Below are 138,856 nucleotides of genomic sequence, written 5' to 3'. Positions count from 1 at the left end.
GCCATGATCACATTGAATGGCGGTGCTGGCTCGAAGGGCCGAATTGCCTACTCCTGCACATATTGGCCCTGTTTCTATGTTTCTAAAAATTCATCTTGGCTCAGAAAATAAATAAGTAGAACTTGGGTGGAGAGACATCAAGAAAAAGAAAACAGAAGTGGGAGTTGTCTACGTGTCCCAAACAGTAGTGGTAAACCAGAACGTTATATTAATCAGAGAATGGGGAATGCATGTTACATTATAATATAATAACGACCCGAGTGGGACCTTTATACACAGACCCGTCAGTCCGAATGAAGTGGAGGGTAAATTCACAGGGTGTATAAGAGATTCTGGATCATTGTGTTGATGCCAAAACAGGAAACAGATCGAGTGCGGTGCACAGCTAAACGTTTTATTTAGTCATCTGGTGGACAAGACGTCTATCTTTAGAGTAGAGTCATCTTAATATGGTAGATGTTTATATAAAGGATTGATGTAATTTAATTCAACATCAAGTGGGCAAAGCAAGCTATAAAGGCATGAGAAATGAGTTTTGCTTGGGAGTGAGAAGCAATATTAAGAAAAACTTCAGTGAAGTAATGAATAATTCAGGTTCCCTCTGCATTACGGCAGTTCGGGTAATGGCAGTTCGCCCTCACGGAATTCACAACTCATTACCAGAATATCTGGACTATGAAATTAAAGCTCCAACTTGTGAAATTTATGAAAATAAAGTAAATGAATAAACACAATTTTTATTTTATTTCAAATCGCATTTCTTGACGCCAGCGCATAATTCGCGTTATAGGAAATCGACTATTTTCGAGGAATCCAACCATCTCACAGCGTGGGGGTCACCAGCGTTTGAAGAATGTCACATTGTCAACAATAAATGTAAAAATTCCGTACTGGCACAATGCTCCAAGGAGAAAAGTGGTAGCTGTTCATTTAAAACAGTACGCGGAGACCACTGACGAGCATGGGGAAGAGTTACGAAGACTTCCTACGACCTCGTGGCGACCATGCTGCGAGTATGAGTCAAGGGCAAACTCGGCAGAGGTCACCAATTAGGTCGTGAAAGTGGGACAGGGGCTTAAAGGAATCCGTATGAGTGATTGTACGATAAGTCAAAAGGTCAAAGTGTGTGACCCACGGAGTCTCTCAAGCGTTCTGGAGGACAAGCAAGCCTCCGGCATACACTAGTCACACACGCAACATGCACGTTCTTACCTGGAAAATACCGTCAAAATTGTCAGTTTTTGTGCTGTTAAAAATTGTGGGAATAGGGCTGACCATAAGAGCCATTTATTGTACTTCAGAATTCCAAAAGTGAGGAGAAATGATGGTAGAGAGAAGCGGCAGTTGAAGGCAGATGTGATTGCAGCTCAAGTGCACGTAGCTCTGCAAGATGATGCTGAATAGGTAAATGATTATGAAAACTTTGAACTGGAGCTGCAAGTACACCGCGAACTTCAAATGGAAACAAAAACACCAGTCAAAGAGACAATGGACACATCAACAGAATTTTTAATACCGTTGTTACATTTTAAAATTAAAACATAACAGACCCTATGCCAAAGGGAGCATACTCTTGCTTAACTCTGCACAGATCAAAATCTTTAATATTGAACTTAAATATTAGTTTGAAAAAAAAAACTGGTGTGTCCAGAAATCCAACCCCCCAAATGGTGCCTATGGGGAGAGTGTATATATATATATACGCATTGGTTGCATCTTACACAATACAATAGATATGACAAAGATTGAAAGGTAAAAAATGTAACCACGTTACTTTAAAAAAGGAGAGAGAAAATGGGGAACAAAAGAGTAGTTAGTTTGCCATCAGTAGTGAGGATCAATAGACAATTAGTGCAGGAGTAGGCCATTCAGTCCTTCGAGCCAGCACAGCCATTCAATGTGATCATGACTGATCATCCCCAATCAGTACCCCGTTCCTGCCTTCTCCCCATATCGCCTGACTCCGCTTTAAAGTATCCAGAGAACCGGCCTCCACCGCCCCCCGAGGCAGAGAATTCCACAGACTCACAACTCTCCGTGTGAAAAATGCTAACATGCTGTGAGATGCAAATGTGAGTGCTCACAATCACGATGCCATAGACAAAGTCGTGGAAACAAGGAACTCCTTTATTTACGAGTCTGCAGCCCCCGGGTGTCTCTCCAACCGAGACACACCGAGACCAGGAAACCATCCTCTACTTATACAGCACCATTTGGCTGAATCAGCCTCCCCTTCTGGCTCCTTCCAATCAGAGCACTGAGGTTCACATTCTCACCAGAACGTCCCGTAACGCCCTTCAACGTCCAGGTTACCTCCCACATCATACATCGCATGTGCATTTAAATGAGACATTTTGTCATGATGGGTGTTGTCGTAATATTCATGTATCTTATTAAGCATGTGCAGTACAGAGTAGTTCCTGCCCTTTCCCCCAGTTCTCTTAATGTTTCTGCTGGACTGCTTATCTTCTAATTCTCAACCTTGAAATGTCACTACCTGTTCTTCTGCTGTTACTATCCAGCCAAGCGCGGTCGGGTGTTCGTGCTGAAGCTCACTATTATCCTACCTCAGCTATTTCTCAGGATTTCTATCTAAATCAACTATCCCTATTAACCCTTTCCTCACAATCCACCCTTTTTTTTTGCTACGCAATTTTGATTTATACTATTTCCTCCTTCTCTAGTGCTAGCAGCAGACTCTTCGCCTCCCTATCCTCCTCTCGCTGGTCATACTGTGTTCTAAAGGCCATCATGGCGGCGTTGTTCTTTGTCAGGGCTGTCTCTATCAATTGCTGAGCCAACCCCCGTACGCAGGGAATGATACAACATCCGAATAGGCACAGCAACTCCAACCACTGATGTTAGGGCTGATGTGAAGATGTGCTTCCATTTCCCAAACCAGGAGTCTAGAAACCCGGTCCAGGAGGTGTCTACTCCAGAGTTCTCGGCCAATTCGATAGACAGGGAGGTGAGACCTGCTAGGGCTCTTGACACTGACCCATTTGGAGCAGTGTTGTTGGGGATGAAGGTGCAACATTGTTCCCCAAACATTACACACACCCCTCCCTTCTCAGCCATTAGCATGTCCAAGGCCATGCGATTTTGCCAGGCCATTAGGCTGGTTGCTATCAGTTGTTCCGCTAATCCTTCAACTGCACCTCGAGTGTAATTTATAAAGCATTGTTGATTGTAGTACAGGTAGTTGATCGTCCACATTTACTTACAGTGATTACCATCATTAGCACAAGTGCCAAGCACTGCATTTTATCTCTTATTTCAATCGCTCTTTCTCAAAGCTCAGAGTCAGTGGTTTCTTTCCCTGTCTTACTGTCCACTCCTCCTCAGCCGGAGGTTCCACCGGTCCCTTTATTCGCACTGCGTGTGTCCACCCTTTTTCTTTTGTCCGCACTGCTGTTTCCGTGGTCAATAGTACCAAATATGGACCAGTCCAACTGGGTTGCAACTTTTCTTCCTTCCACGATTTTACAAGATCCCAGTCCCCCGCTTTCACAGAATGGATTGGAAAGTCGAGATGGGGACTCTGTGCCAGCAGCCCCTTGGTTTTTAATTCTGTAATAGAACGAGATATTGCCAGTAAATAGTTCCTTAAGAAAACATCACTACCCTCTATGGTGGGTATTCCTTCTATCTTTCCCAAATAATAAAGACCTAACTTGTTCAACCTTTCTCTGTATCTTAGTTGCTGAAACCCAGTCAACATTCTAATTGATCTCCTCTGTACTCTCCATATTTTGTTGACCTTTTTCCTATAATTATGCCTATCAAAATTATACACCATACTCCATGTGAGAGAAGGGTTAATAGGGATGGTTGATTTATACTAGAACTCTGAAAATTATAACTTAGAAAGAAATAAGGTGTCAGCAGAAGCCAGACTGCTGGTAGAAGAAAGTAACAATATACAGGACAGAGGGAACTTCTAGATAAAGAAGTAACAGATAAAAACTCCAGCAGAAGCCTTTGACGTCAGGAGATGTTCCGAGACGTTTCTGGACGTTCTCGTGGGAATGTGGGCTTTATGTTATGATTGGACGAAGCTCGATGGGGAGACATGAGGTAGTGACCATAGTGAAGAAAGGTATAAAAGATAGATACAACCTCCATTTTTGTGTGTCTCTAGAGGATGATAGAGGAGGGACACCCTTTTCTGCGCAGAAATGTAATAAAGGAAAACTTGTTTCTTTGATTTTGTCTCTGAAGAGTTTGTGATTGATTTTGGATCTCACAGATGGGGGCTCGGTTCCGGGATCAATTACTCCAGCCAGCTGACGGGAGTAGACGGACGAAGGGAAGGTGCACCCTGCTGAGTTCAGCAGTCTCAGACTCCTTGCTTGCCGCCAGCTGTTTGAGCAGTAGTATCCAGGACCACACAGAGAGACACGAGAAACAAGTGATAGTGTGGGAGTGGTTGGAAATCGCGAAAAGTCAATCGAGCAATTTCTGTGCACAGACCCAGGTAGGAACAATGACTAATAAAGTACTTCCTGGGCGATTGTAAAGACCTTGTGGTTAACGCCCTGAAGGATTCAGGGGGCTGCAAGGCAAACCCAGAAGGGAGGGGAAAAGGCTGTGGGCCAAATCCCCGCATTCTGCCCAATTGGGACAAATGCTGGACCCTGGAGGGCAGGAAATACCCAGGGTTTGGAGAAGCCAAAAATGATAAGGTATAGTCAGTTGGGGAAAATGCAGAGCTGCATATGGGCAGGAGATGTCCACGGAAAATACAGAGCCGCTGGGGGCAGGAATACCCAGGGAAGAGAGAATACAGGGGCCGGGGTAGATGTAGAGCAGAGCCGCTGGGGGCAGGAATACCCAGGGAAGAGAGAATACAGGGGCCGGGGTAGATGTAGAGCAGAGCCGCTGGGGGCAGGAATACCCAGGGAAGAGAGAATACAGGGGCCGGGGTAGATGTAGAGCAGAGCCGCTGGGGGCAGGAATACCCAGGGAAGAGAGAATACAGGGGCCGGGGTAGATGTAGAGCAGAGCCGCTGGGGGCAGGAATGCCCAGGGAAGAGAGAATACAGGGGCCGGGGTAGATGTAGAGCAGAGCCACTGGGGGCAGGAATACCCAGGGAGGAGAGAATTAGACCTCTAAGAGAGGTACCCATGGGAGGACCCCAAGGGGGAAGGGGGTTTGTTAATGTCCCCTTAACTAGTACTGAAGTGAGGAACTTCAGGAAGGAGATGAAAAAGCCTCTTTGAAGATCCTTTAGGTCTGACAAGAACAGTTAGATCAATTCCTAGATCTGACAAGAACAGTTAGATCAATTCCTTGGGCCAAACACTTATACATGGGAGGAGTTGATGGCCATCACGGGTTAATCTCTTCACAGAAGGGGAAGGCAATGATTATGTTGCAGGCTGTAGAAAAACAGCAAATAAGGAACAGATAGAGACAGGAAAGTTCCTGAGACAGGATGATAAGGGAGTTAACCCGAAAGTAACAGATAAGAAGACGGCAGAGGCCGCGAAAGGGGGATGTGATAGAAGACGGCAAAGGGCGGGGACAACAGTGCAGGCAGGGAGAAAATATAAATTGAATAATCTATTTGAAGTAAGAATGGAACGAATGTGATTTGTATGAAAAAACTGGTTTGGAATGAAAGAGGAAGTTAATATATGTGATAATTATTTTGTTTATTGCATTTGTGGATCACATTGTAAACTTTAGTAAAGTTAAAATAAACAAATTATAAAATTGAATACAGTTTTCCCCATGGCAGTAACGAGAATTTCCACTCTCGTTAAATACTGCAAGCCGTGGGGGATTACGAACAAGCTGTAAAATTAACTCTTTGTATCCTCGTAACCTGAAAAGGGGAAGTTGTAAAAATCAGCTTTTGATTTTCTTTTAATCGTTTCTTGATGTTCTTTTAGATTTCTTGTCAGTAAAGTTAATTTGGAAAATTGTTACTAGTGCTAGGAATTGGACATTTAAAATAATGGTGAATAGGGATTGAAATAAATGGAACATTAATTGATGAAACATGACCAGCTTTTAGAGTTTGTTGTTTTATGGTAGACATTCAAGTTGAGAAACACAGACACAGAGAGAGATAAAGACACTGAAACAGAGAGAGAGAGCTACAGACACAGAAACACAGAGAGAGACAGAGAGACAGAGAAATAGAAGTAGGAGACGACAGGATGACACAGATTATCCCTTGGAGCACCCTTGAACTGAGAGGGCTAAAAAAAATAAAGAAAAAAAAAATGGATTAGGGCTTTGGAGGAGGAGAACGTGGGACGATTGTTGGCCATGGAAGATTTGAAGGCACCATTGGTGAAGTGGTGGGAATCACTATGTAAATTGTTACAATGACCGACAATAGACTACAAACATGGCCGCCGTTCACAAACTTACCGGCAACAGCGCCACCGTTAGGTCAGCTGCTGTTACTGCAGCCTGACTACCGACCACAGCGCCATCTTCTGGTTGGATGCCGTCATGACCGAGGGTATACAATACAATACAATACAATACAATACAATTCAATTTATTGTCATTTGGACCCCTTGAGGTCCAAACGAAATGTCGTTTCTGCAGCCATACATTACAAACAAATAGACCCAAGACACAACATAATTTACATAAACATCCATCACATTGCTGTGATGGAAGGCCAAAAAAACTTATCTCTCCACTGCACTCTCCCCCCCCGATGTCAGAGTCAAAGTCAAAGCCCCCGGCGGGCGATGGCGATTGTCCCACGGCCATTAAAGCCACGCCGGGTGATGCAATGTCGCACACCGGGTCTTGGTGTTAGAGCCCCCGGCGTGCGCTCGCAGTCCCGCGGCCATTCCAAGCCGCGCGGGGCGATGGTATAAGGCCCCGCTCCAGGAGCTCTTCAACCCCGCAACTCGGTCGGGAGAAGTCGCCGTTGCGGAAGCCCCGAAAAGCGGTCTCCCTCCAGGGACCCGCGGGCTCCCGGTGTCACTGTCCGCCAAACCCGCAGTTGCAGCCACCGAAACTCCGGAGGTCGGGCCGCAGCAGCGTCCACCACAGCTCCACCCGCTCTGGACTCGGCCAGCTCCGCGACGGTGAGGTGAGTAGTCGGCACCAGAGCCCCCGGTCTTCCTGTTGGAGGTCGCTCCTCGTTGCAGCCCCAACAACAACGGAGACCCGACAAAGAAAAGGTCGGGTCTCCCGTGCAGGGAGAGATTTAAAAGTTACCCCCTCCCCCCCCACACCACCCCCACCCCCCCACACACATACCCCAACAAAAAATAACAAAAACTACATAAAAACATAGACATAAAATAATAAAAACGCAGACGGACTGCAGAGGCCGCTGCTGACGAAAGTCGCGCCGCCCACCGATGCAGGCCCCTCAGCAAATGTTACCCATTTAAGGTGAACCCCAAGGAACAAAGGGGAATGAAAAGGTGGAGAGTTGAAAATGAGCAAGAAATAGAAGGCAACCAGTTGATGAACATTATATTATGAACTATTGTGGTAGAAGCCATTCTTCTTAAAGTCAAGCAGAATCAGTAAACAGTTGGTCTCTGCGGTCAATGTCAATGAACAAAGCCCCTGGTTGAAAAGACTGAAATAAGTGATGAACTGACACAAGTGAGTCCTATGACGGAACCAAGCGAGGCCAGAGAATTACATGCCAATAATACATGTCTTGGGGAACTTTTCCTCGAAAAGTCCTATCAGGAGTGAAATTAATCTGGAGATTATAAGCCCTAACAGGACTGGGGTCCCCAAGAGAGAGGAAGGGATTTAAGGAAGGATGTCAAGAAAGGCTAGGATGAGGTAGGTTTTTTAAATTAGATGGGAAAGGCAGAGTTGAAAGTTGAGGGGGAACTTCTTTACTCAGAGAGTGGTAGCTGTGTGGAATGAGCTTCCAGTGAAGGTGGTGGAGGCAGGTTCGATTTTATCATTTAAAAATAAATTGGATAGTTATATGGACGGGAAAAGAATGGAGAGTTATGGTCTCAGCGCAGGTATATGGGACTAGGGGAGAATACGTGTTCGGTACGGACTAGAAGGATCGAGATGGCCTGTTTCCGTGCAGTAATGGTTATATGGTTATACCCTTAGAAAGTATTTGCTGATGTGGACAATTTGTTGGTTTGTTCCACAAGAAAAGAGAGAGAGAGAGAGAGAAATACTTCAGAATATAAGACAGCAGATGATGACCTTGGGAAAGGCAGGATATAGTTCAGACTAGGTCGGAAAAAATGTTGAAATTGTATGGTGAAACGGAAAAAGTACATGTCAAAGAAGTTAAATTAAAATGCAGACAAAGCAGCTGAAACAGCATCTGGAAGAGATGTCCAGGGAAAGTCTGAATCAATTTAGGTATAAACACTAAAGTGTCGTTTATGATGAATAAGGTAATTAAGAGGTTTGGTAAACCTACAGAAATCAGCTTTGACAACGGATTGTTTTCATTTGATGAAAAGAATAAATGGAACATTTGTGTAATGCTCTTCCATTGGCACTGAAGAAATGTTGCATGCAAACTAACCAGCCGTGGGTGGCACAATGGAGAAGTCCCTGCAGGGGACCGAGGGAACAATTACAGATCGAATTTTTTTTAAAAAGTATATGAAACAGTTAATAATGATATACAAGTCTATTTATGAACAGGTAAAGTAAAAGCTGTCGGAGATGGACCAGGAGGAAGGACCCTTTAAACCTGAAGACAAGGTGTATGTATGAGTTTTCTAAATCACCGACCGATGTTCGTTTAGAAGGTTGAGATACCTAGTACAATTTCAATAATTACATGAGGGCTGTCCTGCAGGTACGAATAGATAATAGCCCTGAGGTAAGTGAACAAGAGGACAAAGAAGAGTAGAGTTTTAACAAGAACGTTGTTTGACATCAGTGGTGGGAAATAATGGAAAGGATACTAAAGGCAATATTATAGGGGTTTGGATAAATAGGGTAGGATTAGGAAGAATTAGCATGGATTTGTGATTGTGATATTTGACTAATCTTGATTTTTTTCGTTAAAAAGAGTTTATTAGGGAAATTGATGAGGTTAAAGTGGTGAACTTCAGTAAGGCCTTTGACAAGGTTCAATAAGGAAATAAGGTTGGTTAAGAAGAGGTTAGTAAGGAATAGCAAGATGGATTAAAAAGTGGCTGTATGGGAAATGAGGGAGTGTAATGGTGGATGGATGTTTGTCAGGTTGGAGGTCAATGACTAGAGGGGTACCTCGGGGATGTGTGCTGGGTCCACTGTTGTTTGTCATGTGAATCAATAATATGGATGTTGGTGTGGTAAGATAGATTAAGAAGTATGTAGATGATACTAAGATAGGTGGTGTTGTGAATAATGAAGTAGATTTTAAAAGTGTACAGAGATTTAGGACATTTGGAAGAGTGGGTTGAAACATGACAGATGGATTTAATGTTGATAAGTGTGATACATCTTGGCAGGACAATTCAAATTAGACGTACATGGTAAATGATTGTGAATTGAGGAATGAAGTTGAAATCAGAGCATTGTTTATAGAAGTTGGGTTGTAATGTTAAATTGTACAAGGTACAATTCTGCCTTGGATTTGATCCATTCTTCCTCCATATGTGCCCGTCATGGCCTAATCCAATGCAAAGTCCTTCACAAAGTCCACTACACAAATGCAAGATTATCTAGAATATACCCCGCTGTTAAAGACACCTGCAACAGATGCAATCTTTTTAAATCTTCCACTGACTCCTCCTGCTTTATTACTTTCACACCTGTTTTTTCCTACTTCTGTTATCTCCCAACTGCCTCTCTCTCCTTTCTTTCTAAACTTGAATGTTTACCATAAAACAACAAACCATAAAAGCTGGTCATGTTTCATCAATTAACTTATTTCCAATTATTTCAATCCACATTCACCACTATTTTAAATGTCCAATTCCTAGCACTAGTAACAATTTTCCAAATTAACTTTACTGACAAGAAATCTGAAAGAACATCAGAAAATCCAAAAGCTGATTTTACAACTTCCCCTTTTATGTTACGAGGATACAAACAGTTAATCGTTGTCTTACAGCTATTCGTAACCTTCCCCCATTGCTTCCAATTTATTTAAAGGAACCTACAGTGGAAATTTTTGATTCTGCTGTGGGTAGTCGTCTGTGTTCAACTCTATAATTTGTTGTGTTCTATTTTTTTTAAATTTATTTACTAACCTTTACAATGTGGTCTACAAATGCAATAAACAAAATAATTATCACATATAAACTTCCTCTTTCATTCCAAACCGGTTTTTACACACAAATCACATTTGTTCCATTCTTACTTCAAATAAATTATTCAATTTATATAAATCTTATCTCCCTGTCCGACCTCTCCCGTCCGACAGAACATTCGCCCCAACAGACTATCGGGCAGAATGTGAGGACCATCTTTCCTCGGTCCCTTTTTCTTAATCATACCTGCCTTGCCCGTACAGACCCCTGAATTCTTCAGGGCGTTAACCACAAGGTCTTACCCCAATCGCCCGAGAAATACCAAATAGTCAATTTTCTTTACCCGGGTCCCGTGCACAGGAATTGCTCGATTGATCCCTTCCTTTACTCCTGATTCCCTCTTGTTTCCAGAGTCTCTTGTCCGGATATCACTCGCTCAAGCGGCTGACGGCACGCAAGGAGTCTGAGACCGCTGAACTCAGCGGGGTGCACCGTCCCTTCTTCCGTATACTCCCGCCAGCCGTCCGGAGTGGGATCCCGGAACCGAGCCCCCAAGCTTGTGAGATGCAAATGTGAGTGCTCACAATCACGATGCCAGAGACAAAGTCGTGGAAACAAGGAACTCCTTTATTTACGAGTCTGCAGCCCCCGGGTGTCTCTCCAACCGAGACACACCGAGACCAGGAAACCATCCTCTACTTATACAGCACCATTTGGCTGAATCAGCCTCCCCTTCTGGCTCCTTCCAATCAGAGCACTGAGGTTCACATTCTCACCAGAACGTCCCGTAACGCCCTTCAACGTCCAGGTTACCTCCCACATCATACATCACATGTACATTTGAATGAGACATTTTGTCATGATGGGTGTTGTCGTAACATTTTCATGTATCTTATTGTAGACTAGTGCATGTTCTTTTAATATAGTGACCTCACCACTACTAACCACTCCCCATATCACCAGTATAATTGTAACCTCCCCACCTCTAGATCGCTCTCTAGCTCCGGTGACAGACCACGGACAGCTAGGGCAGTAATGTGTATGAGTAGTGTGATTAGTAATAAAACAGTAGTGAAGACATAGTGCGCTGTGACTCGTCTTTACATGGTGTCATAGTAGTACCTTGCGCCTCCTGTTTATCGGGTTTTATTTACTTTTCGCCCAGTTCCCTACCCTTCATTGTTTCTCCACTGTGTCTCTACCATGGCCAACTCTTGTCGCAAGCCTGATATGCTGGTTTTCGACTCCGACATTGCCCATCGGTGGGCTGTCTTCCGACGCGACTTTGAGCACTACATTGCGATTGCTCATCCTGATGCCACCCCTGCGACGCAGTCACACCTGCTCCTCAACTTGGCTGGCCCGGAGGCCCTGGAACGATCGGAGTCGTTTGAATACGCTGCTGGTGAGGATGCTCGGGACCCGGTATGTCTTTTGGCTAAGTTCACCGGTCTGTGCGACATTCCCACCAACTGCATTCTAGAGCGATTTAAGTTTTCCACTAGGCGCCAGAGCACCGGTGAGCACATTGACACCTACATTGCCGCGCTACGGCATCTGGCACGGTGTTGCCACCTGGACGCGCTGACCCCCGATCAAATGACCGGGGATGTCCTGGTGTTCGGTCTCCAGGACGAGAAACTGCGGGCTGAACTTCTAAGGAAGCCCGATCTGACTTTGACCGTGGCTCTGCACGCCTCTCGCATGGCGGCGGCTGTCGCCTCCATGGTATCGCCTGCAGCTCAGGACATTAACGTTGCCATTGTTGCTGGCCGCCGGCGGATCGATGGCCCGCCGCGCCAGCGTGGTTCCCCGCCCCCTCGAGGGGCAGCCCGCGTCGTTGCCCCAACTGCAACTTTGCATCCCATCAGTTTAATGTTTGCCCCGCGCTGGGGAAGACTTGTAATTTCTGCAAAAAGTTAAATCATTTTTCTGCCGCGTGTCGCTCCCGTGGGAAGCCTGTTCCTGCTCCCAGGAGAATGCTAAACAAACTTGCGGAGGCTGATAGCGCGCTCGGTTCACAGTACCAGTCGGACGAACTCCCTGAATCTGATACCAGTTCCTCCCATGATGAATCAAGCATTTTTTCACTGTTGAGTGCACCTGCGCTGATAACGGATCCTTCAGTGCGTGTTACTGTGAATGGGTCGACCTTCCCAGCAAAGGTCGACACGGGGGCGGTGGCCAATGTTATGTCAGTGAGCCTCTTCAAACAGATAAGGTCTAGGCAGAAGGTCACTCCCGGCAACTCCCGTCTACATGCCTACGGGGGAGGCGTGCTCGTACCAGTCGGGAAGGCAACTCTTATCTGCAAGGTTTTGAAGGCCTCTCGGCCCCTCACCTTTTATCTGCTGGACACTGAGAACATCACGCTGTTGGGCGCCCGTGCGTGCCAGGACCTCGGTTTGGTCTCCTTTCACCGCGATATCCAGCAGGTGCGGATCCTCCTGGACCCCATGTGTGAGTACCCTGATCGTTTCGACGACGAGCTGGGCAAGCTGCCCTGCAATTACAAGATCGTTGTGGACCCAGGTGTCGAGCCTGTGATCCGCCCGCCACACCGCATCTCCTTTGCTATGAAGGACAAGGTAGAGTCGACTCTGCGCCACATGGTGGCCGTGGGCATCCTCAAGGAGGTGAGTGATCCCACCCGGTAGGTCTCCACCATGGTTGTTGTTGCAAAGAAGGATAAGAGTGAGCTTCGCATTTGTATAAACCCCAAGGACCTGAACCTTGCCATCAAGCGCCCGCACTACCCCATGCGGACGGTGGAGGACGTCGCTGCACAGGTTGGCCCGGCCACTGTCTTCTCAGTCCTCGATGCCAAAAGCTCTTTCTGGCAGATACCGCTGGATGAACGTTCCTCATACCTGACCACCTTCAGCACACCCTTCGGCAGGTTCCGTTTCCTTCGCATGCCATTCGGGATCAATTCTGCCAGCGAGGTCTTCCAGCGCACCATGGAGCAGCTGTTTGCCGGTCTGCCGTGTGCCATCATAGTCGACGACATCCTGGTATACGGGAAGGACGTCGCTGAGCACGACCTCCACATCCGCCAAGTCCTGGACAGGGCTCGTGAGATCAACCTTAAGCTTAACCCTAAGAAGTGCCGTTTCCGCGTCCCAGGGGTCACGTACGTGGGCCACGTCTTCACAGCTGAGGGGCTGAAGCCTGACCCGCAGAAGACGGCTGCGGTCTCTGGGATGTCTGCACCCGCCGACGTGCCCAGCCTGCAGCGCTTTCTGGGCATGGTGAATTACCTGGGGAAGTTCATTCCCGACCTCAGCGAGCTGAGTGCGCCCCTGAGGGAGCTGATCAAAAAGGACACTGCCTGGGCTTGGTTCCCGAAGCACCAGAATGCGTTTGACATCCTGAAGTCCAGGCTGGTTAGTACCCCCACTCTCAAGTTCTTCGACTTGCAGCGACCAATTGTCCTCACCTGCGACGCCTCGAAGTTCGGTCTTGGTGCCGCCTGCCTGCAGCTCTACGATGGCCTGCAGCTGCCTGTCTCCTACGCTTCTCGCACCATGACCCCCGCTGAGCAGCGTTATGCTCAGATCGAGAAAGAGCTCCTCGCCGTGGTGTTTGCCTGCTCGAAGTTTAAGGATTACATCCTGGGCAACACCTTCACTATCGAAACCGATCACCAGCCGCTGGTCACGATCCTGAATAAACCGATCCACGTCGCCTCATCCCGCTTGCAGCGAATGATGCTGCAGCTCCAGCGCTTCACGTTTCGGGTTGTGTACCGCAAGGGCAAGGACATGTTCGTGGCCGACACACTGTCCCGCGCACCGCTGACGTCCACTGCCCGACACCCGTACGAATCGTCTGACCTGATGGTGTTAAACGTTAATATTGTGCCTTCACAACAGATGCAGTCCCTGGTCCAGCACACTGCCAAAGATCCTGCCCTGCAACAGCTTGCCGACGTCATCCGGCGTGGTTGGCCTGACCATCGCTCATCCTTGCCGGCCGGTGCCGTGCCCTACTTCCTGGTCCGGGATGAGCTTGTGCTGCACGACGGAGTGGTGGTGGAGGGCCACAAAGTTGTGGTGTCTGCTGCGCTGCGGGACCACTACTTTCAAACCGCCCACAGCGGCCATCCCGGGGCCGAGGCCACTCTGTCCCAGGCCCAGAGCCAGTTCTATTGGCCCGGCATGGCCCTGGACATCCGGGAGAGGGTCTCCGCCTGCTCCACCTGCAATAGCCTCTCTCCCCATCAGCAACGGCAGCCGCTTCTGCAACAGCCTGCCCCCGATCTGCCATGGATGGCAGTCGCCACTGACATCTTCGAGTGGCATGGCAAGCACTTCCTGGTCCTTGTGGACTCCTACTCCAGCTGGTTCGAGGTGGACCAGCTGCCTTCCCTCACATCTGCTGCTGTCATTGGGAAGCTGCGCCGCCACTTCGCAACCTTTGGCTCCCCTGCAAGTTTGCAGTCGGACAACGGTAGCCAGTTTTCAAGTGCGGAGTTCCGCGATTTCGCTGCCACCTGGAACTTTCGTCACTTCACCAGCAGTCCCGAGTACCTGCAGAGCAACGGCCTTGCTGAGCGCGCCGTCCGCAGTGCCATGGAGCTGCTGGAGCACTGCAGACTTTCCCGGTCGGATTTTTACCTGGCCCTCCTCAACCTCCGCAACATTTCCCGAGACCCTGCCCTGGGCTCGCCTGCTCAGCGGCTCATGTCCCGCACCACGCGCCCTCCGATCCCTGTGTCCCAGCGGTCCCTGGTGCCTTCTGTCCTCCGCCCTGCTGCCGTCCAGGAGCGCATTGCCCAAAAGCATGAAATACAAAAACGCTCCCACGACAAGTCCTGCCGTCCCCTTCCGCGTCTGTTCCGTGGTCAGGTCGTCCGGATGCAGTCCCCCTCCGGACACTACCGACTGGCGGTTGTCGTCAGCTCTGCCGGCTCACCGCGCTCTTACCTCGTCGACCACGAGGGTACCATCTACCGCCGATCCCGCCAGCATTTGCGGCTGGTCAATGAGCCCGCTCCGCCTCCTGCTGCCCCTTTTGCCCCCCCGATTTCTTCCTCTCTGCCTACCGCTCCTCGCATGCCCAGAACTTTGCCCTCTCAGCTCTTTGTGCCCCGCTCCCCTGCTGCTAGTCCGCCCTCGCCTGTTCGTTTGCCCGCCTTTGTGCCGTTTCCCCATCCCGGTCTCCGCTCCATCCCTCTCCTGCCCGATCTCCGGCTCGTTCGCCCACTCCCGCTCCTGTTCCTGTTGTTCCTGCGGAGGAGGGGGAGGGCGAGTTGCGTAGCCGCTTCGGGCGGTTGGTCAAGCCGCCTGTACGTTACGGGGAATTTGTTTAACTGTTGCCTGACTGTGTGTGTGTTTAACTGCTTGTAGCGTATGAGTCGTGGTCGCCCTGTCACTGCTGTACTGCTTTGTTTCCAAGGGGAAGGATGTAGACTAGTGCATGTTCCTTTAATATAGTGACCTCACCACTACTAACCACTCCCCACCTCTAGATCGCTCTCTAGCTCCGGTGACAGACCACGGACAGCTAGGGCAGTAATGTGTATGAGTAGTGTGATTAGTAATAAAACAGTAGTGAAGACACAGTGCGCTTTGACTCGCCTTTACACTTATTAAGCATGTGCAGTACAGAGTAGTTCCTGCCCTTTCCCCCAGTTCTCGTAATGTTTCTGCTGGACTGCTTATCTTCTAATTCTCAACCTTGAAATGTCACTACCTGTTCTTCTGCTGTTACTAGCAAGCCTGGGTGTTCGTGCTGAAGCTCACTATTATCCTACCTCAGCTATTTCTCAGGATTTCTAGTCTAAATCAACTATCCCTATTAACCCTTTCCTCACAATAACATTTATTATTGTTTTAATTGGGGTGAGTTTGAGTTTGAGTATGTTTAGTTTATTGTCACGCATACCGAGGTACAGTGAAAAGCTTTTGTTGCGTGAGCCTGAGATGTGTTGTTATTCAGAAGAAGCTTGGCATTCTGAAAACTCTAAAGTTTATTTTAGTATAGTTTACAGATACAGCGTGGAAACAAGCCCTTCGGCTCACTGAGTCTGCGTCAACCAGCAAACCCAGTACATTTTCACTATCCTACACACCAGGGAGAACTTACAACTTTACCAAGCCAATTAACCTACAAACCTGTACGTCTTTGGAGTGTGGGGGGGGGGAACCAGAGTACCCGAAGAAAACCCATGCAGGTCATGGGGACAATATACAAACTCCGAACGGACAGCACCCGTAGTCGGGATCAAACCCGGGTCTCTGGAGTTGTAAACTGTAGGAAGAGCGAGCATTTAGAAAGACCTTGTCCTGGTGTTGCAACCACAATCTTTATCTGGCTGATCCAGTTCTGGTCAACTGTGAGACCAGATTAATAATGGTGAAAGGACTCCATGATGGTGATTCAATTAAACATCACGAATAGGTGATTAGACTCTCTCCTCTTGGAGATAGTATTTACCTGGGAGATTGTGGCAAGATATTACTCATGGTCCAGTGTGTAAATATAGTCTGGCTCATGTTACATGATGACATGGACAGCTTCATTTGCTGAGGGGTTGCGAATAGTATTTAACATTGTGGAACTATTTGTAAATTTCAACTCTTTTGACCCAATGATTGATGAAGTCATTGATGAAGCAGCTGGAAATATATGGCGTCTAGGAACTCCTGCACATTTGTGTCCTGAAGCTGGGATGACTGACCTGTGTCCTTTAGAAAATGACCATAACACATAGAAGTAGAATTTGGCCATTCAGCTCATCGAGTCTACTCTACCATTCAATTATGAATGGTTACAGCCAGGAGAGCACTTGACCCATTAAGTCTGTGCCAGCTCTATGCCAAAGCACACTACAGTTGGATCTGCCTCTAGAAAACATCCCTGGAAAAATATTCCATCCCTTAACCACTCACCGTGTTAAAAATCCCATGTTAATTTATTTTCTTCTGCCAATTCAGTCATACGCTTGTCATAGGAACGGAATGAGACCATGCAGCTCATTGAGTCTACTCCACCATTCAATCATGGCTGATCATCTTTCTCTCTCAACCCCATTCTCCTGCCTTCTCCCCATACTGATCAAGAACCTATCAATCTCTGCTTTAAAAAAGCCCAACAACTTGGCCTCCGCAGCTGTCTGTGGCAATGAATTCCACAGATTCACCACTCTCTGACTAAAGAAATTCCTCCTCATCTCCATTCTGAAGGATCGTCCATTTATTCGGAGGTTATGCCCTCAGGTTCCAGACTCTCCCATTACTGGAAACATCCTTTCCATGTCAACTCTATTATTATTATTATTATTATTGCTATTAAATCATTGAAAACATTAGTGATGCAATGATGCTGGTTTCCGACGGGCAATCTATTTAGCGGGTTTTCTCGTAAACCTTCTCCGGACCCTCTTTAAAGTCAGCACACCCTCCCTCAAATCTGGGACCCAAAACTGCTCACAATGTTCCAAATGTTGCCTCACCAGTGTTTGACAAAGCTTCAGCATTACATCCTTGCTAGTATCATCTAGTCCCCTTGAAATGAATGGGGGTTTTTTTTTTCAGGGATGACTGGAAACACCACAGTATTACCAGAAGACAGTAGGTACAAGATCAAAAGAGAAGAGGGGTTTCGGCCCGAAACGTTGCCGGTCTGAAGAAGGGTTTCGGCCCGAAACGTTGCCTATTTCCTTCGCTCCATAGATGCTGCTGCAACCGCTGAGTTTCTCCAGCATTTTTGTGTACCATCAAAAGAGAAGAGTCTGAAGAAAGGTCCTGACCCAAAACGTCACCTATTCATGTTCTCCAGAGATACTACCTGACCCGCAGCATTTTGTGCTTTTTTTTACTGTAGCATTAGCTCTTTGAAGTCCATTGGTAAGTGTTGTCTGGGTTTCTTGATGTCACACTCAGAAAAATGCTGCCTTGATGTTTAAGGCATGTTTAGATTAATGTTGTGATGGGTCTGGTGCCAAATGGTCCTGGCAAAATTTAAATCGAGCATCAGTGAGCTGGTTATTGAGGAGTAAATGCTGTTTGATAACTGTTAACAACATTGCCTACACTTTGCTGATGGCCATTCCTACTCATTCTGTCACAGATAGATAATGTACAGCAGGTCACATTCTTTTCATACCTTAAGCCTCTGGCCAAGGACTAAGGGAATCAAGAACTGAACGGCATAGGTTTAAAGTGAAAGTGAAAAAAATTTAATAGGGACCTGAAAGGAAACGTTTTCACACAGAGGGTCATGGGTATATGGAACGATCTGCTTGAGGAAGTAATTGATGTGGGTTCCATTCCAACATTTAAAGGGCATTTAGACAGGTGCATGGAGAGAACTGTTTTAGAGGGATATGGACCAAATGACAGCAATAGGGTTATTTTGGTCAGCACAGGCAAGTTAGGCCAATGGATGTGTTTCTGTGCTATCTGACTCAATGACTCAATGATCCCAAGACTGAAAGCAGACTGATTGCACTGTAATGAGCCACATTTGATTTGTCTTCCATTTTGTGGAAAGATCAGAACAGAGCCATTTTCTTTTTCGTCAGGTTGAAAATGAAGTTGTAATAATGGAATATCTTGGCTGGAGGCGCAGCTTGTTCTGAAACACTACACTTCAGCATTACAGCTGGATAATGCGTCTGGCCCTATAGCCTTTGATGCATCCAGTGAATAGTGAGCATTGAGTGCGGGGTACAATAAGCTGACTCTGTTTATTCTTCTTACGTATGGCGTGCACAGCCTAAAGATGTAGGTCAACTTGTTCTATTTGATCTTGTTTGTGCACGTCGGGTTGATTGCATTAGTCGAAACAGGGTGGACCACGTGAAGGTTGCAATCTCCCACCCCACTGACGCTGCTTGTACAGTGTAGGAAGGAACTGCAGTTGCTGGTTTACACCGAAGATAGACACAAAATGTTGAAGCAACTCAGCAGTTCAGGCAGCATCACTGGAGAAAATGAATAGGTGACCTTTTGGGTCAGGACCATTCTTCAGACTGAGTGTCAGGGGAGAGGGAAACTAGAGATATGGAAAGGTACAAAGAACAAATGAATAAAAAGTATGAAAAGAACTTCAAACCCAGCAACAATTATCAAGGAAAGGTGAAACCCACAAGCCTTTGCTTGTACAGTGTTCAATGCTGTCAAGTGAGGAAGAATTTTTGGGTAACCATTTTAACATGTCCGAGTCAGAGAAACTAGGCCTGCTGCCAGTTTCTTTATGGGCCTGTCCCACTTGGATGACCTAATCCACGAGTTTAGAAGACCCTAGACCAGTTGAAAAAATAGTCAAGGTCGTGTGGACTCGCCGAAGTAAAAGGCCTCCTACGACTATGTCTATGACCTCCTAAGACCCCCGTCGACCTCAGTCTTCCACACCTAAGACCAACTACGACTAGCTACGATTGGCAAATGATCATATGATAAAATGATGACATGTTTTCATTTTTTCTCTCGGGCCAGTTACCGACCTACGACTACCTACGACTACCTACATGACCTACCTACGACCTACCGACGAGTAAAAAGTATCAATTGTTTCCATGCCGACCTGTTTTTACTCGTGGACATTTTTTATCAGGCTGGAAAAAATGCCGCAACCTACTTGAGGCCACGAGTACGCGGAGACCACTCACGCGCATGAGGAAGAGTTTCGAAGGCCTCCTACGACCTTGTGGCGACCATGCTGCGAGTATGAGTCAAGGGCAAACTCAGCAGAGGTCGCCAATTAGATCGTGAAAGTGGGACAGGGGCTTTAGTTTGAGGGTGTGGTTGTACTTGCCTGCACCCTCCATTCATATGATTGTTTTATGGGGTAAAGAACCTTGAGGCACAGAACATTCTGTCAGTGTTTTGATGACTGTTCAGCAGGTACAGCACAGGAGAGCATTTGAACCATTAAGTCTGTACCAGCTCTATGCCAAAGTACACTACAAATGAATTTGCCTCTATGAACATGCCTGGCAAAATATTCCACCACTTAAACACTCACTGTGTTGAAAAGTTCATATTATTTGTTTCTTCTGCTAATTCGGTCCTAAGCTCATAAGTCACAGGAGCAGAATGAGGCTACACAGCCCATTGAGTCTACCCCACCATTCAATCATAGCTGATCTACAGTATCTTTCCCTCTCAACCCCATTCTCCTGCCTTCTCCCCATAACCTTTGATACCCTTACTGATCAAGAACCTGTCAATCTCCGCTTTAAAAATATCTAATGACTTGACCTCCACAGCTGTCAGTGGCAATGAATTCCACAGATTCACCACCCTCTGATTCAAGAAACTCCTCATCTAATTTCTAAAGGTACGTCCTTTTATTCTGAGAATTACTTTCTTTGTCTCATGGTTCTTGACCAACAAATGTTAATAAATTCTCATTACCTTTACTCTAGGATCTACATACGTGGACCTGATAAGCCTCATGGATCCTTATGTGTTGTTAAAAAGTAAGATATTCTAAATACCTCTACCAAGTGTTCTCACAATCTTCACTGCTCTGTTTCCTATTCATTTTTTCTCACCTTAACCCTATGCCCTCTAGTTCTTGATTCACCAACCCTGGGAAAAAGATTGTGCATTACCCAATCTATTCCCCTCATGATTTTGTACACCTCTGCAAGATAACCCCCAGCCTCCTATGCTCCAAGGAATAAAGTCCAAGCCTGACCAATCCCTCCCTATATTGTAGCTCAGGCCTTTGAGTTCTGGCAACATCCTCGTAAATCTGCTCTGCAATCTTTCCAACTTAATGGCATCTATACTATAGCAGGGTGACCAAAAATGACCACAATACTCCAAGTACCGCTTCACCCACATCTTGTACAACTGTAACATAACGTCCCAACTTCTATACACATCACCTGACTAATGAAGGCCAACATACTAAAAGCCTTTTGCACCACTCTATCTATCTATCTATCTGTGACACCTCATTCAGAGATATACACAAAGTGCTGGAGTAACTCAGCGGGTCAGGTAGCATCTACTGGAGAAAAGGAATAGGTGATGTTTTGGGTCTCGACCCGAAACATCACCGATTCTGTCTGATGAAGGGTTGCAACCCAAACGTTACCTATTCCTTTCCCCCAGAGATGCTGCCTGACTCGCTGTGTTACTCCAGCATTTTGTGTCTATCTTCAGTGTAAACCAGCATCTGCAGTTCCTTCTTATACAGAAAAGCACAAGAAAAGGCCCTTTGACCCACAAGGTTCTTGCCAAATGTGACGCCAAGATGATCTAAGCTCATCTGCCTGCACATGAGATCTATCACTCCATTCACTGCATATCCATGCGCCTTTCTAAAAACATCTTAAGTAAAGCACAAAGAAGCAAATGGACACAAAATGCTGGAGTAACTCAGCGGTTCAGGCAGCATCTCTGGAGAAAAGGACTAGGTGACGTTTCGGGTCGAGACCCTTCATCAGACTAAGAGTCAGGGAGAGGGACACTGGAGATATGGGAAGGTACAGAACAAGGCAGTGCCTGCATCGATGACGCATTCAGAGAACTATGTAATTGTACTCCTACATCCCTCCCCAGGGACCTTGTTCATAGTGAAAGTCCTGCCCTGGTTTCACTTTCCAAAATGCAATACCACACACTTCCCTGAATTAAACACATTTACTATTTCTCAGCAAACTTGCCCAGCCGATCAAGATCCTGTTGTAATTCTTGATAACCATCTACACTGTCTACAATACCACCTATTTTCGTGCAATTTACAAACTTACAAATCATGTTATGCATATTCTCATCCAAATCATTGAGATAGATGTCAAATAACAGTACCGATCCGTGAGGCACATGACATCACGTGCCTCCAGTCCAAAAGGCAACCTTCCCCGACCATCATAAAGCCAATTCCCTATCCAGTTAGCTAGCTCTCTCGGGATCCCATGTGACCTCACCCTCCAGTTCAGCCTATAACCTTTTAATGCACTTATTAACGTGGTTTAATACTGTTGGAACATCATTGGGTGTATTTGTGTTTACTTCCAGTCAAAATTTTTATCTATTGTACTATCCCAACTGGGTGATCAACCTACCTTTATTTCTCAGCTCCACTCATATTGCTTCATTATAAAAGATGAAATGTGGCACATTTGGATAGCAGTAATAGGATTGGTCCGAGTCAGCATGGATTTACGAAGGGGAAATCATGCTTGGCTAATCTTCCGGAATTTTTTTAGGATGTAACTGGGAAAATGAACAAGGGAGAGCCAGTAGATGTAGTGTATCCGCACTTTCAGAAAGTCTTTGATAAGGTCCCACATAGGTGATTAGTGGGCAAAATTAGAGCACATGGTGTTGGGGATGGGATACTGACATGGATAGAAAATTGGTTGACAGACAAGAAACAAAGAATAGGGATTAACCGGTCCCTTTCAGAATGGCAGGCAGTGACTAGTGGGGTACCGCAAGGCTCGGTGCTGGGATCGCAGCTATTTACAATATACATTAATGATTTAGATGAAGGGTTTAAAAGTAACATTAGCAAATTTGCAGATGACACACAGCTGGGTGGCAATGTGAACTGTGAGGAGGATGCTATGAGGATGCAGGGTAAATTGTATCCACTTGGGTGGCAAGAACAGGAAGGCAGATTATTATCTGAATGGTGTCAAGTTCGGCAAAGGGGAAGTACAACGAGATCTGGGTGTCCTTGTACATCAGTCAATTAAAGTAAGCATGCAGGTTCAGCAGGCAGTGAAGAAACCCATTGGTATGTTGGCCTTCATAACAAGAGGAGTTGAGTTTAGGAGCAAAGAGATCCTTCTGCAGTGGTGAGACCAGGGCCCCGTATTGTGTGCAGTTTTGGACTCCAAATTTGATGAAGGACATTCTTGCTATTGAGGGAGTGCAGCTTAGATTCACGAGGTTAATTCCCGGAATGGCTGGACTGTCATATGTTGAATGAATGGAGCGACTGAGCTTGTATACACTGGAATTTAGAAGGATAAGCGGGAATTTTATTGAAACATATAAGATTATTAAGGGTTTGGACACTCTAGAGGCAAGAAACATGTTCCCGATGTTGGGAGAGTGCAGAACCAGGGGCCACAGTTTAAGAATAAGGGGTAGGCCATTTAGTACGGAGATGAGGAAAAACTTTTTTACCCAGAGAACGGTGAATCTGTGGAATTCTCTGCCTCAGAAGGCAGTGGAGGCCGATTCTCTGGATGCTTTCAAGAAAGAGTTTGATAGAGCTCTTAAAGATGGCGGAGTCAAGGGATATGGAGAGAAGGCCAGAACGGGGTACTGATTGTGGATGATCAGCCATGATCACAGTGAATGGTGGTGCTGGCTCGAAGGGCCAAATGGTCTACGCCTGCATGTATTGTCTATTGATGGACAATCCTGCAGCCATTTCATCTTGGACTACTGCCACAATGTTCTTCTTAATCAATAAAGCAACTTCTTCTCCTCTTTTACCCGCTCTATACTGAATCTCACCTGTACCCTGGAGAGAATGGCCTCATGGTGGCGCAGCGGTAGTCACTGCCTTAGAGCACCAGAAACCCGGGTTCGATCCTGACTATAGGTGCCGTCTGTATGGAGTTTGTACGTTCTCCCTGTGACCATGTGGGTTTTCTCTGAGTGCTCCGGTTTCCTCCCACACTCCAAAGACATACAGGTTTGTGGGTTAATTGGCTTCTGTAAATTGTAAATCGTCCCTAGTATGTAAGGTAGTGTTACTGTATGGGGTGATCGCTAGTTGGTGTAGAGCAAAGGGTCCGTTTCCGTGCTGTATCTAAAGTAAAGTCTAAAGAATTATGTCTTAACATGGCTGCATCTTGCGACTTCAAAACCAATCACCGGTCAGCTTCATTGAAAGCATTGCATTAGCTAAACTAATTTATTTCTAAATATTGAAACATATTGATGCACATGCATTTTAATACTGCTATTTATGCTTACTTGCGGTTGTATTGACTATGGAGAGGACCTTAGTGCTATCCACTTTTTTCGTATATACTAGAAGTCAGAGCCGTGATCCTTCCTGGATAACAAAGAATGAGTGCACAATGAAACCTTCCCCATCTGAGTGCAGAAATGAAGTGGCTAAAGATCATGAAAATGATAATTATCACATCATATAGAAATTAGTCACATTTCCACAAAAAAAACCTTCCCATTATCATTGGATGGGAAAGTTTGAGACCTTTGCTTTATTGTCCACGTTTACGTTATGCACTACTTAATTGAAAATCCCTCAACAGCCCCATATGTGTATGGAACTAACTTCTGTGATTTATTTTCTATTATTCACTGCTCAACATAAATGTCAATTTCTATCAGACATTGGTGTAGAGTAGTAACGTAAAAAACGAGATATTCTATCTGATTCTTACTAATCACAATCTCGGATATGTTTTATTTTATTTTCGGTTTCTGGGTGTTTATCTGTAACTAAATAGTAAGATTAAACGAGAACTTACCAGTTTGAAGTTTGATCTTTATTTTATGAGGAGTAACGTTGAGGGATTACGTGAAGAACCCGCCAGGACGCATGCGTGTCAATCTTCAAAGTAGCGGTGTGAAATCACAGATAACAGTAAATGAACTGAACATAGTAAGATTAGAGAAATAGGATACCAGTAGAACTTTACGATCGAGGGTGGGCGTGGAGGGCACGTAATCCCTCAACGTTACTCCTCATAAAATAAAGATCAAACTTCAAACTGGTAAGTTCTCGTTTAATCTTACTATTTTACTTCGGAGTCACGCGAGTCTGCTTTAATTGACTAAGGGAGGAATTGTGTTAACGTATTCAAACATGAATCAGACATTGAAAAACCACGATGAATTTATTAACAAACAAAATTATAGCCCCTTTCTTATGGGGTAAATCATGATACAGAACTTAAAATAGATTCTGCAAATGTCACAGGTTTGACCACTGGTTTATTGTAATATAGTTGAAAAGTTTTCTCTTTTGACCATCCTGCTGTCCCCAGGATTTGGTCCATAGGTACCTCCAATTCCATAGCTGCCGATGTAGCTGCAGCCCTGGTGGAATGAGATTTGAATATGTTAGTATCCACCCCAGCAGCCGTCAAAACCTGTTTCAGCCATCTGGAAATAGTTTGTACTGATACCCTATTATGGGGCTGTTTGTGGCTGATCAGTAATGCCATCTCATTGCCTCTGAGCTGTTTAGTGATCTCTATGTATAGTAATAAATGCGTCATAATGCATAGACGATCATCTATTGGGTAAGCTCTGAATTCTATTTTGAGGCCTGATGATCTGTTTAACTAATTCGTGGATGTAAAAGGTTATTTTGCTCATTGAAATGGTCATACTATCCAGCCTTAATTTATGTAATGACTAAACTCTTTGTGCTGAGACCAATGCCATCAGCATGACTATTTAGTCTTTGCAGGGAGCTGTTGCTGGTGACCAATTCCTCAGTAGCGTAAGGACTACACTCACATCCCAGATTTGGGAATACCTGGTCCTAGGGGGATTAATATTAAAAATTCCCATAATAAGTTTAGTTACCAGGGGGTGAGTCCCGACAGAATGACACTCTGATCCTTGCCACAGATACGCTGAAATGGCACTTCTGGCGCAGTTTATGGCACTATAACTGAGCCCCTCACCATAGTGGAGGCTAGCCAGGAATTCCAGAACAGACGTAATGTTCGCCGTACAGTAAGTGATGTTGTTCCTAGAATATATCTACCACTTCTTGATGTAGACCAGATATTGTTTTTTGGTGGACTGCCTGTGAGCCGCTGTGATTATATTCATTGTTCGGTCCGTCAGCCCCAGGTCCAGAAGTGGTTTCTTTAGATTCTACAAATCAACAAATTTGTCCTGTTATGGCATGGATGGCTTTCCCCCGTTACGGGATGAACCAACAAATCTGGTCGTTTCGGAACGGAGATGCATGGTTCTAAAACCATATCGAGTATCACAGGGAACCTTGGTTGAGTAGGCCAATCGGGCACTACCAAAATACCAGACGCCGAGTCTTGTTGTATTTTGCGTAAGACCCGACTGATGAGGCAGAAAGGAGGGAATGCATAGAAAAACAATTTCCCCCAATGCAGCGAGAACGCATCCATCGCTGCTGCCCCAGGGTCTGGTTCCCAAGAAACATAGTTTGGCAACTGGTGATTAAGCCGAGATACAAATAGATCGATATCTGGTGTTCCATATCGTGCTACAATATCAGCGAACACTTTGCGGTCCAACATCCATTCGATATTGTCATTGAATTTTCGTGACCTGGTGTCTGCCACTGTATTGAGGTTACCTGGTAGGTAACTAGCTGATATCCAAATATTTTTATGAATACACCATTGCCAGATTGTGTTAGCCAGATTATCACATGATATCGATTTGATTCCACCCATATAGTTAATATATGCCACCACGGTGGTGTTATCAATCTGTAGTCTAACATGCAGGTGATGCATTTCTGAACAGTATGATTTAAGCCTATAGAATGCACCTAACATTTCCAAGTAGTTTATGCCATGTGTCTGAAGTAATGATGCCTCTTGTGCATCCCATCTACCTCCACAACTGGAGATGGAATTAGTAGCACCCCAACCATGAGCACTGGCATCAGTTTGTAGCACCACTGAAGGGTTGCTGACAATGATAGGGCTGGAACAATGCCAAATGTTTTCCCTCCACCATTGTAATTCCGAAATTGCTTTGGTTGGTAGCTTCATTGGCCTATCAAAATGACCAGTATTGACTTTGAGTGCTTGCACCTTTGCCCTTTGTAAATTTTGGTAATGCAAAGGTCCAAACTGTGTGGCTAGAAAAGCAGCCACAATTTTGCCAATTACCCTTGCTACCAGTCGAATAGATGGTTCACTGATGTCAATGAGGTTGTTGCAGGCCTCAGTTAAGTCTGTTGCCTTGTCCTTAGGTAAAGTCACCGACATGTGAACTGAGTCAATGGTGAACCCTAAGTAATCCATAGTTGTGGAAGGTGTCAGCTTAGATTTAACTGGATGGGTGATAAACCCGTTTCTCAAACAATTGTTTGGTGGCTGATACAGCTGTTTTGGCTAAATCCTAAGTTTTCCCCACAATTAATATATCATCTAGGTAAGCCATGACCATATGTTTTTGTTTCCGAAGAAACGCTAGGGCTGGTTTTAAAATTTTATTAAATAATCTGGGGGGCGGATGTTAACCCATTAGGTAGTGCTCTATACTGCCAGTGCTGCCCCATCCAGTTAAACTTTAAATAACTTCTGTGATCCTTCCGTATAGGCACCGAATAGTATGCTTCTTTTAAATCGATGCAAGCCATGAAGTAGCCTTTGGAAATCAATTGTTTGGCAGTAACAAAGGTTTCCATTTTGAAATGAATATACTGCACAAATGTATTCAGTTTGGTCAAATCTATAATAATGTGGCAACCACCATCTTTTTTGTTTTTTGTAAAGATATTTGACACGAATTCCAGAGAGTCGTGTTGGGTTTTCTCAATGACCCCCTTAGCATATAGCTTCTCCAGTTCAGCATGAGCTTCCAGTTTTTCTTGTCGTGAAAGCACGAACGTTCGGTTCGGTACATGCTGAGCCGGAGGATAGTTTTTGTGCACAAATTCGATTGTATATCCCTGAATACTATGCAGGATATAAGTGTCAGTAGTTATTGCACTCCATGCCTCCCAAAAAAAGTGTAACCTACCACCAATTTGTGTATTATTTACACTTCCTGTTTTTTGGAAGGAACCAGACCCACCTACCTCCATGGTTACCAGTGGAAAGTTTATTTCTTCCTGTTCTGTCGGCGTAGAGGTTGAGGCGCCGGTGTGTGGGGTTTGCGCATCTTCCACGAAGGCCGGTCTGGGCCATGGCCTAAAAAAGACCTCTGTCCTGTTTGCCCGGCCCTTGAGCTTTCACCAGCTTCTGTGTGTCTTGCTCTGCTGGTGGGTGCGTAGGGGTGCTGTCGCCGTGTGCAAGAGGTCCTGCCCGTTGCCGTCTTTATGAGCCCGACGGCTTTAGCTTCATCGTCAAGCTCTTTTACCTGTTTTGACAGGTTGCCCCCAAATAGTAATATTGGTGGTTTAGTACCTCCAGGTTTGCACAGCCCCGCAAACTTGGGGTTTAAGGCTGGGCGGATGGTGTTCTTCCTGAGACTATTAATCTCGTACTGCGTATTGCAGAATAATGCCAGAGCGTCTTGCTGTGGTTCCGACATCTCCTTTCCATCCACTGACCGGGCAAATGCTGTGATCCCTGCAGTCAATAGTTTTAGGATTTTTTGAAGCTTGACCTCCTGGCTTCTGACTCCCGCTCCAATGTATCCCAGAATGCAACTGTTCACCACGGGAACGTTGAGAGATACACAATTTACCGGTGCCAAATATTTGGCAGTAGTGTCCATCACAGCCTGTTCTTGTAGTGGTTTAAATGAGAGGTAGTCAATACTAGATGCTAATTTTAGTTCTAATGGCTGTCCAGTCTGCTCTGGTTGTGCAAATTTGGACACCATTTCCAGCAGGTTTTCTTGTTTTTGCACCCCCTGCACACTAGTTGTTTCTTAAGCAAACCCCTCTTCAGAGCCAGCCCAGAATTGGCTCCTAGTGCTCCCCTCTGTCGAGGGAGATGCATTATGCAGCCCTGGATAAGGTGCTGCCATGGGTATATTATAAGACCCATGGTGACTAGACTCCATCTCCCGGAGTCTGTCACGGTGGAGCACCTGCTCCATAAGCCGCTCCATGCGGCCCAAGCGATCACGGTCGCAAGCCGCCCGCGGCATTCCCTCGTAGTCCGACTCGTCTGAGTCAACGGCCCTGTCGGTCTTCCGTTTGGCCTTCCCGCCCGGCTGTGGTGTTGATCTGGCCGGCGCAGGTGCCAAGTCGGGCACAGCTGATCGCACTATAGGCGATTCTGGTGCAGTCGGCCGCTGCTGGCTGCCCGCAACTCCGCGGTCCTCCCCAGCCAGCTTTATCGCAGCCCTTGTGGACTTCTTCGTTTTGTCCATAGTTTTCCCCCTGTAATACAGCACGGGAAAACAAAACGACCGCAGAGTAATTCACTTACCTGTCGGTCTCGGTTTTAAATTTACCGCTGCGGGGGAACGCTCCACCCCGCCTGTCGTTTCGCAATGCGTGAAGCGCTATGACAGCATGCGTCCTGGCGGGTTCTTCACGTAGTCACTCACGTGACTCCGAAGTAAAATTCTCACATTTCTTCCCTATGATCAGTGGTATTGTTAATCAGCTGAAAGTCCTCTGGAAAAAAATTGTGTGAACAAGTGCAGTTGGGGCGGCACAGTGGTAGAGTTACTGCCTTACGGCGCCAGGGACCGGATTCGATCCTTACTGTGGGTTTGTCTGTACGGAGTTTGTACCTTCTCCCTCCGACAGCGTGGATTTTCTCCTGGTGCTCTGGTTTCCTCCCACACTCCAAAGATGTACAGGTTTGTAGGTTAATTTGGCTTTGGTAAAAATTGTAAAACCGTCCCTGGTGTGTGGGATAGTGCTAGTGTACAGGGATCGCTGGTCAGCACGAACTCTGTGGGCTGATGGGCTTGTTTCCACGTTACTTCTCTGAACTAAACTAAACTTTAGGGGCAATTTCCAGGCAGCGGGAAGGCGTCGACCCGAGCGAGGCCGTGGGCGGGCGTCGACCCGAAGACCCGACTTGCGAGCGGATTGATTTTTTTTGTGTTTTGAGCACGAGTGCCTCTCCTGCTCTGATTGTCCTGTTCTGACGTCAGTCGTTTTATTTTTGTGTTTGGAACGCATGTGTGCCCCGTTCTGAACTCAGTCTAATTTTGTTTTTGTTTTGTGCGCTTGAGTGCCCCTCCCGCGCGATCATGTGTCCCGTCATGCCGTGGGAGTTGATTGTGACGTCAGTCGGAATTTTTTCCTTCTAATTAGAATGTTGAAAGCTTTAATATTTTGAAGCTGTTTTTAAAAGGTTAATAACTTGAGAAATATAGGTTGAAATGCGATGGGAAGATATGTATCCGGTCGGGGGAGAAAATGTGAGTAGCACGTGTGAAAATGGGAAGGCTGGGGCCAAGCGTTTGGAAGAAGATACAAATTAAGGAGATGAAAAGAAAGTCAACATAACCCTGGCTCACACAGAAATTTAGAATGTTGAGAACAAAGTGAAGTGTTTTAGTATAATAGAGATATTTATGTGACTCAGCAGAAGACGCCCAAGATTGTAATTTACTTTTATTTTAAAGACAATTAATAAAATACAGCAATCCTGCAGAACAAAGTGAAAGTCAGGCCACTACAATAGAATGTAGTTAATCGTCCTATTTTGCAGCAACTGCTCGTTAATAATAATTAGTCAAATTATCATAAATTCAAAAGATAATATTTAATGTGGATGCTGCAATAATCATTGCAAAATCGTAAATATGGTTAGGTCACATTTTGTTCATGCATTCCAGGGCATCAGTTTGATTGTCTGATAATTGTTGGGGGGTGGGAAATAGACAATAGGCGCAGGAATAGGCCATTTGGCCCTTCAAGCCAGCGCCGCCATTCACTTTGATCATGGCTGATCATCCTGAAACCTGTCTTTACACTTGAGTGCTAAGCGTGTGCAAGCTCACCATCGCATAGCTGATTCAGGATATAAACCCGAGTGTGCAAGAGATGAGTGTAACTGGCAGGCAACACTCTTGCAATAATCTCTCCACCATTTTTCTTTCACAATATCATTCTGGCAGTACTGCATGTTCCTGTCTGAGCCAAGAAGGTTAACGGCAACGTGGCTTAGTTGATGTGCATGTCAGACACATTAAACCCAGTATACATTTATGTACCCACCCATGACAATGATTAAGCTGTGTTGGCATACCCTTTGTGGCTTCAATCCTCAAGATTCAGAGAGGAAATATTTAGCTCTCCCTGTGTAGCAATTAGTTTGCTCTTCAAAGGTTTTGATTTCTGCAATGCTGTGTCATTTTCATGGGTGTTTAGATGAGTTGAACTCTCATTGGATTTGGCTTCGTCATTAACATCACTGCCGTCATCACCATTGAGGTCAGAGTCATCAGTGCTATCAGCATCTCCATCCTCATCGTCTTCGCTTCCCTTTACGCAACCTCTTGTGCCAGGATTTGTTTCAGCTTCATCTTGTTTGGTTTGGGTTTCTGAAGAAGTCAACCTGGGAAGTGGGTGAGTAAAGCTTTATTATTCAGCAAGCATCAACCAGTGGGGGGGAAAGAAATTGCATTTATGCCCATGGTCATTGAAAGACAATTCTTTTTTTTTTAAGAAGAATAGTCACAGTTGCAAGAGCAACTTGCATAAATTAGGATCCACAAAGAGATTGCATAAATAATAATCAGAACATTGGATTTTAGACTATTTCTTATATATTTGTATGTTCAAGGAAAGAGGGTATGACTGACAAATCCAGCATTAATTGTCCATCTTCATTTGCTCTTGAAGTTACTGAGCTGGCCTTTTCAGAAGCAGTTACGAGTCAACCAGACTGCTCTGAGGCTGAAGTTTCATGGAGATCAGACAGGGCAAGGACTGAAGAAGGTTTGAAGAAGGGCCCCGACCCTAAATGTCACCCATCCTTTCTCTCCAGAGATATTTTCTGACCGCTGAGTTACTGCAGCACTGTGTTTATTCAGTGTAAGGAGACCAGATGTTTCATGAAGATGAAGAAAGGTTTTCTGATAGTCTGACTGCTTCAGAACTGATATGAACTTTTTAAGTCTTGCTTAATTTTAAATTATTCCGCTTTAGTTTATACACTGTTTAATGGTGTTTTGCATTTTCCCATCATATTGTTTTAATGATCATTATCATGTATACTATGTATACTGTGAAGTTCAGGCGACCAAGGAATTCCATTGCATCTATATAACAAACTAAATCTAATGTGATCTAATTGTGTAGATGGACCTCGATGGAACACACTGATTCAGTGGAAGACATGCCTTTCCCAGGATTTAGGCACCAAGCATCCACTAGGGAGACCAACTTCCCACATAATAAAGGGGGAGCTGGGTATTGTTATTTTTTCAAAACCAAGAATAGCTTCAAACTTTTTCTAAGGTTTATTGTGACCTCACCTACAGCTCAGAAACTCCTATTTATGCACAGGCTCTAATCACAAGGGATTGGACCAGTTCCAGACCATGTGTTTTTCTCAGACTCTGCTGTCATCGTTGTTTACATTGCTGGTAAGGCAGGAACAGGTACCCGTGTTGCACAGCTGGGGTCAGTGGTCTTTGTGGTTTCTCCCAGACAGGACCCAGCATCAACCCGAGAGGCTGCAGGCTCTCCGGATGCAATACTGGAACCCCCGCAGAACTGGCTCTGCACAATCATAAGAGATAGGAACAGGATAAGGCCATTTGGCTCATCAAGTCTACTCCGCCATTCAATCATGGCTGATCTATCTCTCCTTCCTAACTCCATTTTCCTGCCTGTCCCCATAACCTGACACTCCTTCCAATTAAGAATATATCCACAGAGCCATAATCACAGCTAGGATTTGGGAGGGAAATCTCAGCCAAGCTCTGTTCACTGGTATTTCTCTGCATAAGTGAGAGCAGTTTCTATGACCTAGGAAGGATTTCTTTGGGAGTTACAGAATAATGTAGAAACTTGTGTAGGAAGGAACTGCAGATGCTGGTCTACTCCGAAGATAGACACAAAATATTGGAGGCAGCATCTCTGGATTGAAGGAATGGGTGACGTATCGGGTGGAGACCCTTCTTCAGACTGATCAAGTAAAGATGAGGGAGTAGGGGCCTGGAAAACGGAAGTTATTGAAGAGACGAAGGGCATGTGAGGTGTCTTGGACCTAGGTCAGGAGGGATTGGACCGGGGGGGGGGAGGGGGGGATAGCATGGAGACGAGTTATGTGGAAATTAATTCAGTGGGACAGGAGCAAGCAGAAACAATGGGTCTGCCCATTGCCCAGTTATGAAAATTGCCCAGTTATGTCAAATTCATAGAGGAATACAGTACAGAAATAGGCCCTTCGGCCCACTGTGTCCATGCTGAGCACGAGCACAAGCGACAAACACGCACGTATCAGGAAATTTGGGAAGCTGTGCAAACCACAATTCCCAGATTACCCGGCAGCTATGACCTTTCATGGAAGCAGTCATAGAGTTTGGTTCACCAGCACTGCTGAACGAAATCTTCCCAATGAACGTGTGCCAGGGTCCTTTAAAAAAAAAAAAGAACAGTGCTTGCTCCAGGTGCAGTAAACCAATTCCATTCAGTTGTGAGAAACAACTGAATGGAATTGTATAGGATAGTGTTGATATATCTGGTGATCGCTGGTCAGCTATTCTTGTCAAAGCCTCTCGTGCAACGCCTCAGTTCTGCCCTTGGCCGCAACACGGCACTTCGCCTCAATACAGCCTCTCTAACAGCCCTTTTAAACAGTTCTGAAGCTGGGAAAGATGAAAGGAAAACACAAATGCTGGAGCAACTCAGCGGGTCAGACATCATTTGTGGAGGGAATGGACAGCCAATGTTTCCGGTCGGGACCCTTCTTCAGACTGGAATTTTTTCAGAAACTAAAGGAGGCTGGTTTACATCAAGCTCCTATCAGCGCTTGTTGGGTGGACCTTGTTGTGGCTTTACACCACAATGGGACTTACACCTGTCACAGGGCCTCTACATAGGATGGCGTCTGTGAGATCATTCTCCATACAATACAATATATTTGTTGTCATTTGAACCTCATTGAAGTTCAAAAGAAATTTGGTTTCTGCAGTCATACAACAAGAAAAGAACCAAGACACAAAACAATTTACACAAATATCCATCACAGTGAATCTCCTCCTCACTGTGATGGAAGGCAAAATCTTATCTCTCCCCTGCACTCCCCATTACCTTTGGTATCCAAGGGGTTTAACCAAGAACAATATTTGGTAATCACACTGCTGAGGGTGTTTGGTGTTCACAAATCATTAGTCACTTTCATACATTGCAATGGTAACTACACTGAGAAAAGTACCCGTGACTGTACACTTTGAGATCCTGAAATGCAATCCTTCATAACAGAATAGTGGAACAGACCTTCAGAGCCGAATAGGATTCTATTATCCCAAAATATATATATTTTAAACCAAGACTGGGCATTGAATTTGAAATTAAAACATTAATTCAAGAAAGGATAAAGAGCCCTGCACTACACGATATCACAGGAAGTCCAGATGATGTCACATCGCTTGCCAAGAACCGACTATTTTACAATCAAGATGACCTTAAACTCCAATTGGAAAACTAACAACTGGAGAAACAGCACGATTACCTAAAATCCTCACAATTCCGGCACATGTAAACTGAGTGTGCAAGCTACGAGTTGCTGGGTCTACCTACTAGATTATAGCAGGAAGCATGTGAAGGCTCTATTGATGGGGTACAGCTGGAACGGCTGGCAGGAGTATTTGCAGACATCTTTAACCTAGTCCAAGCTGAGGTTCATGCCTACTTTACAAAGACCACTGTCATCCAGTGCCAAAGAGTAACAAGGAAACGCGCTGAAATGCCAAGCACCTGGTGGCTCTGATATCCACCATGAAACATCTGACATCAAGTATGAAGTGCTGTGAAACGCTGGCCAGGGTGCACATCGACTCCAGCCTCCCAGACAGCCTTGATCCATTGCCATTCGCCTACCACTGCAACAAGTCCCGAGGACATGCCATCTCCATGGCCGTACACTCATCCGTGGAACACCTGCACAAGGACTTCTGCATCAGTCTTCAACTTATTGACTATAGCTCTGCCTTCAGCATCAAACTTCGTACAAGATTCCTCACTTCACTTCTGGACCTAGGACTCAGATGCAACCTTCCCCTGCCCCACCCCTGTCTGCAACTGGATCCTCAACATCCTGACCTATGGACTGCAATCTTTCCCAGCAAGGATGTACTTTTGCCCCTAACAATACTCCCTGGAATCTAATTGTTGTAGAAAAGTAGCTGTCCCTGAACCAAGTGTTGTGAGACTTCAGACTTCTCTGCCTCGTGTCCAATGGTAGCAAGAAGAGGGCATAGCCCAGATTGTAGGAATCTTTGATGATAGATGCCACCATCTTAAGGCAGCACCTCATCTAGATGCATTCAATGGCGTGGAGGTCTGTGCCAATGGTAGTCTGAGCTGCGTTCATCACTCTCTGCAGCCTCTTGCATTCCTGTGTTTTGAAGTTGCCTTACCAGGCCATGGTACAACCAGTCAGGACACTTTCAACAGTGCATACAGTACCCTCCAGAATGTTTGGGTCAAAGACCCATAATTTATTTATTTGCCTCTGTACTCCGCAATTAGAAATTTGTAATAGAAAAAATATCACATGTGGTTAAAGTGCACATTGCAGATTTTATTAAATGCCATTTTCATATATTTTGGTTTCAACATGTATAAATTGCAGCTGTGTTTACACATAATCCACCCCCCCACCATAATGTTTAGGACATATGGCTTCACAGGCATTTGTAATTGCTCAGGTGTGTTTAACTGCCTCCTTAATACAGGTATAAGAGAGCTCTCAGCACTTAGTCTTTCCTACAGTCTTTCCATCACCCTTGGAAACTTTTATTGCTGTTTATCAACATGAGGCCAATGAAAGTCAAAGAAGCCATTATGGGACTGAGAAACAAGAATAAAACTGTTAGAGATATCAGCCAAACATTAGGTTTACCAAAATCAACTGTTTGGAACATCATTAAGAAGAAAGAGAGCACTGGTGAGCTTACTAATCGCAAAGGGACTTGCAAGCCAAGGAAGACCTCCACAGCTGATGACAAAAGAATTCTCTCTATAATTAAAAAAAATCCCCAAACACCTGTCCGACAGCTCAGAAACACTCTCGGTGTCAGGTGTGGATTTGACAATGATCCCTGTCCCCAGAAGACGTCATGAACAGAAATATAGAGGCTACACTGCAAGATGCTAACCATTGGTTAGCCGCAAAAATAGGATGGCCGGGTTACAGCTTGCCAAGAAGTACTTAAAAGAGCAACCACAGTTCTGGAAAAAGGTCTTGTGGACAGATGAGACAAAGAATAACTTATATCAGAGTGATGGCAAGAGCAAACTATGGAGGAGAGAAGGAACTGCCCAAGATCCAAAGCATACCACCTCATCTGTGAAACACGGTGGTGGGGGTGTTATGGCCTGGGCATGTATGGCTGCTGAAGGAACTAGCTCACTTATTTCATTGATGATATAACTGCTTATTGTAATAGCATAATGAATTCTGAAGTGTATAGACACATCCTATCTGCTCAAGTTCAAACAAATGCCTCAAAACTCAGTGTCCGGCAGTTCATTCTACAGCAAGACAATTATCCCAAACATACTGCTAAAGCAACAAAGGAGTTTTTCAAAGCTAAAAATTGTCAATTCTTGAGTGGCCAAGTCAATCACCCGATCTGAACCCAACTGAGCATGCCTTTTATATGCTGAAGAGAAAACTGAAAGGTACTAGCCCCCAAAACAAGCATAAGCTAAAGATGGCTGCAATACAGGCCTGGCAGAACATCACCAGAGATGACACCCAGCAACTGGTGATGTCCATCGCAGACTTCAAGCAGTCATTGCATGCAAAGAATATGCAACAGAATACTAAACATGATTACTTTCATTTACATGACATTGCTGTGTCCTAAACATTATGGTGCCCTGAAATGGGAGGGACTATGTATAAACACTGCTGTAATTTTTACATGGTGAAACCAAAATGTATAAAAATGGCCTTTATTAAAATCTGACAATGTGCATTTTAACCACATGTGCTTTTTTCTATTACAAATCTCAAATTGTGGAGCACAGAGGCATATAAATAAATGATGGATCTTTGTCCCAAACATAAGGAGGGCATTGTATGTAGAGGTTTGAGAAGGAGTACAGGAAGGAGATAGAAAGTTTAGTGTCATGGTGTAAAGACAACAACCTCTCCCTTAATGTCAGCAAGATGGAGCTGGTCATCGACTTCAGGAACCAGGGTAGAAAATGCACCCCAGTCTGTATCAATGCTGTATTGAGAGCTTCAAGTTTTAAGGTAAATACATCACCACCAATTTGTCTTGGTCCAATCGCAATGACACTGAGGCCAAGAATGCACACCAATGCCTCTAATGCCTTAGAAGGCTAAGAAGGTTTGGCATGTCTCCAAAAACTCACTAATTTTTATATATGCACCACAGAAAGCATCAAAAGGCGCAAAAGCTTCAAACCATGTACTATGAGACTCAAGAATAGCTTCTTCCCTGTTGTTATCAGACTCTTGAACAGACTTCCCAAATGCCATGCATGAATTCCAGGTCTCTAATCTTTGCTCTCTTTTTATCTACATTTTATTTGAAGCTGCACACCATATTCTACACTCTGTTCATTTTATTTTTTGCACTGCCTGATGCACTTGTGGATGGTATGATTTGTTCAAATAGCAGCTAAAACAGTTTTTCACATATCTCAGTACGTGATAATAATAAACCAATATCAATAATTTCAGTATCAGTTAGTCTGCAGGAAAATTGATCAGGTAATTTGTCCTAGTACACCCTCCCTAACATGATTGTGGATATGTCCACACCTCAAGGACTGCAGTGATCCAGGAAGGCAGCACACCATCACCTTATATTTGAGGATTTCCAATCTGCTGGGACCGTTCCAGAAATTGGGAATCTTGTATGATCATGACCAATTAATCTATTATCAGTGTAGCCACTTTTTGTTGAGAAGGCAAGCCATTAGGTCCAGTGAATTATCAACCTTCAGTGCCATTGGTGTGTCTGGCAGTTTTCCTCAAGCAATTTGATCTTTTTCCGTCGCCTTTCCCTTTTGCGTATGGATTTTCTAGTATTATTTGAATGCTTTTAAAGTCTGTTATCATGAAAACAAAATCAACATGTTCAAAGTCTCTGCCATTTTTTTTATTTTTTATTAATTCCATAGTCTTCCCCTCTAAGAGGCAAACTTTTTGCAACTTTTCCTTTTTAATGTTTATAGAGAGCAACAATAAATTCTGGCTTGTTGGTGTTGTCTTTGTTAAGAAAGAAGGCATCCTTTTCAGGTCACAGAGAGCTTATCAATGAAACAGCCTGATTATTGTGAACTAAAAGAATTCCACTGGTTTTGAACCAACTGTAAAATCTGTCACAAACTACTTACGGATGCACAATCTCTTCTTTCTTCCCACATTTGGCACAGAGTTCCAGTTTGAAAGCACATGGTTTACACATAATGTGGTAAGAATCCTTCACCGTCTTCTGAAGGCATTTAACACTAAACAGGATTTTGAAAAATCAAAATATGATGAAAGATATTAAAAATACAGAAAATATTTAAAATCACAATTCAGGCTCAGCGTGTAAATAGTATTTTTTGAAGGTTTTCAACATTTAAAACGTTGAAAGTTTGAGAAGCTTGAAAGGCCACACCACAGAAAGAGGCAGCTCAGTCCATTTGATCAGTTGTGGTATAAGCCATCTGGCTGAATTCCAAAACTTCCAATGTCCTCATGAATGCAAATATTAAAGTAATTCAAAAGGGAATTAACAAACTTAAAGTTCATGTTACCGTTTTGCTGATCAGAAAGGGCAGCAAGGTGGCGCAGTGGTGGAGTTGCTGCCTTATGCCCCTGTCCCACTTAGGAAACCTGAACGGGAACCTCTGGTGACCTTGTGCCCCACCCAAGGTTTCCGTGCGGTTCCAGGAGGTTTTGGTCATTCTCCCTAATGGTCGAAAGTGGTTTCCGTGTAGTCGAGGCTTCTTCTACGTTCCTGCGATTATTTCAACAAAATCAAACCGGCCTCGACTAAAAATAAGTTGCCGTTTGGTCGAAGCCAGTGGAGTGGGGTTGCTATTTACATACAGGCAGTCGAAGGCAATCGCCTTCGCTGACCGGCCATTTTGATTGGCTCATTGGAGTTTTCAGCAAAGATCCTATAGGATCTTTGGTTTTCAGGACTTAGAAGATTCGCCGGAAGGTAAAATGCCCGCTAACTTTATTAAACTAATTAAAACTGTCTCCACTCCTTCTCCCCCCCCCCTTCTCTCCCCTTCTCTCCCTCCCTCCCGCGCTCTCTAAAGGACTTACCAGGACTAAACGGCTGTGGCAGCCGTTTACCTTCCTCTTCATCGCGCAGACAGTGCTCCTCCGCAGTCCCTGGTCCCCACCTTGTGTTTGAGTGTTGTGTGTGTGTGTGTGTGTGTGTGTGTGTGTGTGTGTGTGTGTGTGTGTGTGTGTGTGTGTGTGTGTGTGTGTGTGTGTGTGTGTGTGTGTGTGTGTGTGTGTGTGTGTGTGTGTGTGTGTGTGTGTGTGTGTGTGTGTGTGTGTGTGTGTGTGTAGCAAAGATCCTGTAGGATCTTTGGTCAGTAGATGCAACTCACGCTTCGGTCAAGGCTTTCCAGGCGAGTGACCAAAACCTTTGGCGACTCATGGAAACCTTGGGTGGGGCACAAGGACACCAGAGGTTTCCGTTCAGGTTTCCTAAGTGGGACAGGGACATTACTGTGCCAGAGACCTATGTTCGATCCTGACTGCGGTGCTGATTGCACGAACTTTGTACGTTCCTTGTGATTGCGTGGGTTTTCTCCGGGTGCTCCAATTTCCTCCCACACTCCAAAGACATACATGTTTGTAGGTTAATGGCTTTGGTAAATTGTCCCTAGTGTGCAGGATAATACTAGTGTACGAAAATTGCAGGTTAGCGTGGACTCGAGAGATTGCTGGTCAGCGTGGGCCAGAGATGCTATTTCCATGCTGTTTATCTAATCTAAACTAAATACTCCATCATCATTTACATCAATAAGTGTCTTTTTACAATACTGCACACAAAAATGAGACAGGGGGTCAAAATTCAAATTCCTTCAAAAAAGTTGACAAGCACTTTATTGGGTTCATGACTAACATAGTATCAACAAATAATAAGAAAATAAAACATATTGATGGCAAGTTTCCGAAAATGGCATCAGATTACACAAATACATTTTGTGTAACGGTTGTCGCATGGTATCCACCAGTGACCTCGTTGGCACAGTAAACGCACGTATTTCTTATTCCTTTCTATGTTTATGAATACCACATGGAACAACAAAATTGCAAATACCATTTCCACTTCATTCACCTGATCATGTAGTAGAATTCTGCATCCATGTGAGTGGACACCGCAACGACCATTACACATCATACATACAAACGTACGTTGCGGTGGACACCAAAAGGTTTGGTGTCCCAGAAAACAAACGTTTCATTATTAGTGAGAACCAAACATTTGCACCAATGTGATCTAAACGGTAAATTACCTTATGGATTTGAGCTATCGATGGCCGATGATTCGTCAGATCGTTTGATTTGAGCTGATTTTTCTGCAAGTAAAATGTCTCCGTAACGGTCGTTGCAGAGCTTCCCGAAGTTGACACGAAGGAATTAAGTTAGCGACTTGGTCCGTACAAAAGGTAAACAAGAGACATTGTGTTCCCAAATTAAAGATTGGCTCAGTTTCTTAGATTTGATGACCATGTCCAAAAATGATTTTGTATTGATTTTAAAATGTCGGAAAATATATCGTAAACGATCGTTTGCGTTTTTGACACCACGATGCTTTTGGATATATTAAATTGGAAAATAAGAAAAAAAAATTAACAAGCCCAAAAATCACTACTACCATAGGATACCTGGTTGGGTTTCTGAAATGCATTAGAGGTTTGGAGCCTCCGTGATTTAACTTACGGAGGTACCGACCTCGATAACGGTCGTTGTGACAATGGACACCAAGCACAAAGACCGTTACAGGATCTTTATTGGACTGTATTTTTCTCCAGGTATTGATGAGGATATTTCCTTATCATAGAAACATAGAAAATAGGTGCAGGAGTAGGCCATTCGGCCCTTCGAGCCTGCACCGCCATTCAATATGATCATGGCTATCAGTCTGAAGAAGGGTCTCGACCCGAAACGTCACCTATTCCTTCGCTCCATATATGCCGCCTCACCCGCTGAGTATCTCCAGCATTTTTGTCTGCCTTCGATTTTTCCAGCATCTGCATTCTTTCTTAAATATTTCCCTAGATCATTATCAAAACGTATATGTATGAGGGGCCATATGAAGTTTATATTTGAATTAAATATTTATGACTAAATGTGGCAGCGTTTTTAATGTCACATTTTTGGTGTCCAAATTGGTGGTAAAACGATAAAGATTTGTCTGTCATGAAAAAAGTTTTTGACTTTCGCTTTCAGTTATCTAATTTATATCTGTTATTTATAAAGTTTCACATGATAGGTAGATTTTTGTTAAGAACAGTGTATTGGTGTGAAAAACTGAATAATTATCTTGTTCCTCAAAATCTCTCCAGTATTGTAAAAAGACACATATGTGTCCGTAAACTTTCAAAGATGATTGCTTAACATTTTCAATAGTCACCGATTTCTAACTACTCCAGTCTTTATTGTCCTTCTGAGTCCAGCAGGAATGAGGTGATCTTCTCATAGCATCAATCAACATCACCCTGTTCAGCTAATAAACATAGAAGTCGAGCCTCTCAGCAGAATTCCTCCTCCCCTTCCCCGCCCCGCATGGCAGGCAGTGCAGCCACTTCATACCTCACACATTGATTGTGATTTTACTTCGGAGTCACGTGAGTGATTCCGTGAAGAACCCGTTCAGCACGCATGCGCGGCATTACGTCCAGCAGAGCAACAGCGGCACAGCGGGAGTCGGGCTCTCCCGCTATGGAGGTGAAAGAACGGACCGTCAGGTAAGCTGACGTCGGTTTCCTTCACAGGGAGCCTTCTGCTGTCCGGCAGAGAAGAAAGGCTCTGCAACAAATCTGTTCCCCGCTCGACTTCATGGAGGAGCCTTCCATCAGGGGGGGCAGCAACGGAACAGACCTGTCCCCGCTCGACTCCACGGAGGAGCGTTTTCCATCGCGGGGGCAGCAACAAGGCGGTAGGACCGCTAACCCAGCGCTCCGCTATCCCGACACCGCGCCGAGCCCAGCCCCGCCAGCGCCTCAGCAGCGGGCTGGAAGTAACGCCACGGAGGCGTCCGGCCGGTGGCTCCGACTTATCGGACGGGACGTCTTTCCACCCGCACGGGAGGAAAGACAGCCGCCTGCACAGACCTGCCCCACGCTCGACTCCACGGAGGAGCGTTTCATCTCGCGGGGGCAGCAACAAGGCGGTAGGACCGCTTACTGGGCGGTCCGCTACCCCGACACCGCGACCGAGCCCAGCCCCGCTAGCGCCTGAGCAGCGGGCTGGATGTACAAGCCAAGGAAGAGGCGTTTCCGGCCGGTGGCTCCGACTTATCGGACGGGGACGTCTCTCCACACAGGCGGGGGAGAGACAGCCGCCTGAGCCGCATGGAGCGGCTTTTGGAGCAGGAGCTCCAGCGAGGTGCACCCCAGGAGGGGCGCTCTCGCAGAGAGGGGTCAGGCACTCCCTCCACAGTGCCTTGTGCACTGTCCATTGCTTCCTCCTTTCCAGAGGATAGCTTTGGTGACCAGGACTGGGCTGGTCAAGAACAGGGGCAATGGCTGAAGATCTCGGGAGTATGCAAGGGGTGCAGGAACAGGAAGAGCTGCTAGGTGTGGTGGACAGCTACGTGGAAACCCCACGTACAGGAGGCCGTTAAAAGCCTGACGACAGCCATCACATCGTTTTTTCTCCTCGTTCCATGGACAAATACGGAGATGACCACAACCTTCGTAAACAAGTCATAAGACCTGCCATAAAATCCTACATTGCGGGGTTGTGCATACCCCAGCCACTGAGCCAGACCCACTGCTCTTTGGGGAAAAAACCTCACAAAGCATATGAGGGACATGCAAGAGGTTTTACAAAACTTTCGGCTCATGAGGGCAGGGCCGGGACGAGTAACCAAAAACAGTAATTCCTACACAGCAGCACCCCATCGCATCCATCAGTCAACGTCTACCATATCGGTCTGATGAAAGCTCGGGGTCCGCATCTATCACCGAAAGTCTTCTTTAGACCAGGGCCCAGAGCGGACCCCATGGAAAATGTGCCACCCCCCAACGTCACCGCCACGTCAGACGACGTGCAACACTCGTTGGACCGGCAGGAAACAGAAGAATACCCATAACCATGGGGGTAGACCCCTACCATCAAAGACCCCTACCACCCATCGCATCACATATTCTCCATCCTGCCATCTGGGAAGAGGTACAGGAGCATTAGCTGCAAAACCAGCAGGATGCTCCTCAGCTTCTTCCCGCAGGCTATAAGACTGATAAACGGACTTAGCCCCCTGCCAAAGTATCGCGCACCAACCATCAACCTGGACACACTGCAGCAGCTGTCGATCGGAACGCCTGTTGATGTTTAGTAGAGAGTAGAGTGTTTAATTTAATTTGTTCATGATATATGTTTTTTATTTCTAGTTATTTGTTGTTATTTGTACTGCACACTGAATGGACACTGGTTGAGTAACGTTTTTTTGTTTCCTCTGGGTATGTGAGTACTCAGGAAAATGACAATAAAGATATACTGATACTGATACTGAGGTGGGTCTGGTTCCTACCAGTATATAGAGTAATACTAACACATGGGAGTCTATCACGAGTGATCAGTATATACTCAATGGCATTAGTGAATACAATTCATACTAGAAAAATTGCCACCAGGTCAACATTCACCCCAGAGGGTATTTTTTCCCCTCTCCGTTAAAGAAACAAGAGGGACAAGCTGAACTGGTGAGAATAATTACAAAGGGTATCATGGGAAAACCTGAACCCTTGCAATTTGTATCAAATATATTCACTAAACCCAAAAGAAATGGTGGATGTCGCATCATCATTGACTTAACTTCACTAAATATGTTTGTTAAGTATATACATTTCAAAATGGAACCGGTTGTTACTGCCAAACAACTAAATTCCAAAGGATACTTCATGGCAAGCATTCATCTTAAAGATGACTATTTAGTACCATTCACAAGGATCATCGCAGATACCTGAAATTTACCTGGATGGGGCAGCTATAGCAGTTTAAAGCGTTACCCAATGGGCTCACATCAGCCCAAGAGTGTCACCCAGACACTAAAACCAGCTCTGGCAATATTCAGAAGACAAAAACATATTGTCATGGCATATTTTGATGATATCCTAAATGGTAGGCAAGACCATGAATTTGACTATGTTAGCTGTTCAGCTACCAAACAGTTATTCGAAACCCTGGCATTGTCTTACATCCTAATACATCTAAGTTGAAGCCATCCTCTATCATGGACTACTTGGGCTTCACAATTAATTAAGTCTACGTGACTGTAACATTGTCAAGAGACAACATAGTTGAATTGGCACAATCATGCAACAATTTAATGGTCAACAAACTACCAACTACTCGACAAGTAACAGAGTACTTGGGAAAATGGTAGCAGCATTTCCGGCTACATAATTCGGACCTTTGTACCAAAAACGACATACAGGTCATTATTGATCATTTCATGAAGTTACCCACTGAAGTAATATCAGAACGACAGTGGTGGGCAAAAAACGTTTGACATAGTTTCAGCCTATTATTATCACTAACCCTACGTCAGTTATCCAAACAGATGCCAGTACTCAAGACTGGGGAGCAACTAGCTCTATATCCAGCACAAGTAGTAGATGGACTAACCCAGAATCATCGTTACCACTTACACTGGGCATTAATTATCTAGAGATGTTTGGGTGACTTTTATGGTTTAAAAGCATATGCATCAATATGCATCACTTGCATGTACGGTTATAAATAGATAATACTACGGTGGTGGCCTACGTTAACCATATGGGCGGCATAAAATCGGTATCATGCGACAAGTTGGTCAACACAATTTGGCAATGGTGTGTCCAAAGACATATTTGGCTATCAGTAACTTACCTGCCAGGTAAGTTAAATACAGTGGCAGACACCAGGTCACATAAATTTAATGACAACATCGAATAGATGTTAAAAACCCCCCAAAAATGTCACAAAAATTATCAAGCAATATGGCACGCCAGATATCGATTTATTTGCATCAAGGCTACATCACCAGGTACCTATGTATGTCGCTTGGGAACCAGACCCTGAGGCAGCAGCGGTAGATGCGTTCGCGCTGGATTGGGGAAATTCTTCTTCTATGCATTTCCACCCTTCTGCCTCATCAGTCGGGGACTACGCACAGTACAAATGGACTCTGCTTCAGGTATTTTGATAGTACCCGACTGACCTACACAGCCATGGTTACCAATACTCCATGACATGGTTGTTGTAACTCCAATGGTGTTCCCCAGTGACCCAGAGTTATTAACACCCAGTGTCGGGCACAAGCCACCCGTGCCATGAAAAAAATCAAACTCCTGGGTTGCAGATTCTGCACAAACCACTTCTGGGAATGGGATTATCATAACAAACCGTCTACACCATGTCAGCATCCCTCCGAACATCCACTGAAAAACAGCACTTGTCCAGCATCAAAAAATGGGAGAAGTACTGCTTGGATATAGGGACCACCTACTCAACCGCTACAGTTACCAACGTACTGGAATTCCTGGTGAACCTTCACCACGATGAAGGACTTCAGTTACAGAGCCATCAACACAGCTAGAATTGCCCTGCCTGTCTATTTCAAAACCAGCTCCAGGACAACAGGCCATGGGGTCCCACCAGCTGGTGGTCAAACTAATGAAGGGTATTTACAACTCTAAACCCCTAGACCAAGGTACACCCATATATGGGATGTCAGTGTGGTCCTGACATACCTCAGGGGATGGCCACCAGCCAGATCCCTCAACCTGAAACCATCTATGTTCAAAACACTCATGTTGATGGCACTTGTAGCTGCACAGAGGGTCCAGTCACTACACCTATTGCGACTGGACACCATGCTCACAGCTCCAGACCAGATCTCTGTCATTGTCCAGGGAATGGTCAAACAGAGCAGACCAGGAACACCTAATCCAGTCGTGGAATTCCGGGCTTACCCGCCAGAAACACGGTTATGTGCCATGACCCTATTATCCTACATAGACACAACCAAAATATTCGAGGGAGATGAAAAGCCTTGTGGGTCAGTCATAAAAAACCTTATGGTCGGGTGACGAGCCATTTCGGGATGGCTCAAGCAGTTGCTAAAAGCTGCTGGGATAAAAACTAACATGTACAAAGTTCATTCCACCAGGGCAGCATCCACGTCGACGGCTAAAAGAATGGACGTGCCTATAAACCACATCCTGGCTACAGCAGGATGGTGGGGGGAAAGACCGTTCAGAAATTTTATAATAAGCCGTTGGCAAAACCTGTTTTATTTGCAGAAATGATTTTACAGACTGCAAATATTTAATTTAAGCCCAGGGGAACAATTTAATTTCTTTGTTGTTATTGTTAAAAAATACCATTGTGTTTTTCTATAAACAGATTCATTGGTTGATTACGATAACACACTTCCTCCCTCAAAGACTTCGGCAGTGATGTAGTATTAACTGTTACACGGTTTGAAATCACAGAGCTTTGAAATCTTCACGGAATCACTCACGTGACTCCGAAGTAAAATAGTAAGATTAAACGAGAACTTACCAGTTTGAAGTTTGATCTGTATTTTATGAGGAGTTACGATGAGGGATTACATGCCCTCCGCTCCCACCCTCAATAATATGGGTCAAATTCATAAACTGATGTCTCCTTATCTTTACTATGTTTACTTCAATAACTGTGTCTATCTGCGATTCCACACCGCTGCTTTGAAGTATCCCGCGCATGCGTGCTGAACGGGTTCTTCACGTAATCCCTCATCGTAACTCCTCATAAAATACAGATCAAACTTCAAACTGGTAAGTTCTCGTTTAATCTTACTATTTTATTGTACAAGCAATCTTTTCTTCTTTACCCTGCACCGCCCCACCCCACCAATGGGTTATAAAAGGTTTTTTTTTTTTTAAACAAGCTGAAAATTAGTTTGCCGTGAGATGAGAAAGGCATTCTATATTATACAATTAATGACCACTTGCTGAACCAAGATTACCAAGCTATTGGCAACCTTGTTTTTAAGCACAAAGAGAATTTGAATCTCATTACAAGCCTGCTCATGATGGAGTTTGAACACAAAGAAGCAACAATGCAAGATTCACATTTAGCTAACTAAAGTTAAATTCCCATGGATTCTCCATTCGAGTATTTGTTAACAGTGGGGGAGGGGCAGTAGAGGGGTAATGCTTCATGGTATGCTTCATGCTTTATTTCTTTCCCATTGATCATGGAAGAATGGATGTAAAACCCTAATCAGGTTGCAACACACTATCCAAGCATTATGAATTCCTGATGGTCTACGGAGTCCCCCACACAATATCAGGCTTTTTGGCCCTACCTCTCCGAGCCAGTGTTAATGGTCACATACCATTCCGCTTCATCTGATGTTTTCTAAACATCTCTATTCCTTTCCTATCCTTTATTTTCGTCTCTCACATTATGACACAGGAGGACATTCAGTCCTTCGGGTTCAAGCCGGATCCCAGCAGAACAATCCATTCCCATTCCTGTTTTCCTAATTTCCCAGCACCCTACTCACTCTGACACATGCCCCTCAACTCCTTTGCCATCCACCAACACTGGGGATCATTTGGAGTTGACAGTTAACCTACAGGCACCTCTCTGGGAAGTGGGAGTGAGTCAGAGCCCCCAGTGAAAAGAAAACCCCGACGGCAGCACCTGTTGGAGGATTACAGCCTACAGCTGCTGAACCATCCTCTTCCACTCCATATTCCTTTCTCATTTGCATTTCTCAATGCGTTCCTCTTAAATGCATTGATGGCAAGTACATCAAGGATTTTGATACCTAACTGTGAAAGAGTCAATCATTGCCATGCTACCTCCACCTATGAAAACCCAAATTGAACTGTCTTTCATTCTTCAACCCCTGCTTGGAAAAGTTTATTTTAATTCACTAATATGATGCAAGCTTCACACAAGTCCAGAACTTATTACTCACTGTTGGCCGTCACTGAGAATGAGGTAGTGAGCAGCAATGCACAAACTGTGGTGGTCCATTTGGGCCAGGTGCTATCAGGCATGAAGTTTCAGAAAAAAAGACACAAAGTGCTGGAGAAATTCAGCGGGTCAGGCAGCATCCCAGGAGAACATGGATAGGCAGCGTTTCGGGTCGGGACCCTTTATACTGATTTGGGGGAGGGGGCGGGGGGGGGATGAGAGAGAAAGAAAGCTTGAAGAAAGGAGGCCCAGGGCAAATGCCAGAGATGTATAGACAGAAGGTGTGAGACAAAAGGATTGAAGATTTGTGAATTGTGAAGCCAGAGGAAGAAATGAAGGTGGAGGGGGAAGGGGAGAAATAGGTGTGAGTTCAGGCAGGGCACAGGGGAGTGGGGGAAAGGGTGTGGAGAAGGGGGAAGAAAGGAGCGGGTGGGGGCGGGCTTGTTAGAGGTTACCTAAAATTAGAAGTTTCAGGATTAAGGCAGGATAATGTGTTAGATGGTAGTGAACTTGCAAGGTGACATTCCAACTTATTGTCAATTCTCACTTTAAAGGAGGCTGGCTTAGCTGCTGAAGTAAAATTTGTAGGTGGGACACATTGCAGCACAGAGAACTGGTGATGAGGAAGCGCACATTTAGGGCAATAATAATAGGGTGCATATCAAGCAGACTGCTTGGGTCATATTGAGCTTCTTGAGCACCTTTGGAGCGGTATCCATCTCGACATGAAGACAAGTTCCTTTACACTCCTGCTCGTATGTGAGTACTGAAGATTTGACAATTATTTCCTCTACTATTCTACCATCTATTGCAAAGTTGTATATAGGGTTAATCTGATTCAGTCTTCAAACATTTACACCAATGTATTGATAAAAAGTGTAGCCCAAGTGAGACAATGGAGTGGTCCAAGCTTGCATCCTCTCCTAAAGCAGTACCAGGAAGCTGAGATAGACTAACAATGTGCCCAGAACTGAAATAAGCATGCATACAACATCATGCAAAGAGATGAAATGCATGGTCAAATATTAAACACCCAATCAGATTCGGGATAAAAACAATGAAAATAATCACCGGGAGGGAAATATTTTGTCTATAATTTCCAGCAGCACTACCATCTTGAAATCCTTGCTCAAGCCACTCGACAATGTTATGGAAGTCATCATGGTTATAGCAAGAGAATCATAGGGATTTACGGTCCAGGAGAAGTCATAGATTCGAGATATTCCCCCATGTTACTGACCTCACTGCCAAGGAAAATAATTTATTTCTGTTCACAAACAGTATAATCCTCCCTCTGACTCTCCATTTTCCAACATTCCCCAGGCCCTACCTGCCCTGGTGTGTCCACCTTTTGCTATGCTAAAGGCACCGCACAATTGGAAATGGTTGTTATTGATATGCATTTGAGCAGTCATTCTCGTGCACCCTGAAAAGTTTTATTGGAAAGGTTATCTTTTAACTTACCATCTCCGAGCCTGACTAAGTGGCTTATACTTGCTATATTTTATTTTCCATTCCAACACTTCCTTACATCTTTTGCATACACCTTCAAGCACGATAGCGTTTAGCCTCTGTGAAGCAAGAAACATTACTGTGTTAATGTTACTACAATAGTTACCTGATTAGCTATAAGTTAAAACATTGAAACTATAAGAAAGATTAAATAAGCAAAATGTATTTTCGTTAGAAAAGACAGGGGAGGAGGGAGTTAACCAATAACAGGTCTTGGACGGGGGGGGGGGGGGGGGGGCGAAGACGAGACTCGGAGACTAGTCACATCCTCGACCAAGAAGTGACTGAGAAACGGTTTTCCCCTTACCCTCCCCACCTCCCCCACATAAAAAGACTAAGAAACCTCCAAAAACATACTTTTTAAACAGACTAAAAATAACAAAAAGATGTAAAAACAGACAGACTGTAGGCAGAGGCTGCCGTCATATGGCACCCTTAGTGGTCTTTGAGATCTTAGGTTTGTAATAGAAAAAAAAAAATCACATGTGGTTAAAGTGCACATTATCAGATTTTAATAAAGGGTATTTTTATACATTTTGATTTCACCATGTAGAAATTACAGCAGTGTTTATACATCGTCCCCCCATGTCAGGGCACCATAATGTTTGGGACACAGCAATGTCATGTAAATAAAAGTATTTATGTTTAGTATTTTGTTGCATTTCCTTTGCATGCACTGACTGCTTGAAGTCTGCGATTCATGGACATCACCAGTTACTGAGTGCCTTCTCTGGTGATGCTCTGCCAGGCCCCGTATTGCAGCCATCTTTAGCTTATACTTGTTTTGGGGGCTAGTACCCTTCAGTTTTCTCTTCAGCAAATAAAAGACATGCTCAATTGGGTTCAGATCGGGTGATTGACTTGGGTACTCAAGAATTGACCATTTTTTTAGCTTTGAAAAACTCCTTTGTTGCTTTAGCAGTATGTTTGGGATCATTGTCTAGAATGAACCGCCGGCCAATGTGTTTTGAGGTATTTGTTTGAACTTGAGCAGATAGGATATGTCTATACACTTCACAATTCATTATGCTACTACCATCAGCAGTTGTATCATCAATGAAGATAAGTGAGCTGGTACCTTCAGCAGCCATACATGCCCAGGCCATAACACCCCCACCACCGTGTTTCACAGATTAAGTGGTATGCATTGAATCTTGGGCAGTTCCTTCTCTCCTCCATACTTTGCTCTTGCCATCACTCTGATATAAGTTAATCTTCGTCTCATCTGTCCACAAGACCTTTTTCCAGAACTGTGGTTGCTCTTTTAAGTATTCTTGGCAAACTGTAACCCGGCCATCCTATTTTTGCAGCTAACCAGTGGTTTGCATCTTGCAGTTTAGCCTCTGTATTTCTGTTCATGAAGTCTTCTGCGGACAGTGGTCATTGACAAATCTACACCCGACTCCTGAAGAATGTTTCTGATCTGTCGGACAAGTGTTTGGGGATTTTTTCTTAATTATAGAGAATTCTTCTGTCATCAGCTGTGGGGGTCTTCCTTGGCCTGCCAGTCCCTTTGCGATTAGTAAGCTCACCAGTGCTCTCTTTCTTCTTAATGAATGTTCCAAACAGTTGATTTTGGTAAGCCTAAGGTTTGGCTGATGTCTCTAACAGTTTTATTCTTGTTTCTCTGTCTCATAATGGCTTCTTTGACTTTCATTGGCACAACTTTTGGTCCTCATGTTGATAAACAGCAATTAAAGTTTCCAAAGGTGATGGAAAGACTGGAGGAAAGACGAGGCGTTGAGAGCTCTCTTATACCTGCATTAAGGAGGCAATTAAACACACCTGAGCAATTACAAACACCTGTGAAGCCACGTGTCCAATCATTCGGATGGCGCCGTGAGCCGGCAGCCTCACCAACAACTGTTCGTCCTTTCCACTTTTTTTTTGTTTTTAGTGTCTAAAAGTGTGTTACAATACAATACAATACAATACAATTCAATACAATTCAATTTATTGTCATTTGGACCCCTTGAGGTCCAAACGAAATGTCGTGTGTTTAAGTGTGGGGGTGTGGGCGGGAATTGGGGGAAACTTTTTTTAGGCACTTACCTCGGTGGAATGCGACTTTTCTCCTAGTTTCCTAACCGGAAGTGGCGGCGCTGCCTTAGCAGCCGCCTGCAGTCCGTCTGTTTTTTCTTTTTTTGTTGTTTTCTCGTCCTGTTATAGTTAGTTAATTTTAGTGATTAGGTTGTGTATGTGTGGGGTGGGAGAAACTTGTTTTAGTCTTTCCTTCGGGGGAATGCGACCTTTTCTTGTCTTATCCCCCGTCTCCGTCTGCGCTGAGGCCTAATGGCAGAGCTGGCGGCCTCCAACTGGGACCGACCTCGAGGCTCCGGAGGCAGAGCCAGCCAGGACTTACCAGCGCGAGGCTGGCTGACTTCAGGGCTGTGGCGGCATTCCAGCGGCGGCCCGACCGGGGCTGTGGCGGCATTCCGGCGGAAAATGAAATGCCTAATGAAAACAGGTACTCCCTCTTGGTAGCTGTCGGGGCAGACGGCTCTTCCAGTCTGAACGGCAGACAGGTCGGTGACTCCAATCCTAGCTATGAGACTCGACCGACGTAGGGCAGAGCCATTGCGGTGGGTGGCTCCATTGTCCGGGGTGCGGACAGGAGATTCTGTGGTGGCAGGCGAGACTGGTCTGTCGCCTCTCTGGTGCCAAGGTTCATGATGTCACGGACCGACTTCAGAACAACCTCGAGAGGGAAGGTGAACACCCGGAAGTAGTTGTGCACGTGGGCACAAACGACGTCGGGAAGGAGAGGAAGGAGGTTCTGCAATGTGAGTTTAGAGAGTTAGGAAGAAGACTGAAAAGCAGAACCTCTACGGTGGTTATCTCCGGAATGCTTCCAGTACCTCGTAGTGGTGAGGGCAGGAACAGGGCGATAGGGGATCTGAATGTGTGGTGGGGGGCTAGTGCAGGGAGTAGGGATTTAGAATTATAGACCACTGGGATCTCTTCTGGGGTAGAGGTGACCTGTACAAAAGGGACGGGTTACACCTTAACTGGAGGGGGACCAATGTTTTGACAGGCAGGTTTGTTAGTGCTATACGTGTGGGTATAAACTAAATGGCGGGGGGGAGGGGTTGACAAATTGGGAGTATAAAGATGGAGTTAAAGGGGAAGTGAGTACAGGAAAAGTTACAAAAGACTCCCAAGTTAATGGGAAGGAAAGTTTGAGAGGGGATGAGAGAGAGGGGTCAGGGCCAATAGTGACCAGTGTGAGAGGAGAGGTGAATACCGAAGTTAAAATGTTGTATATGAATGCGCGAAGTATAAGAAATAAAGTGGATGAGCTTGAGGCTCAGTTAGAAATTGGCAAGTATGATGTTGTGGGAATTACAGAGACATGGCTGCAAGAGGGCCAGGGCTGGGAACTAAATATTCAGGGGTATACGTCCAATCGAAAAGACAGACAAGTGGGCAGAGGGGATGGGGTAGCTCTGTTGGTAAGGAATGAAATTTAATCCCTTGCAAGGGGTGACATAGAATCAGGAGATGTAGAGTCAGTAAGGATAGAACTCAGGAACTGTAAGGGTAAAAATACCCTAATGGTAGTTATCTACAGCCCCCAAACAATAGCCTGGATATAGCGTGCAAGTTGAATCAAGAGTTAAAATTGGCATGTTGCAAAGGTAGTGCTACGGTTGTAATGGGAGATTTCAACATGCAGATAGACTGGGAAAATCAGGTTGGTACTGGACCCCAAGAAAGGGGGTTTATGGAGTGTGCTGGAGCCGACCAGGGAGAAGGCAATTCTGGATTTAGTGTTGTGTAATGAACCAGATTTGATAAGGGGACTCAAGGTTAAGGAGCCAATAGGAGGTAGTGAGCATAATATGATGTTTTCATCTACAATTTGAGAGGGAGAAGGGAAAATCGGAAGTGTCGGTATTACAGTTGAACAAAGGGGACTATGGAGGCATGAGGGAGGAGCTGGCCAAAGTTGACTGGAAAGAGACCCCAGCAGGGATGACAGTGGAACAACAATGGAAGGTATTTCTGGGAATAATACAGAAGGTGCAGGATCACTTCATTCCAAAGAGGAAGAAAGATTCTAACAGGAGTAAATGGCGACCGTGGCTGACAAGGGAAGTCAAGGACAGTATAAAAATAAAAGAGAAGAAATATAACATTGCACAGATGAGCGGGAAGCCAGGGGATTGGGTAACGTTTAAAGAGCAACAGAAGATAACTAAAATGGCAATACGGGGAGAAATGATGAGGTACGAAGGTAAGCTAGCCAAGAATATAAAGGAGGATAGGGTTAGGTTCTCGCCGATGTAGAGAAGTTGACACCTGGAACAGCAGATGCAGTAGATGAGGTTGGAGGAGGTGCAGGTGAACCTTTGCCTCACCTGGAAAGACTGCTTGAGTCCTTGGATGAAGTCGAGGGGGGAGGTAAAGCGACAAGTGTAGCAGCATTTCTTACGGTTGCAAAGGAAAGTACCCGGGGAGGAGGTGGTTTGGGTGGGAAGGGACGAATTGATCAGGAATTTACGGAGGGAATGGTCTCTGCAGAAAGCAAAAAGGGGAGATGGGAAGATGTGGCCAGTGGTGGGATCACACTGGAGGTGGCGAAAATGTCGGAGGATTATATGTTGTATGCGACGGCTGGTAGGGTGGACGGTGAGGAGAAGGGGGACTCTGTCCTTGTTACGAGTAAGGGGATAGGGAGTAAGAGCAGAGATGCGGGTAAGAGCGGAGCCATTGCATACAACATATAATCCAGTCGTAGCATACAACATATATCCAGACGTCGCATACAACATATAATCCAGCTGTCGCATACACCATATAATCCTCCCGCAGCTCCGCACTTACTCTATAGTGAGAAGGGAAAGATTTATTTTGGAACCTGAGGGGCAGCATTTTCACACAGATGGTGGTGGGAATATGGAATGAGCTGCCAGAGGACAGTTGAAGCAGGTACTATAGCAACATTTAAAAGACATTTGCACAGGTACATGGGTAGGAAAGGTTTAGCGGGATATGAGCCAAACGCGGGCAGATGGATCTAGTGTAGATAAGGTAACTTGGTTGGCAATGGCAAGTTGAGCCGAAGGACCCGTTTCCGTTCTGTAGGACTCTCTGTCAGTGGAACTGAATACTTTTATACCCGTTTTGAACATTCAAACAAAGTTCCAACAATGCACAATCCCCACCCCACCGCCACTATCCCATTCACCCCAGTGGCAGAAGTCAGATCTGCTTTTACGGGAGTAAATTTGGAAAACAGCCAACCCAACCTGATGAGAGTCTTCACCAACATCTTCAACCTCCCCCTTCAACAGTTTACTGTCCCCGTCTGTTTCAAGGGATCCTCCATCATTCCTGTCCGCATGAAAGTAAAGTAACCTATCTAATTGACTACTGGCCAGTAGCGCAACATTGACCATAATGAAGTGCTTTGAAAGACTAGTAATGGCCCCATCTTCATCAGTTGCTCAGATAATCTTGACTCCTTGCAATTTGTGTACAGGACTCAGTCTGAGTATGTCATCTCTTGTGCACTGCACTCAGCCTCTGGATCAATTTGACAATAAGAACATCTATGTCACCATGCTATTTGTTGACTATAGCTCAGCCTTGAACACCATAATGCCAAATAAATCCATCTCTAAATGTTTAGATCTTAGTCTTGCAACTGCAACTGGTTTCTGAACACCCTGACCGGCAGACCTCAATCGGTTGGAATTGGTAACAACACCCTGCCCTCAACACTGGTGCCTTGAGATTGTGTGCTCAGTCCCCTGCTCTACATCCATGACTGAGTGGCCAAGGACAAATTCAACTTGTGTAGGAAAGAATTGCAGATGCTGGTTTACATCGAAGGTAGTCACAAAATGCTGGAGTGACTCAGTGGGACAGACAGCATCTCTGGAGAGAAGGAATGGGTGACGTTTCGGGTCGAGACCCTTCTTCAGATTGATTCTGTCTGTCTGACAGTCTGAAGAAGGATATCGACCCAAAATGTCACACTTCTCTCTAGAGATGTTGCCTGCTCCGCTTCCACTCCAGCATTTTGTGTCTATCTTCGATAAAGCCAACTAGATCTTTAAGTTCACCGATAATACCACTATTGTGGGCTGGATCAACAACAATGATGAGAAGAATGGGGAAGAAATATGGAACCTTGCTTCATGGTGTCAGAACAATAACCTACCTCTTAATGCCAGCAAGGCAAAGGAGTCGACTGTACACCTAGGGAAGTGAGTTGGGGGAGGGGGGTTGTGAACACAATCTATCCCAAACAATAAAACTCCTGTAGAGATAGTCGACAGCTTCACATTTTTAGGCATCCAATTCGCCAGCAACCTAATCTGGTCCCTTCACATTGATGTAGTTATCAAGAAAGCGCACCACCATTTTTACTTTCTTGTGCATCTGAGAAAATTTGGCATGTGCACAAGGATTCTCTCAAACTGCTACAGATGCACTATAGAAATTATTCTGACAGGATGCATCGCAGCCTGGTACGACAACTGTTCTATTCTCGATCGCCGTCTACCCGTAGAGAGTAGTGAACAACACCCAGTCGATTACAGGCTCGTCACCTCCTTTCACCCAGTCCATCTTCATGTTGCATTGCATCAGGAAGACTAGAAGTAGCCTCAAAGATGATGCCACCCTGGGCATTCCTGTCTCCTTCTGGGAGAAGATACAGAAGCTTGAAAGCCTAGAACAAGACTTAAGAACAGCTTCTTTCCCACTGCTGTCAGACTCCTGAACCAATCACTTCGTTCACAACACCCTCCAGGGGTTCTGCCACGTACTTTTAATCGCAATTCTACTAAATTTAGTTAGTATTTTTTGCACTACAATCTTTACACCGTTCTCCCTTTCTTGGTTTAATGGTGTAGAGTCGAGTGTTAATTGTTATATGGACCAGAACAGCGAAATTCTTACTTGTTGCAACTTTACACACATTAAACACAACAAATATACAATAAACGTTCAGTTACCCTTGGTGAACCATTATTCATCAGTGTATTTATAGCTGTATCTATTATTACCGTGTATACCGATTACTCTGAGTTCCAGATGGACAAGGAATTCCATGATGTGTGTGACAAAAAACTAATCTGAATCTGACATCCATTCAAAAACTGAAGTGATTGCTTACCTTTATCTTATTAGTTTTGTCATACTTGTCATTTTTAAACGCAATACAATTTTGATGCTTCTGTGCTCGCTTTCTTGAGACATTTCCCCTTTCAGAGCTCATTATATTCCTTTGTTAAATGGGTTTTTTTGGCGAGCCACATGCGCTCCAACAACCACAATTACCCCGGAAGTTGATGGGCAGAAATCAATCACATGGAAACTGCCAATGATACATCCATCCGTCGTTTCCTGTGTTAGGATGGTCGATAGGTCGCTCAGCACGTCAGTCATCGAAATATATCCAACCAAGGAAAAGGTGAGCGATCACACTGCCCATATTTTGCATGAAGCCAGGTTACAGCGACTATTTTAAATGATTATTTTATTACCGACCTCTTCTCAATTGCACTACACGTACCACACTTCTCTAAAGCGCCCCCAAAGGATGGCAACGTGTTATTTTTATTTCCACATTTATTACAATTTATAATATAAGAATCTACCATTGTTGGACAAGATGCACTCCAGCCTCTCAATGTTGAATGATCCTGTGAACACCAAGTGCTCCCTCTCCAGGCTTACCCAGGTACAGACGAATCTTCAGAAGTGGGACAGGCAGCTTGCTATTTCATACGAAAAAGACCCACTGCCAGGGTCTGTGAAAGGAACACTTTTCCAATCCTACAAGCAAACTGACAATAGAGTCCCAAGCAAAAAATAACCTGCTGGAAGAACACAGTGGATCAAGCAATACCCGTGGAGATGAACATAGACACAACATGCTGGACAGGCAGCATCAAAGATTATAGAGGCTTTGGGCAGCATCTCTGGAGAGAAGCAATGGGTGGTGACGTTTCGGCTCGAGACCCTTCTTCAGACTGATCCGTGGAGATGAAGGGTGATATTTCAGGTCGTGCTCCTGCATCAGTACTGAAGCTGAAAAAATGTAAGACTATTCAAACTAAAAACACTCTTCAGAAACAAAAGATTGAATGGTTATGAGCTGGACCAGTGATTTTCTTTTCTGTTTGGTTATTTCTTGTTTGTGGACTGTTCAACAGATTTTGCGTCCATTTGTTCCCATTATTCTGTTTTTTCATGAAAATGTATAGGAAATAAGAGGGGGTAGAATTAATGTTTCAGGCTGAGGTCTTTCATAAGAACTGGACAAGTGGACAGATACAGTGCATTCAGAAAGTATTCGGACCCCTTCACTTTTTCCACATTTTGTTACGTCACAGCCTTATTCTAAAATGGATTAAATTCATTTTTGTTTATCATCCATGTGCACACAATACCCCATAATGAAAAAGCAAAAAACAGGTGTTTAGAAATTTTTGTAAAGTAGTTAAAAATAAATAACTGAAATATTACATTTACATAAGTATTCAGACCCTTTGTTGAGGCACCTTTGGCAGCAATTACAGCCTCACGCCTTCTTGGGTATGACGCTACAAGCTTGGCACAGCATTATTTGGGTAATTTCTCCCATTCTTCTCTGCAGATCTTCTCAAGCTCTGTCAGGTTGGATGGGGAGCGTCGATGCACAGCTATTTTCAGGTCCCTCCAGAGATGTTCTATCGGGTTCAAGTCCGGGCTCTGGCTGGGCCACTCATGGACATTCACAGACTTGTCATGAAGCCACTCCTGTGTTGTATTGGCTGTGTGCTTAGGGGCATTGTTCTGTTGGAAGGAGAACCTCTGCCCCAGTCTGAGGTCCTGAATGCTCAGGAGCAGGTTTTCATCAAGGATCTCTCTGTACTTTGCTCCGTTCATCTTTCCCTCAATCGTGACTAGTCTCCCAGTTCCTGCCACTGAAAAACATCCCCACAGCATGATGCTGCCACCACCATGCTTCACCGTAGGTATGGTTTTGGCCAGGTGATGAGTGGTGCCTGGTTCCCTCCAGACGTGACACTTGGCATTCAGGCCAATGAGTTCAATCTTGGTTTCATCTGACCAGAGAATCTTGTTTAGGAGCCTTTTGGCAAACTCCAAGCGAGCTGTCATGTGCCTTTTACTGAGGAGTGACTTCCATCTGGCCACTCTACCATAAAGGCCTGATTGGTGGAGTGTTGCAGATATAGTTGTCCTTCTAGAATTTTCTCCCATCTCCACAGAGGAACTCTGGAGCTCTGTCAGAGTGACCATCGGGTTCTTGGTCACCTCCCTGACCACGGCTCCTTTCTCTCGATTGATCAGTTTGGCCGGGTGGCCAGCTCTAAGAAGAGACGTGGTGGTTTCAAAGTTCTTCCATTTAAGAATGACGGAGACCACTGTGCTCTTCGGGACCTGCAATGCTGCCAAAATTGTTTTATACCTTTCCCCAGATCTGTGTCTCGACACAATCCTGTCTCGGAGGTCTCCGGACAATTCCTTCGTCTTCATTGCTTGGTTTTTGTTCTGACATGCACTGGGACCTTATATAGACAGGTGTGTGCCTTTCCAAATCATGTACAATCAATTTAATTTACCACTTGTGGACTCCAATTCACTTGTAGAAACATCTCAAGGATAATCAATGAAAACAGGATGCACCGAAGTTCAATTCTGAGTGTCACAGCAAAGGGTCTGAATACTTATCTAAATGTGATATTTCAGTTATTTATTTTTAATTACTTTTCAAATATTTCTAAACACCTGTTTTTGCTTTTATATTATGAGGTATTGTATGTAGATTGATGATAAAACAAATGAATTTAATCAATTTTAGAATAAGGCTGTAACGTAACAAAATGTGGAAAAGGTGATGGGGTCTGAATACTTTCTGAATGCACTGTAAGTACAGTTTTAGTTGCAGAAAGACGGAGAGATAGAGGAATACTTGTAATAGGATGGGCCAAAGTTGTCAAGGTAACAATCACTTTAAAAACTGCATTTGGATCAAGATGATAAGGAAATAATTTGAGATATTTGCTGACTGTTTCAACAGAGCTGTCAATCAGAGCAGCGATCAGCCTGTCTTCCTGCTCGGGGATTTTAACAGATGCGATGTCACCACACTGCTTCCAAACTTGGAGCAGTATGTCACCACACCTACCAGACTTGACAGAACGCTGGATCTGTGTTTCGGTAGCATACCGGGAGCCTATGTCTCAAAGCCCCGCCCACCACTCGGTCGCTCCGACCACAATGTCATTCTGCTGCTTCCAAAATACAGACAAAAACTAAAAACAGAAGTTTTACAAACAAAAACTATTCAAGTCTGGAACGATGACTCTGTCGATGCATTAAGGGGCTGCATGGAGATCACTGACTGGGAAATATTTTTCCAAAGTTGTGAGGGAGACCTAAATCTGCTGACAGACTCTATCTCCTCCTATTTGTCATTCTGTGTGGACGCTGTTATACCAACAAAACAGGTCAAGCTGTACCCTAATAACAAGCCTTGGGTTACCAAGGACCTGAAGCAGTGTCTTAACAACAAAAAAGTGGCATTCCTACAGGGAGACAAACACAGAGTAAAACAGTATAATAGTGAGTTGAGAAGGAAGACCAGGCTGGCCAAACTCCACTACAAAAACAAAGTGGAGGAAAAATTCACCACTGGCAATGCAAGGGAGGCATGGCAGGGACTTAACACCATGATGGGCAGAGCCCAGAAACCGGCCCTGATCCAATGCTCTGACCCTGCCACCTTTGCTGAGCAACTCAACATCTATTACAGCAGGTTTGACAAGACACACCCCCCGAATGACTGGACCCTCACCAGCAGTTCATCAATCACAGTGGATAAAAGGAAGGTTACATCTATACTGGGCCGCATCAACCCTCACAAAGCTTCTGGCCCGGATAGGCTCGGGGGCAAGGTGCTGAGGGAATGCTCAGTTCAGCTGGGTGATGTCATCACTCAGCTATTCCAGCATCTCCTTGACTCCAGCTGTGTCCCACGGATGTGGAAGGAGTCCACACTTATACCGGTGCCAAAGAAATCTAACGCCAGGGAGATGAAGGACTTCAGACCGGTGGCACTCACATCCATTCTTTCCAAGTGTATGGAGAGGGTGGTAAGTGATCACCTCACTGCTATGGTGGTGGACAGGCTTGACCCACTCCAGTTTGCCTATAAGGCAAGGCGTGGAGTGGAGGATGCCTGTTTGACTCTCCTGGACACAGTTAACAGACAGCTGGACTCCCCACACCCCCACACACGGATTTTATTTATGGACTTTTCTTCCGCTTTTAACACAGTCAACACGGGCACCCTCTGCAACCGCCTTCTGGATCTACAAGTCAACCCATCACTTATCCTGTGGATAAAAGACTTCCTGCAGGACCGGCCTCAGCATGTGGTGGTAAATGGTTTTAAATCCAAGAACATGATTTTAAACTGGTGTCCCCCAGGGTTGTGTTTTATCACCGATTTTATTTTCCATCTACACAAACAACATAACAAACAATAACAGTGACATTCCCCTTTTTAAGTATGCAGACGATATGGCCCTGGTGGCCCACATCAAGGATCACAATTCTCTGGCTACCTACTATCAGCAGGTCAACACCCTGATGCTGTGGATCAACGAGAGCTCTCTGGAGCTTAACATCTCCAAGACCAAGGAGCTGTGTTGTGGGGGGAGGCGAACATCTTCCCCCCAACCTCTCTTTGAACCTCTGAGGCTGAATGGGCAGACAGTTGAGCAGGTAGAGGCCTTTAGATACCTGGGCACAGAGATCGACACCCGCCTGTCCTTCTCCCAGCACACAGACTCTGTGTACAAGAAGGCACAGCAACGCCTGTTCCTGCTGAGGAAACTCAGGAGCTTTGATGTCAGACAGGACATTTTAACAGCTGTCTATAAATCACTTATAGAATCTGTACTCACCTTTAACATCACATCCTGGTTCACCCTCACCTCTGTCAAAGACAAATCAAAGCTTTCCCGGATCATCAATCAAGCAAGCAAAATAACTGGCAAAACTCAAAATCAATTATCAGTACTCCACACCCAGGCAGTTAAAAGGAAAGCCAACCTCATTACACAGGATCCTACCCACCCCCTGCACAAGTCCTTCCAACTTCTGCCATCAGGCCGCCGATATAAAGTCCCCCTATCCAAGAAAAACATCCACAAAAACTAATTCATACCCATTGCCATAAACAGCTTAAATAAAAAATGAACAATGGACAAATTAACCCTGACGCACTGTCACTTTACACGTATCCACAACTTTTATCTTGTCTATTTTTACAGTTTTTAATCTGTATACTTGCTTTTAAGATCTATACACACTGTGTGTGCTCATAGAAATCTGTATTGTATGACTGCTTATCAGTACATTGTCCTGTCTGTATGTTGAGCCACGTCAAAGAAGATTTTCTGTTACGACAGACAATAAAGTTTTCTGAATCTGAATCTGAATAATAAATTGGAGCAGGAAGGTTCAATTCAATTCTATACCCTTCCCTGTAAAAGGTAAGAGATGCTGCAGAAGATAAGAGATGTCTCCAGAGATGCTGCCCGACCTGCTGAGTTACTCTTCCAAGGTACACAAAAATGCTGGAGAAACTCAGCGGGTGCAGCAGCATCTATGGAGCGAAGGAAATAGGCGACGTTTTGAGCCGAAACCCTTCTTCAGACTGAAGAAGGGTATCGGCCCAAAACGTCGCCTTCGATCTTGAACACGAGTTACTCTTCCACTTTGTTTTTCGATAAATCAGCATATGCAACTCCTTGTGCCTCTTCCCCATCACTCTTCAATTTCAACCAAACATTTTTTTCTCATGGAAATTATAATGCCACAGTAGAAGTTGTTAAAGCTCATCTTTTTATTTGTTCTCCTTCATCCAGCAACATAGAACATTATAGAATGCTTCCATTCAGTTTGGAAGGGTGACGAGCATCCAGTTGCTTATCTCTTTAATTCCCCTCCAACTTTCATTCTCTGCATCTCCAGTCTCCAACAGCATTGGCAAACATAAAATCGGGAAAAATGTAATCTTCTGTCTGGGAACATGGGAACCATCAGTAGAGTGAGTTTAATAATTCCACGTAAAACTCAATTGTTCTCACAGATGTGGCTGTTCCATACTGTTTCAATTTATGTCTCAGATTGATTAGGTATCATTTTATCCTAACCTATTTTAAAAACTTGATCTGTAAATTTGATCTGTATTGTACGTAAGGTCACTGGGTCATAGGGCTGGACGCACGGAGCCGCTCAATCCATCTGGAGGACATCCGTAACTTCCGGTATATGTTATTAATGCAAGAAACGCGTACTTTTCTACCTGTTAAAAACCGCCAAAATGTTGATTTTTTGCGCTGTAAAAAATTGTGGAAGTCGGGGTAACCGTGAGAGACATGTACCCAACTTCAGAATTCCAAAGGTGAAGCGAAATGAAGGTAAAGAGAAGCGAGAACTGAAGGGACAACAACAGCTAAAGTGCTTGGCGAACATTGGCCGTGCAGGTATCGGAATTGAAAATATTGGGGATTATTGCGTTTGCTCACTGCATTTCATCAAGTAAGGCATTATTTGTGTTTTTTCTTGATTCCTTTGGTATCTAAAAAGTCTGAGAAGTGATAACTCTGGATGTAAATTTTGCTTCAGAGGCGTTTTCTTTTTGTATGTAAAAACCCACGAGAACCATGGGCGATTTAAAAATTTTACAGCCAGATTTATCACTTCTGAAACTCTTTAGATGCCAAAGGAATCAAGAAAAAACACAAATAATGCCTTAGTTGATGAAATGCAGTGAGCAAACGGTCAATGTTTGCCAAGCACTTTTGGCTGTTGTTGTCCCTTCAGCTCTCGCTTCTATCTACCGTAATTTCTCCTCACTTTTGGAATTCTGAAGTAGGCTAAATGTCTCTGACGCTTATCCTGATTTCCATAATTATTTACAGCGCAAATATTGACAATTTCGGCGGGTTTTAACAGGCCCGCTACGCTGGAAACAATGGTCAGTGCTTACTTGCAGTTCATCGCGTGTACTCCATTTGGCGTAGCGTAGCAACAGTACGGGTCATGAGTCGTGACCCGACTGCCGTGAAACCTCCCTATTCGTAATTTGTATCTAACGGAATCAAGGGATATGGGGAGAAAGCAGGAACTGATTCTAGTTGATCAGCCATGATCACATTGAATGGCGGTGCTGGCTCAAAGGACCGAATGGCCTACTCCTGCACCTATTTTTCTATGTTTCTAAATCGAGAAATAAGCGACAGACAAATCTGTATTTAAAACAGAAAATGCTGCAAAACCTAATGTTTTTCAGCAATTTCCGTTTTAATTTTGATAGCATTCTGTCAGACAATTCTCCATTCGCTCTACTTTTCTCTCAAAAAACCTACATGCCTTTTCATTGATCTTTCTGATGACCGATCCTATTCCCTTCCCCAGTTTGCTTGAAAAAATAAACTTTATTCACAACAACAAATATATACCAAACGGAACAAAAAACTTAATGCATTCTCTTAATAATTCAATAGTGATCGCACCGATCTCATAGCAAACACACTAGTCCCACTGTTACTATTTGACCTGCTGAATGACCTCATCCTCCTTCATTTCCTGGAAGGCTCAGTTCGAACCGGGGTGTGCGCATGAGCAAAGATCCTATACTGCTATAGGATCTTTGCGCATGAGTAGACGAGTGAAAGTATGCGTACAGCGCACGCGCAGCCCGGCGTCTCCAGCCGACGCTCCGCGCCCCCGTCCTCGCGCATGCGCCTCGCCCAGCGGGAAAGCCCTGCTAGCAAAAATAATCGTGACGGTCGCGACTGCGCCTGCGCCCCACCCCCACTTCCTCTTCCTCTCCCCGGCGAGATCCACACCCCGCATGCGCGCCGGCCCGGCGACCGGCCCTCGTCTCCCCGCCCCTCACCCGCATCAGCGAAAGGCGTGTCCGCACCAGCCAACTGGAGGACACGTATTCTTTTAAAATATTAAAATATAACTTCGGGTGTGAGGGAAGCTGCGGCCGGAGCGAGTGCGGTGATCGTTGGAGGGTGTTTGTCCCGGCGGATTAAGGAGCTGCTGCTGCTGCTACCGCCGACGGTTGTGTCCCCCGTGGCCTGGCGCCGGTCGACAGGTGGAGGAGGCAAGAGAGGAGCCACCGCCACCGCCACCGCATTGTCCCACAGGCCGCCGGCACCGAGCAAAGGACGCGGCCTCCCTCCCTCCCTCCCTCCCACCACTAGGGCCGCAGACTGAAGCGGGATCTCGCCTGGGTTCCCCACCGCCTCCCCGGCGCAGATGACTCGTAGATTCAGGTCAAGTTTCTCTTCCTTTTGTGAGAGGACTCCTGGCTTTCACTTCGATCGATGAGCGTTGAGAAAGGGGGGCTAGGGATTACGCTGGATTTATCACGAGAGCATCCGGTCTGTGGCTGCCCGACTTCCCTCGGAAGATTAAACATGCGATCCATCGCCGGCTCGGAGTCCAATCGCCGGTGAGGACATTGTACAAGGAAAATTCTCGGAGAAAGTTTCCCGTTGATATCTTCAACGCAGTAGTTTCTCCCCTGCGATCACTGGAATAGTTCATTTGTTCATTATTTATTTGATTGATTGACTGGGACTGACTGGCCTTGCCATGAATAACCTGTCTCTGAGTGAGCTGTGCTGCCTCTTCTGCTGTCCGCCCTGCCCGGGTCGCATCGCCTCCAAACTCGCTTTCCTGCCGCCGGAGCCCACTTACGCTCTGCTGCCCGACGAGTCCGGGGGCCACTGGAGCCTGCACCTGTCCGAGCGAGCCGACTGGCAGTACTCGCAGCGGGAGAAGGACTCCATCGAGGCCTTTATGACCAGGACGAGCCGGGGCAACCGCATTGGTTGTATGTTTATCCGTTGTTCCCCCAGCGCCAAATTCACGCTGCTCTTCTCGCATGGTAATGCCGTGGATCTGGGCCAGATGAGCAGCTTCTACATCGGTCTGGGCTCCAGAATCAACTGCAACGTCTTCTCCTACGACTACTCGGGTTACGGGGCCAGCTCTGGGAAGCCTTCTGAGAAAAACCTCTATGCAGACGTAGACGCGGCTTGGCAGGCCCTCAGGACCAGGTAGGGAAATACCACCACATGGTTTATCATAGACTATATGCCATCAGAGCAATCGTTTGAATTTAGCTCACCCAATAGTTCACCACACCCCTGCTGCCCTGCAAATTGTTCAATTTCAATTATATGTATTCGCTTTTGAAACGTTATGTGAATTAATTTTATTACCTGCATTATGCTTTCATACTCTGATACTGTTTGGTATCTTCTAGAATTCAACTGCCCTTTGGCTCTTTCGTGCTGACCAAGCTGCCTACCTGATCTATTTGGCCCATATTCTTCCAAGCCTTTCTTATCCACAAATGTGTCCAAATGTCTTTTAAACATTAATTGTACTATGTAATCTTGGAACTGGTTCCATATACCCAGCACCCCCTGTAGGAAAACTTTGCCCCTCCAGATGGCATCACTTTAATTCTTAATTCTGATTACTTGTGTATCTCTAAATTTAATTCCCGTTAGCACCCCTGACTTCAGCCATGCCTTCAGCTGCTTACGTAATCTAAATTCTGCTATTCCTTTACCAAAGCTCTTTACCTCTTGTACCTCCTTCATGGCACACCTTAAAGCTTTCCTCTCTGACTAAACATTTAGTCATCTTATTTTGTCTGAATGCCATTTTATTTTGTTCGCTAATGCTTCTGTGAATGATTTAGGGGTGTTTTTGCTGTATTAAAATGTGACCAAATGAAGTTACTGTATCTTAACAAAAACAAAATCAGTTCTGTCTTTAATTACTATCTTTGCTTTCCACCATTTTCTTCCTTTGTCTTCCAGTGTTCTACCAGAGTATTAGTTTCTGTCTGTAATAAACATGCAGTTAAGAGGTACCTGAAAAATCATTTGAAAGCCATGCTCCTTCAGACTTCATCTATCACACCATAGTGGGAATAGAAGGTAGACAAAAATGCTGGAGAAACTCAGTGGGTGAGGCAGCATCTATGGAGTGAAGGAATTTCCGGCCGAGACCCTTCTTCAGACTGATGTGAGGGTGGGGGGGGCGAGAAGAAGAAAGGAAGAGGCGGAGACAGTGGGCTGTGGGAGAGCTGGGAAGGAGGAAGAAAGCAAGGACTACCTGAAATTGGAAAAGTCAATGTTCATACCGCTGGGGTGTAAACTTCCCAAGTGAAATATGAGGTGCTGCTCCTTCAATTTGCAGTGGGACTCTCTCTGGCCATGGAGGAGGCCCAGGACAGAAAGTTTGGATACGGAATGGGAGGGGGAGTTGAAGTGCTGAGCCACCAGGAGATCGGGTTGGTTAATGCGAACTGTGCGGAGGTGTTGGGCAAAGCGATCGCCAAGCCTGCGCTTGGTCTCACCGATGTAGAGCAGTTGACATCTAGAGCAGCGGATGCAATAGATGATGTTGGAGGAGGTGCAGGTGAACCTCTGCCTCACCTGGAAAGGCAGCTTGGGTCCTTGGATGGAGTCGAGGGGGGAGGTAAAGCAACAAGTGTAACATTTCCTGCGGTTGCAAGGGAAAGTACCAGGGGAGGGGGTGGTTTGGGTGGGAAAGGACAAATTGACCAGGGGGTTACGGAGGGAGCAGTCTCTGCGGAAAGCCGAAAGGGGAGGAGATGGGAAGATGTGGCCAGTGGTGAGATCCCGTTGGAGGTGGCAAAAATGTCAGAGAATTATCTGTTGTAGGATTAGTTGTGGGATTGGAAATTAGTTAGTATCTGGAAACTATGCACAATAAAGGCAGGTATTTAAGATTGGGAGTATGTGATATGTTGTGGTTCACACCAATGTCATGCTGTATCAGGTACTGACTTCTCAATAATGTTCTGAAGCTTGCACCCTCAAAATGGAAGGAGTGCACGCCACAATTAGAATACATCTCCGATGTAACCTTTGTGCTGAATAAGTGTAGGAAAGAACTGCAGATGCTGGTTTAAATCGAAGGTAGACACAAAATGCTGGAGTAACTCAGCGGGACAGGCAGCATCACTGGAGAGAAGGAATGGGCGACTTTTCGGGTCGAGACCCTTTTTTCAGTCTGACCCGAAACATCACCCATTCCTTCCCTCCAGGGATGCTGCCCTGCTGAGTAACTCCAGCATTTTTTGTCTAACTGTTGAATAAGGGTGTTCAGTATGGCTACGTGAAAGAATAATAACCAGAAATTTGCAGAATTATCACTGACTGCTAAAAGCTAATGAACATCAATTGTCTGTGCATTCAATAAAATGTGGCCAGTCGAGGATAAAGGAAGTGGCAAACAGAAGAACTTGTACCCTGGTTGCATGATTACACGGCTACAGAAAAGTACCAACTCGGGCTGGATGAAGTTTGAAATTCAAGAAAGAATGACCAATAAACTGCAAAGGAGAAACAGAATAAAATAAACTATCATGAGACATACAACCAGCCTGTGGACCTTCTAAGGAATAGACTAGTAATAGAATGTTCTTCCTAATTTGAGGAAGGACATTCTTGCTATTGAGGGAGTGCAGCATAGGTTTACATTGTTAATTCCTGGGATGGCGGGACTGTCATATGCTGAGAGAATGGAGCGACTGGGCTTGTACACTCTGGAGTTTAGAAGGATGAAAGGGTATCTTATTGAAACATATAAGATTGTTAAGCGTTTGTCACGCTAGAGGCAGGAAACATGTTCCCGATGTTGGGGGAGTCCAGTACCAGGGGCCACAGTTTAAGAATAAGGGGTAAGCCATTTAGAACGGAGGCGAAGAAACACTTTTTGACACAGAGTTGTGTGTCTGTGGAATTCTCTGCCTCAGAGGGTGGTGGAGGCCGCTTCTCTGGATACTTTCAAGAGAGAGTTAGACGGGGCTCTTAAAGACAGTGGAATCAGGGGATATGGGGAGAAGGCAGGAATGGGGTACTGATTGGGGATGATCAGCCATGATCACATTGAATGGCGGTGCTGGCTCGAAGGGCCAAATGGACTACTCCTGCACCTATTGTCTATTGTCTATAAAGGCAACCCGTGTTTCTTACAGGCGGGTGTGAGGATTTATAATGTGGAATAAGGAAATGGCAGAAAGATTAAACAATTACTTTGTGTCTGCCTTTGCAGAGCAATAAGTACTGGAAAGTCATGCTTCCAGTGCAACTGAGGAAGTAAAATGTATTAATATTGGTGGACGCTCTGGTTATCCTCAAAGTTCTGTGGATTTTGGAATATTTCCTACAGATCGATTGATGGTAAATGTGGCATAATTTCACTCGAAAATGAGGAGAAAGAATACGTGGTGTTAACAACCTCTCAGACTGACGTCAGAAGTTGAAAATGCAAAAATTTTAAGTTAATGATTAGATTTCAAGACATCTAAATAAATAATGATATGCTATGAAATTACTCCATATGGATTTACAAAATGGATGTCGTGTTTAAGTAATGTATCTACTAGGTAGATGAGTGGGACATAAATGTGATGTGATATATTTGATTTTTTGAAAGTCTTTGGATTAGATTGCTGAGCAAAGCTAGAGAACATGGTGTACACACTGATATACTGGTATAGATTGAGAATGTAGTTAAATAAAAGGTAGGAATAAAAAGAACCACTTAGTTGGCAAGTGGAGACAAACTGAGTGAGTTGGCAACAACAGGGCAGATGCAGTGTAATATGGAAAAATGCGAGGGTATCCACTTTAATTTAAAGCAAAAAATACTTGTAAACTTACTTGTAGGGTAAGATTTTAGGAAAGTTGATATTTAAAGGGATCTGGTGCCTTTGCATGTGTCATTCAAAGTTAGCATGTAGTTGCAGCAGGCCATGAAGAAGATAAAAAAAGTACCTTTACGTTTACTACTGGAGGATTTGAGCATAAGATACAAAGCTGCCTCATAATTGTGTATTGATGAGACCACACTATTTGCATAATATTAATTTCCTTGCCTGTAAGCTTATGCTTGCCATGATGGAGTTCAGTGTTGATTTACCAGGCTGATTTCTAGGATGATAGGTCTATCGTATGAAGAGTTTGAGTCAGCTGGATCTCCATTCTCAATTGTTTAGAAGAATGAGAGGTGACCTCAGTGAAACATACAAAATACTTGAAGGGCTTAATATTATAGATACTGGGAGCATGTTTCTCCTAACTGAGGAATCTAGAACAAGGTTCATAACCTCAAACTAAGCGATAGAACTGAAATGAGGATTTTTTTTTTTCCTTCCAAGGCGGCGTTTCTTTTCCAGAGGTCTGTGAAGATTCAATCCATTGATAACATTTGATTACAATCAAAACAGATTGGTAGATTTCTGAACATTGCCAATGGCAGGCAAATGAGGTGCAAGATAACATGATTTTATTGAATGGTGGTGTAGGCTTGAGGGGGCAGAGTGGTCTAATGCTGTGTCTTGTATTAAAATATTTTATGACTATCTGAGTTAACAATCATCCCAATCACTTAAATGGAATTTAGTCCAATTTATAGACTTTGTTATTGGCGTCAGCAACGGTCTGGGTAATTGAACTGCTTTCTGCAGGGAAGATGGAGCTTATTCCTATGGCTTCCTCTAATCAACTCAGCTGATTATAATAATAATAATAAATTTTATATTTAATGGGCGCCTTTCATACAAAATCTCAAGGACACCTTACATAGTAATCGGAATAAAAACATATAATCGGAGTAAAACAAGTAATTAAAGACATCACAATGACACAAATTAAAAACAGAATTCAATCCAAAAACAGAAAATCAAAAACACAGTGTGAATTGATATGAAGATTATGATACAATGAAATTGGTGGTTGTGGTGGGAGGCGAGACCATGCAGCAACTTTTAGTCTGATCACTTTGAGGATGGCCACTCACAGTCAGGATCATGCTGCTGCTATCATGTCCACTTTGGATTCAAGCCATGAATGAAAATAACTATAACTTGGTGTAAAGATCCAAGGAGTATGTATATTGATGACAATGTTGGGGATTATTGCCCTGCCTTTTATATTGTGCTTTGGGATCTTCCATGACTACCTGAGGCTAGATGGGAAGAAATAGAAAAAAGTGTGGTCATTCAATGAACACAAATTTATCAGTGGATCACACTGAAGCACCCCCTGTGAGTGCATTGACATGATTAAAATGAGAGGAGAAGAACTTAAATTTGAATGTAAATGTTAAATTTACAAAATAAATGTCAATATTTTGGGAACCAAAACTCGAGTTCAAAATATAAAATGGTCACCATTAAACCACTACGTTAGTAATATAAAGGAATCGAGACGACTAATGTGATGCGAAGGCGACTGGAATGTCAAGCATGGCGCTTAAGTTAGAGCATTAGCCAGAACCCGTCAGGAAAATTGGAATGCAGTATGCAAAGAATATATTGGCCTTGGATGGCTCATTGAAGAATTAAGTAAGGAAGTAAGAATGAGGGCGGCACTGTGGCGCAGCGATAGAGTTGCTGCCTTGCAGTGCCAGAAACCCGGGTCCGATCCTGACTACAGGTGCTTGTCTGTACGGTGTTCGCATGTTCTCCCCATGACCTGTGTGGGTTTTCTCCGGAGCTTGAGGTTTTCTCCCACACTCCAAAGACATATAGGTTTGTATGTTAATTGGCTTGGTATAAATGTAAAATTGACCCTAGTGTGAACTCGTTGTGCCAAAGGGCCTTTTTCTGCACCGTATCTCTAAACTAAAGACTTTATACAAATCGTGGAAACCTAAGCTATAGTGACTGCTGGTACCCTTAAAGTATATTGACTATTGCTACAATTATGTTCAGCTGCGAGTTGCGTGACCCAGCCGCCTCCCCCCCCCCTCTCCCTCTCTAGGAAGTGGTGAATATTGGGACCTATGGGTGAGTGGTGGAGTATTGCGTTGGGGAACCAGCCCTCCCATGTGATGCCACGCCCCCAACCCCTCCATCTCTGCCCGTCCCTCTCCACCCACACCCCCCCCCCCCCCCCCTCTAGCTGCGCCTGCGCAGTTGGGGGTTATGCGTGAGTGGATAGGGCGGGGGATGAGGTAAAAGGAGCAAATGAATAATATTAATATAATATCAAGGTGGGGGATTAGTGTGTGTATGGAGGGGGGGGTGGTTAATGTGTTTGTGCGTGTGTGACGCCGAAGGTCGCCCCTCCCCACAACGCGACTGGACAAGTAAGTAATAATTGTTTACATACCCTGGTGTTGGTTGTATTATTCAAATTGTGTATTCTGCACATAAAAATTTGTGTCGAATCTTTTGTTTGGTATCTCTGGTCTTCTCAAATTGTTGAGCTCCGATTGCATCTAAGGTTGATTGATTTCCTACGGATTACTTTGAATACATTAAGTGAAAAAAACCTCATGCTATTTGTGGCTAATATTAATTTAGAAATAATTGGTACTGTTGAATGCAGCCTTTTGAATATTTAAGGATCACTGTGCCCACTGAATCAATAGGTTGGACTTAATATCTGGTTCTGTCAATTTTGCTGATTGGTGCTAATTTTCTATCAGATTTTGACAAATATTTTATGAATGTAAAAGTAGATTAAGTACTAGCACTTATTGATTTTTAATGCCTTTTATTTAATCCTAATGCTGCTCCAAAAAATTAATCTAAGATGGCAGTAATGTAAAACCGAAAGAGCACGGACTGACTGGGATCTTAACTATTGTCAGTGGTGGAAAGTACACTCCTGAAGACCTACATGTTGTGAGCAATATCACTGAACCGGCCACCAAAAATAAACTGCTCGGGTGCTGGGAAGAGGGAGTGGCCAGGGTGCAATTCGTCCTTAATTATGCTGCTTGCCTTGCCGAGGCAGTGTGAGGTATAAATGGAGTCCATGGAAGGGAAGTTGGTTTGTGATAGTCTGGGCTGCGTCCACAATTCACTGCAATTTCTTGCAGTCTTGGATGGAGCTGTTCCGAAACCCAATGTGTAGGAAAGAACTGCAGAAAGTGGTTCCCCGACATTATAATCAAACCCGCCAACATGTGCCGTGGTAATCTGGCACGCTGACCTCTATTGTCTATGGTAGAGGCCAGGCGACAACTCTCAGCCACCTCCTCCTACTTATCCTTGGACCATGATCGCATAGACGAGCACCAGGACATAATATCACCATTTCATTACTTCCAGCTGTCTGCCCTCCAAAGCCTCCAACCTTATAGATTCCCAGACCTGCGCGTCCCGATGTTAGCTTCTCCCCAAAATCCACAAACAGAACTGCCCTGGCAGACCCATTGTTTCTGCTTGTTCATGTCCCACTGAATTAATTTCCACATTCCTCGACTCCATCCTACCTCCTCGGTGCTATCTCTTGCACCCATGCAGAACTCACTGACTTCATCAATTCCACGACTAATTTTCATCCTGCACTCAAAGTCACTTGGACCATCTCCGACATTTCCCTACCGTTTCTAGATCTCACCGTCTCCATCACAGGAGACAGACTATCGACTGACATCTATTATAAACCCACTGACTCCCATAGCTATCTAGACTACGCTTCTTGCCACGCTGTTTCCATTAGACTCTATCCCGCACTCCTCTGTCTGTGCCGCAGCTAAGCCCAAGATGAGATGTTCCATACCAGGTCATCAGAGATGTCCTCATTCTTTAGGGACGGGGGTTCCCTTTTTCCATTATAGACGAGGCTCTTACTAGGGTCCCCTCAATATTCCACAGCTCAGCTCATACTCCCCCTCCCCCCATTCGTAACAAGGACAGTCCCACAAGTCCCACATTATCTAAATGGTGGCCGACTAGGAAAAGGGGAGATGCAGCGAGACCTGGGTGTCATGGTACACCAGTCATTGAAAGTGGGCATGCAGGTGCAGCGGGCAGTGAAGAAAGCGAATGGTATGTTAGCTTTCATAGCAAAAGGATTTGAGTATAGGAGCAGGGAGGTTCTACTGCAGTTGTACAGGGTCTTGGTGAGACCACACCTGGAGTATTGCGTACAGTTTTGGTCTCCAAATCTGAGGAAGGACATTATTGCCATAGAGGGAGTGCAGAGAAGGTTCACCAGACTGATTCCTGGGATGTCAGGACTGTCTTATGAAGAAAGACTGGATAGACTTGGTTTATACTCTCTAGAATTTAGGAGATTGAGAGGGGATCTTATAGAAACTTACAAAATTCTTAAGGGGTTGGACAGGCTAGATGCAGGAAGATTGCTCCCGATGTTGGGGAAGTCCAGGACAAGGGGTCACAGCTTAAGGATAAGGGGGAAATCCTTTAAAACCGAGATGAGAAGAACTTTTTTCACACAGAGAGTGGTGAATCTCTGGAACTCCCTGCCACAGAGGGTAGTCGAGGCCAGTTCATTGGTTATTTTTAAGAGGGAGTTAGATGTGGCCCTTGTGGCTAAGGGGATCAGAGGGTATGGAGAGAAGGCAGGTACGGGATACTGAGTTGGATGATCAGCCATGATCATATTGAATGGCGGTGCAGGCTCGAAGGGCCGAATGGCCTACTCCTGCACCTAATTTCTATGTTTCTATGTTTCTATGTCCTCACATTCCACCTTATTAGCCGTCGCATACAGCACGTAATCCTCTGACATTTTCGTCACCTCCAACGTGATCCCGATAATAGCCTCCTTACCATCTCCACCCCTTTCTGCTTTCCGCAGAGACTGTTTCCTCCGCAACTCTCTGGTCACCTCGTCACTTCCCACCCAACCCACCCCAGGTACTTTCCCCTGCAACCGCAGGAGTTGCAATGCATGTCCTTGTACCTCCCCATTGACTCTGTCCAAGGACCCCGGCAGTCTTTTCAGGTGAGGCACAGATTCACTTGCATCTCCTCCAACCTCATCTACTGTATCCACTGTTCCAGGTGTGGTCTCGTATATCGGCGAGACCAAGCGCAGGCTCGGCGATTGTTTCGCTGAACACTTCAGCTCATTCTGCCTAAACCTACCTGATGTCCCGGTTGCTCGACAGTTTAACTCCCCCTCCCAATTCCACGCTGACCTTTCTGTCCTGGTCCTCCTCCACTGTCAGAGTGAGGCCCAGCACAAATTGGAGGAACAGCGCCTCGTATTTCACTTTGGTAGCTTACTCCCAGCAGTATGAACATTGACTTCTCTAACTTCAAGTACCCCTTGCTTTCCCTTACTCTACATCGCCTCCCCCTTCCCAGTTCTCCGACCAGTCTTGCGTCTCCGACTACATTTTATCGCTGTCCCACCCACTCCCCTGACATCGGTCTGAAGAAGGTTCTCAACCTGAAATGTCACCCATTCCTTCTCTCCAGAGATGCTACATGTCCTGCTGAGTTCCTCCAGCATTTTGTGTCTGTTCCGAAAGCAAGCTGTGAAGCATCCAAACAAAAGTAGTTGTAATGAGCTGAAAGTCGCTATACTAATAGAGATCTTTTATTTTGCTTTGCAGTTTTATGATACTAGTAGTGTTACTAGTGTTAGCATAATTATTTCAAATGCTGTTTAGTGTCCAGTCAAGCTGCACCCAGCCTGTGCGTAGCTACGGCTGCATGAATATCTTGTGTTATTCCTTCACTTGGGAATTCTGCTTAGCTTATATGAATATTTTGTCACATCAGTAGTTTTGGATTAAAATGTTGTGCTTATTGGTGGATGCCATGTGCTTACAGGACCATCAGATACTTTCACTTTATATCAGTTTGATGTAATGTTGGTTGTTGAGAATGGATGATCAGCGAGATGCTTTTAAAGGTTTGGGAAATTGTAGATCTTGGACCTCAGTAATGAAGACAGTCACCAAAAGTGTAATGTTAAGATAAGGATGAACTAGAGCTAAAAACTTGAAGGAGTATTGAGATCTCAGTCATGGAGTTGAAGGAACTAATAAGGAAGGGGAGAGACAAAGCTATCCAAAGAGTTGTGCCTGATTTGGATGGATCAATTCTACTTGATGAAGAAAATAAACTCTAACATTTATCTGTACCTCGATGGATGAAACTAATAGTGCAGAATATTTTTACTTGTATGCAATAATTATTCAATAGTTATCTACTAATAATTGGATGGTGATGATGATTCCTTCACAGGGCTGAACACAAGATTAATGCTATTTTCTTTTTAAATAGTGTATTCAATTACAATAGTATAGTTATTGTAAACCTTAACCTCAACCGCTTAAACACGGCTCCAAGTGCATTCTGCTTTTGCGTCTCTGCATTGTTAATGTGATTTCTGTAAAAAATCACTCCCATTTCAAGTTTTTTCACAACTGTTGGAGGTGCAGGGGGTATGCTGAGGGGAGGGATGGGGACAGGGGAAGAAAGAGCCAAGAGGGGATGAATGGGTGTTGGTTTTTATGTCATCAGTTCATGGTACCTCAAATTCTGCAAGGACTTGTTGCAAGTTTAGAATGTGTGATTTTGTTTCAAGTATTTTGCTTCACAGGTCCTGCTGCTGATGAGTCAGACTGCAGCACTTTATGCTTTTCTGAAGCTTGTCCGTTGGGTGTGCCCTATCATAATTAACTGCCATAGTAATAGTTTTGTCATGTCTATAAACACATTTGGGTGTTGACAGTAAGTAATTACAAGAACAGCACCTGGAAATTTGGTAGATGGTGAAGAGACCTCTTTGGCTGTTTTATTTCTATTGTGCTTTAAAAAAAAAAAAAATACAAATTTTAATCCAAACCAGCAAATTAGAGCCTAATGTGTATTTGACCATTGTTTCAGGAAGTGATTATATGATGGCCTTTTGCTTATCTATTCTTTTCTCAGCACATCATCCCTTACAAGAATGATCCCAGGAAAGAGTACATTAACCTATGATGAGCATTTGTCGGCACTGGGCCTGTACTCGCTGGAGTTTAGAAGATTGGGAGGGGATCTCATTGAAATGCAGAATAGTGAAATTCTTGGATAGAGTGGATGTGGAGAGGATGTTTCTACTAGTGGGAGAGTCTAGGACCAGAGGTCATAGCCTCAGAATTCCCTGACTCCCTTCTCTTCTCCCCCCCCCCCCATTCCCTGTTTTAAAGGCAGAGATAGATAGATTCTTGATTAGTACAGGTGTCTGAGGTTATGGAGAGAAGGTAGGAGAATGGGGTTAGGAGGGAGAGATAGATCAGCCATGATTGAATGGCAGAGTAGACTTGATGGGCCGAATTACCTAATTCTACTCCTATTCCTTATGACAACTCAGTGGATCAGGCAACATGAGTAATGCATTTTCTCCTGAATTCCCGTTGGGCTTGCGGTGACTGATACACTTTGGACTTAGCGGCACGGGTGGAATCTTGGATCCCGGGCATGAACGGAGGTGGTCGAGGGAGCTGCAGAACAGAGAACAGAGACGCTGGCGGTCAGAGGAAGATTTACCGTAAAAGTCATAACTGGGATAGTGAGAACTTGTACATCCTAATTCCGACACTTGCACAGACCAGCAGAGCCTTTTGGTGTCAAGAGGGAGTTGTTGCTAATGCCTGCCTAGTGTCACAACCTGTGTGAAGATCAAATATTGATGGCAGACACTGAGGCATCTCACTCTTTCATCCTTCAGATTGTGCAGTGGTTTAATGGATGCGTGAAATGCTCTGAATCACAAATAAATGCGGGTGTGGAAAGGACGTTTCCATTAGTGGGAGAGTCTAGGACTAGAGATCATAGCTTCAGAATTAAATGATGTTCTTTTAGAAAGGAGATTAGGAGAAATGTATTTAGCCAGAGGATGGTGAATCTGTGAAATTCCTTGCCACAGAAGGCTGTGGAGGCCAAGTCAGTAGATATTTTTAAGGCAGTTAGATAAATGTTTGATTAGTATAGCTGTCAGAGGTTATGGGGAGAAGGCAGGGGAATGGGGTTAGGAGAGAAGGATAGATCAGCCATGATTGAATGGCGAAGTAGACTTGATGGGCCGTATGACCTAATTCTACTCCTATCACTTATGACGTGATCTTATTGGCCATGGCTCAGTGCTGGAGAGCTATCTTCTCAAGTTACTGCAATCATTTGGTTAAGGTGCTTGTTGGTATTCTAGGAATAACATTTGTTAGAATATGCTGGATCCAGCAACAATGAAAGATGATATATTTCCAAATTGGGGTGGTATATGACTTGGTGAGTATCAACAGGTGATGGTGTGCATGCTGCCCAATCCTTTATGGTGGTAGCATTCACATGTTTGGGAGAATTTGCCAAGGCGAGTTACGTCCGTGCATTTTATGGTTGGTGCACACTGTGTATCCACTGCACAAGTGGTGGATTAAAATAAAAGTTTATGTTGGTAGATGTCATGCGAAGTGAGCAAGCTGTTTCATCCTGCAAAGTTGAGCATCTCAAAGATTGTTGGAGCTGAACACATTCAGATAAATGATGAGTATGCCGTCAAACAGAGGTAACTGAAGAAGTTCATAGAGTGAATCCCAGATCTAATGGTCAAGGCAACTATTTGTGGATGTCATGGATGGAAATTTGGGGATGATCAGGGGACAAGAGTTGGAACTGGAGTTGGTTAGAGCAATATGGAAGGGAATTAAAATCTGACAATGTGCACTTTAACCACATGTGATTTTTTTTTTTTCTATTACAAATCTCAAATTGTGGAGTACAGAGCCAAATAAATAAATGATAGGTCTTTGCCCCAAACATTATGGAGGGCGTTGTAAATTTCTTATATTTCCTCATAGGGCACGAGTTCATCATCAGACACCCAGAGCGCACACAATCTAACTCGCCCACTTGCCTCTCATACAGGGCAAATTACTATCACCAATTAACCTGTCAGCACCTCTTTGGGATATGAGAAGAAACCAAGCAAACGGGAAAAACCTATGGTGTCACATGAAAAATGCACAAACTCCATACGGAAGGTCTGGATGGAATCTGGGTAATTGGAGTTATGACGTAGCAGCACTGCCCGTGTGCCACTATAGCACCCTAAATTATTCAGTTGCATATTTTCAGTTTAGTTTTCTTGTCACGTGTACCGAGGTACAGTGAAACTGTACTGTTTGCACTTTGATTTTAAATAAAGTGGGCAGCTTATCACACATTAATGAAAATAGCCTTTTTACCTTTCCCTATAATAAAATAAGTTCCTGAAGTAATGCAAAAAAACATGGAATTTATACTTGGGGTTTTTCAAATGCCCAGTGGATGGGAATAATGTTACGTTTGACAAAAATAAGATATTGCTTCCCTCTTCTGAAGACTCGGTTATAGTTTCACAAAAAAATAGCTGCTTGCTCTTGTCTCAATGATTCAGATGCAAGATCAGATGAATGTCAACATGGAGGGCATCAGAGTCTCTCCAACCCTGTCCCCTGAAACATTACAACAGATCACAAATTCAATATTGATAAAGAGTCTGTAATTTCAGGATCAATTTTGTCTTGTAGCCTTGTGCCACTCAAGCTGAAAATAGTTGGCCAAGAGAAGACTAACCAATGCATGGTCAAAGTAAATGTAAACAAATATACCTGGACTCTTCAGTATTTTATACAACGTGTGGCTCCACACTTTCGATGTACAAGATTGTTGGTGGGAGAGCTTCGATGAATAGCCTCAGCAGGATACCTCCAGATTGAAATAAGTTGGATAAATGGATCATCTCTGCAGCTTGTAAGCTTAAGTAATAAACTTGTTGGCTTTAGTTATGTAGACTATTTAAACTACTTCTTTAATATAGAATATGAATACAAAATTAACTGGACAGATTTAGTAAACAGTAATTTATTTGTGCAATGAAGTTGCAGTCGCTTCCTTCACAATAATAAAGTATTTCAATTGTTAAAAATATAATCTTAAACCTCAAAAACAACTGAAACTTGCCAATTTAAACATCAAGATCTAAGGATTCCATCCCGTAACAGATTCAAAGACAAAATAGTGCAGATTTTGGAAACCTGAAAGGCAAGCAAAAAATGCTGAAAATACTTGGGTCAGGCTGCATTTGTGGAGAGAAATAGAATTAATGTTTCAAGTTATTGATCTTTCATCCTAATCAGATTCAACCAGAAGCTTAAATCTTGCATTTTCTGAAAGCAGGCAAGAATTATAGAATTCTGGTGATTTCAGCTTTTCAGACTAATGACTGACAGGTCTCAACGTGCAAAAGATTTTAATACATGCAAATTGAGATTCATCCATTTTGCAAATAGTCTTAAGTGGTCAAATAATGTTAAGCGGTTTCATTTACTGGACTGCAAAAAGCAAACGGAAGGATGCATATTAATATTTAACCAGATGCTTCAACACATAACATAATGCGTATTGCTCTTCACATAAGCATCAAAATTACTAAATCCAATATGAAATAAAAACATTAATGATGTTACATCTATAAAAAGCCTTGAAATGTTTTATCAGATTTTGTACAGCACAAACTAACAATGCATGATGTTTGTCATGCGGAAAGGCTTTATACTTCCTTGCCTATTATTTCACATGCCTGCATCACTAAAACGTTGCACAGGAATTTGCCTTTTGCCCCTTGGGAAATAACTTAAAAGTCTGGAAATAACTTCAAGGACTTTCTAAAGAATCCAATCAATCCATGTCAGTGTTTATACTTCACATGAGTCTCCTCCCACCTTATTTTGGGTCTCAATATGTGCACATGCTTCTATTCCTCCATGCCTTTACAGCTTTGTGATATAATTCCTATGAAAACATTCTCATATTAATGCATTTTGAAATATATTTACCACCAAATACCCTATTTAGAAAATGTATATAGTTCTAAAATATATTCATTTTTTCCTCTCCAATATAGCTGCATCTGCAAATTTGATGTTTTATAATATCTATTTTTTAAATATATGAATGGTTTATAAATGTGGCATTATTGCTTATGGGATGTCATTTTCCATTTTCTGCTGCTTCAGATTAATCCATTACATTCTGCTTTAAGTGTAAGGTTGTTAGATGTGGCCCTTGTGGCTAAGGGGATCAGGGGGTATGGAGAGAAGGCAGGTACGGATACTGAGTTGGATGATCAGCCATGATCATATTGAATGGCGGTGCAGGCTCGAAGGGCCGAATGGCCTACTCCTGCACCTATTTTCTATGTTTCTATGTTGCTTTCCATCTGACCATTTGTTCCCTGAAATTACATAATCTGGTTATTTATTCAGTCGATTTGGCAGAATGATCTAACTTTTCTTTGAAATCTAGATGGATAACACTTACCCTATTGTCCTCACCTCTTTTGTGAGAGTATTCAGCAAGGTAGTACTTGAAGCTTGATTGAGATTTTTTTAAAGAGTCCCTTGGCCTGCCTTCTCTTTCTTAAACGTAGCTTTAAAAGCAGCAATCCAACAATGCCAGATTCTACTGGCAATATATTTTCTTTAAATTATTAAATATGTGTAAAAGCGACTGCTATTTTTTGCCAAAATCTTCCAAAATCTGCATATGCCATCCAGTGCAGTTATTTATTTTTTAATTTGTTTCTAAAAAGGTTCAAAACCTTGATTGTCTCATTCATGCTGCCTCATTAATTTGAGGCATCATCTTTTTTAAGCATGAGTCACTGTCAGCCATGGTTTTCTTATGCCCCTGTCCCACTTAGGAAACCTGAACGGAAACCTCTGGAGACTTTGCGCCCCACCCAAGGTTTCCGTGCTGTTCTCGGAGGTTGCAGGTGGTTGCCAGAGGTTGCAGGTAGGGAGGCTGACAAAAACCTCCGGGAACCGCATGGAAACCTTGGGTGGGACACAAAGTCTCCAGAGGTTTCTGTTCAGGTTTCCTAAGTGGGACAGGGGCATTTGCATTTCAATTCAAATATCCATAATGTTTTCCTCAGAATCTGCTTTTCTCCAGTTTATGAATGTGAATTTAGTCATATTTCTAATCAGTATATTGGGAAACATGCCTGTTAACCATTTCTGTTTAGTTTAGTGATAGAGTTGAAACAGGCCCTTCGGCCAGTTTGCAAACCTTCTGATCTCTGTCACACTTTTTGGCAATGACAACATTTTCCAAATTTGAGAGCTCGCAGTTTTCATGTAATCGAGTTTAAAAGCAGATCTGAAAACAAAAGTTTGCAGTCAAATTACAGGTGAATAGGCAGACACCATATATTACCCTCTCCACTTTCATAACAAGATACATCATAAGATAGACATGCAAACCATTTCAGTGGGATTTATATAGACATTTGTTAAATTCAGGCAGTTTTCTTGTTTTTTTCCTGAATTATTAATTCTAACATGACTGTTGAAATGTAACTGCAGTAATGATTAACAGTAACAAATAGCTTTTAAAACGTTGGTTAATTCTCTGTTCATTGTTAGAGACTTGTATAAAATGAGAAAATGTAAATTTGCTAGTCTCATCGAATGGAATCAAAATTAAAATACATTTTAATTTATATTAAAGCATAGGAACAAGAGTCCATTCAACTCCAGTACTTTACCACAATTGAATTAGATGAAACACAACCTTAGTTCATCATCATTCATCTTTCATCTGTACTATTTAAGATTACTGCATAAAAACACTGATCCCAATCTTGCAAATTTCAATTTAGTTTAGGATCAATAAACATTTGGTAGGATTGGGGAATGCAGAGTTTAATGTTTCCATTACACATGGGAAATGCTCTGTCCTAAATTACCGATATCTATTTGTGCTTTCCCACTAGAAAAGAGAGTGTTTTAAATGACTGAATGAATAAGTTTATTGGCCAAGTATTCACATATAAGGAATTTGACTTGGTGCTCCGCCCGCAAGTGACAACATGACATACAATGACAGTTAAGAATGATAAATGAATGATAAATTAAGAATGAAACATTAAACATTAATAATAAAACAACATTGATTAAACATGTGAATTAAATAAAATACCAGAGCAAAAGGAGGCTACAGATTTTTGGTTATTGAGTAGAGCTACTACTCGTGGAAAAAGGCTGTTTTTATGTCTGGCTGTGGCAGCTTTGACAGTCCAGAGTCACCTTCCAGAGAGAAGTAATTCAAAGAGTTTGTGGTCAGGGTGAGAGGGGTCAGAGATGATCTTACCCATTTGCTTCCTGGCCCTTGCAGTGTACAGTTTGTCAATGGAGGGAAGGTTTCAGCCAATAACCTTCTTAGCCAATCGGATGATTCGCTGCAGCCTTCAGATGTCGTGCTTGGTGGCTGAGCCAAACCAGACCATGATGGAGAAGGTGAGGCCATCTACGATGGCTATATAGAATTGGACCATCATTGCCTGAGGCAGATTGTGTTTCCTCAGCTGCCGCAGGAAGTACATCCTTTGTTGTGCCTTTTTGACTGTGGAGTCAATGGTACAGTGCTCGAAATTAATGGTTGCCCGGGTGCCAATGGCAACCTAAAGTCCCGCCGGGCAACCTAAAAGCCGTGCCATTTTGCCCAGCTTGGCAAGCACCCGGGACACCTGCCGCTGAACTCTGAGCGGGCCCCCTCTATCTCTCTCTGTCACTCTCCGTCTTCGCCCATCATCCGTGTCCGGGCCACCGGGCTCCGCTCAATGATCTTTGGCCGAGTCTCCGCTCTCCGGCCACTCCTCATCCGCCGGCACGGCTGGCCGTCTTGCACATGCGCACTGCTACGACCTACATACCCTCCACTGCACATGCGTACAACCACGGCCAGCACATCATCGGCCACTCTGCACATGTGCACTGCCACGGCAACTGGTCGGCACCGGGCACTTTCTCCCTCCCTGTGCATTGAGGGAGATCTGGCCACCATTGCTGTCCAGGTAGCCGCCTCGCCGCGACCGCTGAAAACCATCGCAGAATTACTCCCTGGAACTGGAGTAACTCCCTGGAGTAAATTTTGCTTCTTGGTTTCCTGGTCCTCCAAAAATATCCCAAAAAACCTGCCTTAAATTTAGTTGCATCTGGTTGGGTAATTATGGTAGGGTGAAGACTATTCCATGCTTTAATTGTGCGGGGAAAGTCCATGGTGCAGTCAGCAACTGGATAGAAGAAATTGGGGGACGTTTTGGGTAGAGGCCCTTCTTTAGACTCCCTCTGGTTTTAGTATTTTTAGTTTTGGTTTTACTGTGTAGAAATGACAGCAGTGTTTATACATAGTCCTCCCATTTCAAGGGCACCATAATGTTTGGAAAACAGCGATATCATGTAAATGAAAGTAGTCATGTTTAGTATTTGTTGCATTTCCTTTGCATGAAATGACTGCTTGAAGTCTGCGATTCATGGACATCACCAGTTGCTGGGAAAGTCATGCTCAATTATGTTCAGATCGGGTGATTGACGGCCACTCGAATTGACCATTTTGTAGCTTTGACAAACTCCTTTGTTGCTTTAGCAGTATGTTTGGGATCATTGTCTTGCTGTAGAATGAACCACCGGCCAATTAATTTTGAGGCATTTGTTTGAACTTAAGCTGATAGGATGTGCCTATGCACTTCAGAATTCATTATGCTACTACCATCAGCAGTTGTATCATCAATGAAGATAAGTGAGCCAAAACCTTCAGCAGCCATACATGCCCAGGCCATAAGACCCCCACCACTGTGTGTCTGAGTGAAATTCACACGTTGCAAAGCCAATGTGATACAGACACATACACCGCGATGAACAGGAAGGTTGACTCTGTAATTAAGATGGTGAAAGGACATTGTATGGGAAGGGTCACATAAGTCCTTTAAAAGGGAGGGAGCGAAGGAGTGGAGGCAACTTTTAAGAAGCCAGAGATACACGGCTGTGAAGCTCAGCAGACATTAACATTGTTATCCTTGGTTTTGAAAACTACTGCTTGCGTTTTTTTTCCCCAATGAGCCAATGAAATTCACCGGTCAGCACCGGCTACACCTACCCCAACCTTCGACCTCATGGCGACCCACATACGGCACGAGAATTCTCGCTACTCTCCATGGCGGCTTCGTTCTGGTCGCCGCTAATTTTTCAACATTCAAAAATTTGCGGCAACCATAACGAGGCTGCCACTAGTTCCCAGAATGCGGGAACTCCTCACGTCCATGAAGGCGACTCCCCGGCAACCACCCGCGAACATGTGGCAACCGCAGTCGCCTAAAAAATCGCCTAAGTGGGACAGGTTCATTAATATTTGTCTCATCTGTCCACAAGACCTTTTTCCAGAACTGTGGTTGCTCTTTTAATTACTTCTTGGAAACCTTAACCTGGCCATCCTATTTTTGTGGCTAAACAGTGGTTTGCATCATGCAGTATTTCTGTTCGTGAAGTCTTTTGCGGGCAGTGGTCATTGACAAATCCACACCTGACACCTGAAGAATGTTTCTGATCTGTCAGACAGGTGTTTGGAGCTTTTCTTTATTATAGAGAGAATTCTTCTGTCATCAGCTGTGGAGGTCTTCCTTGGCCTGCCAGTCCCTTTGTGATTAGTAATCTCACCAGTGCTATCTTTCTTCTTTATGATGTTCCAGTTGATTTTGGTAAGTCTAAGGTTTGGCTGATGTCTCTAACAGTTTTAATCTTGTTTCTCAGTCTCATAATGGCTTCTTTGACTTTCATTGGCACAACTTTAGTCCTCATGTTGATAAACAGCAATAAAAGTTTACAATGGTGATGGAAAGACGAGGCGCTGAGAGCTCTCTTATACCTGCATTAAAGAAGCATTTAAACACACCTGAACAATTACAAACACCTGTGAAGCCATGTGTCCCAAACATTATGGTGCCCTGAAATGGGGGGGACTATGTATAAACACAGCAGTAATTTCTACATGGTGAAAACAAAATGTAAAAAAATGTCCTTTATTAAAATCTGACAATGTGCAGTTTAACCACATGTGATTTTTTTTTTCCTATTACAAATCTCAAATTGTTGAGTTCAGATGCAAATAAATAAATGATGGGTCTTTGTCCCAAACATTGTGGAGGGCACTGTATATAAAATAGGAAGAGCAGCTAAAGTAACTTGGAGAATGAATCTGCTGAATAGGAAATGGAGAACAGACAGTGATTTTGTATAATTAATGATAAAAGACAATAAATTATCACAATAACAGTAGATAATCATGGGGCTATTGGAAAAACTTCAAGCAATCTTTATCATTAGACAAACACCAATTGGCTAAAGGCTGACAAATTTTTTTCGGGCCCGAATAGCCTGCTTCCATGATTCTTAATGGAAGTGGCAGCAGAGGTAGTGAATGTAATCAACCAAAATTCCCTCTGTTCTGGATAGATCCCAGAGGATTGGGAGAGAAAGCACATGTAATGTTATTCAAGAAAGGAAGCAGTAAACTTTAGGATAGTTCGCCTAACTTCTGTCATTGGGAAATTGATTCCATTATTGAGGAAGTAATGAAGCAGGACATTTAAAAAAAAATCATAATCTAATCAAATGGAATCAAAATGATTTCATGAAATGGAAATGGATTTATTTATTTATTTGGATTTTCAGAAGACATCTTTTGTGTGACATAAGGTTAGTGCACAAATGAGACTGCATGGTGTTGAGGGTAACGTTTCATGTGGATAAGGGTTTAGCTAACCAGTGGAAAGTGGGTAGTATAAATGGATGTTTTCAGATTGGCATTCAGTGACTACGGTGTTACAGGAATCAGTACTTGGCCTCGACTATTTACAATCTGTATTAATAATAGGGAATTTGTACCAACTATCCTTCAGCCAAATTTGTTGAACATAAGTCAGTTGCAAAGAGCCTGCAAAGGGATGTAAATATGTTTTGTGAGTGGGCAAGATGTTTGCTGATGGAATGTAATAAAGAAAAATGAGAAATTGGAATGAAAGAAGAAGAATATTGGAATGAGACTACAGATGTTGTGATACAAAGACATCATGGGCTCTAATTGCATAAAACAAAGGATTGGCATGTAGATAAGCAAGTAATGAGAAAGACTAACATAATCTTGGCCTTCATTACAAAGGATATACATTATAAAAGGGGTGTTTTCATGTAATTTTACAGGGTGCTGATGAGGCCACAACTACTTCACTGCCCATAGTTTTGCTCTACGTAATTAAGAAAGGAAATACTGACATTGCAGAGAAGGTTCACTTGGTTGAATCCTTAACATGTTTGAGGAGGTCGTGCTTATACCTATTGTGGTTCAGAAGAATGAGTGATGATCTGAAATATTAGTTTCTGAGGAAAATAAAACAGTTGTGTTTCTGGAATAAGGAAGCATTGCCACACAATATAAAGTCACCTATTTTCGACAGATGAGGAGGAATTTCTAATGATTGTTGTGATTCTTTGGAATTGTCCACCCTGCTTGGCTGTGGAAGTAGAGTCATTTGTTACATTTAAGACAGTTATTTGAATCCGATGCGGGGAAGAGAGTGCGAAATTGGCATTAAGGCCAAGGTGTTGGGCTGTGAGCTTATTGGCAGAGCAGACTCGGAGCATTTAGCCTACTCTTGCTCTTGTTTCTTATGCTCACACATGCTTACAATACACAAATGCGCATATATGATAAATGGGCACATGCACAATTTGTGCATAGACTGCTCAGGCAGTCCCTCTGAATAAATTATTACTTCCCCTCTATTTTTGTGGATTTTGTGGTCACTAAAGAAGCCTATGTGGAAAATTCAGACTCTTAATATGTTTGTAACTGAGGTTAATGAATCAAAACAATCCGTTACCCTTTGTAGTTATAAATGTTTTCGCACCAAGAGCGCGCACACACAAACAGGCACGCGTGCGAGCCAGATGCCAGAGTTCTGCAGCTGCAGATATCATCTTAATATTTTGCTTTGTTCCATAAGAATAATGTACAGATAGGCAATTATACTAATATAATGGATTATAGTCTAAGGGACCAGAATCTGCATTCTCTTCAGTAAATAGCTAATGGCTCTTAATTCTAACCCTGTGTGTCGGGTCCAGCTGGAGCAACAAATAACATTTTTAAAAATCCATTTTGAAAAGCTTTTCTGTTAGATTAATGGACATGTGATTTTTCTCAAATAAAGCCAAAATATATTTTCTACTTCAACATAAGTAAAAACAAACTCTGGTGTTAAAAGAAAACGAATGAACTTTCATTTATATAATGCCTTCTGTGTGCTTTTAGGAATTCCAAAGCGCAGTACAGCCAATGGAGCACCTTGTGCAGTGCAGCAGTTAGTGGAGCACACTAAACTCTCATCAATGGTAGACAATCTTTGTTATTTTACTGTATTAATTGAAAGAGAGACGCTTTGCAATGATAGCACTCCTGCTGCTCTTGTTTCAATCTACACAAAAAAAGAATCGGGCAAGGCCTCGATTTAAGTTCTGGTGTGTGGAGAAAATTTCGGTGGCGGAGCAATCAGTTACCCATGATTGTGTTCTTTCGGTTTTGTTTTGGAGAGACTTTATGCATTATAGCTTCCAAAAAACACATTGCACTTTATAGTTTAATGGGACCCACAACAGACAGGTCGTTTATTACAAGGTTTTGGTTCAATGCCGACAAGAGGCATACATCTGTACCTAGTGCAAGAACAACATATGTGTAGGAAAGAACTGCAGATACTGGTTTACATCGAAGGTAGACACAAAATGCTGGAGTAACTCAGTGGGACAGGCAGCATCTCTGGAGAGAGAGAATGGGTGACGTTTCGGGTCAAGAAACGCCCTTCTTCAGTGAATATATTCTGAATAATACTAAGGAAATTGTTTAATTATTAATTGAGTTATTGTAATTGATATGGTGCAATATTTTTCTGGTCGTTACAATTGTAGTTACAGTAATGGGTGCAGTCGTGCTTTATATAGAGGAAAAACTCAACTCTTAAATATTTTCAAAGCTGTGCTGAAAATACACAGCACACTGTAAACCGACAAGCAGCAGCATTGCATCTAATTTTAATTTGCCGGTTCCAATTGAGGGTCTGCCGCAGTAATTTTTCTGTTGTACTTCCTGCACTTTGTGTGCTTTGACTTTGTATCACCTTAGATAATTACTACAGCTGATTATAATGTCAGCATGGTTTTATTATATATTGGGGAAACATTGATGCAGGGTTGATTTTGTTGCATTGATATTAATGTTTGCTGCATTATGTCAGCTGTGTTATAGATGAATTGTGAACAATGTAGAAGAGAACATTGCAAGCATAGTTTGAGTTTAGTTTATTGTCACGTGTACCGAGGTACAGTGAAAAGCTTTTGTTACATGCTAATCAGTCAGTGGAAGGACAATACATGATCACAATCGTGTCGTCCACCGTGTACAGATACACGATAAAGGGAAAAATGTGAATGACGTTTAGTGCAAGGTAAAGTCTGATGGAAAATAGTTTGAGGGTCTCCAATAAGGTAGATAGTAGCTCAGGACTGCTCTTTAGTTGTTGATGGGGTGGTTCAATTGCCTGATAGGCAATTTTGTTGTTATTGTGGAAGAAACTGTCCCTGAATCTGGAGGTGTGCATTTTCACTCTTCTATACCTTTTGCCTGATGGGATAGGGGAGGAGAGGGAATGGCAGTGTGCGTCCTTGATTATGCTGGTGGCCTTGTCGAGGCAGTGTAAGGTGTAAATGGATTCGATGGAAGGGTGGTTGGTTTGTGTGATGGTCTGGGCTGCGATTTTTTTGTGGTTTTTGTGGAGCTGTTTTTCCCAAGCCATGATGTGATGCATCTCTATAAAATGCTTTCTACCGCACATCAGTAGAAGTTGTTGGGGACCTGCTGAACTTCCTAAGCCTTCTAAGGAAGTAGAGACATTGGGGTGCTTTCTTGGCCATTGCTTCAATGTGGGAGGTCCAGGACAAGTTGCTGGTGATATTTACTCCAAGGAATTTGAAACTCTCAACCATCCCTACATTGGTAGTGTCAATGTAAATCGGATATGTGCACCGCTTTGTTTCCCGAAGTCGATCACTATCTCCTTTGTCTTGCTGACATTGAGAGAAATGTTGTTGTCTCAACACCAGGTCATGAGGTTCTCGGTCTCCTTTCTGTACTCCATCTCATCTTTGTTTGATATCTGGCACACCACGATGGTGTCGTCTGCGAATTTGTAAATTGAATTGGATTTGTACATGGCTGCGCAGTTGTGGGTGTGCAAGGAGTAAAGAAGGGGGCTGAGAATGCATCCTTGCAGAGCACCAGTGTTGAGAATTATCATTGAGGATAGGCGACAAATCATCCACTATGATTGGGGTCTGTTGGTTAGGAAGTCAAGGATCCTGTTGCAGAGATGAGTGCCGACTCAAAGTCCTGCGTGTTTGGTGATAAGCCTGGATGGTATAATTAAATTAAAAGCAGAGCTGTAGTCTATGAATAGAAGTCTGACGTAGATGTCTTTCTTATCCAGGTGTTCCAGGCATGAGTGTAGGGCCAGGGAGATGGTATCATCTGTGGACCTGTTGTGGCAGTAGGTGAACTGCAGTGGGTCATGTCTGCTTAGTGACTGGATTTGATACATTCCATAACTTGCCCCTCAAAGCATTTCATGATGGTGGATGTTAAGGTCACCGGACGGTAGTCGTTAAGACATGAGACCTTGCTTTTCTTCGGCACCGGGATGATGGTGGTCTTCTTGAAGCAGGTGGGTACCTCAGAATGGAGTAGGGAGAGATTAAAGATGACCGTGAATACTCCTGCTAGCTGGTCCACACAGCTTCTAGAGACACGGCCAGGGTCTCCATCTGGCACACTTGCTTTCCGTGGGAATTTGAACAGATATTTCTACTGGGGAAACATTAAGTCCATATTTATCCTGCAAAAACTTGGTACTTATCTTTAGAATTGATTAATATTTAAAGTTCCAAAATTATACAACACAGAATGGTCACAATTAGTTCTGTCTGGGAAAGAATAACATTTTTCAGCTCATTCAATCTCTTCTGTAATCTTGCAGCTGACCACACTGTTACTCCTCTTCAACAATTCTTTTGTGTTTCGTGCTTTGAAATGGACCCGCAAAGGCTTTGGGGTGTGAAAAGGATTCTACTGTCAGTAATTATTTAAAACCAATCACCATGAATGTCAGATTCGTATAAAAAAAACCTCAGGCCATGTATATTCAGTGTGCCTTCAGGCCTGACATAAATTTGTAGACTATAATGTATTCATTTTGTAACTCAATAATGTGAAGAGGATTTTCAAGTTCAAGTGCTGTATAAATTTCAAAGCTGTAACCTAATTTCTGCTTTCAGTTAATTATGTAACTTTTGTGAAACTCATTCGGGATTTCACTTAGTATCTTGAGGTCACATGAGCGTGTGAATTAGGAGTAAATCTTTTCGCTCCTCGCTCCACTTGGCTCTTGTTTAATAAGATCATGGCAGCTCCGATATGTAACCTCAATTCTACATTCCTTTTACCTTCAGTAATCTGTCACCCTTTACTTATTAAGAATTCGTCAACTTCTTAAAGCTATTCAAAATCCCTACTGCCATTGCCCTTTGAAGTTTCAAAGATTTGCAAAAGGGCAAAAAAATGGCTTAATTTATCCCAAATTGCTAAACAGTAACTCCGTTCTAGACTCTCCCACAAGAAATATTCCCTCATATCCACCCTGTCAAGACCTTTCAGGATCTTGTATATTTCTATTCAATTCTCTTACTGAAAAATTAACCAAGCCTATCGAGGTTTGCTTACTTCCCACTCCTGCACAGTGGGAACAAGCAGATGGTGAGACCGAGGTGCAACGTACAGATTCTGTAGAATGGGGAAGGAGTTGCTTGCCTTTAGAGGGCGGTGAGCTAGTAGTTTGGGAAGTGGTGTGCTCCCTCATTTTGAGGGATTATGGGCCAGGAATCTTGAGGGGTGACAGTGCACACCTCCTAGAGAAGCTTTTGATAACATTTTTGTATTCTAGAGTCATAGAGTGATACAATGTGGATACCTGTCCTTTGGCCCAACTTGCCCACACCGGCCAACATGTCCCATCTACACTAGTCCCACCTGCCAGCATTTGGTCCAAATCCCTCCAAACCTGTCCTATCCATGTACCTGTCTATTTGCTTCTTAAATGTTGGGATCGTCCCTGCCTCAACTACCTCCCCTGGCAGCTTGTTCCATACATCCACTGCTCTTTGTGTGGAAAAAGTTAACCTGCAGATTCCTATAGAATCTTTTCCCCTTCACCTTAACCTGTCCTCTGGTCCTCGATTCACCCACTCTTGGCAAGAGACTCCGTGCATCTACCCGATCTATTCCTCTCATGGTCTTATACACCTCCAAGATCACCCCTCATCATCCTGTGCTCCAAGGAATAGAATCCCAGCCTACTCAACCTCTGCCTATAGCTCAGACCCTCTAGTCCTGGCATCATCCTCGTAAATCTTCTCTGTACCATTTCCAGCTTGACAACATCTTCCCTACAACATGGTGCCCAGAACTGAACACAATACTCTAAATGTGGCCTAACGAAGGCCAATTGTTTCCTTTGTCCACCCAGTAATCTCTTCCTTTGGATTTCGATACAGCTAGTTTGTACGGTAATATGGTAACTGCATGCAAATAACATGTTTGCCAGGTGCATAGCATAGTGCTATGGACTTGACCCACGACAGGACAATTGTATGGGTTCAATTCCTTCGGTGGCTTTGAAAGCTTTTGTGGAGACTACATTGGTGATATCGCTTGTGTTTTGAAGTGCCTGCTACAGGTTGTCCCAAGTGTCAGATATGTGCATGAGAGCAGTAAATATCGTTTCCTGGCAAACAATGAGCTTTGTGCTGGGCTTGATCTCTATTTTCAAATGCTTTTTATGTCAGATGGCCAAAGGAATGCTGATGCATTTTTCATGAATTATGCCAATTTTCATTAAAATATTACTTTTGGGATATAATAAATGGTCAATGTTGTCCAGGGTGTTGTGGACTTTTATTGTCAAGATACTGTTGGGCAGCAGTGCAGGGTTGGTAGAGGATCTTTGTTCTGAGGGTAAATGTATATTTCATTTTCTTGTGTTTCAGTAACACATCCAACAAGAAAAACAAAATTTCCAACATATTTATATTTTATTTCAGTTTTCATTTTTTTTTTTTTTAATTCAACAAATTAACAATGACTGAGTGCATACATTGTCTGCCCACAACTCAGACAAAACTTGGGGAGGCTGTGTTTCTGTATGATCATAATGTATGTTGAGCAGTTTCCTATTTATCACATAGATTCGCTCTAGTCCAGAAGAAGTTTGTTGAAGCTGAGGTGTGAGAAAGATTGAAAACTGAGTTAGGCCAATAGCAACGTCTTGCTCGACACCAGTCTGTGCTGACAATGCATCCAATATGGACCTATTGATTCAGATCATGACTTGCCTGCTATCATACAGCAGGCGTTATTGGTGCCAGCAAAGTTTGTGTGGATGCTCTGTAGCTCCCCTCTACTGATGGACCCACAGATTTTTTTTAAAGTCGGACAATATATTTGATGATTGGTGCTCCTTTCATTTTTCAAAGTTGATGTGCATTGAAGATCAAGTACATAGTGCTCAAACGGACTGAATCCACTGTATATTTTAAAGTCAATTAATTCACTAGTCTGAATAACACAACGAACATTGTTCCTTTACCTCTCCAGCTTGTTGCATGTTACAGTGGAATTGAATTTCTTGGCAGCGTGCAGTTAAACCTGAAATAATTGAAAGTATTTTGTTCTGAGGATGTAAAATCACATAGCTAATGGAATTGGAGACTTACTTTGAAAGGAATAGTGGTAGTTATGTTACCTGACTAGTAATCCAAAGAATTAGGATTAAAATCTCCCAATTGTAATTTAAGAATGTCAATTTGGTTGTCTTAAATTAGTGTAAGAATCAGCAAAATTAAGCGAACATGTTCTTTCAACTGAGGCAGAGGTTCACTTGCACCTCCTCCAACCTCATCTACTGTATGCGCTGTTCCAGGTGCAGACTCCGATATATCGGTGAGACAAAGCGCAGGCTTGGTGATCGTTTGCTGAACACCTCTGCTCAGTACACCCAGGTCTGCATGATCTCCCGGTCGCAAAACACTTTAACTTCCCCCTCGCATTCCCATACTGACATTTCTTCCTCTGTCAGAGTGAGGCCCAATGCAAATTGGAGGAACAACACCTCATATTTTGCTTGGACAGCTTACAACCCAGCGGTATGAATATTGATTTCTCTAACTTCAAGTAGTCGTTGCTTTCCCTCTCTCTCTGTCCCTCCACCACCCTAGTTTTCCGATTAGTTTCACTATCCTTCTGATTAATTTTATTGATCTTGTGTCTCTTTGTCACTCCCCCATAGCTAACAACGAGCCATTCAATATTTCCCGATTATCGTTCCCTTTGATGAACCTCGCCCTTCCATATCTCTGTCTCCCTCCCCTGACTCTCCATCTGAAGAAGGGTCTCGACCCAAACGTCATCCTTTCCTTCTCCAGAGATGCTGATCCCACTGAGTAACTCCAGCATTTTGTGTCTATCTTAAGTGCAATTTTGCTGGATTAATCTTGGTATATAGCCTAGAATCAGGTTATATACATTACATAGACTAAACAACATTAGGGATACTTGGAAATGTGAATACATTACATACACAAAGGTTCCTATCCTCATGGCCCATCAGAAGAATTGCTTCTGTTCCATTCATTGCCTCCCTCATCTTCTCTGCGACCTAAACCAACATATTTGTGTTTCTCAGTTCAGATGAAGGTCCAAGACCTGAATTATAAATTGTTTCTCTTTCCACAAATGCAGCCTAACCTGCTGAATTTTGTCCTGTATGTTCTGTGATTATTTCAAATTTCCATATCTGCATTTTTTAATATAAAATTTCTTAAGCCTGCTATACCATTCCATAAGATCATGACCAACAGCGATACAAACGACTGCAGAAACTGGAATCTGTGGCAAAAACCAAACTGCTGGACAAACTCAGTAGATCTTAAAATAAGGCCATTCCTGTGCACATGTCCCCTCTTCATGCCTGATCTCATCCTGACACATTTGGTACCTAAAAATCTACTGATCCTACCCATGATTATACTTTTTTGTCTAGCTTTAATTTCCTGAATTTATCTGCTTCCACTTTGACCTTTACTGTGTTAGACCTGTTATTCACCCCTCTATACTGCATTTCAAAGACACATGCAAACTTTTTAGGCCTTAACTATTTATTTATTTCCTATAATAGTTTCTCTAAGACGCACACTTATTTTCTTTATTCTCTCCCACCAAGGTAGTCTGATCAGCAATATTAAATGTAGGCGAGGTTAACATTTGGGATTGAAAACTGTAGTCAAACAGAATCTCATTAATACTTCACCAGGGTTTTGTTGCTTTGGGCGAGGCAGATAATTCATTGATTCATCAACGTGACTTCTGCCCAAGGGTGTTAAAACAGTAGATTGTAACCACATGCATTAGTCATAAATTCCAGAGAATACGTGTTCTTTTCATTGCAAAATTGTTTTCATTTCATTAATTATTTAAGCAGGGAGGATTGACATAGCCTGTTTGGCACTGATCTGATTTTTGACATCAGGTTTTGGGAACTACTGTATTCTTTTATAAGCAGAGTGAGCAAACACTTGGACTAGTAGGACCAGTCAGTCAGCATAAATTTGTGAAGGGTTACTCGTATCTGATAAATCAAATTACAGTTTGTGAGTAGACTGTTCACGTGGCATATGAGTGGGGATCCTTGTCGACTGTCCTAACAGGATATCGGAAGGAAATAAATGTGATTCCAAGGAAAATGAGATACATAATTGTCATAAAATGTAGCTTGGTGACTATTGGGGAAAGATAGAATGTACGTAAAGACAGCTGGGCATTCTTTGAAACAAGCATAAGCGAGTTCGGTATTCTGAAAAATGCAAGGAATTATGGGTTTTGTCAAAGGTCACTCGTTATAAAAAGGCGAACTGCAGAAACTATGTAAATCTTTATTCATGATTTATGTGTAAAAATATATTTAATCTGAGGAACAGGGGGGTGCCAGGCAGCGAGAGAAGGGGGGACAGATGCCAGTGGGAAACAGGAGAGCATGCACAGACCCGCGCCTCATCCACAGTCCGGGACAAACCCGTGTCCCCGGTGCTGCCGAGCCGCCGGCTGGTGGGGGTGGGGTGGGTGGGAGGAGGCGTCTGCTCCGGCCCCGCTCCTACTCCCGGGGAACCCATTCCTTTTCTCCGGGGATGCTGCCCGTCCAGCCGAGCCGCTGCAGCACCCCGCGTGCACCCCCTGCCGATGGCCGGCACTCTGCCGTCGCTGGCACCGGGGAGGTTGGCAGGCTGCGCAGCCACACCCAGCGGCCGCCGAGCGCCGAAGGGACTGCTCCAGTGGCTCGGCTGGACGGGCAGCATCTCCGGAGTAAAGGATTGGGTGACGTTTAGGGTCGAGACCCTTCTCCGGAGATGTTGCCTGGTCCACCGCGGCACCCCGTGTGTGTCCCCACCGTTGGCCGGGGCTCGGCCCCTGCCAGCACTCTCCGTCTGAGGCACAACACCCTCCACCAACAGGGCCTTTGATGCCGGAAGACTGCAAGCAGCTCCACTGGAACTGATTGCCGATCCCAGCACTGACTGACTCACTGTGTGTAATGATATGCCCTCCGCCGAGTGGGCAAACCGACGGCCTCTGGACAGGGAGAGAGGTGCGGAGCTGGCGCCGAGCCCTCCCTGCGACGGATGCGAGCCCAGTCTGACATCTACGGCCGCCTTCGGGTGGGGACGGGACACCCGGTGGGGGGAGGGGGGTGGGGGGGTAAAGTTGATGTTGGTAAGCCTAAGGTTTGGCTGATGTCTCTTAACAGTTTTATTCTTGTTTCTCAGTCTCATAATGGCTTCTTTGACTTTTATTGACACAACTTTGGTCCTCGTGTTGATAAACAGCAATAGAAATTTCCAAAGACTGGAGGAAAGACTAGGTGCTGAGAGCTCTCTTATACCTGCATTAAGGAAGGATTTAAACACACCTGAGCAATTACAAACGCCTGTGAAGCCATGTGTCCCAAACATTATAGTGCCCTGAAATGGGGGGGGGGGGGGGGGGACTATGTATAAACACAGCTGTAATTTCTATATGGTGAAACCAAAATGTATAAAAATACCCTTTAATAAAATCTGACAATGTGCACTTTAACCACATGTGATTTTTTTGATTTTTTTCTTTTACAAATCTCAAATTGTGGAGTAAAGAGGCAAATAAATAAATGATGGGTCTTTGTCCCAAACATTATGGAGGGCACTGTATATGTACAAGTTTGCAGATGTAAACAATGGCTAATGAAATGTTAGCATTTATCTCAATTGAGCTAGAATTCAAAATTGGGGCCGAGTAGAGCAGGTTTGGTTACACCCTGTTTGGGACGCTGCATTAGTCCATGAAATAGACCAATTTTGGTCCTGAAATATTTGCCATATACATTCATAGGGGAAATACCAGTACTAAAAACATAAATTTTACAAAGATAAATTGTGTCATCAAGGCTTGTATTGAGATTGTGGTGTTTAAAATGATCAATAGGTTAAAATGACTTGGACACAACCACGTGTTTCCTCTCGCAGAATCCAGACCAAGAATACATAATCTTAACATTAAGTCTCAACTTCTTAGTGAGATTGGGTGGCCCTCTTCTTTCCCCCCCCCTCTTCCCCCGCCCTCACATGCATGCGCACACACACCACCGCACACACATGCACCTGGTATTTTATTTCCAAAGGATTATGGATAATTGGGATCAATTGAAACCTCCAAGATTGGAAGTGGTACTCTTCTGACAGTTGGAGAATATTGATCTATAGTTGGCTGAGGTTCTGATTAACCATGTTTGAATCAAAGGGCAAAATTGGTTTAAGCAGATGCTGTGCCATCAAGAGCATCTGATCACACAAACAATCCTGATCTGAGCATTTGTTGATTTACCCTTGTATCGAAACCGCTTGCACATAGCAAAGCATTACACTTTTATGCACTCTTTTAAATTATACTCTGAAGGAAAATAATGAACACAATCTCTTGAAATTTCAAGCATCAGGAGATTAAAAAACATCTTGTTTTTTGCTTTAATGATTTACTATGGGCAATATTCATGAACAATTATTATTGTTCATAATTAATTGCCATTAATGTGTATTTTTGTGATGTAACAAGGCTGTTTTAAGTAAATTCTGAAGGAAATATTTGAAAACCAACTCTGTATTCTACCATGACATATAGTTTAATCATAGCAACCTGACTCCAAGTCTTCCAAGTATTGAAACTGTAATATCATAGTTCTACCACAGTGTGTCCTCCTATCAAAGCAAAGAATACAGCAATTAATATTTCAACGTAATCCTGTGCAGCAAAAGCTAACCACAAATGCTTAAATAAATAACCAGTGTTACAAAAATGATTGCTTTACGCCATATAGATGAAAACATTCCTTCTCTACATGGGAGAGTGGGAACAGCACAGCCTCAATTGCTTCAACTGTTTACTGTAAATGAGGTGGTTGTCTGAAAGGATATTAAAGAAGTATAAAGGGAAATAGAAAAATATAGTGTTTGCTCGTCACCTGTTGCAGAAGTCGGTCATTAAACGCATCAATAGGTGGGCTAAAGTACACAGAGCTGATTTTTTAATTTATTTTTTAATCAAAAAGTAAGCAATCCACATTTCAGCCTTGGAGGGCAAGCATTACTCATGCCTAATGTCAAAAAGCTGCATCAGTTTCCTCCCTGTCCATACTGAAGGCCACCGTCTTTCTCAGTGTTGGGTTTATTAGAGAATCCTTCAAATTTGAATACTTGTAGATGGGAGGCTAGGGCAGGCTTAGTAATTCAAAGAATCTTCTAGCCCATCCATCCATCCTGTAATAACTGCTTAATTTCTGGGTTATTTTTTAGTACCAGTGAGAAATCTGTCTGTGTCTGGACTTGGCCACATACCAAACAAGGTGCTGGGATAAGGCAGATGGCTGGAGCCTTATCTGAAATTAATTCCAAAAAATGCTGAAATCACTCAAAAGGTCAGGTAGCATGTGTGGAAAGAAAAATATTTTGTTTAAGGTAGCCAACTGTTTGTCAGAATTTGCGAAAGAGAGAAAACAATTTATTGAGTTACAGAGAAGGTGGGGAAGGATGGATTGAACAAATAGTGCATTTTCTCTATCTCCATTAACACAGCCTGATCTGCTGCAGATGTCCCACAGCCCTGCGCTTTCCAAATTTAACATTCCTTTGTATTTTCACATCCCAACTGCCTCACACAGCTTTTGTTTATTTTATCTAATTTTCTCTAACTGCCCCATTAACTCATCAACCAACAATTCTGGCCTCAATCCATCAGAAATGTTTCTTCACCCTAATCTATCTTTGTTTATGATTTTTTTGTTTATGTTTCAAATGAGCCTCATTCCATTCCTCTAGATATCATATGATTCCATTCTTCCATGTGTGCTTTAAATCAATTTATAGCATCTTTGCTACTTCATCTGATTAGGACTATCGTTTGTGGAGCATAAAAATGTTTTTTAATTTCTCGGTGGATTGATTTCTAGCTAATATTTATGGAGGCTGCTTTGAGACCACATTCTCTCCATCTCTACTCAATCCAAACCACATAATAAATGTAATGTTCACCTTTGATCATCATAATGCCAATGGTCTCATCTTTCCCCCTTATCTGTACATATCTTGAGTAAGTGAAGTTCCATGGAAGAAAACCTTTTATTTTTGTGGAATGTAAATATCATTGACAATGCTTGTATTTATTGCCAATCATCAATGGTGCAGGCTCTGCTTTGACCTGTACCTTCCCACACCTCCAATGTCCCCTCTCTGACTCTAATAGCCCTGTCCCACTGTACAAGTTCATTCAAGTGCTCTCCTGAGTTTAAAAAAAAAATCAAACTCGTGGTAAGCACGTAGAATGAACATAGCGGGTATGTCGGAGCACAGGGACATCTCTTAGCGGCTCGTAACGCTAACGGCAGGTACTCGGGAAGACTCGCTAACGGCAGGTAAGCTCGGGAAGACTCGTGAAGATTTTTCAACATGTTGAAAAATGCCCACGAGAGCCCCGAGTACTTACGAGCGGCCATTACCGTAAATCTCCGAGTTCGAATCAGCAAACTCGGGGAGAACTCTTGAATAAACTCATACAGTGGGACAGGGCTTTTAGTCTGAAGAAGGGTCTTGATTCAAAACGCCACCTATTCCTTTTCTCCAGAGATACTGCTTGAACTGCTGTTACTCCAGCATTTTGTGTCTATATGCTTCTTAGTGCTTTAACCATATAACCATAGATAGATAGATAGATAGATAAATACTTTATTAATCCCCTTATTCAGGGGAAATTCTGATGTCCATGCAGCACACTAATAAAAATACAACACAGTATTCATAAAGAAATTCAACACCAAAACATCCCCCCACAGTGATTCCCACTGTGGGGGAAGGCACAAAGTCCAGTCCCCATCCTCTTGTCCACCCATAGTCGGGCCTATTGAGGCCTCCACAGTCGCCGCCACGGCACCCGATGTTCTCGCCGGGTGATGGTACTCCGGCGTCGGGAGAACCCCCAGCAGCTTGGGGTGCCAGGAACGGCCGCCTTCCCACCGGAGCCTTATAACATCAATGCTCTGATTTATAAAGGCCAGCACACTGGCCTCCAACCTGACAAACAACCATCCACCATTACTCTCTGGCATCTCCCATTCAGCCACTGTTGAATCCATCTTGTTGAATAACATCCATATAACCATATAACAATTACAGCACGGAAACAGGCCATCTCGACCCTTCTAGTCCGTGCCGAACACATAATCTCCCCTAGTCCCATATACCTGCGCTCAGACCATAACCCTCCATTCCTTTCCCATCCATATAACTATCCAATTTATTTTTAAATGATAAAAACGAACCTGCCTCCACCACCTTCACTGGAAGCTCATTCCACACAGCTACCACTCTCTGAGTAAAGAAGTTCCCCCTCATGTTACCCCTAAACTTCAGTCCCTTAATTCTCAAGTCATGTCCCCTTGTTTGAATCTTCCCTACTCTCAGTGGGAAAAGCTTTTCCACGTCAACTCTGTCTATCCCTCTCATCATTTAAAAAACCTCTATCAAGTCCCCCCTTAACCTTCTGCGCTCCAAAGAATAAAGCCCTAACTCGTTCAACCTTTCTCTGTAACTTAGTTGCTGAAACCCAGGCAACATTCTAGTAAATCTCCTCTGTACTCTCTCTATTTTGTTGACATCCTTCCTAAATTAGGCGACCAAAATTGTACACCATACTCCAGAATTGGCCTCACCAATGCCTTGTACAATTTTAACATTACATCCCAACTTCTATACTCAATGCTCTGATTTATAAAGGCCAGCACACCAAAAGCTTTCTTTACCACCCTATCTACATGAGATTCCACTTTCAGGGAACTGTGCACAGTTATTCCCAGATCCCTCTGTTCACCTACATTCTTCAATTCCCTACCATTTACCATGTACGTCCTATTTTGATTTGTCCTGCCAAGATGTAGCACCTCACACTTATCAGCATTAAACTCCATCTGCCATTTTTCAGCCCACTCTTCCAACTGGCATAAATCTCTCTGTAGACTTTGAAACTCTACTTCATTACTCGCAACCCCACCTATCTTAGTATCATCTGCATACTTACTAATCCAATTTACCACACCATCGTCCAGATCATTGATGTACATGACAAACAACAGTGGACCCAACACAGATCCCTGTGGCACCCCACTCGTCACTGGCCTCCAACCTGACAAACAACCATCCACCATTACTCTCTGGCATCTCCCATTCAGCCACTGTTGAATCCATCTTGCTACTCCACCATTAATACCCAACCATTGAACCTTCTTAACCAACCTTCCATGAGGAACCTTGTCAAAGGCCTTACTGAAGTCCATATACACAACATCCACTGCTTTACCCTCATCAATTTCCCGAGTAACACCTTCAAAAAATTCAAGAAGATTAGTTAAACATGACCTTCCAGGCACAAATCCATGTTGACTGTTCCTAATCAGACCCTGTTTATCCAGATGCTTATATATATTATCTCTAAGTATTCTTTCCATTAATTTGCCCACCACTGACGTCAAACTAACAGGTCTATAATTGCTAGGTTTACTCTTAGACCCCTTTTTAAACAATGGAACAACATGCGCAGTACGCCAATCCTCCGGCACTATTCCCGTTTCTAATGACATTTGAAATATTTCTGCCATAGCCCCTGCTATTTCTACACTAACTTCCCTCAATGTCCTAGGGAATATCCTGTCCGGACCTGGAGACTTATCCACTTTTATATTTCTCAAAAGTGTCAGTACTTCCTCTTCTTTGATCCTCATAGTTTCCATAGCTACTCTACTTGTTTCCCTTACCTCACATAATTCAATATCCTTCTCCTTGGTGAATACCGAAGAAAAGAAACTGTTCAATATCTCCCCCATCTCTTTTGGCTCTGCAGATAGTTGGCCACTCTGACTCTCTAATGGACCAATTTTATCCCTCGTTATCCTTTTGCTATTAATATAGCGGTAGAAACCCTTCGGATTTACTTTTACCTTACTTGCCAAAGCAACCTCATATGTTCTTTTAGCTTTTCTAATTTCTTTCTTAAGATTCTTTTTACATTCTTTATACTCCTCAAACACCTCATTTACTCCATGCTGCCTATAACTATTGTAGATCTCCCTCTTTTTCCGAACCAAGTGTCCAATTTCCCTTGAAAACCATGGCTCTTTCCAATTTTTACGATTTCCTTTCAACCGAACAGGGACATAAAGATTCTGTACTCTTAAAATTTCACCTTTAAATGTCCTCCATTTCTCTTCCACATCTTTCCCATAAAACAAACTGTCCCAATTTACTCCTTTTAAATCCTTTCGCATCTCCTCAAAGTTAGCCTTTCTCCAATCAAAAATCTCAACCCTAGGTCCAGTTTTGTCCCTCTCCATAATTATATTGAAACTAATGGTATTGTGATCACTGGACCCGAACTGTTCCCCAACGCATACCTCTGCCACCTGACCCATCTCATTTCCTAACAGGAGGTCCAGTACCGCCCCTTCTCTAGTAGGTACTTCTATGTATTGTTGCAAAAAACTATCCTGCACACATTTTACAAACTCCAACCCATCCAGCCCATTTACAGAATGTGTTTCCCAGTCTATGTGTGGAAAATTGAAATCTCCCACAATCACTACCTTGTGCTTCCTACTAATATCTGCAATCTCCTTACATATTTGCTCTTCCAATTCTCGCTCCCCATTTGGCGGTCTATAATACACCCCTATAAGTGTTGCTACCCCTTTCCCATTTCTCAGTTCCACCCAAATAACCTCCCTAGACGAGCCCTCTAATCTATCCTGCCAAAGCACTGCTGTAATATCTTCCCTGATAAGCAATGCAACACCTCCACCTCTTGCCCCTCCAATTCTATCACACCTGAAGCAACGAAATCCTGGAATGTTTAGTTTCCAATCACAGCCCTCCTGCAACCATGTTTCACTGATCGCCACAACATCATACTTCCAGGTGTCAATCCAGGCTCTAAGTTCATCCACTTTTCTTACAATGCTCCTAGCATTAAAATATACACATTTAAGAAACCCACCCTCTCTTATTCTCTGATTATTTTCTTTTTCTTCTCTCTCCCCTACATTTTGGGTCAGAGTGCTACCATTCTCTGCCCCCTGCTTCACACACTGACTGCTAGCTTTCCCAATTTGAGTCCCTCCCCCCAACCATACTAGTTTAAAGTCTCCCCAGTAGCCTTTGCAAATCTCCCCGCCAGGATATTGGTCCCCCTTGAGTTCAAGTGCAACCCGTCCTTTCTGTACAGGTCGCACCTTCCCCAAAAGAGGTCCCAATGATCCAGAAACTTGAATCCATACCCGCTGCACCAGTCCCTCATCCACGCATTTATCCTCCACCTCGCTCCATTCCTACTCTCACTGTCGCGTGGCACAGGCAGTAATCCTGAGATTGTTACCTTTGCAGTCCTTCTCCTTAACTCTCTACCTAACTCCCTAAATTCTTCTTTCAGGACCTCTTCTCTTTTTTTACCTATGTCGTTGGTACCTATATGCACCACAACCTCAGGCTCCTCTCCCTCCCATTTCAGGATTTCTTGGACACGTTCAGACACATCCCTGACCCTGGCACCAGGGAGGCAAACTACCATCCGGGACTCCTGTCTGCGTCCACAGAATCGCCTATCCGACCCCCTGACTATAGAGTCCCCTATTACAATTGCCCTCCCCTTCTTTTCCTTACCCTTCTGAGCAACCGGACCGGTCTTTGTGCCAGAGGTCCGGCCGCTGTCGCTGCCCCCAGGTAGGCTGTCTCCCCCACCCTTACTCAAGCATGAGTACTTATTTTCAAGGTGTACAGCCACCGGGGTACTCACCAGTCCCTGCCTCTGCCCGTTGCCCTTCCTAACTGTGACCCAGTTTTTTGTCTCCCGTGGTCTTGGAGTGACCACCTCCCTGTAACTCCTTTCTATGACCTCCTCGCTCTCCCTGAGCAGACAGAGGTCATCGAGTTGCTGTTCCAGGTTCCTGACACGGTCCCTTAGGAGCCCCATCTCGATGCACCTTGCGCAGATGTGGACGTCTGGAGGGCACTCCGACTCCATGACCTCCCACATCTGACATCCAGAACAGTAAACTGCCCTGGCCCTCATTCTCCCCCTTATCCAAATACAATAAAGCCTTACAATTACAATACAAATACAATACAAGCCAATCAGCTGCTTCCGCTGGTCCTCTTCCACCAATCAGAGGCTTCCACCAGAATCAGAATCCTTCTCTGGAAGTGAGATGGAACGTTGCAGATTTGGGTAACTCACAGCTCCAGGTAAGTCCTCCTCTCACCAACGGCTCCCCGGGCCTCTGTAGAAGCAAACCCCGCGCTGTATTTATACTCACAGCTCCAGGTAAGTCCTCCTCTCACCAACGGTTCCCCGGGCCTCTGTAGAAGCAAACCCCGCGCTGTATTTATACTCACAGCTCCAGGTAAGTCCTCCTCTCACCAACGGCTCCCCGGGCCTCTGTAGAAGCAAACCCCGCGCTGTATTTATACTCACAGCTCCAGGTAAGTCCTCCTCTCACCAACGGCTCCCCGGGCCTCTGTAGAAGCAAACCCCGCGCTGTATTTATACTCACAGCTCCAGGTAAGTCCTCCTCTCACCAACGGCTCCCCGGGCCTCTGTAGAAGCAAACCCCGCGCTGTATTTATACTCACAGCTCCAGGTAAGTCCTCCTCTCACCAACGGCTCCCCGGGCCTCTGTAGAAGCACACCCCGCGCTGTATTTATACTCACAGCTCCAGGTAAGTCCTCCTCTCACCAACGGCTCCCCGGGCCTCTGTAGAAGCAAACCCCGCGCTGTATTTATACTCACAGCTCCAGGTAAGTCCTCCTCTCACCAACGGCTCCCCGGGCCTCTGTAGAAGCAAACCCCGCGCTGTATTTATACTCACAGCTCCAGGTAAGTCGTCCTCTCACCAACGGCTCCCCGGGCCTCTGTAGAAGCAAACCCCGCGCTGTATTTATACTCACAGCTCCAGGTAACTCCTCCTCTCACCAACGGCTCCCCGGGCCTCTGTAGAGCTTTGCTTTAAATCTGTCCATCCCTCTTATATCAACTACCCCATTACCAATTTTTTTTGTGTCTTTTTTTTCCCTATTACCCTGTGACGTTCTGTCTAGCGGTTCCTTTCATTTGCAGTTAATGCAAACTATTGACTTTGGCACCTTTAAAATAGTTTTACACAGCTTTTGGATTTCCCATGAAGGTTAATCCACAATCAGTCATTGAGATGACCAATTGTTTTACTAATGTGAATCAAACAATGCTGGAAATCTGAAATAAAAGCAGAAAATACTGGAAATACTCAGCAAGTCAGAGAAATGGAGAGTTCACGTTTCAGGTCATTGACATTCTGATGAAGATATCTGGACCAGAGATTTTCCACATATGTTGCCTGACCTCCTGAGTATTTGGTGTGTTTTCTGTTTTCGTATCTGTTTATTAGTCTGGATATGTTTGCTTATTATGGTAATGGTCTACAACTTTAGAATAGGAAAGCAAACATTTTTATGCTATGTTTAAATCGGTTTTAGGATTATAAACTTTTTAGGCCACAGGCTGTACAAACAATGCCAGTGTGCGTAAAGGCAGTACATATAAGGAACTTCATATTGGGAACCAACGTTTGAACTGATTAGTTTTTACTGCCATTTTGCCCATATTAACCTTTTATTTCTCTCCTCTCCATTACTTTTTTAGTATGGCCAAGATAGTGATAGTGAGATATTTACAACTATTCTTGATTCACGGTGAAATACTTAATGCTGCTTGTCAAAGATAAAATTGAGAAGTGATTTAAGGAGGAATTATGTTTGTTGTGCACCCTGCTGTACTTGTAAGTTGTGAAGAGCCGTCATGTTTGATCAGATATTTGTCAACACCATTGCATTTCTCACTTTCCTCTGTTATATTCAAATCCCATTTCACACAGAGGAATACATTATTGTAATTTAATTTCCATAAGATGATGCTTATAGTTTACATTTGTAATAATTTTAGGATAATTAAGGGGGAAATCTGTTGTGATCAGAAACGGCTGTTGTACAGATAGTGGCATCCTGTAAATATCTCTAGATACTTTCAAGCGAGAGCTAGATATGGCTCTTAAAGATAGCGGAGTCAGGGGATATGGGGAGAAGGCAGGAACGGGGTATTGATTGTGGATGATCAGCCATGAACACATTGAATGGTGGTGCTGGCTTGAAGGGCTGAATGGCCTACTCCTGTACCTATTGTCTATTGTCTGTAACATGAGTTCTGGCAAACCCCATCGTGCATCCTGCTCAGTTCCAGGTGAAATTGATCCAAGTATGTTGTCGAGGTAGGATTCCGCCATCCACCAGTAAGTTAGATGATTGTGACTCTAAAATTGTGGGTGGTGCCCTCGGGATCATCTAGAGAAAGGTAGTTGAGCATATCCTTTCCATGAATAAACCCCTCCCTCAGATGCTAATTTCTCTCTCCTTGGTTGCTTCCAATTAATGAGAAGAATGCTAGCTTCTTGTACTAATTAGCTGCTGATCTAGTGCAGTACAAGGGGAGGGCACCAGTAGAGTATTTCTGATGAGAGGTTAAACAATGATCTCTTCTGTTTTCTCAAGTGGATATAAAACATTCCATACCACTATTTTGAAGAGGAGCTTGGTAATTCAAATCTTGTATACTGGCAAGCCTTTTCTAATCCAGCTTCAGTAATTGTTTTTTGTCTTTTATCGCTCTGTGGGTAAATTCACTGTTGTCCTTTCCACATTGCAGTTATTCACACTTTCGAAGTTAATTAACATGAACCATTAATGTATATATTTTTTTAAATGAAAGTTCATTTTCCATTCTTGCATCTTAAAAGATATTGAACATTTTCATTATTATGTATGCTGATGTCATGATCCACTAAATGGCATATTTTGTTTCCAGTTACAAATAGATTGGCACACACTGGCTCCAGATATAAATGCAGAATATCTGCATGTTTGTGTCAATGACCTTTGTCTTTGCTGTGCAAAATATTAGCTATCCTTGAGTTTGGGCAGTAAACGCTTTTAAAATTGGTTAGGATGAATCCATGAAGTGTTTCATGCATGCTATATGCTCTGTAAATGCTTTGATTCTTGATTATACCAATACAATATTTGGCTTGTCCATTATGCTCGGGCAAGCTTCAACATTGTGCATTACATGGCCAGTGAAAATGCTATCAAGAATATATTAACAATTCTATGTCTTATTTAAGTGCATTTTTGTCCGTAGTTAATGCCGTGAATGGTGCACATCTATTTTGCAGTGAGGTGCTGATTGACAATTCAAATAGCTTCTGAGTTACTCAAGTTTTATTCTTGCCCTAAGTAATGAGCATTTAAAAAAAACAACATGCAGGTATTCTGTATAAAGTATACTTAAGATCAGAAATGGAGGGATAGGAAATCTATTGTGTTTATAGGGATGCTGCAGAAATCCATTCAAGCATAGTTGGATTTTTTTGCAATCCACCTGAAAACAAGGATGAGTGTATATTGGAAGTCTTTTATTGGAATGTTTATAAAGTTTTCATTCCTCATAGTAATTTAATTTGTTAGTTCCTCAATTTATTAACCACCCCCAAAAAAGCCCCACGCATCATAACTAAACAATGAGGGATTTTTAGTTGAGTTCTGGTGCTGCAATTTTAAGGCCAACATCTGTCAAACACTACCTCCCATGCAAATTATGGTGCAACCATTACAGATACTGGTAATATAAACAATATGCTTTCCTTTAAAGATACAGCAAACTGTTTACAATGTTTGAATTGCATTTTCTCAGGCCAAAGCTCCATTTTGCATGTACAATATGAATACAAGAGTTGAGTTAAACTCCTCACACTCCTAAAGATATTTGCAAAACTAGCATGTTTATTCAATTTTGCCACAGAATTATCCAGGAATCTACTTCAAACAATTTTACTGATGTGGTATTGCTAAGTTTCAAGTTTTAAAGCTGGATTAGTCCGGTATGAAACAACAATTTGATTATCTTTGAGTAAAAATGAGAAATATTGACAAATGATTCTTCAACATGCTTGCAAGTATGGCAGGATGTTCAATCGCACAGATTCCCTTTCAAGAATGTTCCTGGGTTTCAGCAACTAAGTTACAGAGAAAGGTTGAACAAGTTAGGGCTTTATTCTTTGGAGCATAGAAGGTTAAGGGGGGACTTGATAGAGGTCTTTAAAATGATGAGAGGGATAGACAGAGTTGACGTGGATAAGCTTTTCCCACTGAGAGTAGGGAAGATTCAAACAAGGGGACATGACTTGAGAATTAAGGGACTGAAGTTTAGGGGTAACATGAGGGGGAACTTCTTTACTCCGAGAGTGGTGGCTGTGTGGAATGAGCTTCCAGTGAAGGTGGTGGAGGCAGGTTCGTTTTTATCATTTAAAAATAAATTGGATAGTTATAATAATAATAATAATAATAATAATGGATGGGATTTATATAGCGCCTTTCTAATACTCAAGGCGCTTTACATCGCATTATTCATTCACTCCTCAGTCACACTCGGTGGTGGTAAACTACTTCTGTAGCCACAGCTGCCCTGGGGCAGACTGACGGAAGCGTGGCTGCCAATCTGCGCCTACGGCCCCTCCGACCACCACCAATCACTCACACACATTCACACACAGGCAAAGGTGGGTGAAGTGTCTTGCCCAAGGACACAACGACAGTATGCACTCCAAGCGGGATTCGAACCGGCTACCTTCCGGTTGCCAGCCGAACACTTAGCCCATTGTGCCATCTGTCGTCCCAGATAGTTATATGGATGGGAAAGGAATGGAGGGTTATGGTCTGAGCGCAGGTATATGGGACTAGGGGAGAATACGTGTTCGGCACAGACTAGAAGGGTCGAGATGGCCTGTTTCCGTGCTGTAATTGTTATATGGTTATATAAGTCCGTGACTGCAGGAAACTAAACAAGTCTGCTGCATTGGGCCTTCAGGGTCTCCCTTTCCACAACCTGTTTCCTCTTATGGAGGCATAACAATTAGAAATGCGCTGTTCTTGGTTGATGCCAAGAGGTACTACTGTACATAAGAAGTAAGGAAAATTTGTAATTCACAGTCCCCTGTATAGCTACAGGGATTGGAGATCATAGAAAATTTCAAAAGTAAGGTATGTTATTTGTTACACAGGCATATTAAGAGATATAGAAATATGTGGATAGTTGGAATCGAGATTCAGTACAACCCTGAATTTATTGAGTGGTGAATCATGGTCAAAGAAACAAATGCCTTCTCTTTTCATTTCCCCGAAGTCATTTTTGAAGAATTTTACGGTTAAGACATAATGACTTTTAAGGGAAAAAACATTGATTGGACAGTAAAGATAAGGCCCGGGGAAGAGAATGGGGAATAATTATTATAAGAAGCACTTTTTCACTCGCCAAGATAGCAGAGATCATATCGCTCATTACATCGCGTCAATGTATTGGCATTGGGATGAAGAGTTCACCAAATATTTAACTTGGCTCTCTCTCTTTCTCCTTATCCAGTTTTACCCAGGCATATTCCAAAATCCACAAATACTGTAGCATTTGTGCCCAGTACAATACATTGCTTGTTCTTCAACTAAACCTTTTCGTTTTCAATTAGGAAGATTGCCACTGGAAGAATTAAATGAGAAACTCGTATTTCTAATTCGGGGAATGTTGAGACCACAATATAGTTTGAGATTTTAATTTGATGTATGGGTTTTCAATTATGGATACATTCCACATCCCTTTGTGAGAAATGCTCTGAATCTTTCACAACCTCAGCTGTAATATATTTTGCTTGCATTATCTCCCTTAACAGAAAAGGAATTAATTATGTATTTAGGCTTGTATCCCCTCAAGCGAAGAAGAAGATTAAGGGTTGATCCATTTTAGGTTTTGAGAAACAGTGGCATGGATAGAAGTTCATAAGTTATAGGAGCAGAATTAAGCTATTCGGCCCATCACGTCTACTCCGCCATTTAATCATGGATGATCTATGGAGTTGTGAGGGAAAGATAGAAGATGGGCTATTTAACAAGAAAGTGGTTGTAGGCAGAATTGGGTCGTTTTCTGGTTGACAAGACTTACCACAGAGTTTTGAAGCTGGATCGGATCGTCTGATGTTTTTGCAATCTATATAAATTACTTGAATGAAAGCATTGAAGGTAGGTTGCTAAACTTACTGATCACAGACAATAAGTTGTGAAGTGGAAATAAGAAGACTACAAAAAGATAAAAGTTGTTTAATTGAGTAGATAAAGATCTGGCAAATGAAGTATTGTCTGGGAAGACATATGTGATTGTTCATTTTAATGAGAAAACAACTGAAAACCGCATTACAATATGAGATATTGCAAAAAGGTTCTGCGTGTCCCCGTGCAGGATTCGAAATAAAAAGGTTGCATGCAGGTGCAACAAGTAATATTATTTATTGCTGGGGGAAGTATATACAAAAGTAAGGAAGTTTTGCTTCAGTTATATAGGGCATGGGTGAGATCATATCTGGCGGGTTGCCTTACACGGAAAGGTGTGTATCTACTGGAGTTTGGAAGAATGGGAAGTGGCTGAATCAACAGGATAGACATGGAGAAGATGTTTCATCATGAGGAAGAATTGAGAACTAGGTTCTGGAGCTAGGAGTTGTTTAAAAGTGAAGGGATCACTCATGTAAGACAGATGAGATGATATTGCGTTTCTCAAGATCAAGTTTTTTGGACTCTGCTTCCTGCATTGTCTGAGGAAAAGAAGCAGTTTGCACATTTAGGCATAGGTAGAATTACTCAATGCAAGGGGCTGAAACATTACCAGGAGAGGTGCAGCATTAAAATTGCTGTTAGATCAGCAGTTATGTTATTAAATGGCAGAACAGGCTCCTAACTTGTATGTCCATAAAATAATTAAATAATTTGATTTGGAGATTGGGTATCTGGGAAAAAATTTAAGCTTAACTTGAAACATTTTAATTAAAATAAATATTAAAGGTTATGGCACCTCAATGTATTGGCAAAACAGATTGGGATTTCTATGTTTCTATGAGATGCAATTCAGATAGAATCAAATTGAATTGGGGAAACTGGATTGGATGACCGCCTGTACCTATTAAAGAGTATTGTGCATTGAACATTCTGCTTTCAATGTATGATTTTTTCTTGAAGTCATCTAGACAAATTTAGAGATTATGACAGACTATGATTTGTTACTTGCATTTTTTAATTCACTATTTTGACCAATTCAATCACTCTTTGCTTGGGTCAAAAATGAAAGAGATTATTGCACACTTAATTTTAAACGATATCGTTGTAGTGGCAGAATGGCACGACAATGATGGCTAAATGGTCACTACAATCGTAAATTCACAAAATTCCAATTTGAATGCCCAATCCTTATCCATGAGGTAGTCTGGTATGTAATCTAGACTACTTAATGTTTTATTTTTTTTTTTCCTTTTTATTTTATTAGAAGTAAGTACAGTCATATGGCACCAAAGTGCCTAATATATATTTTCATAACACATTTTATGTACAACTTTTTTTTTTTTTGTTACATTGAAAAAAGATTAGAATAAGAAAAATAAGTTAGATAGTAAAGGATAGAAAGATGTGAAATATATAGTGTGTGAAGAAAGAAAACGAGTAAATGAAGAAAGTTGAGAGAGAAAATAGAGAAAATTAAAAAAAAAAAAAAAAAGGAGATCATTAATTATAATCTTGACCAACCCTCGTCCAGTCCTGAAACAGTTCTTTTACAATTGTGTTGCACCATATGATTCCAAAAAAACGACGAATGGAGACCAACTCGTTATGAATTGGTCTGATTTATCCATTAGGAGGAATCGCATTTCCTCAAGATGAGCTGTGTCCAACATACTTGCAATCCACATTTTAAGCGTTGGTTTTGATGTACCCTTCCAAAATTTAAGTATTAATTTTTTTGCTATTATTAAACCATAGTTAAGGAATAGATTTTGAGATGTGTTCAATTTATTCCCATCTTCCATTACGCCAAATATAATCATTTCAGTATTAGGTTCCATTCTTGTCTTGAATAATTTTGTAAATATTTCAAAATATCATTCCAAAATCTATAAAGTTTTATGCAGGAAACTAAGGAGTGTGTTATAGTTGTCTTTTGGGCTAGACATTTATCACAAGTGGCGGATATATTTGGATAAAATTTGTTCAATCTTGTTTTTGAATAATATAATCTATGTACAATTTTAAATTGAATTGGATTATGTCTTACATTAATTGAACATTTGTGAATATATATCAAGTATTTTTCCCATTTAACCTTCATAATTTTTATCATTAGTTCCCGTTCCCACTCTTCTCTAAGTACCTCTGTCGATGGTAGGTCTATATTTAGAATACTATTATATAAATATGATATTAATTTTTGTGAGTCAGCTTCAATATTCATTGCTTCTTCCAATAAGTCAGGAGTTACTTTTTGATATCATTGTATATATTTTTTCATGAAATCGCAAATCTGAAGATATTTAAAATATTGGTTGTTTTTCAATTTAAATTTTAATTGTAATTGTTAGAATGATAGTAGGTTTCCCATTTCATACATATCCCCGATCCTAATTCCGAGACTTTCCCATTGGTTATATGTCTTATCAATAAGAGATGGTTTAAATAAAGGGTTATTCGCTATTGGCATTAACAGTGATAGATTTCTTAATTTTAAAGTTAATTTTATTTGTTTCCAAATTCTTATTGTACCATATATAATTGGGTTCTTATATATTGTGTTATTCAGTTTTTTTGGGGAGAAGAGGATCGTTCCTATATTACAAGGATGGCAATCCTCCTTCTCCATTTTTATCCATTCTGTCTGTTGGGTAGAACTATCCAACCAATAAATCATATTCTTAATATGCTCTGCCCAGTAATAATACATAAAATTCGGAAGTGAAAGTCCCCCGACCTCTTTTGGTTTACATAAGTGTTTTTTTGTGATTCTATGTGATCTATAATCCCAAATATAATTAGTAATATTAGAGTCTAATTTAAAAAAAAATATTTTGGTATATAGACTGAAATAGGTATAGTAATTGTGGTAGGAAGATCATTTTTATTGCATTTATTCTACCTAATAATGATAAGGGAAGTGTTTTCCAAAATTTAATCAGCGTATTAAGTTTATTTAATAAAGGTATGAAATTAGCGTTGAATAATGCTTTATATTTTCTAGTAATCTGAATACCCAAATATTTAAATTTTTCTGTTGCGATTTTAAAGGGGAACTTCAATAAGTGTGTAGGTTCTTATGTCATGATTTCACTTTTATTCCAGTTTATTCTATATCCAGAAAAAGACCCAAATTCCTCTATTAAGTTTAATAAATTTGGTATGCTCGTTTGTGACTTTGTAATATATAAAAGTATATCGTCTGCATATAATGAGATTTTATTCTTTGAGTCCCTGGTATTATAGCCCTATAATACTTTAATGTTTTAAATGCTTGTTTGTAAAGATTTCTCTTTATTTGATTCATTTGTTATCAAGGGCGAAAATTGTAATTACCAAAATTGTGCTCTAGCTACACAGGTTTGCAGTATTACTTTGAACTGTAGTGCCTTTTTTTGCAACATTAAGGGTGCTATATAAATACACATGTACAAATGGTAACCATTAACTACATAACAAAATATAAATCATAATACTATTGCATGAAGTAGATAAGTTATAATGAAGGGAATGTTTTGTCATTCATACCTCTGAAGATAAATTGCTTGAAGTGAACTTTGGGAGTGTCTCTTTGGCAAACAGGAGCACTTTGAGGTAGGAAATAAATTACATGAAACGTCAGTTCATGCACATGAAATATGGAGTGAGGAAATTACAGCTGTAAACCCTGGAAAAAGATATCAAATTCTAAATGGACTTTAAATTAGCTTACATAGGGAAGCATTTTTTCATGCTGGATTATGTTCAATGTGGAATTGAGTAATTTGGTGGAGGAATCCATTGTGGACAGCTGGTATGAGTTAATGTTTCATATTTCACATGACATGGCTGATCATTCAGCTCGCGGAGTCTATGCCAGCTCACGAAGCAATTCCATCAATCCTATTCTCCAAATTGTTTCCAAGTAAAATTTGATCTCATGTACCATTCCATCTCGTGTACCAATCAACTCCCCGTGTTTCATACCACTGATAACTAATAAGATGAATGTACATCATTTGTGGGAGGTGGAAGATGGTGATCAGTGTGATTTTTATAAAGCAGGGTGGAGGCTGCCAATTGTGGGTACGGTGATGCATTATATTGAAGGACTGTGTAAGATAGGGGTCACAATTCTTTTTGTCACTAAATTCCTTGATCTTCACCATACTATGCATTTTAATGTCACTCTTGCACACCATTAAAGCTTCCTCTGGCAGCTCATTCTATATACACACCACCCTCTGCATGAAGAAATTGCCCCTATGGTGTCTCTTATATCTTTCACCTCTTTCATTAAACCTTGAGAATTATTAGTTTCTAGACGTTGCAAAACAAAACAAAGTGGGTGCATGTTGGCAATTGGTGCCAGAGGCACAGCTTTCCAGGCCTGTTTAACATATGTAGGAACTTCCCACAACAATTAGACAGTGACACAAAGTCTGTACATATTGCACCAACGCTTTCTTATTAACTTTTTCTAAGTTGTTTGGATATTTTGCAGAAGTTGGCTGAATCTTTCATTGGGCAAGCAGCCCATTTAGTGGCTTTCTCCTGTTTGATTGCAAATTACCTTAGTTGGTTTTGGATGAAAAATGTCATCACCCCGCAACCCAACCCCACCGCCGCCACTACTAGTTGTGCAATCTCTTTGTTCCCAACAATCCATACTGCCCTCTGCTGTTTCTTCTGTGGCACATCATCTGCAATCTCCTTCCTTGAACTTTCAGAGAATGCTGAAAATTTCAAGAAACTGGAATAGTGACTACGCTTTGAAATGGGTCATTGTACTGTGCAATAGGATGTCCTACATGTCTTAAAAAGCACAATGACATCCAGTATTCTTTTATTGGGTAAACAGACTGAAAGTCGTCTTGAAAGTTGCTTGTGTCTGCTTTTAAATTATTTTGCAGAATACTTTTGATCCACAAGATCCTTTTATTAAAACCAATCATAGAAAACAGTGTGATGTAGTATTTACCATCTTACCTGTTAACCTTTTACACAAAGCAGAATCTTCAGCAAGGATTGTCAGGTCCTTGGAGCTGATACAGAGGCAATTTGCTTAGATGGGCTTTAGGAAAGAGGGGTTTGGGTATATACATAAACTGAAGGGGTTATTCTTCTACCTGGAGCAGATCAGATTGATATTTAATATACTTTTCAAAATAATGAATAGTTTGGTCAGAATCATTGGTACACAGTAACATGGAATGGAGAGGATTGCGAGAAGAACAAAGGTGAGCTCAAAGATATACAAAATTGTGGGGTACATGGGTAAGGTAAATGGCCACAGTCTTTTTCCCAGGTGGAGGGGTCCAGAATTAGTGCATGGTTTAATGTGAAGGGGAAAATCTAAAAGAGACCTAAGTTGCAATTTGTTCACATAGTGGATGGTGCTTGTTAGGACGAGCTGCCAGCAGAAACTGTAGGGGCTGGTACAACGCTGATGCTCGAAAGACATTTATACAGGTATGTGGAAAGGAACAGTTTGGAAGGATATGGGCCAAACACAAGTAAATTGTACTAGCTTAGTTATAAACCAGGTCGGCATGGACAAGTTGGGCTGAAGTATTTATTTCTATGCCATAATCTCTGTCTCTGAGATGAAGGGAAAAAATCAATGCAGCAAGTTATTCCGATCTGAACCATGCTGCCTGAAGAAAACAGATTTATTGGTGAATTCCAAAAGAAAATTAAATATTAATAAAGGAAACAGAGTTATAAGTGAGGAAAGAGCTGGGAAGGAGGTCTAAATGGATTGAAATTAAAACTAAAAGAGCAATTGTTTGAAATCAGTACAGAAAATACTGGAAATATTCAGCAGGTAAGACAGCGTCTGTAAAGTGTGAACCTGTGATGGAACAGCAGTCATCTCACGTTCTTGTATGGAAAAATGTAACAGCAGAGCTGATACAACATAGATGGAGGAACTGGGAGAGTGGAATTGAGTCCTTACAGGAGGTTGTAGGGGTGATGTGGTTGGTTTAACATATAACATATAACAATTACAGCACGGAAACAGGCCATCTCGGCCCTACAAGTACGTGCCGAACAACTTTTTTCCCTTAGTCCCACCTGCCTGCACTCATACCATAACCCTCCATTCCCTTCTCATCCATATGCCTATCCAATTTATTTTTAAATGATACCAACGAACCTGCCGCCACCACTTCCACTGGAAGCTCATTCCACACCGCTACCACTCTCTGAGTAAAGAAGTTCCCCCTCATGTTACCCCTAAACTTCTGTCCCTTAATTCTGAAGTCATGTCCTCTTGTTTGAATCTTCCCTATTCTCAAAGGGAAAAGCTTGATCACATCAACTCTGTCTATCCCTCTCATCATTTTAACGACCTCTATCAAGTCCCCCCTTAACATTCTGCGCTCCAGAGAATAAAGACCTAACTTATTCAACCTATCTCTGTAACTTAGTTGTTGAAACCCAGGCAACATTCTAGTAAATCTCCTCTGTACTCTCTCTATTTTGTTGACATCCTTCCTATAATTGGTGGGTGATGTGTGGGTGGGTGAGGGGTTATCAAGGGCGAAAATTGTAATTACCAAAATTGTGCTCTAGCTACACAGGTTTGCAGTATCACCAGTTTGCAGGTGGGTGATGTGTGGTGGGTGAGGGGTGATGTGGTTGGTTTAAAATAGCTGTGACACTCTATATGCTACTAGTGACCACCTTTCAAAGAATCAGCACACATGCAATGAATCAAATGACCACCGCCATCCATGAAAGACATTTAAATGTATTCATTCACTAACATGATAATGTACACTGCCGTGCATATCTACTTCAGTTGTTGGAATCCCTTAAAATGATGTTGCATCTAAATAATACTTATTTGTTTTAAGTACTTTCCAAGTGTGGGCATTTTGATTGAGTAATGGGAGGCAAGTGTTCCTTTGTAGGTTATAGTCATCAGTATATTTTACTATTGCCAGTGAAATGTATAATTCAGAAAGAGTGATGCTTTGCCAAGATTAGTTTATTTTGCCTGGATTATTGTTCCTTGCATTAGTTTATATATTTTTTTTAACTGCAATTTGCGTGGTTGTGTGAAAAGCACATCCCTGCAAGAGATGCATTATCTGCACAAGTTTCCTCCAATCCATTAATCTTTGTCTTGCTTATTGAAGATAGTAGAAGAATGAGATTTCCTAGTTCAAGGCTACGACGTATGTATTGGCCTTGAAATGTTCAGTTAGCATTTTCCTGTTTCCTCTGTCGGGGACATTGTGCACGAGGATAATCCATTGTATGGCAAATGTCCATGGTGGATGGGTTTGTGGATTAGCAACTGTACTTTTGTAGAATTGCTCCTTTGTAAAATTCATCCAATTTTATTTGGAACATGCTGACCTGGAGAGCTGTGGCTATTGATAGATACACTTGATTGACACGGTGTTTTCTTATACAAGTATGACCAAAAAATTGTGTTTTTTTGCGTGTGTACAAATTCATTATTTGACACTAAAAGGCAGATCACTCTTTGGCTACATTGAACAGTAATTTTGGCTTCTCCCTGTAACCTTTGATGCCCTTACCAATCAAGATTCTATCACTCTTTAAAAATACCCAATATCTTAGCCTCCACAGCCATCTGTGGCAATGAATTCCATAGATTCACCACCCTCTGGCTAAAGAAATTCCTCCTCATCTCCATGCTAACTTTTATTAGAAATTAGGTGGAGTAGGCCATTCGGCCCTTCGAGCCAATTATTCTGCTTCTGTGTCCTCTTGACTCTCCCATTACCGGAAACATCCTTTCAACATCTACCCTAGGACTTTCATTATTTGGAAGGTTTCAATGAGATTGTCCCCTCATCCTTCTAAACTCCAGCGCGTACAGGCCCAGACCCATCAAATGCTTCTTGTACGTTAACCCAATCATCCCCGGGATCATTCACTTAAACCTCCACTGGTCCCTCTCCAATGCCATCCTTTCTCAGATATGGGGCCCAGAACTGCTCACAATAGACCAAATGTGGCCTAACCAGCACCTTATAAAGCCTCAGCATTAAATCCATGCTTTTATATTCTAGTCCCTTCCATGAATGCTAGCATTGCATTTGCCTTCCTCACCACAGACTCACCTTCTTGGTTAGGCAACCTCGTCGGCATGGGTGTGCCGAGTCGGGGTCCTGTTTCTGTGTTCTATAGCTCTGGCTCTATAACTTTATGGTGATGTTAATTGGATATCGACTATGGAAGGGATAGCACTTCATGTCTGGAGCTGGTTTATATGGATTTGCAGCCACTGGGGATTTGTTTCTGCAAGTATTTTCCAGAGTGATTACATTTTCTTTTTAAATTATCACAAAATGAGGCCATCTCTGTTATTTCATCTTTTGGGAGATTTACTATAAAGGTTTGCATAAGAGAACAGAACTTAAACAGAAGTGGCTTTTTAGTTGATGGAAGATATGATAATTATAAGATTTCTTCTTGGGGGTTGAAATTAATCTTCTAACTCTCTCTGCAGTCCTTCCATGGGGAATTGAATTTAAATCCAGGCCAAGCTGACAAATAGCTCTCTGCTCTACTTTAGAGACCCAACGTGAAACGAGTTTGGCTGTGGCTATAGGCTGTAATGAGTTTTTGCGCTAAATTCCTGCTGTATTTAATAGAAATACTCAAAGTAGGATACTGTCAGGTTGCCAATTCCAACCTTAAATTCTTGTTCTTCTGTTTCTGCACCCCTACAACTTGTTTTCAAGACTTCTTCCCTTTCTATTATATTGTGTGGAATTTGATTCTTGTTGTAAATATAGGAACACCATGATATTTAGTATTTAAATTTAGCTTTGCATATTTATTTTTGACTTTGGTTCATTTTAAAACCATTTACAGTTACCTGCTCAGAATGGCCGCATATAGAATGATTTAGTGAAATATAGTTGGCTTATGAAAATTACTCGAGTACTTTAAACTTCCCTTTTCATTGAACAGGTATGGAATTCGTCCAGAGAATGTGATCTTGTATGGTCAGAGTATAGGCACGGTACCCACAGTTGACCTAGCTGCTCAGTATGAATGTGCTGCAGTTATCCTCCATTCACCCTTGATGTCTGGAATGCGTGTAGCCTTCCCTGATACAAAGAAGACCTACTGCTTTGATGCATTCCCGAAGTAAGTGATTCTTTATCTTCCAACTTTAAGTACATTCTTGCTGATTGATTAACAAAGTCTAATGAGGCCAGATTTTAGTTTGTTAATCTATGTTCTGCCTGAACGACAAAGTGATGTAGAGCTGTATTGAAAATCTTCCAACTGGGATATGGTGTGACGCTGCACTGTTCCGAATGGAAATTAAGATCTGTTTTCTAAGATGCATTGATCACTGCACATGCAATTACATTGTTTGATGGATTAAGGGGCATTTGAGGGGAAAAAATCATCTGCATTGAAAAGACCATCTAGAATTCCCTGCCTGAAAATACTGAGTTTAGAAAGTATTGTACCATCCTAAAAGTACCTGATAGAGGTCTCTTAATCTGCAGTTAAGAAATGATAACAATCAGAACATTTGTCAAGTTGTTATTTTCATTACACTTTTTTCCCCCAACACATAGGGAAGGGATGTAAAGAATGACTGGGAGATGTCATAGGCTAAATCTTTAGATTTCAAAGTAACTCAGAAATATATTGAGGTCCCATTGCTCCTGACAGGAACAGATCTGTTGGTGAATAATTTCATGGAGGCAGTTGAGGCAGGTACTATAACGGCATTTAAAAGACACTTGGACAAGTACATGGGTAGGAAAGGTTTGGAGGGAAATAAGCCAAACAAGGGCAAATGGGACTAGCTTAGATGAGGCATCTTGTTCAACATCAACATGTTGGGCTGATGGGCCTGTTTCCATGCTGTATGTTTCTGACTATGATCATTGACTTGTTAGCAGAGGCAAAGGTGGCTGTAATGTAATATTGTGTCAGCATAACAAGAATGCAGCTACAGAAGATGTAAATGCTGAGCTTTTTTAGTAAAATTATGCTTATTGTGGGCAGTTCGGAAACTGTATTTCAAGGTCAGGAGAGGCAAATTATGTCAATATACTCATGGTAGCAGCAGGTTGAGCAACCTTAAGCAAAAGAGTGAGAGAAGTAATAGTGGGGTTTTTTCAGCACTTTGAGGCTGACATTTTGAAATAAATGGTTATAGGATAAAGACAAACCAGCAGAGTTTGAACATGCAAACCCCAGAGGAAGAGGTTTGGTCATGGTGCTGAGCTGGAAGATGGGGTGGGGAGTGTCAAATTAGAGGAAGTTGGGAATCCTAGACACGCAGGACATGCAGCATCTCGAGAGAAAGAATGGGTAACATTTCGGGTCGAGACCCTTCTTCAGACTGGTTAAGGATAAGGGAAACGAGAGATATAGACGGTGATCTGAAGAGATAAAGAACAATGAATGAAAGATATGCAAAAAAGTATCGATGATAAAGGAAACAGGCCGTTGTTAGCTGTTTGTAGGGTGAAAATGAGAAGCTGGTGCGACTTGGGGCGAGGGATAGAGAGAGAGAGAGAGAGAGAGGGAGAGAGGGAATGTCGGGGCTACCTGAAGTGAGAGAAATCAATATTCATACCATTGGGCTGTAAGCTGCCCAAGCAAAATATGAGATGCTGTTTCTCCAATTTGCGGTGAGCCTCACTCTGACAATGGAGGAGACCGAGGACAGAAAGGTCTGTGTAGGAATGGGAAGGCGAATTAAAGTGTCCGGCAACCGGGAGATCAGGTAGGTTCAGGCGGGATGAGTGCAGGTGTTCCGCGAAACGATCGCCCAGTCTGCGTTTGGTCTCGCCGATGTATAAGAGCCCTAATCATGAACAACGGATACAGTAGATGAGGTTGGAGCAGATGCAAGTGAACCTCAGCCTAACCTGAAAGGACTGTCGGGGTCCCTGGACAGAGTTGAGGGAGGAGGTATAGCGACAGGTGATGCATTTGTACCTGCCCCAACTATGTCCTCTGGCAGTTCCATATACCCTCACCTCACTCTGTGGATAGAGTTGCCCCTTGGGATTTGTCATTCTGCCGACAATTTGGTCAGGACCTATTATCACTCTGTCAAATTCAAATCACCAAAGGGTTTCTGGATGTCCTTGCTGTCCATGATATTTTGATATAATGTGTAGAAGGGCTTCGTGTTCATGCATGTGCATTGTTGTCCAAGCTGAAATACTAGAACATAGAATGTACTAACAAGGAACTGCAGATATTGGTTTATACCAAGGTCAGACACAAAATGCTGGAGTAATAGCGGGTCAAGCAGTATCCTTGGAGAACATGGACAATATAAATGTGATTTTTATACTTTGACTTTCATGTGTTATATTTAACTGTTTTAATTGGTGCGTTGGAATTTAACTTTGGTTGTGCTCTAATTATAGTCTCCCAGAATAGTTAAAACAAAGCATTATAATCAGGTACAGATGCTGGAACACTGACAATTTATTCACTATAGATCTTAGATGTGATTTGTTTTGATTTTTTGATCTTTGGAGTAAACTAAATAATGACAAAATCCCCCATTTCCAACCCCCCCCCCCCCCTCCCATCCCACCTATACCACCAGCTCTGTTGCTGAGCCTGTAACTTTTCATTTCTTTTGACAGCATCGACAAGATTTCTAAAATAGCCTCCCCGGTACTGATCATCCACGGAACTGAAGATGAAGTAATCGATTTCTCCCATGGGTTGGCATTGTACGAGCAATGCCAAAGGCCAGTGGAACCGCTGTGGGTCGAAGGAGCCGGTCACAATGACGTTGAGCTCTACGGACAGTACCTTGAAAGACTGAAGCAGTTTGTTTCTCAAGAACTGACAAGTTCCTAGATGAAAGTTTAATATGCAAGGGCATTATATTTTGTTTGTTTTTAGTTAGAAAATGCTTTCCATATTTTCATTTATCACCATTACATGTGCAATCTGATGTAACTGCTGAGAAAACCTTGAAGGGTTTTGTTTGCAAAATCATGTGATGCCCATGAGGTTCTAAAGATTTGCAAACATAACATTGATAATTAATGCCAATATTTAAAATAAAACTGGAGTACAGAGTCAGTTTGACAAATTGCTTTAGGGATACCCAAAGTGAGAAAGTTACCATATTTTCCCCTCGTTCTACTGTTTGGATATATTGCTGATGTATTGGATGAAATGTTTCTTTTGTTGTCATGCACACATTTAATCTTTGCTTTGTATGTTTTGCCAAATGGGTTAGCATATCAATAAGAAAGAGAAATTGCTTCATAGGGCCTTAGATGCATCTTTGTGAATCCACTAGATGTTCCTCATAACCAGAAATACTGTGTGTGCTGGGTATCTGAACAAAAAGAAAAAGTTTGGAAACAATATGCAGGTCAGGCAGCATCTGTGGAGAGAATGAAATTAGTGACCTGTCAGAGCTGTTTTTTAACCCTGCAATGTAAAATACTTAATCAATTCAAGATGTGAATTGACCTTAGTTACAAATTTGTTCAATGCTTTAATCGTGTTCTCGGTGGCAAGTTTTCGTGGGAAGTAGTCTGATAGGGTGTGGGGTGCCTGGGTTCTGTCTCCTGCTAGCAAGATTGGTAAAAAAACAAGCACAAAGTTTGTGCCATTGCATGGCATTGAGCATGTCTGGATCAATCAAATGTTACCCTCAGCTTTTCTTGAAAAACTGACGTTAAAATATTGTTTTAAATTTTTTATCATTTCTTTTATAAATTTGAGTGCGCAGATTTATATTTTTTATTTGGTTGTGCATTTTCACAGACCATGGTTACTCAAGTCCTGAGGGTTTTGGTTTTGCTGATGGTTATGACAAACTCCAGTTTCAGATTACACATCATGTACTTTTTCTAAATGCAAGGGAGATGGGAAGTCTTCCCTTGTTAAACCTGTGTTTTGAAGGAATTTTTCATTTTGTGTTAGCACATAAAAGACGTCAATTGAGCATTTATTTTTTATGGGGGTAGGGAATTTTAGGCTGCGGGAGTGAGGAGTGGGATCAGCCACTAGCCTAATTATGTAGGGAATAGTTTTAAAGGAAAATAACCACCACACTACAATACTGTTTTTAGGTGTAGTTCCCATCAGAAAAAATAACTTATGCAACACTAACCACTGTAGGTAATGCAGAGTGAATGCATTTACAAGAGCAATGCAAAAGTTGGTTTCTTTAAGGGACGAAAAGCATTTTTAAAATTAATGGTACTCAAGTAGCCTTACAGATTTTTTTTTTAATGTGAATGTGTAAATGCTTGAAATTCTCTGAATTTATATGCTTGTGTATGATCCCGTGTTTCTGTATATTATGACAAAAATGCTACTTGGTGGTCAACTGTGTATATTGCCTGTGAATTAAATGTAAAAGTCCAATTTATACATTCACTGTCAAATAAGGAGTGGCAAGCAGGCATTGCCAGCATAAATGCAATACTTTTGTTCTAGTTGCTTTATATTCATAGATCAGTACTTCAGGTGCCAACCTTTGCTGGGAACTCATTTTTAAAGACCAAAATTTGAAAATTGGCCAGAATGGTATCTTGCAGATAAGACTTGTAAACTGTAATTGACATCCATCTGTATTCCTTTACCTTGCCTTGTTGCTTACTAATTTCCTGAAAATAAATGCAGTATTTGTTCTTTAAACTGCTCCCTCCACACACTAGTCCCACCCCATTCCTGCAATGTGTAGGGAGGCATGGGATTACCTTCTTTGGTTTCCCAGTGTATTTTCTGATTGTCTGTGTTAGCCCTCCACTAACTACTGGATAACGTACCTGCGATAAAACAGTATTTGGTCCTTTCTAGCAAGTTTGGAAGAGAAGCATTTGATCTCCTCACTTGCAAATCGCATCTTGCAGGATCTAGCATTTCCTGACCTGTCCAAATAACAGCAGAATACCTCAATGAATATACTGTGGGGGGAGGATTAGCATTACTGATTAGCCTGTTATCCCTCAAATTTAAAAACAAAAAGGAAAAGTTCTCCATTGTGCTCAGCCTGCAGAGGTTGGGAGTACCCATGATCCATGTATTGTTAAATATTCTGCCCCGCCAAGTGTTTCTCATTCAACACACTGGGGGCTATATTTTGAGGCTTATAAATTTAATTAGATGGATTGCAATTACCATCCTCCAGTTTTTGCTTTCCAAGATTCAATTAAGAAGCAACAGAAGTTAAAGAGAAACAATGGCTCACCAACAATGGCTCAGGTGGGCAAATAACGACCAGCTGGGATGTAGCAAGTGCACATGACCAGCCTGAACAGAGGGGTGCCATATAATTAAAACACTGCAAAATCTTGTGAAATCTGTATTTCATGTAAACACTGTTTAAATGTGAGTTAATGAAGTGGCCTGAGGCAAGATGAAACTTTCTAGTACTTTTTATCATCCTGACTACTGAGCAAATTGAAACTGCCTGTACCTGTTCTGTGTTTTGCTTATTTTCAGTTCTACCTGATGCAGGCAGGTTGGTATTTTTATTATTATAGTTGAATTAAACTTTGATTTAAAACATGCAACGGCCTTGCTGTCCCTTTCTTTCCCCCTCTATCGCGATTTTAACATGTGTTCAGATTTTTTTGCCCCCATTCATTCACAAGACATGAGCATTTGTGACTGAGACACAAGAGATCTCAGATGATGGAATCTTGAGCAAAGACTTGAGACTGCAGATGCTGGAATCATGAGTTTTTGTGGCAGATTTTTATTCTCAGCATTTGTGATAAGACGGGCATTTATTAATCTACCCTCATTGCCCATAATTGAGTGACTTGCTGGACCATTTTGCACACCAGTTGCTATGAGGTAAGAGTCAGTTGTAGGATGGTAGATTTTCACTAGCAAACCAGATGGTATTTTGGAACTGGTTGCTATCACTGGTACCAACCTTCCAAATAAGTTAGTTACTTAACTAATTGAAACATTTCCACAATGAACCATGAGGAACAGCACTTAGATTCACAGAATTGGGCTTTTTGTCCTAACTTGCCCATGCTGACCAAGTTACTTGAACAAGCTAGTCCCATTTGCCTTTGCTTACCCTCCAAACCTTCCCTATCCATATCTTTGTAAGTCCTTTAAATGTGGTAATTGTACTCATCTCTACAACTTAATCTGGTAGCTCGTTCCATGTACACAATACCCTCTGTGTGGGTCAAAGTTGTCCCTCATGCCCACTTTAAATCTTTCCCCTCTCACCTTAAACTTGTACCCTCTAGCTTTTGACTCCTCTGGCCTGGGAAAAGAGTGTGTCTTTCCACCTTATCTATGCCCCTCACGATTTGTATCTTTAAGGTTGCCCCTCAGCCTCTTACTCTCCTGGGTAAATAGACCCAGCCTTATCCTACCTCTCCTTGTAGGTAAAGCCCTCCAGAAGTGGTAACATCCTCAAAGGTTTTATTGCACTGTTTCTCAGTTACTGACACTTCCTACAGCAGTTCTCCAAAATTCTTGTCAATGTCTTGTCACAACACCTGTATTCAATACTCCTTCCTTCTCAGCACATTGCTGTCTTTCGGACTTGATAACTTCTGCAGATTTCTGTCTGCAAGAACCATCAATCTGTGATATTGAATTGGCTTATTTGCTTTCTTTTCCATTGGGAGTGGAGAACATGCCCAGCCTGGCCTGCAGTGCCTGCCATCCTGCACTGCATTTCACAACTCCTAAATACTTTTGACAATGTTCCCACCTTCTAACTGCTCCCATAACCCGATCATCTTGTTTATAGCTTATCTCCATGGTGCTGTCCCACTTGGGTGTCATTTGCGCGTCATTTACGCAACATCCTAAAAATTGGTTGCCACGTCGTGACGTGCGCATGGTGAGGCGTGGTGGCGTATGCAGTGACACGCGGCGCCCCAAGATTTTGGGATGCTCACAATCCTCGCGCGCCACCTGCGTGACGTATCCCTTGCACACGCTGAAGTTATGATGGCATACGTGTAGCGTGTGGTGACTCATGGTTACGCACGATGACGCATGAACATTGCCGATGCTCATATATTATGCGTCAACGTCCGTCACCATGCGCTGCCCGTACACCATTTGCGCGTCATTTGAGCTCGGCACCACGTGACTACCTGGGTATAAAGCGCATGTAGTTTTGACCATTTTTCACTGGGAAAATCCTTGCCTCGGACACCGGACTAAGTACGAACAACATTGCAAAAGAAACAGGGTCCTCAAGAGCACTAGGCGCGCTACTGTCGTACTGCTAGACTATTTTTGCGCGACTGTCGCGTAAATGACGCGCAAATGACGCCCAAGTGGGACAGGCCTTTCAGACTTCTACACCTTTTGCCTGACGGTAGCTGTGAGAAGAGGGCATAGCCTGGAAGGTGAGGACCTGTAAGTTGCCATGAAGCATTCTGCAACATTCTTCTGTTAGTTAGGTAAAACCAGTTTCTTGCCTTTAACCTCTCGGTGATGTTCTTCCCCTCACTATACTTGAAAGATAATTCCTCTTTACACCAGCCACAGCACATTCTTCATTTTAATAGGATAGATAATTCCATGGTATTTGTTAGGTCATGCCTAAAAGTGAAATTTGCACATCTAAAAAAAAATGGTACCTGGCTCCTTCAGACAATGACTAGCTAGTGAATATTTTTTCAAGTAATTTTGGAATTATACTTTGTTCCCCTCTTTGGCATTCTCTTAATCCAGTGTTACATTACCTTGCTCTACTTAATTGACTCCAAATTCATCAGTCTGCCCTCCTTTGGTACCCTTTTTCTCAGCTCCTACGTCTCTGGTTAAGTAGGAAAGAACTGCAGATGCTTCTTCTTGCGTATGGCGTGCACAGCCTAAAGTTGTAGGACAACTTGTTCTATTTGATCTTATTTGATTGTGCACGCCAGGTTGATTGCATTCATCGAAACAGGGCGGACCACGTGAAGGTTGCAATCTTCCACCCCAACTGCAGATGCTGGTTTAAATCGAAGGTAGAAACAAAATACTTTTCGGGCCAAAATGTCACCCATTCCTTCTCCTTGGAGATGCTGCCCGTCCCGTTGAGTCATCTCTGGTTAAGTAGATGGGCTCTTTGCTTACTGATTCCCCTGAAGTCTTTGCCAGGCCACAATCAGATTATAATTCCAACAGATCAGAGAACAAAAAAAATGAATTGAAAGATGCATAAAAACAATTTTGTTTTCCTCCCTTCCCCAGCAGGAACTGGCCTATTCGAAAGGAAGCCTGTGATTTGAAAGTAATGCAATTTTAATGTAGGAAATATCCCTGGTGCTTTCAGCTTCTAATTTTTCTTTGGCTTCAATTCAACTGTTTTTGGGGCCACTGTGTTAAAGTTACTTGCAAAGGGAAACTGATTTTTCTTTTGTATAATTGCATATTCAGTCTCAATTATTTGCACGAGCATCTTAATCAGGACAATTTTTTTTTAAACAGTTCTGAGTAATAGCTCTATATCTAATGTTTGATTGTATTGCAGGTCCTTACAGAACAATCTTTTATTTATATTATAAACCCAAATCCATAGCTGTACTGTTCCACATCTGGAGACTGCCTTGCGGTTTGGAATGTGATTCAGGGGAGGTGCTCAGGAGTTCGTAAGTCAAGCTTTGACTTGGCATCAGGACATAAAGCAGAGTTAGTTTGCAAATCCTTAAGGGGTAAGTTTTGTAGAAGTTATATGCAAAAGTTATAACAGGAGCAAATGAATAAGAAAAATATTTTTTTCCTCTGGAAAAGAGATTAACAATAAACATGATAGTGGTCAATAAGATTATGAGCGCAGATCATAACAATGTTTTCATTTGAAGAGGCGACCATATGCAAGGGCCATAATAATAAACGAATCATTAATAAATCCTGTAGGGATTTCAAGAATAATGTCTCTATCCAGAGAGCGATGAGAGTATGGAACTTGCTCTCACAAGAGAGATTAGGGCAAAGAGCAGAAATGCTTTTAAAGAGAAGTTGGGTAAATACATGATGGAAAAAGGGATGGAAGAATATGTTGATAGAATGAGTATGAGGCTACAAGGCTCACTTGAAACATAAACATTGGCATGACAACTGAGGCTATATATTTACCACCAGGGGCGCCGCACGATTGGCAGCCTCGCCAACAGTCTGTCTTTTTTCCTTTTTTTTGTTATTTTTAGTGTGTTTTAATAGTATGTGTTAATGTTCTCGGGTTTGTTTTATGTGGGGGGGAGGGGGACATTTTTTTCCAATCTCTTACCCTGCCGGAGATGCGATTGTTTTCCGGTTTGTATCTCCGGTCGCTCTGCGGCCTAACATCATGGAGCTGGAGGCCTTGCTCGGGACTGACTTTGAGCCCCACTGCGGGGCGTGGACTTACCATCGCAGCCGATCCCTTCCCTGGGATACACCATTAATTAAACCCGAGCTGAAATGGAGGTGAATACATAATTGAAGTGTAAATATTTACAAGTCTGTGAGGAAAGAATGAGAATAATCTGGAGAGCTGTTCAAAATGCTGGTATCGGGAGGATCAGGTGAGTAATCGCTTGCTCAAAATCACTGAATGCTTCAAAGGAGGCCAATTGGCCCATCAAGTCCATGCCAGCTCAATGTAAGTGTAATCTAGTCTTACACCCCATCCTTTCCCCACAGCCCCACAATTTTCCTTTGTCATACTTACCTTACCCCCATTTTGAATGCTGCAATTGAATTGAATTTGATACAATTAGTTTATTGACATATATCAGAGTGCAATAAAATTCCTTGTTCTCGTGGTTCATGAAGTAACTACATATATATATATATATGTGTGTGTGTGTGTGTGTATATATGTATATGTACGTATGTGTATGTATATGAACGTATGTGTATGTATATGTACATGTATATATATATGCGTATATATATGTGTGTATATATGTGTGCATGTGTGTGTATATATGTGTGCATGTGTGTGTATATATGTGTACATGTGTGTATATGTGTATATGTATGTACATGTGTGTATATGTGTATATGTATGTACATGTGTGTATATATGTATGTACATGTGTGTATATATGTATGTACATGTGTGTGTATATACATGTGTGTGTGTGTATATATGTATGTATATACATGTGTGTGTGTGTATATGTATGTACATGTGTGTGTGTATATATGTATGTACCTGTGTGTGTGTATATATGTATGTACCTGTGTGTGTGTATATATGTATGTACCTGTGTGTGTGTATATATGTATGTACGTGTGTGTGTATATATGTATGTACATGTGTGTGTATATATGTATGTACATGTGTGTGTATATATGTATGTACATGTGTGTGTGTATATGTATGTACATGTGTGTGTGTATATGTATGTACATGTGTGTGTGTATATGTATGTACACGTGTGTGTATATATGTATGTACACGTGTGTGTATATATGTATGTACATGTGTGTGTATATATGTATGTACATGTGTGTGTATATATGTATGTACATGTGTGTGTATATATGTATGTACATGTGTGTGTATGTATGTATGTACGGACGTGTGTGTATGTATGTATGTACGGACGTGTGTGTGTGTGTGTGTGTGTATGTATGTACGTGTGTGTATGTACGTGTGTGTGTATGTATGTACGTGTGTGTATGTACGTGTGTGTATGTATGTACGTGTGTGTATGTATGTACGTGTGTGTGTATGTACGTGTGTGTGTGTATGTATGTACGTGTGTGTGTATGTATGTACGTGTGTATGTATGTACGTGTGTGTATGTATGTACGTGTGTGTGTGTATGTATACGTGTGTGTATACGTGTGTGTGTATGTATACGTGTGTGTGTGTATATATGTATGTGTATATATGTATGTACGTGTGTGTGTGTATATATGCATGTACGTGTGTGTATATATGCATGTACGTGTGTGTGTGTATATATGTATGTACGTGTGTGTGTATATATGTATGTACGTGTGTGTGTATATATGTATGTACATGTGTGTGCATATATGTATGTGTGTGTATATGTATGTACATGTGTGTGTGTATATGTATGTACATGTGTGTGTGTATATGTATGTACATGTGTGTGTATATGTATGTACATGTGTGTGTATATGTATGTACATGTGTGTATGTATGTATGTACATGTGTGTATGTATGTATGTACATGTGTGTATGTATGTATGTACATGTGTGTATGTATGTATGTACATGTGTGTATGTATGTATGTACATGTATGTACATGTGTGTATGTATGTATGTACATGTGTGTATGTATGTATGTACATGTGTGTATGTATGTATGTACATGTGTGTATGTATGTATGTACATGTGTGTATGTATGTATGTACATGTGTGTATGTATGTATGTACATGTGTGTATGTATGTACATGTGTGTATGTATGTATGTACATGTGTGTATGTATGTATGTACATGTGTGTATGTATGTATGTACATGTGTGTATGTATGTATGTACATGTGTGTATGTATGTATGTACATGTGTGTATGTATGTATGTACATGTGTGTATGTATACATGTGTGTATGTATACATGTGTGTATGTGTGTATGTATACATGTGTGTATATATGTATGTATGTACATGTGTGTGTGTGTATGTATGTACATGTGTGTGTGTATGTATGTACATGTGTGTGTGTATGTATGTACATGTGTGTGTATGTATGTACATGTGTGTATATATGTATATATAGTATATGATAAATACGATAATAAATAACAGCAGATTGGTACAGGATTGTAGTACAAATCCAATTTCTGCAAAAGAATATAGTAAATACAATAACGGCACAATTGAATGAGGCAGAGTTTAGAGTAAGATTACATGTCAGCACCACTGGGAATGGGGTATAAATGAAATGGAGAAACATGGAACTGCAGATGCTGGAATCTTGAGCAAAACACAAAGTGCTGATATAACTCAATGGATCAGACAGGTTCTCTGGGAACATGGATAGGTGACATTTCTGTCAAGACCATTCTTCAGACTGGTGACGTTTTGGGTCGGGACCCTTCTTCAGACAGTAAAGGGGCTGAATGGCTTATTGGTCTGATAGTAATGGGGAAGAAGCTGTTCTTAAGCCTGGGTGTTCGAGCTTTCTTGTATATCTTCTCCCAGAAGACAGAAGGGGAAATGGAGTGGCTAGGCTGACAGACATTCTTGATAATAGTTCCAGCCTGTCTGGTGCAATAAACTGTGAGGATGGATCAGATGGAGGGAAGTGACAAGCCTGTGATGGACTAGACTGCTCGCCACTTTCTGCAGGTTCTGGCGGTTAAGAACAGAACATTTGCCAAAGCAGGCTGAGATGCATCCTGTTAAAATACTTTCTTCAGCACATTTGTAGAAGTTTGAGAGAAGTGGACATGCCAGGCAGCATCTCTGCAGGATATGGAGAGGTGGTGTTTCAGGTCGAATGAAGAAGGGTCCTGACCCAAAATGTTGCCTATCCTCCAAATATACTGTTCATCCTGGTGAGTTACTCCAGCAATACTTGGTATATGAAAATCAGCATCTGCAGTTCCTTGTTTCTTTGCCGAACAAAGAAAATATGCTGATGTACTTTACTGATCATCTTATCAGTGTGAAAAGACCAGGTTAGGTTGCTGTTGATAAGGATGCCGAACAACTTGAAGCTGTCAACCATATCTACAGCAGCTCCATTGATGAGGACAGGGTTGTGTTCATCCCCCATTTTCTTAGGTCAACAATTACCTCTTTCACCTTGATGATGTTAAGGGAAGGTTATTGTCCTGACACCATGTGGTTCTCAAACTCTTTCCTATACTTCATCACATCGTTGTTGTAGATCGGCAGATATCAAGTGGCATCATCAGCAAACTTAAAGATCAAGTTGGCATTGGACTTCATCACAGACCTGGGTGTATATGGAGTAGTGCCCAAACCACAAGATATGTAAACCACATGTTCCGTGGTTCTTAATCCTGTTGCTAATGGAACAGCCTGCCTGCCTCCTTCAACAACAGTGTGCACATACACCCAGGTCTCCCTTTCTGTGCACCACTTTTAGAATTATCCTCATTTATTTTGTCTCTTCACCTTCTTCCAACTAAAATATAACATTTCTCAGCATTAAAATATCATTTGCCGCATTTCACCATCTGCTTGTAGTCTTGCTACTTTTAGTTCAGTGTGCCTCCAAGTTGTGCGTAATATATAAATTGTCCAAGATATACAAGTCTCAGCCATCAATTGATACCAAGATAAGCAGTGCGTGCAACCCCTGGGAAAATCATTTCCTTCAACCTGAAAAACAACCTTTTACCACTATTTTCTTTCCTGAGACTTAACTAATTTACTATCCATGTTGCTAATACTCATTTTATTCCATGGCTTTCAATCTTGATGACAAGACTATTATGTAACAACTCATCAATCGCCCTTTGGAACACCATATAGGACACATTAACAGTAACTCCCTTGTAATATAATCAAAAAGCTCTGTTCAGTCAGTTCGTCAGTGCCCTGCTCCACTTCCACTTACCCATGACCAGGAACAGCTCCAATGCCATCTTTAAATTGGCCGACGATACTGCCATCATTGGATGAATAACGGATAACAATGAGTCAGAGTATAGGAAGAAGCTTGATAATCTCATTGAATGGTGCCAGAACAACAATCTTGCTCCCAACATTCACAAGACAAAGGAACTAAGTGTTGACTTCAGGAAGGGAAAGCTGAGGATCCATGACACCATGAAGAGAGTCAACAGTTCAAGTTCCAATATCTCTGAAGATCCGTACTGGGCCCAACACATTGATGCAATCATGAAGTAAGCTCATCAACACCTTTACTTCCCTGGAAGTTGAGGAGATATGGCATGTCGCCAAATACTCTGTCAAAGTACGACAAATGTATGGTAGAAATCCCACTGACTGGTTGCATCATGGCCTAATTCAGTAACTCAAATGCACAGGAATGGATGAAGCTGCAGAAAGTTGTGGACATCTTGGGTATTTCCCACCCCCATCAAAGTGATCTACAGGAAACAATAGACAATAGGTGCAGGAGTAGGCCATTCGGCCCTTCGAGCCAGCACCGCCATTCAATGTCATCATGGCTGATCATCCCCAATCAGTACCCTGCTCCTGCCTGCTCCCCATATCCCCTGACTCTGCTATCTTTAAAGACGCATATCTATCTCTCTCTTGAAAGTATCCAGAGAACCGGCCTCCACCACCCTCTGAGGCAGAGAATTCCACAGACTCACAACTCTCTGTGTGAAAAAGTGTTTCCTCATCTCTGTTCTAAATGGCTTACCCCTTAATCTTAAACTGTGGCCCCTGGTTCTTGACTCCCCCAACATCGGGAACATGTTTCCTGCCTCTAGTGTGTCCAAACCCTTAATCTCTATATTACTAAAAGTCTGATCTTGACCACTTCCTGTTGTTCTGTATATTGATTTTAGAAAAAACGCTGCCACTTATGGCTGTGATTTTTGGCCATCTTATTCGGAGTCCCCCTCCGCTGCGCAGGACAAGAGGATTTTTCCCATCGATGAAAAATAAAAGAGTTAGTGTTTAAAAAATGTTGAGATTCTCTCTCCTGAAGGCCACGCCCCTTCCGGGGGGGACTATAAAACCCGGAAGTGTTGAGTGCCTCAGTCAGTCTCTGCAAGATGGGAGAGCGAGAGGGTCACGTCTCTCAGTCTGAGATGTGAATAACACTGAACACATGTCTACTAAACTGTGAGTGGTTTTACTGACCTGTCAGTGCCCTTAATGTGGTTTGAAAATATAGTTTGAAAATGCTAAAGCTGTGTTGCCTTTGGTTTGGAAATGCTAAAGCTGTGTTGCCTAATTAAAGTTGCCTTGCCTAATTAAAGTTGCCTTGCCTAATTAAAGTTGCCGTACCTTCTATATAATTAAAAGTCTAATCTTGACCAATTCCTGTTTGCGCTTTCTATTGATTTTAGAAAAAAACGCTACTACGTACGGCTGTGATTTTTGGCCATCTTACTCAGAGTCCCCCTCAGCTCATCAGGTGCCAAGGATTTTTCCCATCGATGAAAAATAAAAGAGTTATTAGTGTTTAGAAAATGTTGAGATTCTCTCTCCTGTCAATAACACCATGAAGGCCACACCCCTTCTGGTGGAATGGGGGGAGGGAATATAAAACCCAGAAGTGTGGGCGTGGCTCAGTCTGATGGAGGAGGGAGGTCACGACTCGCTGTCTTTAGTGGCCTTGCACCCTGCTTGAAATGGTATGAAATTGCACTTGACTTTGGTGGCCTTGCACCCTGCTTGAAGTGGTAAGATACTGCACTTGAATTTGGTGGCCTTGCACCCTGCTTGAAATGGAATTTCAAGGAATGGTCGTGAGTCAACTGCCAGCCCACCAGCCGTGAGTGAGCTGCCAGCACAACAGGCGTGAGTGACTGAGCCGTCAGCCCAAGAATCCATTCGGCCCACAATGTCCAAACTAGCCCTCTGGAAACCAGTCCCTTCAGCCCACAACACCCATACTAGCGCTCCCCCCACCCCCACTGGCCACCAATATTGGAATTGGTGGAGAGGTGGAATGTTGCATTGGGGGAACAGCCCTCCCGTGTGATGCTGGGACCCAACGGGTTTGTTTTGATGGCACTCCATTCTTCGGTTTACACCGTTATGATCTGGTTACCTGGTATTACTGATAATGTCTTGTATTGTTGTTTATTGTACACCTATTTGTTGCGTTAATGGGCTTGTAAATCTGCAGCTAGTAAGAATTTCATTATTCTATTCCTGGTATATATGACAATTAAACACTCATTACCTTTAACAAATCCACACCATCTTCCTGTAATCCATCCATACTTTTCCTAGCTGCTGCAAATTTTGTTCTGATAACTGTTTCCATAACTATTCTTCCACTGAGCTTCAACTGAATTATCTGTTTTTCTATCCCACAGTGTTTTTCAAAAAGGATGTAACATTTGCAGATTTCCAAAACTCAACCACCATCCCTGAATCTATCAATATTTGTAAGATTATGGACAAGGCCTGTGAAATTTCATCCATCGTGTGCCTTAACAACATAGGATGCATCCCATCCAGCCCAGGTGATTCATCCATGTTAGGTCCAGCTAGCAGTTCTAACAAACAGGATTAACAAACTCATCAGGAAGGCTGGAGAATTAACAAACTCATCAGGACGGCTGGCTCCATACTGGGGGTGGAGTTGGATTCATGGGAGGTAGTCTTGGAGGAGAGGATGCTTGGACAATACAGCTTACCCCCCCCCTCCATGACACACTGGTCAACCTGAGGTGTACCTTCAGCAACAGACTGGTTCCACCAAGATGCAGTACAGAATGCTACAAGAAATCCTTCTTCCCTGTGGCTATCAAACTGTACAACCTCCCCCTTCAGTCGTGGGATAGACTGACTCCCCTCCCCCACTCACCAAATCTTTACACATCCCCATTCCTTTACACTCGTCACTTTAATTTCATGTTTAGAGTATCTTGTGTTTTATGACTGCTGGCAGATCAATTTCCCTCCTGGGATAAATAAAGTTCTATCGTATCGTATCATATTGTATCGTGTCGTATAAATTTCAACTGTAAGACACAAGTAATTGTAGATGCTGCTTTACAAAAAAAGTGCTGCATCATCATTTGTTGAAACTCCAGCAGCGGATTTTTTTCTTGAAGATTGCTGCTATATGTTTGTTTACTACTACAACAACCGTGCCCTCTGCCTCTCTGAATACATTTCCTTTTTGGTTTGGCTTCACCTCTCATCTTCCACCCCTTTTCCTGTTCCCATGCTTTTCGAGTGCGTTTGGATTCCCTGTTTTGGTTATTTTTTGGGTATCTTTTCTCATTTTCCCTTACTTCCCTTTCTCACTTCCTACCACAATCGACTTTGCATCCATCACATGCATGTTTCTCTACTTCACTCTGTCATTCTGGGAGTTCGAGCTTTAGCTTCTTCCTCCACCTTCGATGTATCACTAGAGAGTTCTATGAAATGAACAAGTGCCGGCCATGAAGATAGATTGGAGGAAGTGAAATACAATTCATTTTAATGCCTCTGTGATTTCTTTTTTCTCCATTGTGTTTAGAGCAGTGCCCAGGGGATCAATCTTTAATTCCTGGAAAGACAAGGCTTTGGACCTCAATTCCTTCCCAATCCTCTTTCTGTGTTGCACTGCCCTGCCATCGTGATTATTCAATTGCAACAATATTTTGCTTGGATTCCTTGCTGTCCATGAGGAATATCATTGTTTTCAACAGTTACTTTACTTCTTAAAGGCAAAAATCCAGCAAAAGTGGCAGATTTCTCCACAATAGCAGAAAAACATTCTTCAGAAAGATGTTAAATGATGATTATTTTAAATGAGGCTCTCTCCTGAGAATATGTTTCAATCTTTGCTTGCCCAGTAATATCCTACAGTTCACTTGCATGTTTGACACCAGCTAAAGTGCACAGAATATAGGCCAAGGTCCAATTTGGGAATCAAGAACAGACTAAAATAATTTCTCAGAATCAATCCTGAACATTTGCAAACAAATCAAGTTGGGAATACGTAATGGCCCAAGGAAATTGCTGACACAAACAACAGATTTTGCATTTAAAGAGAAGCTAGATAAAGAAGGACGTGCAGATGAGGGGCAGAGATGTTAAACCTAGTGAGTCTCCCAAAGATCTAAGGTAGACAAAATTGCTGGAGAAACTCAGCGGGTGAGGCAGCATCTATGGAGCGAAGGAATAGGTGATGTTTCGGGTCGAAACCCTTCTTCAAACTGAAATGGGGGGGGGGGGGGGGGGGTTGGGGGTGTCGAAGAAGAAAGATCTACCAAATCTTCCAAATATCTACCAACCTAAATATGAACCATTAGAGAGATACCTAGTTAATTGTCAGATTGGATTCACTGACCATGCTACGCAATGTTGTTGAGACCTATGAGAGACTCGACTTCTGTATAAATCTTCTACCGCAGACACTGGCTCCCACAGACCCCGACTAGCCCGAGTGCAGGGCACCACTGTGCCGCCCCATTCTTTTCTCATTAATAGCATAAGTACTCTGGAATAATAAGACAAAACTAGCAAAGAAAATGTGTCAGGGCTTTTCAGGGTTCCTGATCATTCAGAAACACTTTATAGCCAAGAGAAATACAGTGGAAGTGGGAGAAGGCCATTTGGCCCCTTTTGCCATTTCAGTCATTCAATAAGATCATAACCAATTTGATCTTAGGCTTCAGTTCCATTCTGCTGCATCTCCCCTTGATCGTTTTCCACTGCAATCCAAAGATCAATCAATATTAGCCTTTAAAAGACATAGACTCAACAAATAACGCTTGAAAATGTAATAAACAGGGTGAAAGATGTAGTGTATTGGGATATTCAAGAGGCCATATAAACGGATACAACATAAATTAAGAGTTAATGGTTGGGAGTAATGGTTAATTGAAAACAGTCAGGATAAATTGGGAATTTTGAAGTTGGCAAACAAGAACAAGTAAGGTACTGCAGGGATGAGTGCTGGGACGACAACAATTTCTATTCAATAGAAATAATGGAAGGGACTGTATATTATTTCCAAATTTGCTACTCTTACACAGGTGATCTTACAAGATGTCCACACAAACTCCAGTCACTTGGTCAGTGCATGTTTTCACAACACAACCAGGTATGCTATCAGGTCCTGATGCTTTCCGAGGGTTCACCCTCCTAAAGGATCTTCTGGTGTTGGCCTTGGTGACTGAGATTGCAATTGCATTAGGGGCTATGGGGGGGCCGAGAAGACACATTAGTGTTCTCCCTATTGTAGCACGAGTAAAACGCATTGAGCTCATGCCTTGCTGTTGCACTGAGTTGTCCCCTGGTTTCGTCTTGTAGCAAATAAGGTTGTCACTTTGATAAGGAGAACAGACAAGCAGGACATTGTCTAAAAGAAGTGACACTATTGAAAGGTGTGGAACAGCGGGATACGGGTAAAATGTGAAATGCGAGGAGTCACTGTGCAGGTGCAGCAGGTAATTGGGAAGGTGCATGGAATATTGACTATTATAGCAAAGGGGAAATAGTATAATGGTAGAGAGGACTTGGTACTACTAAACGAGGTGCTCAAGACACCACATTAGGAAGACTGCGTTCAGGTTTGGTTTTCTTATTTGAGATGGGATATACTTACAATGGAGGCAGTGCAAAGAAGGTTCACTCAGTTGACTCATGGGATGAAGTGAATGTTTAATGGGCAAAGTTTGAACCTGTACTCATTGGAGTTAGGGAAAATGATGGAGAATATTATTCAAGCATATAAAATTCTCAGAGGGTTTGATAGGATTAGTTCTAAAATTGTTTTTTCTCAAGTGGGAATGCTAGAATTGGAGGGCATGGTTTAAGAATAAGAAGCTGCCTAATTTGAAAAGGAATTTCTCTTCTGTTGATTGTGAATCTCTGAAAGTCTTCACTCTGCAGAACTGAATTGGTTGAGGATAATCAAGAAGAGGGGGTATTAGCTACAGGGAGACGTTGGACAGACTTAGATTGTTTTCCCTGGAATGCTGAAGGTTGCGGGGAGACCTGATAGAAGTATATATTTTTTGTTAGAAATATATAAAATTATGAGAGACATAGTCATGACATTAGACAGTCAGAACCCATGTCCCAGGATGGAAAAATCAAATACTGGAGGGCATAGCTGCATGGTGAGAGGGGCAACGTTTAAAG

At 42.8% G+C, this 138,856-nt stretch overlaps 2 protein-coding genes across 3 annotated transcripts; one reads left to right on the top strand and one right to left on the bottom strand.

Moving 5' to 3' along the window:
- Positions 1 to 30,301: 30,301 nt before the first annotated feature.
- Positions 30,302 to 56,904, bottom strand: c3h9orf85 (chromosome 3 C9orf85 homolog). 2 transcript variants are annotated; one of them, XM_033018129.1, is made up of 4 exons: positions 56,703 to 56,904; positions 49,526 to 49,632; positions 38,260 to 38,373; positions 30,302 to 31,267 (listed from the first exon to the last, which is right to left on the bottom strand). In XM_033018129.1, the coding sequence occupies exons 1-4, from the start codon at positions 56,802 to 56,804 to the stop codon at positions 30,970 to 30,972; spliced, it is 621 nt and encodes a 206-aa protein (XP_032874020.1). In that variant the 5' UTR covers positions 56,805 to 56,904; the 3' UTR covers positions 30,302 to 30,969. The 2 variants fall into 2 exon arrangements, with proteins under 2 accessions (XP_032874020.1, XP_032874021.1); XM_033018130.1 differs by lacking the exon at positions 38,260 to 38,373.
- A 7,549-nt stretch (positions 56,905 to 64,453) lies between these two features.
- abhd17b (abhydrolase domain containing 17B, depalmitoylase) lies at positions 64,454 to 124,714 on the top strand. The gene is made up of 3 exons (XM_033018128.1): positions 64,454 to 65,688; positions 119,151 to 119,330; positions 121,817 to 124,714. Exons 1-3 carry the CDS (start codon positions 65,222 to 65,224, stop codon positions 122,034 to 122,036), a joined length of 867 nt encoding a protein of 288 aa, XP_032874019.1. The 5' UTR covers positions 64,454 to 65,221; the 3' UTR covers positions 122,037 to 124,714.
- Positions 124,715 to 138,856: the final 14,142 nt, after the last annotated feature.

The sequence above is a fragment of the Amblyraja radiata genome, chromosome 3, assembly GCF_010909765.2.
Source record: "Amblyraja radiata isolate CabotCenter1 chromosome 3, sAmbRad1.1.pri, whole genome shotgun sequence".
In the NCBI taxonomy this organism is placed as follows: Eukaryota; Metazoa; Chordata; class Chondrichthyes; order Rajiformes; family Rajidae; genus Amblyraja; species Amblyraja radiata.
The sequence above is the reverse complement of the archived record's forward strand: the minus strand, read 5'-3'. Positions and strand labels throughout refer to the sequence as shown.

Bases quoted from the DNA above. Each gene is read 5' to 3' on its own strand.
- abhd17b (XM_033018128.1), top strand. From the start codon at position 65,222: ATGAATAACCTGTCTCTGAGTGAGCTGTGCTGCCTCTTCTGCTGTCCG. The intron at 65,689-119,150 runs GTAGGGAAATAC...TTCATTGAACAG, and splicing joins TGGCAGGCCCTCAGGACCAG to GTATGGAATTCGTCCAGAGA. The intron at 119,331-121,816 runs GTAAGTGATTCT...TTCTTTTGACAG, and splicing joins TGCTTTGATGCATTCCCGAA to CATCGACAAGATTTCTAAAA.
- c3h9orf85 (XM_033018129.1), bottom strand. From the start codon at position 56,804: ATGAGCTCTGAAAGGGGAAATGTCTCAAGAAAGCGAGCACAGAAGCAT. The intron at 49,633-56,702 runs GTAAGCAATCAC...CTTGCTTCACAG, and splicing joins ACAAAACTAATAAGATAAAG to AGGCTAAACGCTATCGTGCT. The intron at 31,268-38,259 runs GTAAGTAGTTTG...CCCACTTCCCAG, and splicing joins AAAGAAGAGATTGTGCATCC to GTTGACTTCTTCAGAAACCC.